A 144,179-nucleotide genomic window follows, 5' to 3' on the forward strand; every position below is an offset into this window, starting at 1 on the left:
GGGGCAGCACCGGGACAAGGGGCAGCACCGGGACAAGGGGCAGCACCGGGATAAGGGGCAGCACCGGGACAAGGGGCAGGTCCCGGCTGATATACTCAGGCAGATCCTGACTGAACGGCTCTTGACGCTCATGGCTGGCTGACGGCTCTCGACGCTCATGGCTGGCTGACGGCTCTCGACGCTCATGGCTGGCTGACGGCTCTCGACGCTCATGGCAGGCTGACGGCTCTCGACGCTCATGGCAGGCTGACGGCTCTCGACGCTCATGGCAGGCTGACGGCTCTCGATGCTCATGGCAGGCTGACGGCTCTCGACGCTCATGGCAGGCTGACGGCTCTCGACGCTCATGGCAGGCTGACGGCTCTCGACGCTCATGGCAGGCTGACGGCTCTCGACGCTCATGGCAGGCTGACGGCTCTCGACGCTCATGGCTCGCTGGCGGCTCTCGCTGCTCATGGCTCGCTGGCGGCTCTGGCAGATCCTGTCTGGTTGGCGGCTCTGGCAGATCCTGTCTGGTTGGCGGCTCTGGCAGATCCTGTCTGGTTGGCGGCTCTGGCAGATCCTGTCTGGTTGGCGGCTCTGGCAGATCCTGTCTGGTTGGCGGCTCTGGCAGATCCTGTCTGGCGGGCGGCTCTAGCGGCTCCTGTCTGGCGTGCGGCTCTAGCGGCTCCTGTCTGGCGGACGGCTCTGTAGGCTCATGGCAGACGGGCGGCTTAGCAGGCTCATGGCAGACGGGCGGCTTAGCAGGCTCATGGCAGACGGATGGCTCAGACGGCGCTGGGGAGACGGATGGCTCAGATGGCGCTGGGGAGACGGATGGCTCAGATGGCGCTGGGGAGACGGATGGCTCAGATGGCGCTGGTGAGACGGATGGCTCTGGCCGGATACGGCGCACTGTAGACCTGGTGCGTGGTGCCGGAACTGGAGGCACCGGGCTAAGGATAAGCACCTTCCTACTAGTGCGGGGAGCAGGGACAGGGCACACTGTACTCTCAAAGCCCACTCTATAACTGATACGAGGTACCGGCACTGGTGACACCGGGCTGAGGACAAGCACATCAGGATTAGTAGGGGGAGAAGATACAGTGTGTACAGGGCTCTGGAGACGCACAGGAGGCTTAGTGCGTGGTGCCGGAACTGGAGGCACCGGGCTAGATACACGCACTACAGGGAGAGTGCGTGGAGGAGGAACAGGGCTCAGGAGACGCACTGGTAGCCTAGTGCGTAGTGTAGACACTGTAGGCACTAGGCTGGGGCGGGGAGGTGGCGCCGGAAATACCGGACCGTGAAGTCGTACTGGCACTCTTGAGCATTGAGCCTGCCCAACCTTACCTGGTTGAATGCTCCCGGTCACCCGACCAGTGCGGGGAGGTGGAATAACCCGCACCGGCCTATGTAGGCGAACCGGGGAAACCATGTGTAAGGCAGGTGCCATGTATGCCGGCCCGAGGAGACGCACTGGAGACCAGACGCGTTGAGCCGGCCTCATGACACCTGGCTCAATACCCAATCTAGCCCTACCAGTGCGGGGAGGTGGAATAACCCGCACTGGCCTATGCACTCGTACAGGAGACACCGTGCGCTCTACTGCGTAACACGGCGCCTGCCCGTACTCCCGCTCTCCACGGTAAGCCTGGGAAGTGGGCGCAGGTCTCCTACCTGCCCTTGGCCCACTACCTCTTAGCCCCCCCCCAAGAAATTTTTGGGTGTTACTTACGGGCTTTTTGGGCTTCCGTGCCAGACGCGTTCCCTCATAACTCCGGTTCCTCTCTCCGGTAGCCTCTGCTCTCCTCAGTGCCTCCAGCTGTTCCCATGGGAGGCGATCCCTACCAGCCAGGATCTCCTCCCATGTGTAGCAACCCTTTCCGTCCAATATATCGTCCCATGTCCATTGCTCCTTCTTTTCCTGTCCCTTACTCCGTTGAGTTTTCCCTTGCCGCTTGGTCCTAGCGTGGTGGGTGATTCTGTAAGGGCTGTCGTTCTCCTCTTCCTCGGACGAGGAGAGGAGAGAAGGATCATCAGACCAAAATGCAGCATTCGGGAAATAAGCCATATCTTTATTATAAACGACGATGGCAACACGAAAAACAAAACACTTTCAAAATTACAAAACAAGAAAACGACGTAGACGAAAAAAACCTGAACATGAACTTACTTAACTAAAACGTAAAACTCACGGACAGGAAACAGACTACATCGAAACGAAACGAACAACCGAACAGTCCCATATGGTGCAAGACATAACACAGATACGGAAGACAATCACCCACAAACAAACAGTGAGAACACCCTACCTAAATATGACTCTTAATTAGAGGAAAACGCAAACCACCTGCCTCTAATTAAGAGCCATACCAGGCAACCCAAAACCAACATAGAAACAGAAAACATAGACTACCCACCCAAAACACACACCCTGACCATAAACACATACAAAAACAACATAAAACAGGTCAGGACCGTTACAACAGATGCATACAAAGCTCTCCCTCGCCCTCCATTTGGCAAATCTGACCATAATTCTATCCTCCTGATTCCTGCTTACAAGCAAATATTTAAGCAGGAAGCACCAGTGACTAGATCAATAAAAAAAGTGGTCAGATGAAACAGATGCTAAGCTACAGGACTGGTTTGCTATCACAGACTGGAATATGTTCCGGGACTCCTACAATGGCATTGAGGAGTAGAACACATCTGTCATTGGCTCCATCAATAAGTGCATCGATGACATCGTCCCCACAGTGACCGTATGTACATACCCCAACCAGAAGCCATGGATTACAGGCAGCATCCGCACTGAGCTAAAGGCTAGAACTGCCGCTTTCAAGGAGCGGGACTCTAACCCGGAAGCTTATAAGAAATCCCGCTATGTCCTCCAACGAACCATCAAACAGGCAAAGCGTCAATACAGGACTGAGATCGAGTTGTACTACACCGGGTCTGACGCTTGTCGGATGTGGCAGGGCCTGCAAACCATTACAGACTACAAAGGGAAGCACAGCCGAGAGCTACAAAGAGAAGCACAGCCGAGTGACATGAGCATACCGGACGAGCTAAACTACTTCTATGCTCGCTTCGAGGCAAATAACACTGAAACATGCATGAGAGCACCAGCTGTAACGGAAGACTGTGTGATCACGCTCTCCGCATCCGCTGCGAGTAATACCTTTAGACAGGTCAACATTCACAAGGCTGCAGGGCCAGACAGATTACCAGGACATGTACTGTGAGCTTGCGCTGACCAACTAGCAAGTGTCTTCACTGACATTTTCAACCTCTCCCTGTCCGAGTCTGTAATACCAACATGTGTTTAGTAGACCACCATAGTGTGCCCAAGAACACTAAGGTAACCTGCCTAAATGACTACCGACCCCTAGCACTCACGTCTGTAGCCATTAAGTGCCTTGAAAGGCTGGTCATGGCTCACATCAACACCATCATCCCAGAAACCCTAGACCCACTCCAATTTGAATACCACCCTAATAGATCCACAGATGATGCAGTCTCTATTGCACTCCACACTGCCCTTTCCCACCTGGACAAAAGGAACACCTAGGTGAGAATGCTATTCATTGACTACAGCTCAGCGTTCAACACCATAGTGCCCTCAAAACTCATCAATAAGCTAAGGACCCTGGGACTAAACACCTCCCTCTGCAACTGGATCCTGAACTTCCAGACGGGCCGCCCCCAGATGGTAAGGGTAGGTAACAACACATCCGCCATGCTGATCCTCAACACCGGGGCCCCTCAGGGGTGCATGCTCAGCCCCCTCCTGTACTCCACGTTCACTCATGACTGTACGGCCAGGCACGACTCCAACACCATTAAATTTGCCGATGACCCAACAGTGGTAGGCCTGATCACCGACAACAACGAGACAGCCTATAGGGAGGCGATCAGAGACATGGCCATGTGGTGCCAGGACAACAACCTCTCCCTCAACGGGATCAAGACAAAGGAGATGATTGTGGACTACAGGAAAAAGAGGAACGAGCATGCCCCCATTCTCATCGACGGGGCTGTAGTGGAGCAGGTTGAGAGCTTCAAGTTTCTTGGTGTGCCATGACAGTCGTGAAGGGGACACGACAAAACCTATTCCCCCTCAGGAGACTGAAAAGATTTGGCATGGGTCCTCAGATCCTCAAATGGTTCTAGCTGCACCATCAATACACTGCATTTCTGATTAATTTGATGTTATTTTAATGGACAAAAAATTTGCTTTTCTTTAAAAAAAAAGGACATTTCTAAGTGACCCCAAACTGTTGAACGTTGGTGTACATATAAACAGGTAACTGCCAAAGTAAAGGAAACACCAACATAAAGTGTTTTAATAGGGAATTGGGTCACCGCGAGCCGCCGGGAACAGCTTCAATGCACCTTGTCATATATTCTACAAGTGTCGGGAACTCTATCGGAGGGATGTGACACCATTCTTCCACGAGAATTCTATAATTTGGTGTTTTGTTGATGGTGGCGCCACACCAGAATCTCCCATAAGTGTTCAGTTGGATTGAGATCTGGTGACTGAGACGGCCGTGGCATATGCTTTACATCGTTTTCATGCTCATCAAACCATTCAGTGACCACTCGTGTCCTGTGGATGGGGAAATTGTAATCCTTTGGGGGCATTGCCATGGCAGCCAAAATAATGGCCGGCCCAGCACTTTTATATATCACCCTAAGCATGATGGGATGTTAATTGCTTAATTAACTCAGGAATCCTCAGGTGAGGATTTAAGGGACAGGGTAGGAGAATGTTATGTTTCAGTGAAATTCCATTAGCACAAGGGCACCCCCAAAATCTGTGATTTATTTGAAGCAATGAACAGCCCAGAACAATTTGATAACAGCCACGTTCGGTAACAGTGTTTGATAATTAGATTTAGTATTCTGATAACACTGATAACACATCTGATAACAGACATGCCATATTGCATGCAAGAAGGATCCTCTTGATGCCAAAGAGAGAATGGCAAGCATACAACAAGCCCTTACCATAGGTCAAAATTGAAGGCCAATATGCCACTGTTGTCTGGTTGAAAAGAAAACAAGCTGAAGGGTGGGAACCTGAGTTCAATAACAGTAAATAGTCACACTGTAGTGGCCACATTTGCCACTGACATCCAATGTCCACAAGGTGTCCACCATCAATTACACAATAACCTAGCTGGAACAAGTCAATGATGTATACACTGCATTGATTATCATTCTGTGTATGCTTTTAATGTATATAGGGTAACTAAATATGTCCTTGAGAGTTGTAGAGTAGTAATATGGTGGCTATCTATAAAGTCGACCTCTGGGTGAATCATTCATGTAGAATTCTAATAGTTAATCTAAGAGATCTGTGCAGTGTGCTGAATTAGTGGATGCTTTGGAAAGGTCATATACATATAATGTAGGTCCGATTTCTCATCCAATCCATGGTCACAAAACATACCGCAATGAAAAACTTTAACGTAATATTGCATTACATGTTTATTGCAGGTTTATTATAGGACCCATAATAAACTGCAGGTTGCTACCACTGAGTTATAATACGAACTTTTCCTCAGTTGCTAAACGGAAATGACGGAACTATTTTATTGCGTCAGATTTCTAAGGATACGGTGACGTTGTGCGGAGGGGCGGCGTGATCACGTATGGCCAATTTCATGCTTTCAGTGAACAGAACGGGAGGATGGGTTGAGAGAGGTGATGAATGGGATGATTGGAGAGATCAGACGCTACACAGACGGCTGGAGAAAAAGGGAGGCGTTCGATGGAGCAAAGACTGGCCGTGATTTGACATTTTAAATCCCTGTCTGATGAATAAAATCAACGAATTGGCTATTTTTCTTATTTGAACTTAATTCAGCATAGCGTTTCATATTCGGCCTTATTTGACCAGGCGTTGAAGATGCCGGTAGCTGGTTTGGTCTGACTAGAGGAGACTATGGAGCCATGAGAATGTACCAAGTCTTTCCGCGAAAACAGATGGGAGATGAAACCTATTCGACATAAAAATTGATATTTTTCCCTGTAGCTAAAATGAGTTTATTATTGCCGCAGATGTATGCATTTTGATAAACTGTAGTAGGATAGCTGCTAGAGGAATTTTGATGGCACTTACGACGCCAGGGATTGAGCAACGTTACATTTTGGAACGTTGAACAGTCGGGCCTTTCAAAGTGAGAAGCAAGAATGAATGTTAAGCAATTTTCTCGCCTGAGGATAACTGCGGTGCACGCAGCTGGTCACATTTTGAGAGCGGTATCATCTTTGGAGAGTAGCGAAATGCAAGTCAACGGAGAGGACCGCCGTGCAGAGCTGTAATAGTAATACCCAAATCCGTCTAGAACCAAGTGGATATTTCAAGCATTTTTTTTCGCAGACGAGAAGATGGTGTGCTGCCAATATCAATGCAAGCGGTCCCTATTTTTCCTGCCTTTTTAAGTGTAAAAGGAGCTCGCGCTACTTTGTAATTAAGAACCGTCAGTCATGTATGTGCGCCTCGGTAGCCAACGTTAGCTTAGCTGCTATATCCTCCGTGCTTTAGCTTCGCATTGAGGATGATTGAAGAGTGCGTTTAATTTCGCCAACGTCAACACCGATGGTTTCGGTCATCATGAATCCACCGACACGTTTGTTTGGGTGAACTTTGAACCAACACCCTATAGCGTAGAACAGACTAGCAAGACATGTCGGCGTGAAGGGAACCGCACTGACTATCTAGAATCTCCTGTCAAGCCACAGACGTCAACGGCGCTGTGAAGAGCTGCTTATTGGAGAGGAAAAACACATTACCTAGATTGTTCAATCCGCCTTTGGAGCCCTGCGCCCACGGTCTGAATCCCTTCCCTTCGATTTAACAACCAAGCAAAATGGGGTACGTATCGCGCATTTTAGTGCCATTTAGTCTGTACTAATCTTCCCTGACGAGAATTGTATTCATGGGTGTGTTATGATTTCTAGGAAGCCTGGTTTGTTTCAGGATAAGTGGGGGTAGAAGGTTGACAGCAACAATACGCCGTTTGGCGACATGATTTACCTGAAGTTGGCTTGCCTTGCGTTGACAGCCTCACCATCAGCCCATGGCCTGAGCTTTAGGTCATTTACATGTAAAAGGACCCAACATATGAAGTTCATAGGAGCATATCGATTTGGCAGGTATTTATTAGAGATTGTTAAACCATTTAATATAATTTAAAAAATGTGGCAGAGGTAATGGGTTTTATTTCAAGTCAAACAGAAATATGAATATGGAAGGTTGTTTTCGACATCCCAAAAACAATTCGGACTACGAGTTATGAGATAGTCAGTCATTACAAACAATGTACTAAAACAAACATATACTGTACTTTAGTTTCTGATGGGGTAAGACCATTACTCATGAGCCATTTTTTAAAGTTGCATTCTTCAAGAATCAATAGTTATATATTAAATTAAGTCCAAAAATGTATGTACCAATCCCAGATTGCCCCTTTAATGGATTTAATTGAATAATTAAATCTGATGTCAACCAGATGTCATCAAACAGGCACCAACTCGCATCAACAAAACAATGTCACCACAAACTCTCTCTCGCTCCCTCTCTCTCACATGCACACAAACAATGTGTGATTACGTACAGTAAATAACACAATAGAAAAATCTATATACATTGTGTGCAAATGTAGTAAGATTAGGGCGGTAAGGCAATAAATAGGCCATAGTGGCGAAATAATTACAATTTAGCAATTAAACACTGGAGTGATAGATTTAAAGAAGATGAATGTGCAAGGAGAGATACTGGGGTGCAAAGGAGCAAAAATAAATAACTATGGGGATGAGGTAGTTGGGTGGGCTATTTACAGATGGGCTGTGTACAGGTGCAATGATCAGTAAACTGCTCTGACAGCTGATGCTTAAAGTTAGTGAGGGAGATATAAGACTCCAGCTTCAGTGATTTTTTGCAATTCGTTCAAGTCATTGGCAGCAGAGAACTGGAAGGAAAGGCGGCCACAGGAGGAGTTTGCTTTGGGGATGACCAGTGAAATATACCTGCTGGAGCGCGTGCTATGGGTGGGTGCTGCTATGGTGACCAGTGAGCTGAGATAAGGTAGGGCTTTACCTAGCAAAGACTTATAGATGCCAGTGAATTTGGAGACGAATATGAAGTGAGGGCCAGCCAATGAGAGCATACAGGTCGCAGTGGTGTGTAGTATATGGGGCTTTGGTGACAAAACGGGTGGCACTGTGATAGACTACATCAATTTGCTGAGTAGAGTGTTGGAGGCTATTTTGATTAACTAAAGGATATAAGGTTACGCTAGAAAGTGCACATTGGACACTTGATACAGATTGCCTAAATGGATCTCATAATTATGACTTGGTGCCTTCAGAATGTATTCACTCATCTTGACTTATTCCTGAAAAAAATGCAGTTAAGGCCTGAATTAAGAATGTATTAACTTAGATTTCTCTCTCACCCATCTACACACAATACATCATAATATAGAATAATATACACTGAACAAAAGTATAAACATAATATGTAAAGTGTTGTAAAATGTTTTATGAGCTGAAATAAAATCTTGTGCACAAATTTGTTTACATCGCTATTAGTGAGCATTTCTCCTTTGCCAAGATAATCCATCTACCTGACAGGTGTGGAATATCAAGAAGCTGATTGAACAGCATGATCATTACACAGGTGCACCTTGTGCTGGGGACAATAAAAGGCCACTTTAAAATGTACCGTTTTGTCACACAACACAATACCACAGATGGCTCAACTTTTGTGGGAGCGTGCAATTGGCATGCTGACAGCAGGAATGTCCACCAGAGCTGTTTCCAGTTAATTTTATGTTAATTTCTCTACCATAAGCCACCTCTAACAGCGTTATAGAGAATTTGGCAGTATGTCTAACCGGTCTCACAACCACAGACCATGTGTAACCATGCCAGCCCAGGACCTCCACATCCGGCTTCTTTACCTGCGGGATCATCTGAGACCAGCCATCGGACAGCTGAGGAAACGGTGGGTTTTAACAACCGAAGAATTTCTGCACAAACTGTCCGATTCAGTCTTAGGGAAGCTCGTCTGCGTGCTCGTCGTTCTCGCTAGGGTCTTGACCTGACTGCAGTTCGGCTTGTAACTGACTTCAGTGGGAAAATGCTCACCTTCTATGACAACTGGCACGCTGGAGAAGTGTGCTCTTCATGGATGAATCCCGGTTTCAACTGTACCAGGCAGATGGTAGACTGCGTGTATGGTGTTGTGTTGGCGAGTGGTTTGCTGATGTCAATGTTGTGAACAGAGTGCACGATGGTGGAAGTGAGGTTATGGTATGGGCAGGTATAGGCTACGGACAACAAACCTAATGCCGTCGGTAAAACGCAAATTTGAATGCACAGAGATACCTTGACGAGCTCCTGAGGCCCATTGTCGTGCCATTCATCCACAGCCATCACCTCATGTTTCAGCATGATAATGCATGGCCCCATGATTTGTACACAATTCCTGGATGCTAAAAATGTTCCAGTTCTTAGATGTCCTGCATACTCACCAGACATATTATCTACTGAGCATGTTTGGGATGCTCTGAGTCAATGTGTAAGATGGCGTGTTCCAGTTCCCGGCAACAACCAGCAACTTTGCACAGCCATTGAAGAGGAGTGGGACAACATTCCACAGGCCACAATCAACAGCCTAATCAACTTTATGCGAAGGAGATGTCATGCTGCGTGAGGCAAATGGTGGTCACACCAGATACTGACTAGTTTTCTGATCCACTTTCCTACCATTTATTTTACAAGGTATCTGTGACCAACAGATGCACGTCTGTATTCCTAGTCATGTGAAATGCATAGATTAGTGCCTAACGAATTTATTTAAATTGACTGATATCCTTATATGAACTGTAACTCAGTAAAATCTTTGAAGTTGTTGCGTCTATTTTTGTTCAGCGTATGGAATTGGAATAATCATATTTCCATGATTCCAAGAGTTCACCAATTTACATGCAGCCCTACATGGCACTGTGTGGAAATTGATGAAAATGCTGAAAAAGATTTTTGTTTGATGTTGGATTGAACGGTATAAAACAATCATAATGGACAAAGCCCCATTGCCACCCTAGGGTCATGAACTACTCAGAAAGCTTTTCAGAACTTGTATTCAAACATGTTAAATATTGTCATACTTAAAAAAAAAAAAAAAAAAAAAAAGTGAAATATTTTGGCCATATCGCCCAGCCCTAATCTCTTCTGCCCATCTGTAGAAAAACGAGGAAGTGTTGATGAGTGACACTTATTGAAAGGGTGATATTACTTGTGATGTACTGTCTTATTAGTAATCATCAACTTGTGTCCCTTCTGAGGTGTTTGCCAACTCCTGATGGGCACGGCAGCATAGATCAGCTCCAGGCCCCTCGTCTCAGATACTGCATATGAAGGAGCCCCGACTTCAGCTCCTATATCACAGAGGGAGAGGGAGAGAAAGACTGTCACCATACAGTCATGGAAGCCAACAGTGAATACACTGTTGAACGTAGCCAATCAGAGATCCTGATTCACAGCTAATTCACAAGGGGCACGTGCCAGCATGGCACTGACTGGTTGGCATTACTCCCTGGGCCCAGCAGTAATCCATTGATGCAGTGGAAGGGGGCACCTCCTTACAACATACAAAATACACACAGTACTGATTACATTATAAATGGTGGTTTGGTGAATTCCAGGACAGATGGTATTTTGACCATTGACCAGGTCAAATGTGATCAACCTGATTCAAGTGTCCTCCATTACCCTGAAGCGGGACTGGTGACTTGCCACTGCCTCATCCTTCTGTAACAGCTATGATGTGGTAAGGGGATTCCCACAACCCTGCTGAACAAATCCACCAGTTTTTTTTTACATAGCCTGTGAATGATATAAAATATCATAAGTCAACAGCAAAAAAATTACTTTCTGTAGTTTGGAAGTAATGTATATGCTATTGAAGGGACTAACTACAGAATAGATTCAAGCCGGTCACGCTGACACTGTTACTATGCAACCAGCTGTGCACGTTGCTGAATGCTTGCTGATACGTTTTGCTATTTGCAGCTACAGTTGGCTGTTGTTAACAAGGTAGCTAGTTAACTTGAGCTATGCACATCTTCCTCTGACATGCTATATACACCACATTACATGTTAGCTTGATGTATTCAGATAGCTACAATGTCATTCCCCTTTCATCTGTGGTGTCATAGCTAGCCTTCATCTTCTTTAAGGTTTTTATGGCAGACTACACTTATTGGTGTATTGCCGCCACTCGCTGTACGCGATATTGTGGGAAGAGAACCCGACATCATATAAAAATAAAACATCCCACTCCTTCAGTCACAGTTCAAATTAGAAAAAAAGTTCTATCAACACATTGACTGTAGTACTCGCGCTGCTAAAACACTCGACCACTGCTACTCCAACTTCCGGGATGCCTACAACCCCCCCCCCCCCCCCCCCCCCCTCCTTTTGACAAAACTGACTACGACTCCATTTTGCTCCTCCCTTCCTATAGGCAGAAACTCAAACAGGAAGTACCTGTGCTAAGGACTATTCAAAGCCGGTCTGACCATTCGGAATCCATGATTCAAGATTGCTTTGATCACGTGGACTGGGAAATGTTCTGGGTAGTCTAACATTGATAAATATACTGATACGGTGACTGAGTTTATCAGGAGGTGTATAGGAGATATTGTACCCACTGTGACTATTAAAACCTACCCTAACCAGAAACCGTGGATAGATGTCAGCATTCACGTAAAACTGAAAGCGCAAACCGCATTTAACCGCACAATTCCTATTTTCTCTGATTTCCTCTGTGCGGTTGATAACCAATGCAATAAAAACGTTACAAAGTAGAGGTCGACCGATTTATGATTTTTCAACACTGATACCGATTATTGGAGGACCAAAAAAAGCCGATACAGATTAATTGGCCGAATTATTATTATTATTATTATTATTATTATTATTATTACTTTTTTTAAATGTTTTTATTTATTTATTTTTTGTAATGACAATTACAACAATACTGAATTAATAATGAACACTTATTTTAACTCAATATAAAACATAAATAAAATCTATTTAGTCTCAAATAAATAATGAAACATGCTCAATTTGGTTTAAATAATGCAAAAACAAAGTGTTGGAGAAGAAAGTAAAAGTGCAATATGTGCCATGTAAAAAAGCTAATGTTTAAGTTCCTTGCTCAGAACATGAGAACATATGAAAGCTGGGGGTTTCAATATTCCCAGTTCGTCAATATTCCAAGTTAAGAAGTTTTAGGTTGTAGTTATTATAGGAATTATGACGTGTCGACTATTTCTCTATACCATTTGTATTTCATATACCTTTGACTATTGGATGTTCTAATAGGCACTTTAGGCTGGCATTACTAATCTCGGGAGTTGATAGGCTTGAAGTCATAAACAGCGCTGTGAAGCAAGCCTGCTGCCGCCTACCACCGCTCAGTCAGACTGCTCTATCAAATCATAGACTTAATTATAATATAATAAACACAGAAATACGAGCCGTTGGTCATTAATAAGGTCAAATCCGAAAACTATCATTTCGAAAACAAAACGTTTATTCTTTCAGTGAAATACGGAACCGTTCCGTATTTTATCAAACTGGCGGCAACCCTAAGTCTAAATATTGCTGTTACATTGCACAACCTTCAATGTTATGAAATAATTATGTAAAATTCTGGCAAATTAGTTTGCAACGAGCCAGGCGGCACAAACTGTTCCATATACCCTGACTCTGCGTGCAATGAACGCAAGAGAAGCGACACAATTTCCCTAGTTAATATTGCCTGCTAACGTGAATTTCTTTTAACTAAATATGCAGGTTTAAAAATATATACTTCTGTGTATTGATTTTGAAGAAAGGCATTGATGTTTATGGTTAGGTACATTCCTGCAACGATTGTGCTTCTTTCGCGAATGTGCTTTTGTGAAATCATCTGTTTGGCGAAGTAGGCTGTGATTCGATGATAAATTAACAGGCACCGCATTTATATATGCAATGCAGGACAAGCTAGTTAACCTAGTAATATCATCAACCATGTGTAGTTAACTAGTTATGTGAAGATTGATCGTTTTTTATATGTTAAGTTTAATGCTAGCTAGCAACTTGCACTCGCGTAACAGGTGGTCAGCCTGCCACGCAGTTTCCACGTGGAATGCAATGTAATCGGCGTCATGCCGATTACCGATTGTTATGAAAACTTGAAATCAGCCCTAATTGAATCGGCCATCCCGATTATCGGTCGGCCTCTAATACAAAGTCCACTTTCTTCACATGCAACATGTCAGGATCCCTCTGTTGGCAAGGAATATTATCTGGTGTCTCTACTCCTCCTACCATTATTTATTCAACTTCACTCCTTTCTTCCACTCTTCTCACCGCCTCCGCATAAGAGACATGCTGGACAGCCCTTATTCTTACCACCTCCGTCTCCTTCAGCCTAACAGGACACTTCACAATTGCAGCATTTAGGCTCAGCTGGCAATCGATACCCCTCCCGTCTACATCAGTGGAGGCTGCTGAGGGGAGGACAGCTCATAATAATGTCCAGAACAAAGCAAATGAAATGGCATCAAACACATGGAAACCAGATGTAAAAATATATGTGTGTGTCTGTCCTCTGTTGCAACACTCAATACACTAAAGTTCCAAACTGCCTCTGGAAGCAACGTCAGCACAATAACGCTTTGTTGGGAGCTTCATGAAATGGGTTTCCTTGACCGCGCTGCCGCATACAAGGCTAAGATCATCATGTGCAATGCCAAGCATCGGCTGGAGTGGTGTAAAACTCGACGCCATTGGACTCTAGACCTGTTCTCTGGAGTGATGAATCACGCTTCACCATCGGGCAGTCTGACGGATGAATCTGGGTTTGGATGCCAGAAAAATGCTACCTGCCCGAATGCATAGTGCCAACTGTAAAGTTTGGTGGAGGAGGAAAAATGGTCGAGGAAAAATGGTCTGGGGCTGTTCTTCATGGTTTAGGCTCCTTAATTCCAGTGAAGGGCAATCTTAACACTACAGCATACAATGACGTTCTATACGATTCTGTACTTCCAACTTTGTGGCAACTGTTTGGGGAAGGCCCTTTCCGGTTTCAACACGACATTGCCCCCGTGCACAAAGCGAGGTCTATACAGAAATGGTTTGTCTTGATTGGGGTGGAAGAACTTGACTGGCCTGCTCAGAGCCCTAACCTCAACCCCATCGAACACCTTTGGTATAAATTGGAACGTCGACAGCGAGCCAGGCCTAATCGCCCAACATCAGTGCCCGACCTCACTAATGCTCTTGTGGCTGAATGGAAGCAAGTCCACGCAGCAATGTTCCAACATCTAGTGGGAAGCCTTCCCAGAAGAGTGGAGGCTGTTATAGCAGCAAAGGGGGGACCAACTCCATATTAATGCCCATGATTTTGGAATGAGATATTTGACGAGCAGGAATACTTGTCGAAATACTTTTGGTCAGGTAGTGTATATCCTTTGCTTTTACTTCTATGACCACCCCAGAGAGAACACGACACATTCCTATCCTATATCTTCTTGAAGCGCAGAGTACACTCCTTCTGTTCCATAGATACACAAAACCCTTACTCAGAACAAAAAATATAATCATAACTAGGCTTGGAATTCTTCTTATTTCCTTTTGCATTCGCCACGGTAATCCAATTCTTCACTCATCTCCACTCGACACACCATCTGATTCAAACATAACATCCACTTCTGCCATTTTTCTCCCTCCAGACAGTTTGTTCGAAGAAGACCCCACTGGACGCCGTTGTTATTGATCATCTTCTCATAGCTAGCCTGGCTCGCTAATATTATCAAATAACCAAAAGTAGCTACTAGCTAGCTATCTACTTAGCTAACGTACTCACCAACACCAGTGGTTTGACGGTTGACAATCCATTTCTGGCAATATTGTTGAAATGGATAGGAAGTTTGCACAAACTTTATGGAAGCCCTTTTTCACTCGTATTTGCTCAGTGAAATGTGCGTGCGTTGCACCCATATGCAGACTTGACGACAAATGTCCACATGGCAGCTGGGGGCGGACCACAACGTGTTGTCTCTGGGAAATTGGGCATCGTTGGAAAAAATGAGTATGTAAATAATCCACACCCATCCCTCCAGTAAATAGTGACAAACTCACGTACAAAACTCTGTTTGGGACGAGACTGACTATGACAAATTATCCTATTTACACGTTGTAGTCAATTTTGACACTATAACGTTTCTGACTCATTGATGCCACATACGTCGTTTAAAACCAGAGGAGTTGGTTTTAAGGGGCAATTGGCCTTTTAAACTTTGAAATCAATGTTTTTTTTTTGTTTAGCATACATTTTTAAAGTTGCCCTGCATAATTCCTTTGCAGTGGTGTTTCCCTATAGCTTCCAAATGCCCACTGAACAATTGATCAAACAGAGGTTACTCCTGGTGAATAGGCTCCTGCTTCCTTTTTTCGAATTTTTCTAAGATTATCAACAGCCATATGGCTTTGTGTTATGGGTTTTAATTCAATACATTTGAGCAGTGTTTTCCCATAAGTGCCGGCTATCGGCTAAACAGCGGTTAACAGGCTCATTGTCAGCCAGCTACTGTTCCACTTCATACATTTAACTAGGCTTCTTTCAATTTAAAAGTTTAAATTTGCTAGTCAAAGTCTGTATGGCCTTTCCCTGCGAGAATTAACGTTGTTATCGTCTAGTGATCTATTGATAGGACAGGTGCCAGTAAATCACAAAGCGATGACAGAGAAACACTGTCAGTCTGCTGTCTGTCCCGCCTCTCGGTACATGTGTTTTTTTTTGTGCCCTGTGTTTGACTGCAGTCAAATTTCTTTTCACGGATGAGGGAGAACATGATGCTTTTTCATCGTCTCCTGTGAGTGAACTTACATGTCCCATGTAAGTGGTAACGATGAGTTGAAATCCACTTAATTCTTGTTTTGTGGCACATTCATGTATTTTCTTTAGCGTTTTCCTAGGCCTATAGCCAGCCACGGAGTCGATTTGATGACGGAACAGCTTGTGTTGACTAGTTTATAAAAGGTGTCGAACTGATTGAATAAAGTCAATCTCCTATATCCCTTTGCTATTCATAAATGTTACACAGTAGTTATATGTCCATGGTATCACATCGGGACAAGTAAACCAAAGATCTTGTTTGTATTTTCCTAGGATTCGAAGCCCATGTCGATATTTGCCAGTGACCGCTAAAGTGACTCGTTGGTGTAGCCTAGTGATTCGTAGTTCGTGAACGAACAGCTCTTTTTGATCAAGAGAGCCGTTCATTTGGCTCCCTAATTTGCATACTGGAAGGCTACTACTGCACAGTATATTTGCTTAAGTTGTTGCCACAGTAAACTCAATTGATAGAGTAGACTATTTAGTTTAGTGATGCAGTCACAATCTACCACCTTTCCTCAGTCTCACCCATATTGATTGACAGGTCTGAAACCCTACCAACTGTGTGACTCAGAAACATCCTGCCACCTCCCCTGATAATTCCACCCACATTGATTGATTGACAGGCCAAACTGTTAAAGGGATAGTTCACCCAAAGGACACATTGGTTTCCTTACCCTAAGTGTCCACAGCAGCAGAGCCAATAAAATACATAATTTGAATAACAAACATTGTGGCAATTCCTATCTTGCATGTAAATATGTAGGCCTACATACTGATTTCTTACATTTTCAATACCACAACTAATTTAACCAATCTGGGAGGTAAAGTTGTTAAAGTATTCAGTAATTTAGCTGTGTATTTCAGGTGGAATCAAGGCCATATAATGTACCAGAGGCCACCAAAACAGAGCTTGTTCGAGGCAGATAATAATAGATCTATGTGGTATCATTGGGAAATGATCATCTTATCCACGACTGGAATGATGGCCTTGTGATGGGTTATCACTGTCTCCATTGAAGTTGGTACATTCATTCATACATTTGTCTAATATTTGTTCCAGTGGCTAAGAACTACTGTAGAATGAGGCTCATACTCGGACATAATATACTTTCTGAACATACACTACCGGTCAAAAGTTTTAGAGCACCTACTTATTCAAGGGTTTTTCTTTGTTTTTACTATGTTCTACATTGTAGAATAATAGTGAAGACATCAAAACAATGAAATAACACTAATGGAACCATGTAGTAACCAAAGAAGTGTTAAACAAATCCAAATATATTTGAGATTCTTCAAATAGCCACCCTTTACCTTGATGACAGCTTTGCACATGCTTGTCATTCTCTCAACCAGCTTCACCTGGAATTCTTTTCCAACAGTTTTGAAGGAGTACCCACATATGCTGAGCATTTGTTGGCTGCTTTTCCTTCACTCTGCGGTACGACTCCCAAACCATCTCAATTTGGTTGATGTCGGGGGATTGTGGAGGCCAGGTCATCTGATGCAGCACTCCACCACTCTCCTTCTTGGTCAAATCGCCCTTACACAGCCTGGAGGTGTGTTGGGTCATTGTCCTGTTGAAAAACAAATGATAGTATACAGTGCTTTCAGAAAGTATTCACACTCCTTGACTTTTTCCACAATTTGTTGTGTTACAGCCTGAATTGAAAATTGATTAAATTGAAATTGTCTTTCACTGGCCTCCACACAATACCCCATAATGCCCAATTGGAATTATGTTTTTAGAAATGTGTACAAATTTATTAAAGCTGAAACGTCTTGAGTCAATACAGTTGAAGTCAGAAGTTTACATACACCTTAGCCAAAGGTACAAAGATGACATCCATCCTGTTTGCAATAAGGCCCTAAAGTAAAACTACAATAATTGTGGCAAATATATGAGCTTTATGTCCTGAATGCAAAGCATTATGTTTGGGACAAATCCAACATATCAGTACCACTTATCAAGCAAGGTGGTGGCTGCATCATGTTATGGGTATGCTTGTCATCGGCAAGGACTAGGGAGTTTTGTAAAAAATAAGCAGAATAGAGCTAAGCATGGGCAAAATCCTAGAGGAAAACCTGGTTCAGTCTGCTTCCCAACAGACACTGTGAGACAATAATCTTAAACTCATGGCCAAATAAACACTTTAGTTGCTTACCAAGACGACATTAAATGTTCCTGAGTGGCCTAGTTACAGTTTTGACTTAAATCGGCTTAAAGATCTATGGCAAGACTTGAAAATGGCTGTTTAGCAATAATCAACAATCAACTTTAACAGAGCTTGAAGAATTTTGAAAAGAATGTGCAACTTTTGTACAATCCAGGTGGTGATTCTAACATGTATTGACTCAGCGGTGTGAATACTTATGTAAATGAGATATTTCTGTATTTTATTTTCAATACATTTACAAACATTTCCCCAAAACTTTTTTCCACTGTCAATTATGGGGTATTTATTGAGTGCAAATGGGTGAGATTATTTTTTGATTGAATCCATTTTGAATTCAGGCTGTAACACAAGAAATGAGGAATAAGTCAGTACTTTCTGAAGGCATTGTACTGATACCAGAAAATAACACGGATGTCATTAAGTTAAATTACAGCTCAGACTAATCATGGGAATATGGAATACCCATCGCAGTGGCTCCTGTTATCTTATGTAGCCTTAACCCTAGCCGATGGGTCTTGCCTGATGCATATGCCTATAGCTACACAACAGACTGGGTTAAATAGAGACTCAATTCGACTTTATATGACCAACTGGGATTTTAGGGTGAACTGTAACTAACCCATAAAGAGCCTAACAAACCTTGAGCTTCTAGTCTCTATAATCTAGCCAGGAATTGGTTTCTGACACAAAAAAAGGCAAATAATGTGTCTTTCTTAAAGGTGTGCCCTTTTCTTAAATTAGGCCTGTCAGAGAGTTGGCTGCTACAGCGTTTTAGTGCAAGGCTTCTGTTCTGCATAATGAATGAATGAATGAATGTAAACCAGCCTGAAACTTGGCACTTCAGCAGCCTAAAGTACTCTCAGGAGGTGTCATAAACAGTCAGATATATTGGATTAACAATAATTAGTATACAGTAGTTGTATTGAAATGGTGAGGTGACGAGTGTTCTACTTTTTATAAAAATAAATAAAATTGGCATAACTTTCTAACTATTCTGGAAGGTAAAAGTGTTCCACGAATGATTCCTCAAACTATGATTCCTCCATCATCAACGGAACTAATTCACATTGTCTGCCCTGCCCTTATCTGGTTCAACAACTTTAACCCAAACCTTATTATGTTGTTCATACGTGCAGAAGTATGTCAGTGCTGCCTGTCCTGCCTTTTAAAACCTTCTCCCCTGTCCTCAGACTCAGTAGAAATGATCTCCAAATCATCTCATTGTACAGGGTGCCAGTGTTGGACAAAGCAGTTACTGTCAGACACTAAGTGGATGGTCAGAGTCAGGAGCACTTTGTTTTGAAAACCCCACTGTGTCCTTACTGAAAACAGACATCACAACCAGACTTACCACAGCTACGCTAGGCCTAGCCAAGGCCCTTCCTGGCTCCTGCCCTGTGTCAATCATCTTACCCATGGCTAATGCCAGTCTGAAGCTGAGGATGCCGAATGGTGCACTTTTAAAAGCATGAAGTACAGTTTCATTGACGAAACAGGAAGAGATTGCACTGTGAAGCTATTTAGAAGGAAACCTTAGATCCCTCCTGACTACTACCCATGGCAGTGTCCCCAGAGGTCCAACACTCGCTACAGGTAGTGGAATTAAGAGTGAGAGCGACACATTTCAGTACAGGATTTGCCCCAGTGTTTTACCCAAAGACCTTTCTCTTTCCATCTATGCTGGCCGGCACCCATGTCTTGCTGGGCCATGGCTCCGGCGGACCGGATTTCACCTGGGGCCAAAGCCAGGCCACTGGTACTTTTCAGCTACTATTTACATAACAATGGCTAACTGAACTTTTAACTCCTTCTGATAGAGCAACTGTCTTGATGCTGCAGAGGTTGTTGATTCTGCTCTCCCCGAGGTCTTAGTGTCACACTCCTAATAGAAACACAATTACACTGGAGTTTACATTAACAGAAAAACACTGCCGACACGCTGGTGTGGGGGTAAGTCTCCATGGAAATGCGGCATTATTGGAGGAAAACCAGACATCTTCACTGGGATTCAGCTGTCAATACTCCACTGACGCTGAGCAAACGACATGAGAGATGAAGAGAGAGACTAGGAAAGCGAGAGAGACTCTGGGGGGGGGGGGAGAGAGGGATCAGAAGAGTCCACACAAACCACAAACTACCCGCCATATGTGTGTGTCACCAGAACCACACAGATCACAAAGCAGGCCTTAGCATATGGGTATTTTAAACCAGAGGTTGTGTCAATATCTTCAGCCTGTGTATCCACAGGCCAGGTCTTAGCCTATCATATGGGTATTTTAATCCGCAGGCTGCGCCAAGCAAAGCCCCATACTCTCCCTCTGTGAGTGGGTTTATCGTGTATGGGACATGCTGCCTTGTGATTGGCTTAGAGAGCATGTGGGAGGGAGAGAGGGGGTTGGAGAATGCTCGCAGCTCCTGACCAGCCCTGAGTCATGTGGGTGTTGCCTTGGCAACCAGGCAGCAGCTACATTTGTAATGCAGGCAAGCAGGGATTTTTTTTAACGAGTGATTGGTGGAATTGCAACCTGTCTTTAACACAGTCGCACTGCCTAGTGCAGATGATCAGATCTCGCAATTTCCTTCGAGAAATGTTTCAACATCTCAGGAAGCACATTTAATATGATCTAGTAATCCTGTTCATATGTGCCATATGACTTTTATAAATATGACCTGGATTTCTGAACGCAACCTCAGAAAATAGCCAGTGAATGAATGATGTTTCCTGGACATTCGGCTCTATAACGGTTGAGTGTGAAACTGATTCTAAACAGTGGTAAGTGGAGAACTGCTGATTTGATAACATCGTCTGTGGTCGGATTCCTCTGGTACAGCTCTCGTCATTGAGCTTTGCATGCCACAAAACTGTCCATTGTGGCAGGGACTAGAGGCCCTCACACAAAAACACACACACCTGGGCACTGATGGATAGATAACAGGGAGAGTTTGCTTCAGGAGGAAGTGAGTGTAATGGCAATTGATGCCAGTATGTTTAGTCTCTGTATGAAAACAAGTTGTGGACTTTGAGTGTTCAGTGAGTTGAAACATTAAGGACAACAGAGAGACATGGTGAAGGAAAAACTATAATGAAGGCCATGAGATCGTGCCCAGTATAACACGTCAATATTACATTTCCATTGGCTCTACATTACTGCTCACGAACCTTCCATACATAGCCTGACTCTACAGTAGCTATTCTCTGCAGTCTGATGTGTGAGTCATAAAGTACAGTTAACAGTCCACCCTCCCATCACATATCACCACTCTGATTACACCGGTCTGTGTTAAATGACAGCTGCCAAACCCCCACCACTCCACTCTGCTAACTTAATTAACTAGTTAAAACAGGGAGGCGAACATTCACGCTGTCCTACAGAAGAACCCTGGTATGCCGTGAGAATGAGACCAGCTCTGAGCCACCGCCGAGCAATTAATTGGGCTTTCCCCTGCAGACTTCTCTTCTCACCCAGCAGATAGTCATCTAAGGACCGAATCTGTATGAAATGAGACCCGTTTTTAAGGCACAACGCCTGGCTGCCATACTGGAGGCTTCATTTGTGGGGGTTTATTGCGGAGGACAGAAAAATCTGAGCTATAATAGTCTTTGTCTTTGAGTGACTGCTGGCTTGGACGGTGAGGCTGAGCTGTGTGAAAGTTCCAGAGGGGAGGAGAGACCCTGAGGCTTACAAGCCCAGGAAGAGCTCACTCTGGCCAGGCCAGGGCTGCTCCCCAGGGGCCCTCTCACTCATGGTTCAGTCAACTTAGTCCAACCAAGGTTTTTTTTCAATGCCAAGTATATATTTTTTTTTAATGTCAGTTTTCATTAGAGAGCACTATAGATCAAAACCCCAACCCGAACATGTCTCAAGCTTTTGCTCTTGACTGCTTCTCAACCTCTGGTCTGTGGATCTGCACCAGTCCCTCAGATTGTCTGACACTATCAAATTGTATTTGTCACATGCGCTGAATACAAGTGTAGTCTTTACCGGGAAATGCTTACTAACGAGCCCTTCCCCAACAATGCAGTTAAAAAGTATGAAAATAAAGAAACCCAATAAAATAACAATAACGAGGCTATATACAAGGACTACCGGTACCGGGTTAGTGTACTGGGTTATGAGGTAGTTGGGGAGATTGAGGTAATATGTACATGTAGGTAGGGGGTGAAAAGCAGAAAGTCTTGGTAGCCGTTACAAAGTCTGTTCTCTATAGTTTGTTTTAATGTAAGCGGCTCTACAAGAAGAATCATGGCGTTGCCGCTACAGTCAAGGCTAACGTGAGGGGAAAGGGGGATACCTACCAGTTGTACAACTGAATGCATTCAACTGAAATGTGTCTTCCACATTTAACTCAACCTCTGAATCAGAGAGGTGCCGGGGGCTGCCTTAATCGACATCCACGTCTTCGGCGCCCGGGGAACAGTGGGTTAACTGCCTCGCTCAGGGTCAGAAGGACAGATTTTTACCATGTCAGCTCGGGGATTAGATCGCTCTAACCACTAGGCTACCTGCCGAGTAGCCTACAGTTAAGACTGGCAGATTTGGTAAACGGTTTGAGTTGATCTGATTTGGTAGGGATGACTAATACTACACCAGGAAGAGGAAGTCATTATGCTTTGCACGTTGTGATCATCATCAGCGGGTAACCAAGACGGTAACCAAAGGATGCAGGGACATGACGCCATGTCCCAAAGGACAGACAGACACAAGCCTGGCGCTTTCCTGTTTTAGTATGCTGGCAAACTAGCCAGCAGAGTTCAGGCGTTGGCCCGTCAGACGCACATGACAACCGTGTAGTCCCCGTAGAGAAGCTCTCCTGTTTGATCGTCAACACAGTGATAATATCCACTGGGTTGTTGTTTTTCAACCGTGTTTGTTTCACCTCAAAAACAAAGTTATCATTAGAAACAACAACACCATGTTTTGGTGTTTTTCCCTTCATTCAACCAAAAAGGCTTCATTCGTGTTTGTGTGTGTAAGTTGGTACTATGTTTGTGCTTTTTTAAGGGGGGCTCCTGCTTCTCACTGCTCTCTCTTATCGAGGAGAATACATTCAAATGGCTCGTGATTGAGGTGCAATTTGCTGCCATGATGAAATGCGATCCATAAAAAAAACCAAGTAAGGCCTCTACATCTCCTAACAGAACCAATTATGAGAACAATGTGTTCTTTCATGTCCAGAGGATTTTAGTTTTTTTTTACTAGTTCAGTTTTACACGGGGGTCTCGAAGAGTGCAGTCGCATTATCTGAAATGAACACTTGCTCTCTTTTCTTCTAGCTCTCTCTGTTCCTCTCCATCTCACTCTTCATCATGCTCTTAATATACACTGAGTATACAAAGCATTAGGAACACCTGCTCTTTCCATGACATAGACTGACCAGGTGAATCCAGGTGAAAGCTATGACCCCTTATCGATGTCACGTGTTAAATCCACTTCAATCAGTGTAGACAATTTTCATTGTTGGCCGTTTTTTTAAACACCAGGAAATCAGTGATTTTTAATTTAGGAAATCTCTTCCCAAGTATTCCCACCCCAATAAAGAGACACGTGGTCATATACAAATGTGAGCAAGGTTTGAAATTATTATGTTTTAGTCAAATATTTGCAGTCAATTTGCAGTCTACAAATGATATGTAATTATATCCCCTTCCCCCTCCCCGGCTGAATCTAGCTGATGATCCCTGGTGTAGATGAATACGAAGAGACAGGTTAAAGAAGGATTTTTAATCCTTGAGACAATTGAGACATATAATGTGTGCCATTCAGAGGGTAAATGGGCAAAAAAAAAGATTGAAGTTCCTTTGAACGGGGTATGATAGTAGGTGCCTGGCTCACCGGTTTGATTGTGTCAAGAACTGCACCGCTGCTGGGTTTTTCATGCTCAACAGTTTCCCGTGTGTATCAAGAATGGTCCTCTTCCCAAAAGATATCCAGCCAACTTGCCACTAGATGTTGGAACATTGCTATGGGGACTTGCTTCCATTCAGCCACAAGAGCAATTAGTGAGGTCGGACACTGATGTTGGGCAATTAGGCCTGGCTCGCTGTCTGTGGTCCAGTTTATCCCAATGGTGTTCGATGGGGTTAAGGTCAGGGCTCTGTGCAGTCCAGTCAAGGTCGTTCCACAGAGATCTCGACAAACGATTTCTGTATGGACCTCGCTTTGTGTACTGGGGCATTGTCGTGCTGAAACAGGAAAGCGCCTTCCCCAAATAGATGCCACAAAGTTGAAAGCACAGAATTATCTAGAATGTCATTGTTATGCTGTAGCGTTAAGATTTCCCTTCACTGGAACTAAGGGGCCTAGCCCGAACCATGAAAAACAGCCCCAGACCATTATTCCTCCTCCACCAAGCTTTACAGTTGGCACTAGTTGGCATTGGGGCAGGTAGCGTTCTCCTGGCATCCGCCAAACCCAGATTAGTCCGTTGGACTGCCAGATGGTGAAGTGTGATTCACCACTCCAGAGAACGCGTTTCCACTGCTCCCGAGTTGGCGGCGAGCTTTACACCATTCCAGCCGACGCTTGGCATTGCGCATGGTGATCTTAGGGTTGTGTGCGGCTGCTCGGTCATGGAAACCCACAGTTCTTCTTGTGCTGACGTTGCTTCTAGAGGCAGTTTGGAACTCGGTAGTGAGTGTTGCAACTAAGGACATACAATTTTTTCACGCTTTAGAACTCGGCTGCCCCGTTCTGTGAGCTTGTGTGGCTTACCACTTCGCGGATGAGTCGTTGTTGCTCCTAGACGTTTCCACTTCACAATAACAGCACTTAGTTGACCGGGGCAGCTCTAGCAGGGCAGAAATTTGACCAAATGACTTGTTGGAAAGGTGGCGTCCTATGACGGTACCACGTTGAAAGTCACTGAGCTCTTCAGTAAGGCCATTCTACTGCCAATGTTTGTTTATGGAGATTGCATGGTTGTGTGCTCGATTTTATACACCTGTCAGCAACAGGTGTGGCTGAAATAGCCGAATCCACTTATTTGAAGGGGTGTCCACATACTTTTGTATATGTAGTGTATGTTATGTTTGGATGCGGGTCTGGCTAGTGTCTGATCTGTGTATGTGGGCCCAGGTACTCCCAGGTCACTTCTTCTGTTATATCACGTTACTGTTACTTCAGCTTTACTCATATGGACATCTGCCCCCTATTGGACTGTTGGCATAACCACATTCACTCATTCACTTGGGAGATATGTAACAGAGGTGGTTTTGTGAACCATGCTCGCATGATGAGTAATCTTACCTGAGTCCTGAAGACTTGCATTAGCTCCCAGGCCTAATGCCTAGGCTTTAGCTCAGCGGGCTAACACGGTCCTGTGGTGCATAGGAGACCCAGATTCAAACCAAGTCGATCACAAACAGAACGGTAATGGCCTTTATTCTTGTATTCTGTATTGTCCTTTTTCTGTGTAAAAGCTCCACCTTACTTTTAGCTATGGCAGAATCAGTGCTCAGCTGTCATACCTTACATTTGTCATATTTCCCCCTATCTCCTGTGTGTGGTGTAGTAGGAGGTGTGGTGATGGAGGAGTGATGTGTGTCTGTGTGTGGGCTCTCGCTGTTCATCTGTATTTTTAAAAGTGGAGAGAAATTAGCATATCTGCCTTCACTTTGGTTGCTTTTAAAACTGCAGAATTTCTGCCTTATCTTATCACCACCACCCCCACACACACAAGTTTGTTTTACTGTTCTTGTGGGGACCAAACAATTGATTCCCATTCAAAATCCTATTTTCCCTTAACCTAACCCCAAACCCCTAAATATTAACCTAACCCTAACTCCTAAACCTAACCTTAATTGTAACCCTAACCCTAAACCTAACCCTTAAGCCTAAAAAAGCCTTTTTCCTTTTGGGGACTGGAGAAATGTCTGAATTCTGCTTGTTTTACTGTCATTTTGAGGACTTCTGGTCCCCACAAGGATAGTAAAACCCAACACACACACAGGCAAGACGGTTCAAGATAGACCCACTTCTCTCCATCTTATTTCTCTCTCTCTCTTCCCCCCAATTCAAAGGACTTTATTGGCATGGGAAACATACAGTGCATTCGGAAAGTATTCAGACCCGTTCACTTATTCCACATTTTGTTACATTACAGCCTTATTCTAAAATGTATTAAATCGTTTTCTTCCCTCATCAATCTACACACAATACCCCATCATGATAAAGCAAAAACAGGTTAGAAATTGTAGCAAATTTCAAAAAATAAAATAAAAATGAAATATCACATTTACATAAGTATTCAGACCCTTTACTCAGTACTTTGTTGAAGCACCTTTGGCAGCGATGACAGCCTCAAGTCTTCTTGGGTATGGCGTTACAAGCTTAGCACCCCTGTATTTGGGGAGTTTCTCCCATTCTTCTCTGCAGATCCTTTCAAGCTCTGTCAGGTTGGATGGGGAGCATCACAGCACAGCTATTTTCAGGTCTCTCCAGAGATGTTAGATCGGGCTCAAGTCTGGGCTCTGGCTGGGCCACTCAAGGACATTCAGGGACTTGTTCCGAAACCACTCCTGCGTTGTCTTGGCTGTGTGCTTAGGGCCGTTGTCCTGTTGGAAGGTGAACCTTTGCCGCAGTATGAGGTCCTGAGCACTCTGGAGCAGGTTTTCATCCGGAATCTCTCTGTACTTTGCTCCGCTCATCTTTCCCTCGATCCTGACTAGTCTCCCAGTCCCTGCCGCTGGAAAACATCCCCACAGCATGATGCTGCAGCATAGGAATGGTATTGTCCAGGTGATGAGTGGTGCCGGGTTTCCTCCAGACATGATGCTTGGTATTCAGGCCAAAGAGTTCAATCTTGGTTTCATCAGACCCAGAGAATGTTGTTTCTCATGGTCTGAGAGTCCTCTAGGTGCCTTTTGGCAAACTCCAAGAGGGAGTTTGTGTGCATTTTACTGAGGGGTGGCTTCCGTCTGGTCACTCTACCATAAAGGCCTGATTGGTGGAGTGCTGCAGAGATGGTTATCCTTCTGGAAGGTTCTCACATCTCCACAGAGGAACTCTGGAGCCCTGTCAGAGTGACCATCGGGTTATTGGTCACCTCCCTGACCAAGGTCCTTCACCCTCGATTGCTCAGTTTGGCAGGGCGGCCAGCTCTAGCAAGAGTCTTGGTGGTTCCAAACTTCTTCCATTTTAATAATGCCGGCCTCTGTGTTCTTGGTGACCTTCAATGCTGCAGAAATATTTTGATACCCTTTCCCAGATCTTTGCCTCCACACATCCTGTCTTGGAGCTCTACGGACATTTCCTTCGACGTCATGGCTTGGTTTTTGTTTTGACATGCACCGTCAATTGTTGGACCTTATATAGACAGGTGTGTGCCTTTTTCAAATCATGTCCAATCAATTGAATTTACCAGAGGTGGACTCCAATCAAGTTGTAGAAACATCTCAAGGATGATCAATAGAAACAGGATGCACCTGAGCTCAATTTTAAGTGTCATAGCAAAGGATGTAAATAAGGTATTTCTGTTTTCTAAAAACCTGTTTTCACTTTGTCATTATGGGATATTGTCTGTAGATTGATGAGGAAACACATTTGTTTAATCAATTTTAGAATAAGGATGTAACATAACACAATGTGGAAAAAGTGAAGGGGTCTGAATACTTTCCAAATGCACTGTATGTTTACATTGCCAAAGCAAGTGAAATATATAATAAACAAAAGTGAAATAAATAATATAAAATGAGCAGTAAGCATTACACTCACAGAAGTTCCAAAAGAATAAAGACATGTCAAGTGTCATATTATGGCTATGTACAGTATTGTAGCAATGTGCAAATAGTTAAGGTACAAAAGGGAAAATAAATAAACAGAAATATTGGTTGTATTTACACTGGTGTTTGCTCTTCACTGGTTGCCCTTTTCATGTGGCAACAGGTCACAAATCTTGCTGCTGTGATGGCACACTGTGGAATTTCACCCAGTAGATATGGGAGTTGATCAAAATTGGGTTTGTTTTCAAATTCTTTGGATCTGTGTAATCTGAGGGAAATATGTGTCTCTAATATGGTCATACATTTGGCAGGAGGTTAGGAAGTACAGCTCAGTTTCCACCTCATTTTGTGGGCAGTGTGCACATAGCCCGTGTTCTCTTGAGAGCCATGTCTGCCTACGATGGCCTTTCTCAATAGCAAGGTTATGCTTACTGCGTCTGTACATAGTCAAAGCTTTCCTTAAGATTGGGTCAGTCACAGTGGTCAGGTATTCTGCCACTGTGCACTCTCTGTTTAGGGCCAAATAGCATTCTAATTTGCTCAGTTTTTTTTGTGAATTCTTTCCAATGTGTCAAGTAATTATCTTTTTGTTTTCTCATGATTTGGTTGGGTCTAATTGTGTTGCTGTCCTGTTTGTGTTTGAACAAAGCCCCAGGACCAGCTTGCTCAGGGGACTCGTCTCCAGATAGATGCCACCTATCTCTCTGTAGGTGATGGCTTTGTTATGGAAGGTTTGGGAATCACTTCCTTTTAGGTGGTTGTAGAATATAACGTCTCTTTTCTGGATTTTGATCATTATCGAGCATCGGCCTAATTCTGCTCTGCATACATTATTTGGTGTTTTATGTTGTACACAGAGGATATTTTTTCAGAATTCTGCATGCAGTCTCTCAATTTGGTGTTTGTCCCATTTTATGAATTCTTGGTTGGTGAGCGGACCCCAGACCTCACAACCATAAAGGGCAATGGGTTCTATAACTGATTCAAGTATTTTTTTGCCAGATCCTAATTGGTATGTTGAATTTTATGTTCCTTTTGATGACATAGAAGCCCCTTCTTGCCTTGTCTCTCAGATCGTTCACAGCTTTGTGGAAGTTACCTGTGGTGCTGATGTTTAGGCCAAGTTATGTATTGTTAATAAATATAGTAAATATTCCCTGTCTTAGGTCAGTTAGGATCACCACTTTATTTTAAGAATGTGAAATGTCAGAATAATAATAGGGAATGATTTATTTCAACTTTTATTTCTTTCATCATATTCCTAGTGGGTCAGAAGTTTACATACACTCAATTAGTATTTGGTAGCATTGCCTTTAAATTGTTTAACTTGGGTCAAATGTTTTGGGTAGTCTTCCACAAGCTTCCCACAATAAGTTGGGTGAATTTTGGCCCATTCCTCCTGACAGAGCTGGTGGAACCGAGTCGTCAGGTTTGTAGGCCTCCTTGCTCGCACACACTTTTTCTGTTCTGCCCACACATTTTCTATATGACTGAGGTCAGGGCTTTGTGATGGCCACTCAAATACCTTGACTTTGTTGTCCTTAAGCCATTTTGCCACAACTTTGGAAGCATGCTTGGGGTCATTGTCCATTTGGAAGACCCATGCACCAAGCTTTAACTTCCTGACTGATGTAATGAGATGTTGCTTCTATATATCCACATCATTTTCCTCCCTCATGATGCCATCTATTTTGTGAAGTGCATCAGTCCCTCCTGCAGCAAAGCACCCCCACAACATGATCTTGCCACCCCCGCGCTTCACTGTTGGGATGGTGTTCTTCGGCTTGCAAGCTTCCCCCTTTTTCCACAAACATAATGATGGTCATTATAGCCAAACTGTACTATTTTTGTTTCATCAGACTAGAGGACATTTCTCCAAAAAGTACGATCTTTGTCCCCATTTGCAGTTGCAAACCGTAGTCTGGCTTTTTTATGGTGGTTTTGGAGCGGATCTCCTTCCTGAGCGGTATGACGGCTGCGTGGTCCAATGGTGTTTATACTTGCGTACTATTGTTTGTACAGATGAATGTGGTACATTCAGGCGTTTGGAAATTGCCACCCAAGGATGAACCAGACTTGTGGAGGTCTACAATTTTTTTCCTTAGGTTTTGGCTGATTTCTTTAGATTTTCCCATGATGTCAAGCAAAGAGGCACTGAGTTTGACGGTAGGCCTTGAAATACATACACAGGTACACCTCCAATTGACTCAAATGATGTCAATTGGCCTATCAGAAGCTTCTAAAGCCATGACATAATTTTCGGGAATTTTCCAAGCAGTTTAAAGGCACAGTCAACTTAGTGTATGTAAGCTTCTGACCCACTGGAATTGTGATACAGTGAAATAATCTGTCTGTAAACAATTGTTGGAAAAATTACTTGTGTCATGCACAAAGTAGATGTCCTAACTGACTTGCCAAAACTATAGTTTGTTAACAAGAAATTTGTGGAGTGGTTTAAAACAAGTTTTAATGACTCCGACTTTAACTGTACATACACAGCGTGCGACAGAGCTGCAGGAGTTGTGACCAGTTTTTGTTGGTTATGTTGTCATAGTTGTGCCTAGAGGGGCATATGGGGGAGAGAATGCTGTCACCTTCAGGCAGGTGTTTGTCCCCCTGTGTGCTGAGAGTGTCAGGTTCGTGTGCGGTTCTGGCATTTAGGTCGCCACAGACTAGTACATGTCCCTGGAAATGATTCATTTCCCCCTTCAGGATGGAGAAGCTGTCTTAAGGTATGGGGATGCTAGTTGGGGGATATAGGTAGCACACAGGAGGACATTTTTCTCTGTTAGATAATTCCCGTTTGAATTTCTAGCCAAATGTAAAATGTTCCTGTTTTGATTAATTTAATTGAGTGAGTTAGGTCTGCTCTATACCAAATTAGCATACCCCTTGAGTCCCTTCCCTGTTTCACACCTGGCAGTTTGATGGATGGGACTACCAGCTCTCTGTAACCGAGAGGGCAACCAGTGTGTCCATCTCCTCTATACCGTGTTTCTTGTAGGATGACAATGTCTGTATTTTTCTTTGGTGAAGTCTAGGTTCCTGCTCTTTAGGCTAAAGGCAGATGACCTCAGGCCTTGGATATTCCAGGATGAGATAGTGAAGGCTGTGTGTTCCATAAAGTGTCCAATGTTGTTGGTCATGTGGTTTGGCCTAAGGCCAGTAAGTGTGAGCAGAGCCTGCTGAGCATCTGGAGCATCTGGTACATGCCATTGGCTTGGGCTAGTGTAAGAGTGGGGGTTGGGCCTGCTCACGACCAGGGCATTTATGTGCATTTACTTCCATGTTGAGGCCCTCTGCTGGAATGGGGGGGTGGGCAGGAGAGGCATAGGTCTTATCTGAGGGGGCCTAAATAGAAGTGGTGGGCCAGGTAAACCTTTGGTTTTGAGGCACAGTCATGGGAAATACTTGCATTTTACCGGCTGTATGGTAGCAGGGTGGAAGTATTTTCGTGGTAGCAGGGTGGATATAACCACTTGTGCGTTGGGGAAAGTGGCAGAAGCTTTTTCTATCACTCCCTTGAGTGCTGTGGCCACCCTTTCCTGCTGTGCTCTCAGGTCGTTTGTGCCTGTGTGAATTATTATGTGGCTGGGTGACCCTAGTTATGTTCCCATTTTTATAATAGTTAGCAAAAAGTGTCTCTTGATTTTCTATATGGAGCTTCATTTTGTTCTCTTTTCTTGTCTTATTATTCTTTACATACAGAGGGTAATGTATTTTAATTACCTCTGAACAGTGGGAGGGTGCATCTAGAGCCTCTCCATTTGGTTGGGGCTCTCCTGCCATGGTTGGGCTCAAGGGCTTTTATACCTCGCGTTTCACACGTCAGTGCTAATTGAAGTTGTAGTTCTTTGTCCTAGCAAGCTTGGTAGCCTTAGCATTCAGTCCTTCTAAAGTAAAATATATCATTGTAATGTATTTTTCTTCTTGGCTGTTGAAAGTGAAAAATAGTTTCGGACTAAGCATTACTCACTCAGTTCCAGGTTGGATGGTGTTTTTCAGGTTTCTGTTTGTTTGACAGAGCATTTGATGTATAGTTTGGGAATAATAATCCTTGGCTGTAGGAAACATTCTAGGTAATTCCGTTTTGATTTTGTTTTGATTTGGAGTGAAGGTTATGTTGTTTACGGTAGAATCCTGTATATGTCCCTGCCAAAAAATCCAAGTTTGTCTGTCTGTCTGTCTTTTTTTTTTTTTTTTACATGCAAAAAAAATGTGGGAGCTCATCTGCTCTTGACGTCTCTGTCTCCCTCTCTCTCTCTGTTTGTCTGTCTTCCTGTCTCTCTCCCTCTCTCATAGAGGGGGACAATAGAGATAATAGAATTCACCCAGTACTCACTCTTTCTCCCTCTCACTCAGCAGTTCCCCTCTCTCCGTCTGTCTATTCAATTGGCTTTATTGGCATGACGTAACAATGTACAGATTGCCAAAGCTTACTTTGGATATTTACAGTATTAAAATAATAAGAATCAAAATTGTCAATGGGACAACAGTAACAACAATAACCAAGGGTCAACATAACCAGACATATAACAATAACCATAGAGGACATGTGCAGGTTGATTGGTCTGTCAGACACTGTCCCTCATCTTATGGCAGGCAGCAATGTAGTGCGCCTCCAACCCACAGCTCTCTGTATCCTCCCTCGACAGGACGGGGAGCCTACTCTCATCAGAGAGGTCTTTGAAACCTTGAATAAGGGTTTCACATTTGGGGAGATGAAACTAATTGTTTTATATTTTGTGACATTTTGTCAGGAAATGCCGCTCTGTCTCAGGTTCTGCTGTTGTGCTGTGGTTGCACAGCCTTTCCTCTGCGTCTCTCTCATCCTCTAAGTACCACACGGAGACCAACAATCCAGTCCGCTTCTATGGGTTGAATATTAATGCTACTTGCCTGTACATTATATCAAAGTAAAAAGAGGCACTTTAACATTGAATCATTTCCATCAGGCAGCTTTAATGACCCTCTCCTCTATAATCTTAGCAGAGGCACATTAGCTGCAATGAATAGACTAGTGGAACATCATTTATCCCTGTTGCTCCTGTTTTAGTACCTTAATGTACCCAGCAAGTCAATTTGATTAACTTTTAAACGTAACGTCCATTCGTTTCTAGTAAATGATTTCTGTCTGTGGCTAGGTAATGTTTGTCTTTCTCCTGCTGGTATTAAAACTCCTTGCTAATGTTAATTGCGGTCCATCTGGATTGAAGAGATTGCATATCCATACTGGAACTGAAGTGTGTGTGTGTTTTCCCCTCCCAGTCAGGGCCAGTGCAGTGCGCTGCAGGAGAGTGTGAATAATGGATGTTTGTCGAGATCTCTGGAGGCTGTGTGTGTGTCTCTCACCTATCACACACACTCCACACTCCTACCTCAGCCCTCACACACTCCCAGCACTTTTGTTTCGCATGGCTCAGGGTGGTGAGTTTAATTCCCGTGTATATGCAGACTCACTCTCTCTCTCTCTCTCCTCTGCAGAGAGCAGCCTATCTTCAGTACGAGGGCCCATGTCTTCCAGATCGACCCCACCACCAAGAAGAACTGGGTTCCCACCAGTAAACACGCCGTCACAGTCTCCTACTTCTACGACAGCACGCGCAACGTCTACCGCATCATCAGCCTCGACGGCTCCAAGGTGTGTGTGTGTTAAAGAGTTGTAAAAGGAAGGGGAAGATATTAGAGGTTGCACGTGGTTCCCCTCTCAGCAAAGGTGATTTTATGGGGAGCGGATTAGAGGTGGCACCAGGCTGGCTGGGCTGGTACTACCTCCGGCTCTGGGCTGGTAGAACTATGGATCAGTTAGAATCAATCATGGATTGATTTACGTGAAACGTGCTTGTGTACTGTACTCCCTCTTCCCCCTCACAAACATGTCATCGTCCCCTCGCCCACAGACACGGACAGAACCAGAAATTGAGCTGCAGTCTCACTCAACACACACACCCTACATTTCCCACCAGTGTGTGTGTGTGTGTGTTTCCATGGCCAACGGTAGCAGCAGCAGTAGCAGCAGAGCCCGTGGTTGGTAATGGCGTGGGGGCGTTGTGGCCTGTTATGTTCTGTACGTCATAACAACGATTATTTTTGTCTTCAGAGGGGTGCAGGGGAGGAGGAACTATTTCAGCACCGCAACGGTTATGTAATGCTCTCCACACACACACACACACACACACACACAGTCCTCTGCTTCTCTCTCCACTGCTGTGTATGTGACCCTTAGTGCTGTGGAGCTAATGTAGCTAGCTAGCGAGTGGGTGAACTCAACTGTGGGGTTACCGTTACTGCGCTGTGCTGTGTTAAGCTTGAAACAGCAGGGAGAGGGTGGGCTGCACTGTGGCGCTGGCTACCTGCCTGCCGCTCTAGGATACACTCATGATTAACATCAACACAGCCCACTGTAAGACACACATAGACAAACACAGAACTTCACACACACACAACTTTCCGTACAACGTACATACAGTAGTCTCTTTATCCTGGCTCCAGGCCTGGTTCTAAAGGGTCAGTTGAAATTGTCTTTCCTGCATTGGAATTATATCGAATTCTGCTTATATCACAATAAACATAATGTTCACATGCAGAGACTCTGAGACCATTTAGTGCTTTTTGATGTGATGGGTTGGCGCCAAATCTGTAGCCTATCTCTGCTGCGCTGGATCAGCACGATGGACAGCGCCCTACACATTAAAGCGAGGCCGTTAGTAATGAACATAGGATACAAGATGGACAGGCTGTTTGTAATAGGTGAATTACCCTATTTGAATGCAGCCGTACACACAGCTGCCTTACCAAAATAATGCAAACTAAATGCTGAAAGTAGTAGCCTATATTAGAGGTAGACCGATTATTGGAGGACCAAAAAAAGCCGATACCGATTAATCGGACGATTAAAAAAAAATATATATATATATATATATAGAATAATAATAATAATGTATTTGTAATAATGCCAATTACAACAATACTGAATGAACACTTATTTTAACTTAATATAATACATCAATAAAATCAATTTAGCCTCAAATAAATAATGAAACATGTTCAATTTGGTTTAAATAATGCAAAAACAAAGTGTTGGAGAAGAAAGTAAAAGTGCAATATGTGCTATGTAAGAAAGCTAACGTTTAAGTTCCTTGCTCAGAACATGAGAACATATGAAAGCTGGTGGTTCCTTTTAACATGAGTCTTCAATATTCCCAGGTAAGAAGTTTTAGGTTGTAGTTATTATAGGAATTATAGGACTATTTCTCTCTATACGATTTGTATTTCATATACCTTTGACTATTGGATGTTCTTATAGGCACTTTAGTATTGCCAGTGTAACAGTATAGCTTCCATCCCTCTCCTCGCCACTACCTGGGCTCGAACCAGGAACACATCGACAACAGCCACCCTCGAAGCAGCGTTACCCATGCAGAGCAAGGGGAACAACTACTCCAAGTCTCAGAGCGAGTGACGTTTGAAACGCTATTAGCGCGCACCCTGCTAACTAGCTAGCCATTTCACATCGGTTACACCAGCATAATCTGGGGAGTTGATAGGCTTGAATTCATAAACAGCAGAGCTGCTGGCAAAATGCACGAAAGTGCTGTTTGAATGAATGCTTACGAGCCTGCTGGTGCCCACCATCGCTCAGTCAGACTGCTCTATCAAATCATAGACTTAATTATAACATAATAACACACAGAAATACGAGCCTTAGGTCATTAATATGGTCGAATCCGGAAACTATCATCTCGAAAACAAAACATTTATTCTTTCAGTGAAATACGGAACCGTTCCGTATTTTATATAACGGGTGGCATCCATCAGTCTAAATATTCCTGTTACATTGCACAACCTTCAATGTTACGTCATAATTACGTAAAATTCTGGCAAATTAGTTTGCAATGAGCCAAGCGGCCCAAACTGTTGCATATACCCTGACTCTGCGTGCAATGAACGCAAGAGAAGTGACACAATTTCACCTAGTTAATATTGCCTGCTAACCTGGATTTCTTTTAGCTAAATATGCAGGTTTAAAAATATGTACTTCTGTGTATTGATTTTAAGAAAGGCATTGATGTTTATGGTTAGGTACACGTTGGAGCAACGACAGTCCTTTTTCGCGAATGTGCACCGCATCGATTATATGCAACGCAGGACACGCTAGATAAACTAGTAATATCATCAACCATGTGTAGTTATTATGATTGATTGTATTTTATAAGATAAGTTTAATGCTAGCTAGCAACTTACCTTGGCTTCTTACTGCATTCGCGTAACAGGCGGGCTCCTCGTGAGGCAGGTGGTTAGAGCGTTGGACTAGTTAACCGTAAGGTTGCAAGATTGAATCCCTGAGCTGACAAGGTAAAAATCTGTCGTTATGCCCCTGAACAAGGCAGTTAACCCACCGTTCCTAGGCCGTCATTGAAAATAAGAATGTGTTCTTAACTGACTTCCCTAGTTAAATAAACGTGTTCAAAAATATATATAATAAAAAATTAAAAAATCGTCGTCCAAAATTTTCGATTTCCGATTGTTATGAAAACTTGAAATCGGCCCTAATTAATCGGCCATTCCAATTAATCGGTCGACCTCTAGCCTACATATTCATGCACGCCAACAAAAACACTAGTAACACAAATGTGTTTACGTCCCTGTTAGTGAGCATTTCTCCTTTGCCAAGATAATCCATCCACATCCGGCTCCTTTACCTGCGGGATCATCTGAGACCAGCCACCCGAACAGCTGATGAAACTGTGGGGTTGCACTACCGATTAATTTCTGCACAAACTGTCAGAAACCGTCTCGGGGAAGCTCATCTGCATGCTCGTCATGACCTGACTGCACTTCGTCACCGACTTCAGTGGGCAAGCGCTCACCTTCGATGGCCACTGACACGCTGGAGATGTGTGCTCTTCACAGATGAATTCCGGTCTCAACTGTACTGGGCAGATGGAGTGTGTGGCGTTGTGTGGGCGAGCGGTTTGCTGATATCAACGTTGTGAACAGAGTGCCCCATGGTGGCAGTAGAGTTGTGCTATGGGCAGGCATAAGCTACAGACGAACACAATTGCATTTAATTGATGGCAGTTTGAATGCATAGAGGTACCGTGACGAGATCCTGAGGCCCATTGTCGTGCCATTCATCCGCTGCCATCACCTCGTGTTTCAACATGATAATGCACAGCCGCATGTTGCAAGGATCTGTACACAATTCCTGGAAGCTGAAAATGTCCCAGTTCTTCCATGTCCTGCATACTCACCAGACATGTCACCCATTTAGCATGTTTGGGATGCTCTGGATCGACGTGTACGACAGCTTGTTCCAGTTCCGCCAATATACAGCAAATTCGCACAGCCATTGAAGAGGAGTGGGACAACATTCTTCAAGCTACAATCAACATCCAGGTCAACTCTATGTGAAGGAGATGTGACGTGCTGCATGGGAGAAACGGTGGTCACACCAGATACTGACTGGTTTTCTGATCCACGCCCCTACCTTATTTAAAGATATCTGTTACCAACAGATGCATATCTGTATTCCCAGTCATGTGAAATCCATAGATTAGGGCCTAATGAATTTATTTCAATTGACTGATGTCCTCCGTATGAACTGTAACTCAGTAAAATCTTTGAATTTTTTGCGTTTTTATGTTTTTGTTCAGTCTAGATTGTTTCTTTTCAGAAGAGCTGCAGCCTCCTTGAAGCTCTGGAACTTCCTGAGTAATCGATCATTCCATTCTCCCTGAAATCTTCTTGTAAGATCCCCCTCAAATGCCAGTTGTCAAAGTGGAAAAGTGAGTTCTCGCATGTAGCTGTGGCCCAGAGAATCATTGCAGAATATCAAGTGGGGTCCATTTCTCCTCATTGGAGCAGGAGTGAGCGATTTCAGTCTGCAAAAACTGGCAAGCGATACTAAACTCAGCTTCCACCAAATCAGTTTTGCTTATATCCAGCAGTGGTTTCACTTTTTTCACATCTAGAAAGTCATGGCTCTCTGGGTCAAGGGCACACAAGGCCTCCACCAGTTTGCTGTTGCTTTCGCTGAATCATCCGGACATTTCACCAATGACGGTATCCAACGTGCTGAAGAACAGTCTTTTACACTCAGTCTCTTCTCCTCTGTCCTGCTGGCCTACTGTACTGTCCAACACACATTGCTGGAGATTTGTACTTGCATAGCGTCGTCATTTGCTTGGAGCTGGTGGTGCGTCAGTGCCACTTGGCACTGCACTGTGCCCAAATGGCTTGGAACTCGCTGCCACACCTCAGCTTCTCAATGCTCTCCAATGCACTGCGGACCACTTTGACTCCAGTGTAAAGATCTGTTGGTTTTGCCTGGAGTCATTTGTTTGGAGGATCAAGAATACTGAGGATTCTGTGAACCATGATGGCTGTAAACTTAAAGCCAGGGTTCCGTCACCGCCTTCAGAAGTCCTTTAGCCTCGAGTCTTACTGCTGTGTTGTAAGAACATGTGCATTCCATGTCAACTTCACAATGTTGTCACAAGTTTTAAAAACCACTGACATTGTAGCCAGGTGTCCCCTCCTCCTTTGTGTTTGTTTGGATACTTTGGCGAAGGCAATTTCTGATCGCCATCGTGGCAGTGGCAGATTAGCTGATTTGAGCTAGCTAAATAGGCTAAGGCTAATAACACTAAAGCTTTTTACAGCTAGCTAAGAAGCTATCTAAAATCTGTAGGCGTAAGGCAGAGTGGAGTGAAGCATATTCAACGGTAAATTTGAACCTACACTTCCCACCCTCGCCCTCTCCCTCTCCCTCACCCACCTCCCTCACCCCTCTCCCCTCTTCAATGGGGATGTAACACACACACACACACACACACACACACACACACACACACACACACACACACACACACACACACAGACAGGCAGACTTTCCATCTGACACAGATAAGCTAATTCATATTCAGTCGTTACTGTTGCTGTAGGCAACCATCCAGAATACAAGCCCACTCATCTTAGACAAATGGGCTTCTACATAAAATGATCAGCATTGCTTTTGTGACTCATAGAACTCTTCTTCCTTTCCCAGGCAATCATCAACAGCACCATCACCCCCAACATGACCTTCACCAAGACCTCCCAGAAGTTTGGCCAGTGGGCCGACAGCCGAGCCAACACCGTCTACGGTCTGGGCTTCTCCTCAGAGAACAACCTGCTCAAGGTACACACACACACACACACACACACACACACACACACACACACACACACACACACACACACACACACACACATACACACAGCTAGCACACATTTTATTTGTCATGTGCACAGTTTTACAGCAGGTATAAAAGGTGCAGCAAAATGCTTGTGTGCTAGCTCCCTCAGAATTGCATTACAATAAGCAATAATTAATATCAATAATAGTCAATTCAAATAAAAAAAATAAGTAATAGAAGAGGTATTATGCAAAGTAATAGCCTGATATGTACACAATATGATATACAGAATAGGTAGCACATTCACCATGTCAAGTACTGTAATTACAATATAGGGGATAGTGGGGTAAGTTGAGCCACCCTTGTTTCTAGGAAACTATACACAAAATGAATAATTTGACCAAATATTTAGGAAGAGGTCATTTCATGGAGTCTGTGAAGGAAGAAACCTCTTGGGAAAAGTGGTAAGCAAGTTAGGTCCAAAACCTTTCTATATCTATGCTTGTATCTAAACCAAAGTACATCATCATTTTAAGAATATTTTATACATCAGTTGGCATTCCATATGCTTCATTATGAGGTCCTTAAAGTGTGTCCTTCTAGCTGTGTGGGCTAATATAGTCAAAATGTTTCACTTGGGGTAAGTTCAGCCAATGGCCATGGGTTAAGTTGAGCCAATGGTTGAGCCAATGGTTGAGCTAATGGCACATACCACTACTTTCCCCAATGCTACACATTCCTTTGTCTTATGCGCTTCTGCACACTTCTCACACCTAGGAACCTCCCTCATACACACTGCTGCTACATGCCCATAAAAGCTTGACACCTGTAACAATGTAATATATTCGGCACAAAAGCTCGTACAGGATAACTTATATATCCTAACATCACTTTGTCGGGCAAAGAATCAAAACTCAAAATAGCAGACAACAACTCTTCTGTTCCACCACTCATGCCACCCTGTCTGTGTCTCACCAAACGACGAGCATCACAAACACCGGGAATCTTCCCTTTCATTTGGTCAACTTTTACATTTACTGCTATCCCAGTCATCACTCCTTTCAATGGCACCCTCTTCTTGAGAGCAAAACAATTCACATTTCTTGTCCCCATTTGTTTAACCTAGAGCGCCTTCTACCTCAGACCAGCAGAAACACAAACAATTATCACCCTCTTCCTCCCTCTCTCTCTTAAACCTCTTCTGCCTGTCTTTTCCCCTCCATTCCTCCTCCGTATTCCAAGTATACGTCTCCTTCTGATAATACTGCACTTCTCCTGATATACATCTTGTTCTTGCCTTCTCAAGGGACGCCATTTAATCGGCTGTCACAATCTTCGTACAATCAGCACGAACCCCTTAGGATGTAGCGCTCAACAATGCCTCCCACTTATAAAGCAGCTGCTTCGTCTTGATGTTGTTCTTTATCAAAAGCTACCACAATGCTTTTCCATTTCAAACAAGCGCTCTCTTCCATCCACCGTCTCACTTCATGTGCTTGATACCCCCCACCGTAAATGATGTATGTCTATGCTTTATACAATTTAGGCACCTGATCTGAGCCAAAGGGGAGACTAGGCATCTACCATGCCACCACTACCACTATCAGATTAGGGGAGGGACAGGCATTGTAGCCTATGTTTTTTGTCCCCCCAGTTTGGTGCTGAAATCACCCACTAATTAACTTGTCATTTTTTGCAGATTAAGTGTTTGAGCTAGTAATGTATCAATATTTATTGTTTACAAATTAGCTTTGACAATTTTGGGATTTCACCCCCATCTCAAAATTGAATGGTTTTGACTGTTTGGGAGTTTTTAGTGAGCTTATTTTTTTCGTCTCTTTTTACTGACTCAAATCTTTGACTCATTTCACTATGTTGTGTCAGTAATGCCCAGAGCATGCAGGACCCTCTACCGGCGAACGATTAACTGAAAACTTGAAAGTGTCATGATTCTACAAGCCTCTTGTTCATGTTGTTCACCATATGGGGCTTATTGGAGTGGTCATTTGAGACTAAGACTTGTAAAAGTGTGCTTTAAACAATGTACATTTCTTGATTGCTAGGCATACAAATACAATTATTTCTTGATACATTTTAAACGAGGTCTAGTTGTGGCCACAACCGGACTAGATTGTGAGCGACTCATGGCGGAATGCATTAAATACAATATTATTTTGCGAACTGCAGCACCCCAAAGGATTCGTTTTAGAGTTTGTTTAGCCGAGGCTGTGTATGTTTTGGTTCTACAAAGCTGTGTCTATATGTCATATATGACAGCCTGTTGGTTGTTGGAGCACGTCTCTGGAGCCGCTGAGCCAGAGGAGCATGTATCAATCCTGCTACAGCAGAGGTTCCCAAACTTTTTATAGTCCCCCTTCAAACATACCCCTCCGTACCCCTTCAAACATTCAACCTCCAGCTGCGTACCCCCTCTAGCACCAGGATCGGCGCACTCTCAAATGTTGTTTTTTGCCATCATTGTAAGCCTGCCACACACTTTAACCATATCTACATGTACATACTACCTCAATCAGCCTGACTAACCGGTGTATGTAGCCTCGCTACTTTTAGCCTGTCTTTTTACTGTTGTTTTATTTCTTTACTTACCTATTGTTCACCTAATACCTTTTTTGCACTATTGGTTAGAGCCTGTAAGTAAGCATTTCACTGTATTCGGCGCACATGACAAATAAACTTGGATTTGACACACACACACACACACTGTACGATACACTCATTCTTCTGTTTTAATAAGTGTGCGTTTTTGTCACAACCCGGCTGGTGGGAAGTGACAAAGAGCTCTTATAGGACCACGGCACAAATAATAATACAAATAATCAATAATGTTGCTCTTTTATTTAACCATCTTACATATAAAACCTTATTTGTTCATCGGAAATTGTGAAAAGCTCACCACAGGTTAATGAGAAGGTTGTGCTTGAAAGGATGCACATAACTCTGCAATGTTGGGTTGTATTGGAGAGAGTCTCAGTCTTAAATCATTTTCCACACACAGTCTGGGCCTGTATTTAGTTTTCATGTTAGTGCCAAGAATCCACTCTCACATAGGTACGTGGTTGCAAAGGGCATCTGTGTCTTAACAGCGAGATTTGCCAAGGCAGGATTCTCTGAGCGAAGCCCAATTCAGAAATCTGGCAGTGGCTATTTTCACAGAGCTGCTTGTTCAGATATCGGTAAGTGGACTAGAGGCAGGGCATGAAAAGGATAACAAATCCAGTTTGTGTCATCCGTTTTGGGAAAGTACCTGCGTAATTGTGCACTCAACTCACTCAGGTGCTTCGCTATACAATGATGGAAAGACCTGTGTATTGTATTTGTTATTGTAGACCGAGAAGAGCTCCAACTTCTTAATCATAGCCTCAATTTTGTCCCACACATTGAATGTAGTTGCGGAGAGTACCTGTAATCCTAGATTCAGATCATTTAGGCGAGAGAAAACATCACCCAGACGTGTGAGAAACTCTTCATCGTGCAAGCGGTCAGACAAGTAAAAATGATGGTCAGTAAAGAAAAGTTTAAGCTTGTCTCTCAATTTAATTTTAAAAAACGTGTCAATACTTTGCCCCTTGGTAACCAGTGCACTTCTGTATTTTATTTTTTCAGAGGGTGGATCAGATTTAATATTGCGGATAGATTGTTGCTTCCATCAATGTAATTGTCTGCATCATTTCCAATCCCCCATATATTATTGGGGTAAATATATATATATATATATATATATATATATATATATATATATATATATATATATATAGATATATATAGATATATATAGATATATATAGATATATATAGATATATATAGATATATAGATATATAGATATATATAGATATATAGATATATAGATATATATAGATATATAGATATATATAGATATATAGATATATAGATATATATATATATATATATAGATATCTCACAACGCTGTGTGTATATGCATAGCGTTGTATGAGATATTCAATTTCTTGGAAATTTGCAAAATGACCTCCAGCAGGCCACAAATGTGCATGTGTCAGCATATGGTCTCACAAGGGCTCTGAGGATCTCGGAGCGAGCACATGGAGGCCTGTGCAGCCCCACAAAGAAATGCCACCCCACACCATGACTGACCCACCGCCAAACCGGTCATGCTGGAGGATGGTGCAGGCAGCAGAACGTTCTCCACGGCGTCTCCAGACTCTGTCACATGTGCTCATGTGCTCAGTGTGAACCTGCTCTCGTCTGTGAAGAGCACAGGGCGCCAAAGGCGAATTTGCCAATATTGGTGTTCTCTGGCAAATGCCAAACGTCCTGCACGGTGTTGGGCTGTAAGCACAACCCCCACCTGTGGACGTCGGGCCCTCATACCACCCTCATGGAGTCTGTTTCTGACCGTTTGAGCAGACACATGCACATTTGTGGCCTGCTGGAGGTCATTTTGCAGGGCTCTGGTAGTGCTCCTCCTTGCACAAAGGTGGAGGTAGCGGTCCTGCTGCTGGGTTGTTGCCCTCCTACGGCCTCCTCCACGTCTCCTGATGTACTGGCCTGTCTCCTGGTAGCGCCTCCATGCTCTGGACACTACGCTGACAGACACAGCAAACCTTCTTGCCACAGCTCGCATTGATGTGCCATCCTGGATGAGCTGCACTACCTGAGCCACTTGTGTGGGTTGTAGACTCCGTCTCATGCTACCACTAGAGTGAGAGCACCGCCAGCATTCAAAAGTGACCCAAACATCAGCCAGGAAGCATAGGAACTGAGAAGTGGTCTGTGGTCACCACCTGCAGAATCACTCCTTTTTGGGGGGTGTCTTGCTAATTGCCTATAATTTCCACCTGTTGTCTATTCCATTTGCACAACCGCATGTGAAATTTATTGTCAATCAGTGTTGCTTCCTAAGTGGACAGTTTGATTTCACAGAAGTGTGATTGACTTGGAGTTACATTGTGTTGTTTAAGTGTTCCCTTTATTTTTTTGAGCAGTGTATATAACATTTTATTGGTTGCAAGAATTTTTAATAATAATTTAAATAGAAAAATTCTAAGTTTTGAATCCAGCGTCGTTTTGCATGTCAATTCATAAACCATGTGCCATGGAATGGGTACATAAAAAATCTCTTCTCAACTAATTTGCTACTTATATGGCACAGCGGTCAAATCTTTGGTCCTTAAACGAAATTGGTATATTTTTATTTATCACAATTTTCTTTAACCATTTTTGGTCTTTAATGCAGGGCCGAAGTTCCTTACTTTTTCCCCTTTCTACTTGTCTCTTCCATTTTCGTGGTAATGCTGCAATTAGTTGGTTGTAATTTTTGGTAGAGCAGACATTTCCATATGTCTGTGTTAGCTCTATGTGTGACATACCTCCACCAGTCCTATTTATGATATTATTTACAAAGAATATACCTTTTTTTATTGAAAAGTTTTTTTTTTTTATCAATTAGTATATTTGAGTTTAACCACAATATTTGTTGTATTATTTGTTCTGTCTTTTCAGGTGGATTAAACTGAAATTGCAACCAACTTTCTAAGGCTTGTTTAAAAAAATAACGATATTTTTGAGATTTCATTTTCAGATAACTGAAAGTGAGCGGTTGTAATCTGGAAAAAGGCCATTATTGAACATGGGGTGAGACATTCTTACTAATTTACTAGAGGACCATTTCAGATTTTTTGTATGACTGATGCCTTTTAGTGAGAGGTCTAATGCTTTAATATTTAATTATTTCTGCCCTCCGAATTCATATTCGTTATATAAATAGGCCCTTTTAATTTTGTCTGGCTTGCCATCCAAAATAAAATTGAATATTTTTTGTTCATATAATTTAAAAAGCAGGTCACTGAGTGTAGGCAAAACCATAAGCAAATAGCTAAACTGTGATATGACTAAAGAGTTAATCAGGGTGATTTTTCCACAAATAGACAGGTATTTTCCTTTCCATGGTAGCAAGATCTTATCTATTTTTGCTAACTTTCTATTACAATTTATTGGAGTGAGATTATTTATTTATTTCGGGATATGTATATCGAGTATGTCCACATCCCTGTCAGACCATTTTATTGGTAAACTACACGTTAATGTAAAAGTTGCATTTTTTAGTGACCCAATACGTGATATAGTACACTTATCATGATTTGGTTTTAATCCAGAGAGGTTAGAAAAAGTATCTAGATCCTCTGATGCTGTGGAGGGATTCTAATTGTGGTTTTAAAAAAAATAAAAAAAATAACATGAATCATCAGCGTACAATGAAACCTGTTGTTTTTAAGCCCTGGATTTCTAATCCATTAATATTATTGTTGGATCTAATTTTAACAGCTAACATTTCGATGGCAATAATAAATAGATATGCCGATAGTGGACAACCTTGTTTTACTCCTCTTGACAGTTTAAAACTTTCTGAGATGTAGCCATTATTTACTATTTTACAACTAGGGATACTATACATAACATATACATAACATTTTATAAGAGATTCTACAAAATTTAAATATTCCAGGCATTTATATTTAAACTCCAGTCGTGCTTTATCAAAAGCATTTTCAAAATCAGCTATGAAAACCATACCTGGTTTCCCCAATATTTCATAGTATTTTATGGTTTCCAGTACTTGTCTTTTATTATCTCCAATGTATCGTCCATGTAAAAATACTGTCTGATTAGGATGAATAATATCGGACAATACCTTTTAAATTCTATGCGCCAAGCATTTAGCTTGAAGAATTTTTGCATCACAACACTGAAGTGTAAGAGGCCTCCAATTTTTTTAATAGACTGGATCTTTATATATACCACTTGGATCCTGTTTCAGTAATAATGAAATCAGACCTTCTTGTTGCGTGTCCGTCAATCTACCATTCATATAGGAGTGGTTAATAATGGTCCTCTGCGTATATCAAAAAAAGTTTGGTATACTTCCACTTGTATGCCATCCAACCCTGGAGTTTTCCCAGCCTTAAATGCTTTAATTGCATCAAAAGTTCCTCCTCTGTAATTTGGCCTTCACATGAGTCTTTCTGTACAGATGTTAATTTTACATTATTAAAAGGAAAAAAATCCATACACTTAGCTTTGGTTAGTGGAGATGGAGGCAACTGAAATGAAAACATATTCTTCAAGTACTTTTCTTCCTCTTTCAAAATATCGCTTGGTGAATCATGCGTGACTCCATCATTTGTAACAAGTTTCAATACGTTTTTTTTGGTAGCATTTCTATGTTGAAGATTGAAAAGGAATTTGGTGCATTTTTCCCCATATTCCATCCAGTTCGCTTTAATTTGATAATATATTACACTGGATCTTTCTTGAATACATTCCTCCATTTCCTTTTGTTTTTCCTCTAACTTATTCTGTGCCTCTATGGTACAGTTTTATTTGCTATCTAACTGTACTGTTATTCCTTCAAATTCCTTTGTTAATATGGTCTCTTTTGACCTAAATTGTTTTTGTTTTATAGATGAGTACTGAATTGCATGGCCTCTAAAAGCACATTTAAAAGTGTTCCATACAATAAGGGGATCTGCTGTACCTTTGTTATGTTGGAAAAAGTCAGTTATAAATTATTCTATCCTAGTTAAAAAAACAAGTTATCATCCAGTAGGCTTTGATTACGTTTACAATATTCTCGCCCACGTGGAAATTCTGTAAGAGTAATATATATGCCAATTATGTGAGGATCTGACCTCATTCTGTCCCTTATCAACACCTTTTAAACTTTTGGTACCAGAGAGAATGACATAAGAAAGTAATCAAGACGACTAGCTTGATTAAGCCTCCGCCATGTACAGTGGGGCAAACAAGTATTTAGTCAGCCACCAATTGTGCAAGTTCTCCCACTTAAAAGATGAGAGAGGCCTGTAATTTTCATCATATGTACACTTCAACTATGACAGACAAAATGAGGAAAAAAAATACAGAAAATCACATTGTAGGATTTTTAATGAATTTATTTGCAAATTATGGTCTGTTTGGACAATTTACACATTTGGATCAAAATTACTGTTAATTAATATCATCACCCCTTTTGAATTTCTTTGCCCATGGGAGAAATATATTTCTCCCGCCCAGTCCCTTTTCCACAAAACTTAATCTACATTTTTCCTGTAAACAATAGATATTATATTCCTTCTCTTTAATATTTTTGTATTATCTGCTAAGCCATTACTATTATAACTGGCTATACTTATTTCACCAATTACCATAATGAGACACAAGTTTCAATTCTATTTATCATAATATATGTTTGTAAACGTACCATTAAAAAGTAACATGATGATTGAGTATCTATGTACCTATGTTACCATGATATTTGCATTGCTACTAAGTAAACCTCCAATTGGGCCTCACTATTCCACCTGTTAAAACCACTCCTCACCCCGAGTTCGGTTGTTATCCCAATGCCCAGTGGACCACCCCCGGATCGCTTGGCCCCGGAGAGACCGGGACCCACTCTTAGAAAAGAGCACACACTGCCACCCACAGAACAGAAGCAGATCAAATGCATTTCCATCGCCCTCACCTCAATTTGTATTATGTATAGCCTTTAAAAAATATATATAGATTTAAAAAAAAAAAAAAGTTTCTTATTTTCCATAATTAGCAATTAATATTTGTAGTAATGTAGGCAGATTATGCAAAGGATTTTTACCTCTCACCAGTCTCACCATTACCAAATTACATTATGGCAAGCAATTATTATTTTAGCAAACCATTATTGTGATTCATCCTATATTGTCCGTAACATCTTTTACTCCCTCGCAACAGTTGTGGGATACGCACACACACCCACACACTCAACCCCTTTCCCCCACAACAACCATAGACTCAGATTCTCAACAGTTGCACCATCCAAGAGCCCAACTCAAGAAAGGTCTTGATTTACGAATGCATATATAGTTGCAGCTGTATGAGAAGGCCTGCAAAACTTAGCAGAAAAATGGGCAGAAATGGGGAGATTTGCTTAACCATTGTCACGTCCTAGATGATGGAGGTCAAATCTACCCCCTTCCCCTGAAACACCCACAACATGGTCCCCCGTAGTGACCATATTCTCAAGCATCTCCGTGCAGTCAGACCTTTGATTTTGTGCCACCATGGCCACAATAATATGCCCCCTCTCTGAATGTCTGAGTGTGACCCCCCCTCCCCATGGGTTACTGCAGCTAGTGTTGCCAGCACTGCCACTACCTGGGTTGGGTGCACCCCACCGGAATCCCCACCGGCTAGGTACAAGGTCATCAAGTTTCTCATTAGAAGCGTTGAGAATTTCCTTGTATATTATGCTCTCCCATCAGGGGGCTCTGGCTTTGCAGGACCAACCCTGCCAGGCAGGCTCATAATCTTGAGGGGGTGGTGCTGCTCTAGAAGGTCTCTGACCACATTTTGGCTGCATACAGGCCGCATACAGCAGGCCCATAAAATAGATAGGGACTTCTTAGTGTCTGGGTCGTTCAGGTGGGTGTCTAGGGTATAGTGTTGTGGACCGTTCCATCAATATAGGACGTTAGATGTATAATTTATTTTAAAATGCTGTTCCACCATGATAGGACAATACATAAATAAGTATAAATCATTATAAAATGTATATCCCTCATCTGCACAAAATTGAAAGCTCTCTCACAACCCCTGCTCACAGAAATATTTGTTCTCGGATATGCAACCATTTCCTTTCTCACTCACTCAATGCCACACTTACCTAAACACCAAAAAACACACACCACACCACACCATCCATCTCAATACATCCACACATACCCACATACTGTGCCTTCTGTCTGATGTTATTATCTCCACCATGTTGAATTAGTGCTTTTGTGTTCCAATTAGTTATATTTGAAGATAGATTGAAAAGCTATATGTATTTTTTGTATTATTGCAATTCATAACAGGGCTAGAATTGTGTGTCATTATTTGCCTCCTCTGTGAGAACTTTGTAATTTTTAGAATAGCCATTGGGTAGTCTTTGTGTCTCTGAACAACTGGTTATCAATATACAGTTCATCGACTATGAGAGATACGCGTTTCCCTTTCAATCGATTCTCCTTGAAGATTGGATGCAGAACTTTGCGCCGTTCTGCAATTTCCTTCCTTCGGGAACTGGTCATACATGCCTATTTTCGTGCCAGCAAGTCTTTTATCCAGGCTTTTAACCATTATTTTATCTTTAAAGAAAGCAAATTTGGCAACGATTGGGCGTTCATACCTCTGCCCACTCTGTCCGAAGCGGTGTACACGTTCGAGTTGGATTTTGTTGATAGCTTCGCTTGGGATCTGTAGCGCTGTAAGGAGGAACTCTCTAACTACAGATTCAGGAACGTCTCTTTCTTTCTCTTGGATACCAGTAAGTACCAGATTCTCTCTCATGGATCTAGTCTGTATGTCCAGTAAGGCTTCTCTCAGAACGATGTTCTCCTTTTTAAGGTCATTAACTTCAGTTTCAATCTTATTGACTGTCCCTTTTAGCTTGTTTGTGTCTTTCTCCAATGTCACAGCTTTTTTGTCACTCATCTCGAGGCTTACCTTCAACTCTTTAATATCCTTACTGACTAGTTCAAGTATGCCCAGTTTGTCATTTATTGATTTTTAACAGATCGGTTTCGACCTTTACCATTCCGGGTAGTGAAAAGATTAAAACGTCTGTGTCTGTAGAAGTCACATTTTTGTTTTGAAATAGGTTCCCCTGTCTTACTCTCCGTCATGTTTGGGTGTTGCTTGTTTTTGGAATCTTTTTCGATGCATTTCTCTAGTCTTATGATTTGTTTTGTGTTGTTTTTAGATTGAAGGTTATTACCCACCAGATTGTGTAGTGCTCATATTTAGTCTAACTTACCGATATTGAAAATTACGTTTTTATCTTGAGGTGGTCTACATACCTGCGTTCTGTCCGCAATCTTCCTTCTAGGCAGGTAGATTCTGGGAGCACTTCTGTATGTTGTAAAAGCGTTACATGGTCGCTGCCCATATCATTGCATAGTGCAGAAAATACACGTGAGTTCAGGGGCCTTTCTTGAAAAAAGTAGTGCCTAAAACGTCTTTCAAGCTGTCAGGCATCCCCTTGGCAGTAAGAGACTCGGTGGATGCTGCAGTGTACCCAAGTGGCGTCGGGAGCAACTGCTTGCACGCGCATTACCACTCCACTATGTCTCCCTGTCATGGCTTTTGCACCATCAGTACAGATACCAACACATCTTGACCACCGAAGTCCATTTGATGTCACAAAGCTGTCCAGTACTTTAAAAATATCCTCTGTTGTCCTGGTTTCCAGTGGTTTGCAGAAAAGGATGTCTTCCTTAATTGAACACTCATAAACGCAACGGACATATACCAGGAGCTGTGCCAGGCCCGTCTGTTGACTCATCCAGCTGTAACACATAGAATTCACTGGCTTGTATACGATGCAGTAATTGTTTCAAAACATCTCCTGCCATGTCACTGATGCATCGTGAAACAGTGTTTGATGAAGGCATTGTCTGTATAGTTTTTTGGGCCTTTCCCCCCAGCATTGTCCCAGCCATATCCACAGCAGCAGGAAGAATTAAGTCCTCCACAATAGTATGGGGCTTGCCTGTCCTAGCCACTTGGTTGCTCACCATATAGGAAGTTCTAGCCCCTTCTTATTAATGATATCTGTTGCTTTTATACATGTCTTACTACTCGAATGTCATCTTATTTCTCACTCAAAACTCCTGTGGCTTATTTTCCAAACGGGCATGTTGTTTTTTCTAAATGTCTGCACAAGAGGTAAGGTTTCATCGAGTTGTGCGATGGTACTTTTGCACATGTAACACACTGGCTGAGGAAAGGCACTACTCCCGATATAAATGAACCCCAAATCAATGTAGTTCTCATCATATTTGCACCGCTTCGATGGTCCACATACGGACCGTTAGTGAAATTCCCGCGAGAGAGTAATGTGATTGGATGTTAATTATTTGACTAGGCTATCTGTATTTGACATTGTGTTGTTATTTCGCTGAACACTAGATGGTTTAATTTAATTTTTGGCAGTGAAACTAGGCTACTCAGGCGGGGGGGGAAACTCACCCAAATGTATAGCCCTGTTGGAAAATATAAAGTGACTGTTTGATATTTTTATTTATAAAAAATTTAAATCTCATTTTTATTTGGCGTACCCCGACGGCATTGAGCATACCCCAGTTTGAGAATACCTGTGCTATAGGACTCATTGCAGCCAGCGGGTCAAATGAACGACTAAAATGAACAAGTCACTGGGAAAAACGAATCATGACTCTCGAGTCAGTAAAAAGAGTCGTTCAAAAAGAACGTATCGTTTGCGCACTGCACATCACTACATGCAGTGCGCCTCACAAAGTGATTCCTATGAAATCATCAACATTAACGTGTATATCTAAAAATGACCATATGCACTGATAGTTTAAAGCAAAACTATTACTGATGGTAAACCGGAACAATCCAAATAAAATCTATTGTAAGCCCCGTTCAGCATGTATAGCCAGATGAGAGTTGTCTCCGTTAGCTCACTTTTTATACCGGTAAAGCACCATTTTCAACAGTGCATAGATAACAATAACCTAGAAAATGACATGGGTTGTCACTCATCTAATGAAGCCTAATATTGCGCAAGACATTTTAGCATTTGAATGCTGAAGGTGCCGGGCAGTTGTGCAAGATCAGGAGCAGGTCGACTACATCAGTTTGACGAGGTTACTGATATTCCCTAGGGTTGTTCGGCAGGCAAAATTAATTGTTGATCATTGACTGTCAACACAGTTACATGCTTAGTTTGACACTGAAGATGTCACAAAATGTGAGGTATTTTTTTGGAAGGTAGAGAGAAAGTAATATGGGCAAAACCATGTTAGTGAATCTGCGATTTGTAACGTTTGAATACATTTTCTGATCGGCGCATGCTACATTTGGATCGGTTTGGGACCGACGCAGTCATATCCTAAACATTTGAAACCGTTATATCCTTACTATATTTCCCTTGACGGAGGGATGCTGAATGTAAAAAATGGCTCAACTTACCACTCATATACTAGAGCAACTGTTTGTGGTCTTGTGGGTGGTTATGTGTGTGTGTGCTTGTGTGTAAGGGTTGGATGTGTGGAGAGTCAGTGCAGATAGGCTCTAGGGTGCAAATAGTCACTAAGGTGCAGACTGAGAGACCGATAGGGTTAGCTGTTTTGCATTCTGATGTCCGGGTGATAGAAGCTGTCTTGGAGCCTGTTGTTCCGAGGCACTGTTGTGTCGTCAGCAAACTTAATGATGGTGTTTGAGTCATGCGTGGCCACGCAGTCATGGGTGTACAGGAGGGGGCTGAGCACACACCCCTGGGGGCACCCATGTTGAAAGTCACCATGGGGGAGGTTGTTGTTGCATATGCTCACTGCCTGGGGTCTGTGTGTCAGGAAGTCCAGGATCCAGTTGCAGAGAGTGGAGTTCAGCGATGAGCTTGGAGGGGACTATGGTGTTGAAAGCTGAACTGTAGTTGATGAACTGTATTCTCACATAGGTATTCCTCTTGTCCAGGTGGGATCAAATCACTTCATGATGACATAAGTGAGTGCTACTGGGCGATTAGTCATTTAGGCAGGTTACCTTTGTTTGCTTGGATACAGGGACAATAGAGCTCGCCAGCATCTAGTCCTAAAACCAGGAAATGAGTTACCTCTGGTTCGTTCAGCCTTCCCTATGGGGAAAATGAATGAGGAAAGAATAGGGTTTTAGGATAAACGCCAACAAAAAGTTCTGAGATTAACACAGGCTTAGGAGATCTTCTACGTTTTGTTCTGTGCGATATCAGTCAGTTAACATGACCTTTATGAATTATGAAGCCTTTATGTGCTTATTTTTTCATTACATAAATGCTTCAAAATTCACAAAAAGTTGCACTGATGTAGATGATCTCATAGAACAAAACGTAGAAGATCTCCTATGCCTGTGTTTACCACAGACCTTATTTTCTGAGTTTATCCCAAAATCCTACGGAAACGCCATTCATTTCCCCATAGGCTTTGTCCAACGAACCTTGGCGGAGTTAGTGCCTACAAAATGACGCCATTACTGTTTCTCTCTATGGTGGACATCTTGAAGCATGTGGGGGATCACAGACTGGGACAGGGAGACACATACGCAAGCTTGAGCTCACAAACACGCCTGTGAGTACAGACACACACATCACAAACACACAGACTGGTCTAGTCAGTTTTGTCTGTGTCTTTGTGGTTCTTTTACAGTTCGCAGAGAAGTTTGCTGAGTTTAAAGAGGCAGCTCGGTTAGCCAAGGAGAAATCCCAGGAGAAGATGGAACTCACCAGCACCCCTTCTCAGGTAATCCCAACAACACACACCCCTAATCCTAACCCCATCCTCATGGAGTCTTTGGACCAGGATAACCCTTCCCGTACATATTTTTTTTACCGGAAAACAATGGGAGTGAATGGACCTCAAATGATTTAAGTATCATAGGAAGTGATTGGAAACACCACCCTGCAAAAGCGTAAAGTCCCTTGGATGAGACGTTAAACTGATTCCTAATGGGAGTGTTCGTGGTCACCACTCCCATGGCAAGAGTAGTGTGTTCACTCCAGTTTCCTGACTAAACTCCCAACCTGGTCACCTAACCACCCCCAGCTTTCAATTGGCTCATTCAACCCGTCTCTTCTCCCCCGCAACTCTTTCCCAGGTCGCTGCAGTAAAAAAGAAAGTGCTCCCAGTACTTCCCAAAGTACCTCCCAAAGTACCTGTAAGAAAGAAGGTAAAATGAAATCAAAATCATTGTCATCTGACCCCAGTCTCAGATAACCCTCCTGCGTCGCCTCTTACCCCAGTCCAGCGTTGACACCTCCAACTACCACCCAACCCCAGGCTAACACACTCCAGCCCACCCCTTCAGGGGGTCTCCCCAGAATGTTGTCACAGCAGTAGCTTCGAAAAATGGATGTACAGTATATATTTAAACCGGAATTGAACAAGGTGTTGAATGTCACTGTTCCACTCTTTGGGGAGAACCCTCCGCCGTGGATTAACAACCACTCTCGCTCTCTCCCATCCTAATATCAGATTAACACCCAGATTAATTAACCCCTTCTCAGTCTCAGATGAACTCTCCTATCCCTCAATGTCAGATATTTATGCTCCCATAAAGTGATGTTTCAGGCTCACTTAAAAACACATAGGCCTACTCACTTGAGAAAAGAAAAAAAACTCACTTGAAAAAAAACTAAAAGTAACATCACTTTCTGTGGAGTATAAATAATTTTTGCAGGTATTCTCTCCACATTACATCAGTCTTTTCTTTACCCAGCACATGAGAACATACAACAACAGTTTATGGTTATTTTTGTTCCTTTAACCTTCTGGTTTACGTCATTCCAGGAGTCAGCCACCGGCGACCTGCAGTCACCTTTGACCCCGGAGAGCATCAACGGCACTGATGACGAGAGGGGCACCACCCCCGAAACGCCGCAGTACCTCCCCGAGCCCCGTGCCGAGCCGTCTCAGAACCAACTGCCCTTCTCTCACAGGTAAGAACCAGGCTCTAAAACCGGGGCCAGGAGTAGGGTGCCAAGCCCAAAGAGAGTGCACCTTAGTGGGCAACGCATGTTCGGACAGTGGAGGAAGGCTGAAGAAATGAACACATTCAGTTCTGTGGAAATGTTAAGCTAACACCAATTTAAATACAAAAACTGTCCTCTAATTCCCTCATTTAAAACTCCCTCATCTTCCTCTGTTACACGCTGAACAGACGCAGTACTCCACAGTGCTCCCATGTTCAGCCTGGTAATGGGGGGGTTTAACTGTCCACTGGGATCTCTCTTTAGAGTGATGGTTTAAAATTAAATTGGCACAGCAGCAGCACTGCGTGCGTGCGTGCGTGCGTGCGGTTCGCCCGGCCAAGCCTTGGATGTGTCTATTTATCCATCTCTTATCTTATTCATGTGGTCCCAGAGCCCCTGGACAGCAGTAAAGCATTACGTTAAAACACTGTGTGGCTCTGATTTTAATTATGAATTACTAAATGAATAGAAATGCATTTGGTCCCCCCAGCTCTCCATATTCACTATACGTGGTTCCCCTTATGTCACCTCTGCCCTCTGAGCTTGGTAATGCTGATGAACATGAAGTTGAACGTGTATAATTTGTACATTGCTGCTGGAATGGTTTAGTATTCTACCCAAGAGTCAAGTGATAGCATTTTTATTCTTCAGGAAGACAATTATGACTTTTTATCAGAGATGGAGTGTTAATCTTGTGGTCTTAAGACCACTTAAGACTACAAAAAAAGCAGTCTTGGTCTTGTCTTGGTCTAAATAGCCTGGATCTTGGTCTCCGCTCATGGTCACCTAAACACTTCTGAAGTTTATTGTTGGCTGTCTGTCTGTCTCCAGTTCGTCCAGTATAAACAAGCACTGGGAGGCGGAGCTGGCAGCCCTGAAGGGCAACAATGCCAAGCTGACAGCAGCTCTGCTGGAGTCCACAGCCAACGTCAAACAGTGGAAACAACAACTGGCTGCTTACCAGGAGGAGGCAGAGAGACTACATACACGCGTAAGACTGACTAACTTTATAAAGGCGTAATAGAGAGAGAATACACAAATGGCTAAGATAAATAAACTATACAAACTAGTAAGAGATGCTACACAAACGGGTAAGACTGAGTTTATAAACGGGTAAGAGAGCAGACCTGGTTTTCAATACATGTGTATTTGATTATCTGTTATTTAAATACTTATTTTCTGTGTTTTTTAGTTTTTTTTTCAAAAAATGTGGCCCGAATCAGCTACTTGTATTGGAACTTTTTGAAAGTATTTTTAAATACTTTTTCCAAAGTTATTTTCAAACACCTCAGTTAAAAGCATGCGAGTGTTTTTGAGTCAGTGTATTTGAGTCTTTTTAAATGCATGCCAATACTTTCCAAGTGTATTTTCAAATACAGTCCAATATTCAACTACTTGTCTTTACAAATAAAACATATCGGAATACTTACTTCGAAGTGTAATGTGAAAGTGATTGAGATATTAGAAATAGAATTAGAACCCAGGTGTGTAATCGAGAGAGGCTACACAAACGGATCAGAATGGTACACAAAGAACATCAAAAAACTGTATGATTACCCAGACTGTGTATGTCCTCAGGTGACAGAGCTGGAGTGTGTGAGTGGTCAGATGACCGTCATCAAATCCCAAAAGACTGAGCTCAACCAGACCATAGAAGAACTGGAGTCAGCATTAAAGTCCAAGGAGGAGGTAAGGCGTGTGTGTGCGCGCATGTGCTTGTGGCATGTAAACTGCATTTGTGAGGGAGAACGCATGCATGTAAGCCCTGTGTCTTTGAGCCATTCCAGTATCCCTGCACATTGTACATTTGGTACTGGCACTGACCCTATACAGTGTATAGCTTACATTGGTCCTTTTTTCTTTTCTTATCTCTTATTTCTCCTGTTTTTTTTTGTTAAACTATTTTGATATTGAATACTACACTATTGGGAAGGGCTTGCAAGTTAAGCATTCCACTATACTTGTGCATGTGACAAATAAAACTTGAAACATGTAAATGTATCTTTTTCCTCCCTGCAGGAACTGGAGAGGCTGAAAGAGGAAGTGGAGAGTGCCAATGAGTTCCAGACTCAAAAGGAATCACTAACACAGAAACTACAGGCGAGACTAATGAACACACCGCACTGGGCCTTACACACCTGTTCTCTTTCAGTCAGTCAACTTCGGTACAACATAATATGGGCACTCTCGCGACTTCGGTTGAAGGATCTAAAATCACACCTGACAAGGCCAATGAAATCTGCGCCTCGCTGGAAGCCCCGCCTTCCACAGGAGATAAGCTTGAGGCTCAGATTCATTGATTCAATTATTCTGCTCTTCACCTCGGTGTGAACAGGAACGATTCACGCTACTAAAACAAACATTTGGAACACGAGACTGTCTTATGTTGCACTAACTAAACTGTCCCTTAGCGGTAGAGTGCGCTCACCCCCTGGATAATGGTGGGAGAAAAAATTGATAGAGTTACATATCGGGATATTCTTTTTGACGATATATCGTATAGTTTTGACAATATTGCAATATCATTTTTGTGCTTGTTGGCTGTACCTGCACAACAACTTCAGCATAGCTTGTTCTCCATCTTTTTAAATGGGAAACCAATTTGTTTTAGCACTTTTATTTCCATGACTGATCAAAAACAAAATCTCATGGCTCTCTCTTCTCCCTCTGCAGCAGACATACAGTGCCTTCAGAAAGTAATCATAGGCTTTGACTGTATTTTCAAGTAGATTTAACTCAAAACTGCAACTCGGCCACTCAGGAACATTCACCGTCTTCTTGGTAAGCAACTTCAATGTGTTTTGTCCTGCTGAAAGGTGAATTCATCTCCCACTGTCTGGTGGAAAGCAGACTGAACTAGATTTTCCTCTATGATTTTGCCTGTGCTTAGCTCCATTCCATTTCTTTATTATCCTGATAGTCTCCCCTGTCCTTAACGATTACAAGCATACCCATAACATGATTCAGCTACCGCTATGCTTGAAAATATGGAGAGTGGTACTCAGTAATGTGTTGTGTTGGATTTACCCCAAACATAACACTTTTTATTCAGGACAAAAAGTAAATTGCTTTGCAATTTTTTTGGGAGTATTACTTTAGTGCCTTGTTGCAGACAGGATGCAGGGTTTGGAGAAAAATAAATATTCTGTACAGGCTTCCTTCTTTTCACTCTGTCAATTAGGTTAGTATTGTGGAGTAAATACAATGTTGTTGATCCTCAGTTTTCTCTTATTACAGCCATTAAACTCGATAACTGTTTTAAAGCCCCCATTGGTCTCATGGTGAAATCCCTGAGCGGTTTCCTTCCTCTCCGGCAGCTGAGTTAGGAAGGACGCCTGTATCTTTGTATTGACTGGGTGTATTGATACACCATCCAAAGTGTAATTAATAACTTCACCATGCTCAAATGGATATTCAATGTCTGTTTTTGAAAGTTTTTTTTACTTACCCACCCTTCTTTGAGAGGTATTGGAAAACCTCCCTTAGCAAACTTATACTAAATAAGAGAGCTACTGAAGCAATTCCACTGTTAGATGGGTAAACATTTTAAAAAGCAGACATTGAATATCCCTTTGAGCATTGTGAAGTTATTAATTACACTTTGAATGGTGTATCAATACACCGTCACTACAAAGACACAGAGGTCCTTCCTAACTCAGTTGCCGAAGAGGAAGGAACCCAGTCAGGGATTTCACCATGAGGCCACTGGGGACTTTAAAACAGTTACAGAGCTTATTGGCTGTGATAGGAGAAAACTGAGGATTGCCAACAACATTGTAGTTACTCCACAATACTAACCTAAATAACAGAGGGAAAAGAAGGAAGCCTGTACAGAATACAAATATTTTAAAACATGCATCCTGTTTGCAACAAGGTACTAAAGTAATAACGTTTTGTCTTGAACACTAAGTGTTATGTTCGTGGCAAATCCAATTACGGAATACTACTCTCAATATTTTCAAGCATAGTGGTGGCTGCATCATGTTATGGGTATGCTTGTAACCATTAAGGACTGGGGAGTTTTTCAGGATAACAAAAGAAATGGCGCTAAGCACAGGCAAAATCCTAGAGGAAAACCTGGTTGTCTGCTTTCCACCAGACACTGTGAGATTAATATCCAAAAAGAAAACTGGACTTGCTTACCAAGAAGGCAGTAAATGTGGCAGAGTTACAGTTTTGACTTAAATCTACTTAAATCTATTGCAATACCTGAAATGGTTGTCTAGCAATGATCAACAACCAATTTGACAGAGCTAGAAAAATGTTGAAAAGAGTAATGGGCAAAGGTTGCACAATCCAGGTGTGGAAAGCTCTTAGAAAGCTCTTAGAAACGTACCCAGAAAGATTCACAGCTGTAATCGCTGCCAGGTATCGACTTAGGGGTGTGAATACTTACAGTGCCAGTCATAAGTTTGGACACACTTACTCATTCAAGGGTTTTTCTTTACTATTACTATTTTCTACATTGTAGAATAATAGTGAAGACATCAAAACTATGAAATAACGCATATGGAATCATGTAGTAACCAAATAAGTGTTATATCAAAATATATTTTACATTTTAGATTCTTCAAAGGTCACCCTTTTCCTTGAACCAGCATCAACCAGCTTCACCTGGAATGCTTTTCCAACAGTCTTGAAGGAGTTCCCACATATGCTGAGCACTTGTTGGCTGCTTTTCCTTCACTCTGTGGTACAACTCATCCCAAACCATCTCAATTGGGTTGAGGTCGGATGATTGTGGAGGCCAGGTCATCTGATGCAGCACTCCTTCACTCTCCTTCTTGGTCAAATAGCCCTTACACAGCTTGGAGCTGTGGGACATTGATGGAATAATCTCCTAACCCATGGAAAACTGAACACATGAATGTTCTCCTGAAACGTGCCTAGAACATTCATATCTTATGTTCTGAGAACATTGCAACCAGATGGGATGGCTTATCGCTGCAGAATGCTGTGGTAGCCATGCTGGTTAAGTGTGCCTTGAATTATAAATACAGTTGAAGTCGGAAGTTTACATAAACTTAGGTGGGAGTCATTAAAACTTGTTTTTCAAACACTCCACAAATGTTTTGTTAACAAACTATAGTTTTGGCAAGTCAGTTAGGACATCTACTTTGTGCATGACACAAGTAATTTTTCCAACAATTGTTTACAGACAGATTATTTCACTTATAATTCACTGTATCACAATTCCAGTGGGTCAGAAGTTTACGTACACTAAGTTGACTGTGCCTTTAAACAGCTTGAAAAATTCCAGAAAATTATGTCATGGCTCTAGGATCTTCTGATAGGCTAATTGACATCATTTGAGTCAATTGGAGGTGTACCTGTGGATGTATTTCAAGGCCTACCTTCAAACTCAGTGCCTCTTTGCTTGACATCATGGTTAAATCAAAAGAAATCAGCCAAGACCTAAGAAAAAAATTGTAGACCTCCACAAGTCTGGTTCATCCTTGGGAGCAATTTCCAAACGCCTGAAGGTACCACGTTCATCTGTACAAACAATAGTACGCAAGTATAAACACCATTGGACCACGCAGCCGTCATATCGCTCAGGAACGAGAAGCATTCTGTCTCCAAGAGATGAACGTACTTTGGTGCGAGAAGTGCAAATCACTCCCAGAACAACAGCAAAGGACCTTGTGAAGATGCTGGAGGAAGCAGGTACAAAAGTATCTATACAGTAAAACGAGTCCTATATCGACATAGCCTGAAAGGCCGCTCAGCAAGAATGAAGCCACTGCTCCAAAACCACCATAAAAAAGCCAGACTACGGTTTGCAACTGCACTTGGGGACAAGATCGTACTTTTTGGAGAAATGTCCTCTGGTTTGATGGGAAAAAAATAGAACTGTTTGGCCATAATGACTACGGTTTGCTGTTTGGACATAATGACCATCGTTATGTTTGGAGGAAAAAGGGGGAGGTTGCAAGCCGAAGAATACCATCCCAACCGTGAAGCATGGGGGTGGCAGCCTCATGTTATGGGGGTGCTTTGCTGCAGGAGGGACTGGTGCACTTCACAAAATAGATGGCATCATGAGGGAGGAGGGACTGGTGCACTTCACAAAATAGATGGCATCATGCGGGAGGAAAATTATGTGGATATATTGAAGCAACATCTCAAGACATCAGTCAGGAAGTTAAAGCTTGGTCACAAATGGGTCTTCCAAATGGACAATGACGGTGTGCGAGCAAGGAGGCCTACAAACCTGACTCATTTACACCAGCTCTGTCAGGAGGAATGGGCCAATATTCACCCAACTTATTGTGGGAAGCTTGTGGAAGGCTCCCCGAAATGTTTGACCCAAGTTAAACAATTTAAAGGCAATGCTACCAAATACTAATTGAGTGTATGTAAACTTCTGACCCACTAGGAATGTGATTAAAGAAATTAAAGCTGAAATAAATCATTCTCACTACTATTATTCTGACATTTCACATTCTTAAAATAAAGTGGTGGTCCTAACTGACCTAAGATGGGGCATTTGTACTAGGATTAAATGTCAGGAATTGTGAAACTGAGTTTAAATGTATATGGCTAAGGTGTATGTAAACTTTTGACTTCAAATGTAAATCCGTGACAGTGTCACCAGCTAAGCACCATCACACCTCCTCCTCCATGCTTCAGGGTGGGAACCACATATGCGGAGATCATTCATTCACCTACTCTGCGTCTCACAAAGACATGGAGGTTGGAACCAAAAATCTCAAATTGGGACTCATCAAAGGACAGATTTCCACCGGTCTAATGTCCATTGCTCGTGTTTCTTGGCCCAAGCAAGTCTCTTATTATTATTGGTGTCCTTTAGTAGTGGTTTCTTTGCATCAATTCGATCATGAAGGCCTGATTCACGCAGTCCCCTCTGAACAGTTGATGTTGAGTTGTGTTTTTCCTTTATTTGGGCTGCAATTTCTGAGGCTGGTAACTCAAATGAACTTATCCTCTGCAGCAGAGGTAACTCTGGGTCTTCCTTTCTTGTGGCGGTCCTCATGAGAGCCAGTTTCATCATAGCGCTTGATGGTTTTTGCGACTGCAAATTTTCCGCATTGACTGACCTTCATGTCTTAGTAATGCTGGACTGTCACTTCTCTTTGCTTATTTGAGCTGATCTTGCCATAATTTGGACTTAAGCTCATATTTTGATTTGTTTAACACTTTTTTGGTTCTTACAAGATTCCATATGTGTTATTTCATCCCTTTGATGTCTTCACTATTATTCTACAATGTAGAAAATAGTACAAATAAAAACCCTGGAATGAGTAGGTGTGTCCAAACCTTTGACTGGTACTGTATGTAAATTAGATATTTCTGTATTTAATTTTCAAAACATGTGCAATCATTTCTAAAACTTGTTTTTACTTTGTCATTATGGGGTATTTGTGTGTGTGTGTGTGTGTGTGTGTGTGTGTGTGTGTGTGTGTGTGTGTGTGTGTGTGTGTGTGTGTGTGTGTGAAGAACATATATTTAATCCATTTAGAATTCAGGTGGTAACACAACAAAATGTGGAACAAACCATGCGTTATGAATACTTTCTGAGGGCACTGTATGTCAATCTCCCCAGGGTGACGGTAATAAGTTAGTGGATTTACTCTCTGTCCACAAGGGGGCACTCCTCCTCCGTTTTTCAAAACTGTCTGTCCCTTTTCCAGCTGGGTTACAAGGTGCTGAGGCGCCGGTGTGTATGATAACCTTCATGATAGCGGTTTTCCTGGGTCTATTTTTAATGCGTACGGTCCAGAGCTGGGTGCCAGCCGGTCACCGGCTAAAACCGCGGCAGGCTCGTTGTGACAGAAGTACCATCAAGGGGCACTGCCAATCGGGGTACGTCACTGATTGCCAGAGTCCGTGAACACATCCTGGCCCGGGCTTCAGGCAAACCTTGACGCATTAACACAGTTGTGTCAACCCAAAGTTCCACAGTGTTCACGGGTACCAAATGTGTTGCGTCTCCCACGTGGGTTCAATAAAGTGTCCCTTCTCCACGTTCAGACACATGGTGGTCGAAACAAAAAAAGAACCAATCTTTTCCAGTCCACAAGATGGCGTCGCGCTACTTCAGATGGCACTTGACAGGAGGCTTGCTGTCTGCTCCGACCAATAGCGCGCATGCACAGTGTTGCTCTGGATCATGCGAACCGTGATGTCGGGTTACAGGCTACAATTTGTTGCGCGCCCCTCACGCTCCTGGAGCGTCATCACGTCGACTGTCCCAAGGCCTCAGTGCCCGTTTTAAGGGAGGCAATATCCTCCAGTCTCCAGACGCGGGCAATCCGAGTTGTTTCTATGTCGGATCCAGGACGGCTGGTACAGACGGTATTTCCTTTCTTCAAAAAGGTGTCGGGACTTCCCAGTTAACAACAAACATTCCCACAACTTTAGAGAACATTCCCGTAGGTCCCATTAGGTCATTAACTAAAATGTTCATAGGAATGTTCCTGGGATGTGCAATAAATATTTCCAAGAGACCATTCCCGTAATGTCCAATATAACTTACCCAGAACGTAGTTACTATGTTCTGGGTAAGTTTTAATGCGGTCCAGAGCTCCCGTGTGGCTCAGTTGGTAGAGCATGGCGCTTGCAACGCCAGGGTTGTGGGTTCATTCCCCATGGGGGGACCAGGATGAATATGTATGAACTTTCCAATTTGTAAGTCGCTCTGGATAAGAGCGTCTGCTAAATGACTTAAATGTAAATGTTCTCAGAACTTATGACATGAATGTTCTAGACACGTTTCATGGGAACGTTGCAAGAACATTCATGTGTCCAGATTTCTGTGGGTCAGGAAAATATTCCATCAATGTCCCACCAAACATACACAGAACATGGTTGCCATGTTCTCAGAACATAAGATATGACCTGTTTCAGGGTACGTTGATGGAATATTCTCCTCACCCTCAGAAAACTGGACACATGAATGTTCTTGCAACGTTCCCATGAATCGTGTCTCGAACATTAGTATGTTATGTTCTGAGAAAATGGCAATCGTGTTCTGTGTATACTGTTCACTGAAGGAGGGAAACGAGGTACAACACCTTCATGGCCGCTAGAGTGCGACTCCCCATATGTATGTTGTACCTCGTTCCCCTCCTTCCGGGAACAGTAGTTATAATCGTAATGTTAAGTTTTCACTGGTAAGGAGTGGGTGTCCCTTTCGTGTGTGTTTTATGAATGTGTGTGTGTGTGTGTGTGCACATGTTAACACCCCCCCCCCCCCACTCCCACTCCCAGGAGACGGAGGAGAGGAACCAGACGTTGGAAACTCAGCTGGCGGAGATAGAGCAGCGTCTGGAGGGCAGTCAGCTGGAGAGAGATGCCTTCAGGAAGAGTCTGCGCACCCTGCTGGAGCTGCTGGACGGGAAGATCTTTGAGCTGACAGAGCTCAGAGACAGCCTGGCCAGACTCATTGAGGGCAGCAGCAGCTAGAGGAGAGAAGTGCTACTACAGAGCCCCCTGGTGGAGCGTCAGTACTCCTACACCATCACCACCATTATAACCACACAGTGACGGGAGAATATTGGTAGTCAGTGCACAAAGGCACTGCACGAAAATATTCACACTGTTGTTATTACACATATAGTCATTATGCTACACTCTACTGAAAACATGCACATTGATAGTAAATAGATAGACTTGCTCGCTTGGATTTAGTTTTGGCTAATGTTCACAACGTGCATACATCTGTATACTGTATGCACATACACTCACTTCACATAGGTCCTGTTGAGGCTATGCTTACACCCTGCTACCATCTCTTCTCCCTCCCTGTGGAATGTTATTTACGCTCTGACTACAAACTGCTCAAATATCTACACTGCATTTGGAAAGTATTCAGACCCCTTGACTTTTTCCACATTTTGTTGCATTACAGCCTTATTCTAAAATGCATTGTTTTTTTCCCCGTCATCAATCAACACTCAATACCCCATAATGACAAAGCAAAAACAGGGTTTTAGAATTTTTTGCAAAAAACTGAAATATCACATTTACATAAGTATTCAGCCCCTTTACTCAGTACTTTGTTGAAGCACCTTTTGGCAGCGATTACAGCCTTTAGTCTTCTTGGGTATGACACTACAAGCTTGGCACACCTGTATTTGGGGAGTTTCTCCCATTCTTCTCTGCAGATCCTTTCAAGCTCTGTCAGGTTGGATGAGGAGTGTCACTACACAGCTACTTTCAGGTCTCTCCAGAGATTTTCGAGCCCGGGTTCAAGTCCAGGCTCTTGCTGGGCCACTCAAGGACATTCAGAGATTTGTCCCGAAACCACTCCTGCCTTGTCTTGGTTGTGTGCTTAATGCCTTTGTCCTGTTGGAAGGTGAACCTTCGCCCCAGTCTGAGGTTGAAAGATTAGTGGAATCTATGTGGGTAGCTGGACAGGTAGGATGACTGACAGTGAAGGTGAACAGGTGGTCACGTGTCAGGTGACAGAAGAATGGATGAGACTGAGGCAGGAATTCCTTTAACCATAAAGTGGTATATTTACTGAGTAGTCTGTGCTGCATAACAAAGGAAACAAAATAACACGTATCCAATCAAATTCATAATCACAAAGATCAAATCATAACAATCATTCATTATTAACATAATTAGGGAATTCATGAATCCAGTTAATTAAGAAGTCAATAGTAATCACTTGTGAGTCATTTAGGCTCTTAACTATTTTGCATAAATCATGAAATAAATACAAACAGTGAATGGTCATTCAATCTATAATCTCCTTTAGTTTGATATCAAAGTCGATCAGTTAGCAAACAATGACATTTCTCATTTCATCCTTTCAATTGGTCTTCATGTGTACATGGAATTCATTTAATTACATATTAAACATAGATTGCATAATTGGCCTATGAGGATCCGTATGATCATTTACAATTCACATTACACAATATGTTTGAAGCGTGCGCTCCAAGCCGCGCTCCGCGATAACAACTATAAACAATAACTGATAGCCCACTCTCCCGCTCGCAACAGATAGTTCAGATGAAAGGTAACAGAGTCGGTGGACTTACGTTGATTCATGGACGCACAGAACTTCTGGAGCAGACGGAGTTAAGGAAGAGAAAGCAGCGAGATCAGGCGATGCCGTTTTCCTCCTTTTATGTGGATGAGATCTGTCGGTCATTGCCACCTGACCTAATTAAAGCGCTCTGGCCCAGCTGAGTAAGTGGCCATGAATTAAAGGATTATTCCACCAACTCCATGGGCCTTTTCTACAGAGGTCCTGAGTGCTCTGGAGCAGGTTTTCATCAAGGATCTCTCTACTTTGCTCCATTCATCTTTCTTTCGATCCTGACCAGTCTCCCAGGTCCTGCCGCTGAAAAACATCCCCACAGCATGATGCTGCCACCACCACGCTTCACCGTAGGGCTGGTGCCAGGTTTCCTCCAGACGTGACGCTTGGCATTCAGGCCAAAGAGTTCAACCTTAGTTTCATCAGACCAGAGATTCTTGTTTCTCATGGTCAGAGAGTCCTTTAGGTGCCTTTTGGCAAACTCCAAGCGGGCTGTCATGTGCCTTTTACTGAGGAGAGTCTTCTGTCTGGCAACTCTACCATAAAGGCCTGATTGGTGGAGTGCTGGAGAGACGGTTGTCCTTCTAGAAGGTTCTCCCATCTCCACAGAGGTACTGTAGAGCTCTGTCAGAGTGACCATCGGGTTCTCCCTGACCAAGGCCCTCCTCCCCTGATTGCTTAGTTTGGCAGGGCGACCAGCTCTAGGAAGTCTTGGGGACCTTCAATGCAGGCACTGTATTCTTGGGGACATTCAATGCAGCAGACATTTTTTGGTACCCTTTCCCAGATCTGTGCCTCGACACAATCCTGTCTCGGAGCTCTACGGACAATTCCTTTGACTTCATGTCTTGGTTTTTGCTCTGACATGCACTGTCAACTGTGGGACCTTATATAGACAGGTGTGCGCCTTTCCAAATCATGTCCAATCAATTGAATTTGCCACAGGTGGACTCCAATCAAGTTGTAGAAACATCTCAAAGGTGATAAATGGAAACAGGATGCACCTGAGCTCAGTTTTGAGTCTCATAGCAAAGGGTCTGAACACTTATGTAAATTCTGTTTTTTATATTTAATACATTTGAAAAAATGTAAATCTTTTTTTCGCTTTATTAGGAGTTATTGTGTGTAGATTGATGAGGATTTATTTATTTTTAATCCATTTTAGAATAAGGATGTAACGTAACAAATTGTGGAAAAAGCCAAGGGGTCTGAATACTTTCCAAATGCACTGTATTTTCAACAACAACAAAAATGTGCGAAGTCTGGCTAGCATTCCATCGGAGAGGATGTTGAATATGGTGGGTTATTTTGCTTCAGGGTTTTCTTCCGTCAGACTTTGAACAGGACAAAGGAAACGCTAATTTTCTACAAAGTTCAGTTCAGTCATCCAGAGTCGCTCGCTGGTGGATGTTTTGCTTGCTATTATTGTTTACTCTTCGCTGTCGTACGCCACACATTCAGGTCTGTTTTTTAACTATTCTACATCTACTGGTTTCTTATTCAGTTATTACTACAGTACTACTATTGCTCTGTTTACTATGGAGATATCAATGTCAGCCAAAAGGACAGTCAGATCAGATGTGGTCATGGAAATGGAGATAGTCAGACTCACTTACAGCGTTTCACTGGACTCTATGGCCGTTCGCTCTGAGGCCCCATCTGACACTGGACTAGGACTAAGGGTCAGAGGTCAGACAGATGACCTCCCAGTCACTTTATTAAACGCTCCCAACGTCCTCCCTCCTATCACAATGTTACCATGGAGATTGAAGAAGAATCTGGCATATTGTCCGAGATTGAGAACAGATCTTGGACAACGTTCTATACTAAATGAGCAATACAAAGAGGGAGCATAGAGAAGAAAAATAAACATGTTGAAGTCTCACTTTCAGGTATTTTCCTCTTCTTCTGGGAAATGTAAGGAGAGACAGAAACAACGCTACTCCAAGCCCAGAAGCTGGGGTTTGGGTCAGCAGTGACTACAAAAGTCTTTCCTTTCTATAAACTTTTTTATTACAAATACTAATATAACAAATTTATAGTGCTCTTGTGAAAATGGAATTGTATGTTTGGGTGAATCCAAAACTATATTTCTTTTCTTTATTTTCCCTCTACTTATTTCTGTTGCGACTTGAAAGTGCAATGATTGATTGGTTCATGATGTTTTCTCTTTATTTATTCCAGATATATTATAACCACAGATTTTAATGAGAATTGTATCAAACAAAGATGTTTGTCACTTACTCTTGTTTTTTTTGTTTTTTATATGTGGGTATCAAGGTTGTTTTGTTTTTTTAAGTATGAGAAAAAAAGACTGGCAATATGTATGAACTATTTAAAAAGCTAATGGATTTATAGTAATTTGTGCATAGCAGGTGAGGTTTGCAGAGAGACTTTCTTTCCTTTTGCCAAAATATTTTCCTGTACAGAATGTGAATTTTGTTGACGTTGCCTTTGGTACAAATATGGATCAATGGTAACTAACTACGGTACTTTTGTGGGGTTTACTATTGCCAAAAATCTGTGATAATGTATTATAACTATATGTATACGTGAAGAACACTATTTAAAGGTCAACTTTGGGCACGAAAAGTGGTCAGACTCCGCCCCTTTCTCAAACAGAAATGGGGTGTGCCTTTGATGTGTCATGTGCCCCACGACCGATTTGTTTTTGGATGGAAGCTGTAGAGATTGGTTAGAAATGGCACTTCTTTAGCCAAATATCTTATTCATCCAAGTTTTTAAGCATTGACCTGGTATGATGGTGCATTGATCAGTTTAAAGCCATTACTTTTCTGTTTTTGCCCAACGTCGACCTTTAAGGGCTTGTTGTTGGTTCTAGTATCTTTGGGAGACTTAAATGGGGTGTCTGGGCTGTATGGCGTTTCATTTATGATCTGTACTTCTACAGTTTGAAAGGGGAGAAACGTTTGAGTAATAATTTTAAATGTTGATTATGCCACATGCTTAAACACAATTGTAATTTTCAGTTTATAGTAAAATAAAAACAATTTAAACAAATGAGTTGTGTAATATTTTCCCCATTTCACTCATCTGAATGTTGCTCTTGTTTCTTTGGTTGTCTAATCTGTACATTCTTCTCTGTAGAAACCAGTTAAGTTCACATCCAGTCCGGTTGCTTGTATAAAATCACATCCACTTACTGCCTAATGGGGGTCGTCTGGCTGTGTTTTCATGAATCACTATTTGTGGTTGATGTGGATGTGCTAGGCCCAAAAAAGGCCTGCTGGTTTGGCGAAACGCTGAGTTCTAATGGCTATGTGATGCCAAGTCAAAGAACAGGACAGGAAGACATTTTGGTACTTGTTTTATTTTTGAAGGGAAAAATAACTGGGATATATATAAAGCAGTTAGGAATGCGATGACAGGAAAAGACGGGTCAAATGCAAAATAAAACATCTTAAAAAGCACATTACATTTTTTGTGGTATTGCTTTATAAATCCTAACTCCATTTCTTAAAACAAAGTTTACTCAATAAATACTTATGTCTTTAAGCATGCACTTGATTACATTATAATACATTTTTCAGTTTAATATTGCACTTATCTAGTCCTCTTCAAATCAGACCAGGCCAGCCACATGCATAAGGTCATACAAGGCAAAGGTTATAGATCAAACTGTAGAGTTAGCTGAAGACAGAAATAAGATTAGATGGCTACAAATCATGTATAAAAGAAAACATACATAAATACAATGATGAAAACAAGTGATTTCCCAACAGATATACATACTGTAAAAACCTGTCTGTCTACCGTGAACATGACAGGACTAGAAGGGGGCATCTCATAATTAAAATGACTGCCCCTAGACTCCTAAACTTCTCTCCATCTGCACTAAAAATCTGGAAAGCTAATTCCTCCGAGTCATTCCACTATGTTGCTGTCACCTACCCACGGTTTATAGATCAGTGCAGATGGAGACGAGGAACCTACTTCAGACTACTGAGACGCAGCCAGAGATCTGGATGATGCAGAAAGTCACATGATTGGATTTTGACCACTTGCCATAAAGACACAGCATGAGCTCCATATGCTCAGTCCACTAACTCACTGAGGTTAGTTACCACACCACTGGTGGATTCAGTGAGGTAAACACACAGATAGAAATATGATGAATGGAGCTGACAGGATCCCTATTCTATATGACAGACAATCATATCAGCTCTGCACCATACGTGACTGTTTTTCCAAGACCACTGAAGACGGTGCTGGAAAAATGCAGTACTACGACCTTTGACCTGGCCAAACAATTTGGACAGCAGTTGTGCACTCTCAGTCCTTCAGTTCCTAACAGTACAGCATTCTTTCTTCATCGTGTCCTTCATTCTCAGTGCATGAATCATTACAGTAAACAGAGATTGTTCCTATAGTAATAGTTTCAGTTTTGACACAACTCGTAGATAAAAACATGAAGCGACTCCTGGTAAAAACCGGTACTAGTGGACTCGCTTGGAAAATAATAGCAGTCAAAACAAGGCAGTAAAAAAAGAAACTACTTTCTAAATAAAAATGACCGTAAAAGAACGTAAAAGCACACTTTAAAAAACGTCACCGGAAACAACACACTTCATGAATATGGTATATGGAATATGGAATGAATGACACCTGGGTAGAGCTGGATACTTCAGCTGGCTGTAAGGGCACCGATCTTACAGAGAACATCATCATCTCAACCTCAATACCAGGGGTGGCCAAGCTCACCCGTGTGGGTGCAAGCTTTTGTTCTAGCCAAGCAATAACACACCTTATTCTACAGGGGGTTGAATAAACATTGAGGAAAACACTCAATCCTGTCAAATGTAAAACAAACACATCACAGCAACCTACAGTTCAACTCTCCAACCTCATAGTTCATTCTACATACGGGATCCTAGAACCCTAGCATTCCAGTCGGTGCACTGACAAGGGGCCTTATTCCCCCAATTGGTACAGGACAATGAAGGAATCGAATGAAGGAATTTCATTTCCATAGTGACTTCCATCACAAGGTTCTCAATGTGCTTGACTTCGGATAGAGCAGGAGGAGAACAACATAGAAAACCAGGAGGAAAGGCTAGTGGTCCATTTCAAAGACGAGAAGAAACAGTAAGAAAAAGTTACTTCTGACTTATTTTCTGAAGAAAAAAACATCAGGAAACATCTCTACTCCGCTTTCTGGGTCTGTCAGTGTGGAGCCAGAAATAGTAGATAGTAGCAGGTTGAGATCAAAGGTCAGAGTCCCAGTCGGTGCAGGGCAGGCCCTCGTCCTCAGACTCGGACTCAGGCGAAGCCTCCTTGATGCGTCTCAGGGCTTCGTGGATGGAGCGGGTCAGAGCGTCGGCCGAGTGGGGGAACGAGCCCTTGGGGTGCCGCTGCTGGTCCGGCCGCGTCCGCACCTTCCTCAGCCTAACGCCCTGCCGGATCTGGGCCAGGATGTTGTTGCTCTCGTCATCGTCTGGATCGGGGGCTAGGACCCGGAGCTCTGCCTTCCGCAGGTGGAAGCTACCTCGCTTGAGGGAGTTCAGGACCTCGTCCATGGGGGAACTCGCTGTAGAGATGGGAGAATGGAACAATGTCAGAGAAAAATCTAGTCAATTTCTCATTTAGAAATATTCCTTTAAAATACATTGTTAGTAATAGTATGTTGTCATGACTCACCTCTCCTCCACTGTGAGGAGTCCAGCGAGGCGGTCTTCTTCAGTTTCTTCCTGGCTGTCTGCAGCTGACTGCTGTCAAAGAACCGTGGGGAGAACGGAGCCAGGGGGAGAGGCTCTGAATCCGACCCAGCCTTGGACTGCCGAACTGGGCTAGTGGGGTGAGCACGCTCTCCTCCTTCACTGGAGAGGTCCTCTAAGGAGGGAGGGGGTGGGGGAGGAGGTGGTGGTGGAGGTGCAGAGGACAGGAGCGCTGAGAGAGGAGTTAGAGAGGAGGGGGCAGAGAGAGGCCCAGTGGCACCCCCTAGCAGGGTTAGAGAGAAACTCTGGTGACCACAGGCATCAGAGGGAGGGGCAGAGAGCTCTGAGAGGTCAGCGGTGTCTGTCTGGACGCTGGCAGCTAGGGTCTCAGGCCTCCCCGCAGGGGAGAGGGGGGAGGAGGAGATGGTTTTCTTCCAGGAGTGGCCGTGGGACATAAGCAGTCTGCTGGACTTCAGAGTCACCTGACCAGGGAAACGCTGCAACAGACAGAACCAACAGTTACAACATGACCAGAGTCTAAACACAGCATGAGAGTTTTAGAGTGTTCTTCAGAGGTAGCGGCGACCTCACCTGTTTGAAGCTGCGTAGTCTGTCCAGAGTCCTTGATCTATCCAGACTCATTCTGGTGTTACTCCTCTCCTCCTCCTCCTCTTCCTCCTGCTCCTCCCCTCGCTACGGAGAAACACAGATAGGATGAAGAACAATACTCACCATCATCCCTGTTATACTGAATCAACACAAACAGGACTCCTTAAAAACACGCCACTTCGATACAGCTATGACCAGAAGTGACTTTTCGTAGAAGATTAGGAAAGCATTTTCGCTAACCCTACGCCTTTTCCTAACCTTAACCTAATTATTCTAACCTGCCACATTAATTATCCTAACCTGCTACGTAAGTTCTCCTAACCTGCCACATAAGTCACATACAGTTGAAGTCAAAAGTTTACATACACCTTAGCCAAATACATTTAAACTCAGTATTTCACAATTGCTGACATTTAATCCTAGTAAAAATTCCCTGCCTTAGGTCAGTTAGGATCACCACTTTATTTTAAGAATGTGAAATGTCAGAATAATAGTAGAGAGAATGATTTATTTCAGATTTTATTTATTTCATCACATTTCCATTGGGTCAGAAGTTTACATACAGTCGTGGCCAAAAGTTGAGAGAATGACACAAATATTAATTTCCACAAAGTTTGCTGCTTCAGTGTCTTTAGATATTTTTGTCAGATGTTACTATGGAATACTGAAGTATAATTACAAGCATTTCATAAGTGTCAAAGGCTTTTATTGACAATTACATGAAGTTGATGCAGAGAGTCCTTATTTGCAGTGTTGACCCTTCTTTTTCAAGACCTCTGTAATCCACCCTGGCATGCTGTCAATTAACTTCTGGGCCACATCCTGACTGATGGCAGCCCAGTCTTGCATAATCAATGCTTGGAGTCTGTCAGAATTTGTGGGTTTTTGTTTGTTCACCTGCCACTTGAGGATTGACCACTAGTTTTCAATGGGATTAAGGTCTGGGGAGTTTCCTGGCTATGGACCCAAAATATTGATGTTTTGTTCCCCGAGCCACTTAGTTATCACGTTTGCCTCACGGCAAGGTGCTCCATCATGCTGGAAAAGGCATTGTTCGTCACCAAACTGTTCCTGGATGGTTGGGAGAAGTTGCTCTCTGAGGATGCGTTGGTACCATTCTTTATTCATGGCTGTGTTCTTAGGCAAAATTGTGAGTGAGCCCACTCCCTTCGCTGAGAAGCAACCACACACTGTTGGCATGACACAGGACTGATGTTAGCGCTCACCTTTTCTTCTCCGGACAAGCTTTTTCTAGATGTCCCAAACAATCAGAAAGGGGATTCATCAGAGAAAATTACTTTACCCCAGTCCTCAGCAGTCCAATCCCGGTACCTTTTGCAGAATATCAGTCTGTCCCTAATGTTTTTCCTGGAGAGAAGTGGCTTCTTTGCTGCCCTTCTTGATACCAGGCCATTCTCCAAAAGTCTTCTCCTCACTGTGCGTGCAGATGCAGTCACACCTGCCTGCTGCCATTCCTGAGCAAGCTCTGTACTGGTGGTGCCCCATTCCCACAGCTGAATCTACTTTAGGAGACGGTCCTGGCGCTTGCTGGACTTTCTTTGGAGCCCTGAAGCCTTCTTCACAACAATTGAACTGCTATCCTTGAAGTTCTTAATGATCCGATAAATGGTTGATTTAGGTGCAATCTTACTGGCAGCAATATCCTTGCCTGTGAAGCCCTTTTTGTGCAAAGCAATAATGACGGCACGTGTTTCCTTGCAGGTAACCGTGATTGACAGAGGAAGAACAATGATTCCAAGCACCACCCTCCTTTTGAAGCTTCCAGTCTGTTATTCGAACTCAGTCAGCATGACAGAGTGATCTCCAGCCTTGTCCTCGTCAACACTCACACCTGTGTTAACAAGAGAATCAGCTGGTCCTTTTGTGGCAGGGCTGAAATACAGTGGAAATGTTTTTTGGGGATTCAGTTCATTTGCATGGCAAAGAGGGACTTTGCAATTCATCTGATCACCCTTCATAACATTCTGGAGTATATGCAAATTGCCATCATACAAACTGAGGCAGCAGACTTGGTGAAAATTTATATTTGTGTCATTCTCAAAACGTTTGGCCACGACTGTACACTCAATTAGTATTTGGTAGCATTGCCTTTAAATTGTTTACCTTGGGTCAAACGTTTTGGGTAGCCTTCCACAAGCTTCCCGCAATAAGTTGGGTGAATTTTGGACCATTCCTCCTGACAGAGCTGGTGTAACTGAGTCAGGTTTGTAGGCCTCCTTGCTCGCACATGCTTTTTCAGTTCTGCCCACACATTTTCTATAGGATTGAGGTCAGGGCTTTGTGATGGCCACTCCGATACCTTGACTCTGTTGTCCTTAAGCCATTTTGCCACAACTTTGGAAGTATGCTTGGGATCATTGTCCATTTGGAAGACCCATTTGTGACCAAGCTTTAACTTCCTGACTGATGTCTTGAGATGTTGCTTCAATATATCCACATCATTTCCCCTCGTGATGCCATCTATTTTGTGAAGTGCACCAGTCCCTCCTGCAGCAAAGCACCCCCACAACATGATGCTGCCACCCCCATGCTTCACGGTTGGGATAGTGTTCTTCGGCTTGCAAGCATCACCCTTTTTCCTCCAAACATAACGATGGTCATCATGGCCAAACAGTTCTATTTTTGTTTCATCGGACCAGAGGACATTTCTCCAAAAAGTATGATCTTTGTCCCCATGTGCAGTTGCAAAACGTAGTCTGGCTTTTTTATGGCGGTTTTGGAGCAGTGGCTTCTTCCTTGCTGAGCTGCCTGTCAGGTTATGTCGATATAGGACTTGTTTTACTGTGGATATAGATACTTTTGTACCTGCATCCTCACAAGGTTCTTTGCTGTTGTTCTGGGATTGATTTGCACTTTTCGCACCACAGTACGTTCATCTCTAGGAGACACAAAGCATCTCCTTCCTGAGCGGTATGACGGCTGTGTGGTCCCATGGTGTTTATACTTGTGTGCTATTGTTTGTACAGATGAACGTGGTACCTTCAGGCGTTTGGAAATTGCTCCCAAGGATGAACCAGACTTGTGGAGGTCTACAATTTTTTTCTGAGGTCTTGTCTGATTTATTTTGATTTAACCATGATGTCAAGTAAAGAGGCACTGAGTTTGAAGGTAGGCCTTGAAATACATCCACAGGTACACCTCCAATTAGCTCAAATTATGTCAATTAAAAGCTTCTAAAGTCATGACATCATTTTTCTGGACCACTGGAACTGTGATACAGTGAATGATAAGTGAAATGTCTGTAAACAATTGTTGGAAAAATGACTTGTGTCATGCACAAAGTAGATGTCCTAACCGACTTGCCAAAATTATAGTTTGTTAAACCAGAAATTTATGGAGTGGTTGAAAAACGAGTTTTAATGACTCCAACCTAAGCGTATGTAAACTTCCGACTTCAACTGTAGCTGTATGGAAGTGGTGCGTTTATAGGGAATCTCGAACACAAACAATAATGAAAGACAACGTACCTGTTGCAGCGCTTGATGCGATGTCTGGTCGTCCTGACTACCCTGGCGTTGCTGTATCTTCTGGTTGTGGTTGACGATACAGATCTCCTGGTTTTAGGTAAACAAGACATATTAGAGCCAACACAATACAGGAGGCGACGTAAACAAAGTATTGGTCTTCTGCTTCCTTTTTGTTCTCGGGGCAGGCTTTCATGGCTTTGATTGGTTAGCAAGTCCAGAGGTAAGCGTGTGATTGGTCAGTTAGGCTTGCTTAGCTCTGACTGGTTAGTAAGTCCAGAGGAAGCGTGTGATTGGTCAGGTAGACTTGCTTAGCTCTGACTGGTTAGTAAGTCCAGGGGTAAGCGTGTGATTGGTTGCTAAATACCTTTTTGTTCTTAAGGTAGACCTTCTTGGCGGTGATGCGTCCCCTGCGTGCCTCTAGCTGTCTGGTCCTCTGCTGCAGCTGGCTAAGCTCGTCTCGGAGGAGTGGAGGGGGAGCTGAGGGTTCCTCCACCCCCTGCATGGCATCAGGACTCTCATACGCATCATAGTACACCACCTCGTCCTGGCGCTCTGTGGGAGAGAGGACACATAGAGGATCACTGTTTAGTACCGTAGGCCAGTCTTTCTACAGAGGCTCTGGAGCTGAGTGGTTATAACAGGCAGAAGTGTTGATTAACAGCAACAGGTATAGGTGTATAGTAGTGTTGTCACGATATCTGTATTGCGATACTAGGAAGTAAGGAAACAAAGGAAACAAAACATGAAGTGGACTAAATTTCATGAAGAAAACAGTCTTGATGATGGAAAAAACAGCCTTGTGTTGTCGCCCAGAGTCACATTTGTTTATTTGACAAGCTCAATATTTTACAGAAGTAGGTTATAAAGGACCATAGAGTTAAGTCTGCTTCGTGTTTTCGTTTTTGACAAGGAAAATCTGGTACCGTAGTATCGCTAGTGTATAATATTATTGTCTACCAGTGATCTGTCTGCGGAGGCTGGTGAGCTGGGCGTTGAGCAGCAGTTCCTCACAGCGCAGCACCTCAGCCTGGATGTCATAGAGCTGCAGCTGGAGCTCATAGTACAGCGCCTCCATCTGGTCCAACCGCAGCATGGCATCCTCTCCCTCCTGCAGGTTTTGCATCTGAGACACCCAGAGAGAGAGAAAGAGATGGTCAGAAAGACAGACAGAGTATTGTGTACCTAGCGTAGCTGGTGTGCGGTGAGATATCTGGTGTAAAATGGCTGCCGTGGCATTGGTGGTGGATGAGGAGTGATTCCCCAATACAAAGTGCTTTGAGAGTCTGGTAAAGTGCTATAGCATTAGTAGTACCTCCTGTTTCAGGCTGTTTCCTCTGCTCCAGTCAGATCTCCTTTATTACTTTTATAACAGTAGTAGTATAGTAGTAGTACTATAGTAGTAGTAGTACCTCCTGTTTCAGGCCATGTTTCCTCTGCTCCAGGCAGATCTCCTTGGCCCTCATCAGCTGCAGTGTTTCCTTGGAGACGGCGTACTGCAGACGCTCCATGCGGTCCAAGGCTGCAGCCCACGCCGCCTTGCCAAACTTCCTCTGGTCCACACGCATCCGCTCGTAAACCGCTGGAACACACACAGATTTTTAAAAAATACAAAGGACCAAAGGTAAACAAAATATGTTTGAGGTTTTAACCAGAGTGTGAGCCAGTTGATAGTTGGGTTAAGGTGATTTTGGGGATTGGGAGAAGAGTTTAGACGAAGCAGTTTAAAGCATGGAGATTAGGGTCTGACTCGGAGGGAGGTTTGCGTGTGAACTTACCTTTCTGAGCCCTGGCGGTGGTCTCGAAGAACTTGACGGTGAGGTCCTGTATGGAGAGGACGGCAGCGTGAGCCTTCCTCGTCCACTCCTCATCCTCCCTCCTCAGCCCCTCCACACGACGAGGCCCCAGACGCTCCGTCTCCAGGGAGATCTGACCCAGGTCAACAGGGGTCAAGCAAAGGTCAAATCAACTCCATTCTTTTTGTTTGTATAAGATCTTATTTTACATAAACAATAAAAAAACGTACACATACAAACAAATACATCATACAAACATCACACTGCCTAGACCCACTAGCCACCATATCCAGTAGCGTTATCCCTTTTTGCCACATGCCTCAAACTGCACAATTTTGCTTCTCTCCGTCGCCACGCTCTTTCAATTTTTAGATAATAAAGCATTTGACCTTTCCATTGCGTGAACGACAGAGGATTGGCTGATTTCTTGAGTACAAGTGTTTTTAAAAAGTAATCGATGAGAAGAGTACTGTCCAACCCATCGGGTAGCCCACTGCACCATCATATGTCATGTCTTGAAATATACAGACAGATGAATTAAAAGCACATTTACATTGCAATACCTCTGACACCCATCTTTCCAACTCCGCCCATAACTTTGGAATTTTTTAACATTCCCAGAAGGCATGAATTATTTACTCATTAGTAGTTTTACACTTCAGACATGACTGCAATGGTGCTGTAGAATTTTGGAATTTTGTCTCTTGTATAATACATTCCATACATTAATTTATACTGGATTAAGTGTACATTTTCATGAACTGTAATTGTGTTAGTTATGCTCCAACATTCCCTCCATCTTGTGCCAACATCAGTTATTTTTAAGTCTTGGTTCCAGTAGTTTATATTTTTTTCTAAAGAGATTGTCAGTTGGATATTCTCTCTGCAAGGTTTTGTATATCTTTCCTGTCATATGAACAAAATGTTCTGACTCAAACAAGGTTCCCTCAAGGTTGCTCTGATGTCCAAAAGATTTGAAATCAACATTTGGTGATATAACACTTCCAAGTTGGATGTATTTGAACATTTCTACTCAAATTGCTTTTTAAAGCTGTAATGGAAATACAGTACATGTATTTCCTGACACCAAGTCATTTATGGTTTCTATGCCTTTAGTTTTCCATGTGGGCCAACGTATCGGTGAATTCTGAAAAGCTATCCAAGGATAGTTCCATAAGGTTGTGTTTTTAGGGAATGATATTGGTTCTTGTAAAATACGATTCATTTTCTTCCATATTGTTATACTATAAAGTTGTTCATGTTCTTAGCGTTATCCTTTGAAAATAGACACGTGAAAAGATTCTGCAGATTTTCAAGATGTACGCATTGTTCCTCATTAGTGTATTTAACTATATGTCACAAGGAAAAGCCCTGGGTGGGGAGTTGATACAATTCCAAGTCTGGAAGGTTTAAAGCACCTCAGACTTAGGAAGATGTAAAACTTTCCTTTTAAATCTATTAATTTTATTTGCCCATATAAAGTCTGTTATAACTGAGTATACTTTTTCAAAAGAATGACTTCGGTGGGGTAATTGGTATTACTGAAAATAAATACAAAAACTTTGGCAGCCATGCCATTCTAAAAAGAGGTTTATTCTACCTGTAAGATTTACAGAAAGATTATTCCATTTAATTAGATCTGCTTTCATAGTGTTGAGTAATGGAATAAAGTAATTTTTTGTAGTCCACTTAAAGGAATGCTGCAGATAGGGAGATATTATTTTTCCCGATTGCCATTATTTTGAATTTGTCCATGTTCATTTTATAACCTTCCAGGTGAATCAACAGCCTGATCAACTCTATGTGAAGGAGATGTGTCACGCTGCATGAGGCAAATGGTGTTCACACCAGATACTGACTGGTTTTCTGATCCAAGGCCCTCCTTTAGTCTTTTTTTGGTATTTGTGACCAACAGATGTATATGTGTATTCCCAGTCATGTGCAATCCATAGATTAGGGCCTAATTCGTTTATTTAAATTGATTGATTTCCTTTTATGAACTGTAACTCAACAAAATCTTTTAAAATGTTGCCTGTTGCATTTATATTTTTGTTCAGTGTATTATTCATGTATATTTTTGCTTTAGGACATCTATACAATATTTGTATTGAATGTTGTAACGTTTGCTTCCAAAACGCTCAAACACGTAGATCCCCTGAACGCAGCTCACTTTCCAGCTCCCACTCTCAAACACATAAATCCCAATCACCTGAATTCTAATCACCTGTTCACACACCTGTATGTCATTATCACACACTCTTTCCACCCCATCACTGTGAGGTATTGTTTGTTTTGTGACACACTTCTTTCGTAGCTCTGTTTTTGCCGTGATTTACTTCTCCCGTGTATGATAGTTTTTGCCTGCCTCACTAACGACACCTTTTACCTATTCCCTGCCTGTACTTTAGCCTATCAGATGTCCTGTTATCAACCTATTGCCTGACCTCACGACTACATTACTAGCCTTTTCTCTGCCTGTACTGTTGCCCTTTTGGACCCCCTGTGTATGACCTTCTGCCTGCCCCTGGACCCAGCTACCTGCCTCCTCCTGTGGTCCTGTACAATAAACAGCTGCTGCGCCCTGCGCTTGAAACCAGCTCTCTGTCTCCAGTCGTGTTCATTACAAATGTATTATTTCAGCTGGAAAGTTGAACAACATGATCCCACTGGAATTGTGATACAATGAATTATAAGTTAAATAATCTGTCTGTAAACAATTGTTGGAAAAATGACTTGTGTCATGCACGAAGTAGATGTCCTAACCGACTTGCCAAAACTATAGTTTGTTAAACCAGATATTTGTGGAGTGGTTGAAAAACGAGTTTTAATGACTCCAACCTAAACGTATGCATGTAAACTTCCGACTTCAATTGTATATCTACAGAAATAAAATAGATCTTGGTTCTGTTGCCTGTTTGAGTGTTTGTATAATAACCTACTGATTCCGTGAGCACCAAGCCTCACCCAACCACAACATGTCAGATAAATCTTTGCTATGTGCCGCTTGCTGCTTACCTTCATTTTCTTGATCTCCAGTATTTTCCACAACTAGTCAAACGTATTCCACACATTCGACTTCCTCCTGAGCAACCAAACATTCCCCCATTTTGAGTTTATTTGTCACGTCATCTGCATCCATTTGCTGTCACGTATTACAGTGTTCGGAGTTTGTTATAACAATTTATTGATTTGATTATAATTTGCTTTGCTATAGGTCAGGCCCTATTAGTCACGTGCGTGCGATGCATATATGTGTCACGTAAAGAGAGCAAGGGTTGTGGGAATAGGGACGTTTTCCTATCTGGATACACGTCAACAACCAGCCTGAACTGTTTTCTTGTTTAGGTGCTGCTGTGCGTTTTGTTGCTAAACTTACTTTGACAACTTGACGTTTTTTACTTTTTAATTAACGTTTATATATATTTTTTTCATTCAACTTTTTCACTCCAGACGCTTTATCTGGACATTGTTCGTCAAGACCTCCACCAGCCGAAGCTAAGTAGTAACATTAACATGATGCCTTCTAATTGCAGTCGCTGTACTCATAATATACAGGAGAACGATGGCCTTACGGCGAGGATAACTTGGCTGCAAGCCCAGCTTCAGACGCAATCGTTAGGCAAGGGTAATTTCAGTGTAGGAAAGGATGAAACAGCGTCTGTGCAACCAGTAAGTACAGATAGTAGTATAGTAAATCCCCTCGCACAGTCCCCGCAGCCGGACAACTTTCTCATGGCTTCTGGAGGGAAATGCTGTAGTAATGCTCAACCGGTGTCGCTCACTCAGGCGACAGAAACTTTCAACCGGTTCTCCCCATTAAGCAGCGAGTCGGCGTTAGAGGCCGAACCTTCTCTGGTCTCTACTCCTCCCGTTACGGGGTCTGAGACGCCGAAGCCTCCCACCATTAGTTCTGACAAATTGAAAACCCTAGACATTGGCGACTCCATTACCCGTAGTATTAGACTTAAAACGAATCATCCAGCGATCATACACTGTTTACTAGGGGGCAGGGCTACCGACGTTAAGGCTAATCTGAAGATGGTGCTGGCTAAAGCTAAAACTGGCGAGTGTAGAGAGTATAGGGATATTGTTATCCACGTTGGCACCAACGATGTTAGGATGAAACAGTCAGAGGTCACCAAGCGCAACATAGCTTCAGCATGTAAATCAGCTAGAAAGATGTGTCGGCATCGAGTAATTGTCTCTGGCCCCCTCCCAGTTAAGGGGAGTGATGAGCTCTACAGAAGTCTCACAACTCAATCACTGGTTGAAAACTGTTTTCTGCCTCTCCCAAAAGATAGAATTTGTATATAATTGGCCCTCTTTCTGGGACTCATCCACAAACAGGACCAAGCCTGGCCTGTTGAGGAGTGACGGACTCCATCCTAGCTGGAGGGGTGCTCTCATCTTATCTACGAACATAGACAGGGCTTTAACCTCTTGACGCTAGAGGTCAGATTTGTAAAAACATTTTTTTTTTAATAATGTTCCCAAGATAAACAGACTACTTCTCAGGCCCAGATCGTAGAATATGCATATAATTTACAGATTAGTATAGAAAACACTCCAAAGTTTCCAAAACTGTCAAAATATTGTCTGTGAGTATAACAAAACTGATTCTGCAGGCGAAAACCTGAGAAAATCTAAGCCGGAAGTGATTTTTAAATTTTTTATCTGTCTTTCCTGGCCCGTCTTTCTTCCATTTAAAGGGGTATCAACCAGATTCCTTTTCCAATGGCTTCCTCAATCTGTGACCAGGCTTTAGACAGTTTCAGGCTTTTATTTTGAAAAATGAGCGAGATTTTTCAAAACTAGTCAGGTGTCATCTGATTAGTTCCAGCGTGCGAGAGGGGTAGCTCTCCATTTTCTTTCTCTCTTTTATTGAATAGGTTACGGTCCGGTTGAAATATTATCGATTATGTTTGTTAAAAACAACCTGAGGATTGATTATAAAAAACATTTGACATGTTTCTACGAACATTGCGGATACTTTTTGGAATTTTCGTCGAACGGAATGAGGCTTTGGTTTTCTGAACATAAAGCGCAACCCAAATGGTGTTTTTTGTTATAAAAGTAATATTTATCGAACAAAAATAACATTTGTTGTGTAACTGGGAGTCTCGTGAGTGCAAACATCCGAAGATTATCAAAGGTAAGCGATTAATTTTATTGCTTTTCTGACCATGCTAATTTGGGGCTAGCTGTTGTAGCATTGATTGATACACTCACAAAAGCTTGGATTGTTTTCGCGGGAAAGCATATTTTCAAAGTCTGACACAATAGGTGGATTAACAACAAGCTAAGCAGTGTTTTGGTATATTTCACTTGTGATTGCATGATTATAAATATTTTTAGTAATATTTTGCGCCCTGCAATTCAGCGGTTGTTTAGGAAAATGATTCCGCTAAAGGGATCCGTAGCGCAGAGAAGTTAACTCCCCTAGCTCCAAAATGAAATAGGGTGCAGGCCAGGCAGCAGGCTGTTAGCCAGCCTGCCAGCTCATTGGAGTCTGCCATTAGCGCAGTCAGTGTAGTCAGCTCAGCTATCCCCATTGAGACCGTGTCTGTGCCTCGACTTAGGTTGGGCAAAACTAAACATGGCGGTGTTCGCCTTAGCAATCTCACTGGAATAAAGACCTCCTCCATTCCTGCCATTATTGAAAGAGATTGTGATACATCTCAAAATAGGGCTACTTAATGTTAGATCCCTCACTTCCAAGGCAGTTATGGTCAATTAACTAATCACTGATCATAATCTTGATGTGATTAGCCTGACTGAAACATGGTTTAAGCCTGATGAATTTACTGTGTTAAATGAGGCCTCACCTCCTGGTTACACTAGTGACCATCTCCCCCGCGCATCCCGCAAAGGCGGAGGTGTTGCTAAAATTTCTGATAGCAAATTTCAATTTACCAACAAGAAATGGTCAACTAGTCATGAAATCTATGCAGCCTAGTCAATCACTTTTTATAGCTACTGTTTACATGCCTCCTGGGCCATATACAGCGTTCCTCACGGAGTTCCCTGAACTCCTATCGGACCTTGTAGTCATGGCAGATAATATTCACATTTTTGGTGACTTTAATATTCACATGGAAAAGTCCACAGACCCACTCCAAAAGGCTTTCGGAGCCATAATCGACTCAGTGGGTTTTGTCCAACATGTCTCTGGACCTACTCACTGCCACAGTCGTACTCTGGACCTAGTTTTGTCCCGTGGAATAAATGTTGTGGATCTTAAAGTTTTTCCTTATAACCCTGGACTATCGGACCACCATTTTATTATGTTTGCAATCGCAACAAATAATCTGCTCAGACCCAAACCAAGGATCATCAAAAGTCGTGCTATAAATTCTCGGACAACCCAAAGATTCCTAGATGCCCTTCCAGACTCCCTCCGCCTACCCAAGGACGTACAAAAATCAGTTAACCACCTAACTGAGGAACTCAATTTAACCTTGTGTAATACCCTAGATGCAGTCGCACGCCTAAAAAACATTTGTCATAAGAAGCTCCTTGGTATCCTAGCTCCTTGCTCCTTGATATATAGAAAATACCTGAGCGCTGAAGCAAGCTTCCAGAAAATCGAAACGGAAATGGTGCCACACCAAATTAGAAGTCTTCCGACTAGCTTGTAAAGACAGTACCATGCAGTATCGAAGAGCCCTCACTGCTGCTCGATCATCCTATTTTTCCAACTTAATTGAGGAAAATAAGAACAATCCAAAATTTATTTTTGATACTGTCGCAAAGCTAACTAAAAAGCAGCATTCCCCAAGAGAGGATGGCTTTCAGATCAGCAGTGATAAATTCATGAACTTCTTTGAGATAAAGATGATCATGATCATTAGAAATCTGCATATTCCTCCAAAGCCGGTACAAGTTTAAAACATTTATGGAAGTATATATGGAGACTGTTTAGGGCCAAAAATGTTTTTTTTTATATATACTTCAATTGGTCTTAAAATTCTAAATCAAATAGCAAAATAATCTTGGTATTACCTTCTTAAAACAACTCCATATAGCTTAATAGAACGCCATCGGAGTTCACATTTCCACAAACTTCAAAGTGTTTCCTTTCAAATGGTACCAAGAATATGCATATCCTTGCGTCAGTTCCTGAGCTACAGGCAGTTAGATTTGGGTATGTCATTTTAGGCAAAATTATTTAAAAAAGGGTCCGATCCTTAAGAGGCAAATTAATAGAACCCCCCTCCCCCGACAGGGCTTAGACTCTTCTGGGCACCTCAAATTACCTGTACAAGTGTCTAACAGCAGGTGGTGCTGTGGTGCAAGTCAGGGACATAGAGCTACATGCCTGGATGTGTTTACTGTACTACTAACCCAGTGTCCTCCTTTGTTTTCTTTTCATAGCTGTGGGACATCTCTATGGATAAGAGGACCTGATTTAAACCAACCTACTGAGGCAATGGCAATCAAGTGTTCCAGTGTCTCTCACTTCTCAGACTTAGTCCTATACATGGAAGTGACTTGGGTCTTTTACACTGTCTTTGTAGCTAGCTAACCAGCCCTGGATAAGCCCTGGGTGAGTTAGTAAGACAGCTGATCATTGTTCTAGGTGTGTTGAGACTAGACAGCAGCAGTTGGAACAGATTGTACTTCCTAAGGACCCCCCCCCCCCCCACACACACCACATACATACACTACTACACTTACATGTTAGCCTAATATCTCAATGCAAAACAGATGTGTCTGTATGATCGCTCACACACAGAGTAATCTCTGTGAGTGAGTTAGATAAAGGTAGAGGAAGGAGAGAGAGAGAGAGAGAGAGAGTGTGTGTGTGTTAGTGTGTGTGTGTCAGAGGCAGAGAGAGAGAGTGTGTGTGTGTTAGTGTGTGTGTGTCAGAGGCAGAGAAGGATAGATAAGGGGAAAGACATAACTCAGTCAGCACTAAGGTCATGTCTAACTTTGTGTGACTGAGGTTTGCATTCTCCAATAGAGAGGGCATATCGGCCTGCCACACAAACTATAACATTTAGAATGACTAACATCTGGACCCAGCACAGCTCCTACCCAGCAGACAAGTCACACATCCTGCTCTATGGAACTATGAAACACCCTAACAATGAGGATGTCCATCATATCTAAATGGAATAAAGACATATTGTAAACACTACTAGTCTCTCCCGAGTGGCGCAGCGGGCTGCGCCCAGGAGACCCATGAGGCGGCACACAATTGGCCCAGCGTCGCCCGGGTTATGGGAGGGTTTGGCCGGCTGGGATGTCCTTGTCCCATCGCGCTCTGGCCCGGGCGCATGCACGCTGACTTCGGTCGCCAGCGGTACGGTGCGCCTGGCTTCCGGGTTAAGCGAGCAGTGTGTCAAGAAGCAGTGCGGCTTGGCGGGGTCGTGTTTCGGAGGGCGTATGGTCTCGACCTTCACCTCTCCCGAGTCCGTACGGGAGTTGCATCGATGGGACAAGACTAACTATCAATTTGATATCATGAAATTGGGTAAAAGTACAACAAACAATATATATATATATATATATATATATATATATATATATATATATATATATATATATATATATATATAATTATTTATTTTTTTACTACTAGTATCACTTCACAGTGGGAATGTCTTTGACAGGGGCTGTTGACAAAATGTAAAATACGCCATTTCTAGTATGCCATTGTTCTCCATTTCCCTGATACTGTGGTTGACTCAGTGTTTCCCCTATATGCGCCACTAAATTGTTGCCGCCACTGCAAAACAATTATATACAGTATATACAGTATACACATTTCTGTCGAGACATGATTTTAAGATCAGTGACACCAATGACTGTATATATGAATGGACAAAGCCATCGATCACGTGACACCATTCATTCCGATGTAATGGCTCAATAGCGCATTGAAGCCAAATGAAGTTGGTTAATATAGCGTCTCAAGGAGATAACATGCGCAGTTTGAACTACTCCAGGAAGTGACGTTGCAGGCTTGCTCAGTGCTGCCCCCTCTCATTAAGGAATTTGGTTCTTGTTAGGTGTTCTTGTAGTGAAAAGGCTATATGTGAGAAATAAGTATGAATAGAATACAGTATTGGAATAGAATTTTGCTGAGAATTGAACAATGACATAAGAATAGTGAATGTGATGATGCCAGAGAGCTTTAGTGTTGTCCTCTGGCCAGTCTGCCACCTGGTCCAGTTAGCCCCCCCCCCCTTTCTTCTGTCACTTCCTGGTTGCTGTGCTGTGTCATGGTCTCATCTCAGACGCGACACCCTATACAGCCATGACCTAACCCTACACCACTAAATTATACACACACTGACGCTGCCTCTCTCCGCATACAGTACTACACTACACCTCCATCCTTCTGTCCATCTTTCCACACCTCCTCTACAGCCCACTCTGTAATCTGCAGCTCCAGACAGCTGGTGTCAGAGTGAGTGAGGCAGGAATAACAGCCAGGTCTGTTACCAGGGCCAGGGGGTCACAGGCTGAAATAACTACAGAGATAGACCAGTGTCACAGTCCTTATCACAGACGCCTAAAACAGCCGTCTATCATCTACGGGAGTGAGGAACGTCTCCACACGCGGAAACACGCGCGCACACACACTTTTTATCATACACGCCTTTTAGGTTCTACCTACTAACTATGGTACTTAGCCACCATTTCATAGGTTACAGAAACAACATGACTTATTAATGTATGCCCTTTGAACCTGGCTGAAACAGAATACCCATGCTGCATCACTCCGACACAAGATAGGGCTGACCCACAATGCATCATTCATCCTATACCTGCTCTCCTTTGTCCCGGACACCCATCCACTTCATCCCTTCATTAATCTATTCATCTGTTCCCTCTTTCGCCTGTTCCTTTTGGCATGTTGACAGGGTTCAGCCCAGGGGTGGGCAACTCCAGTGCTCGTGGGACGCAGTGTGTGCATGCTTTTGTTCCAGCCCAGCTCTAACATATCTGATGAAAGTAAATGTTGTCGAAATTGAAGACCATGTTAGGTTGATGACTTGAATTAGGTGAGTTAGTGCTGGGCTTGAACAAAAGCCTGCATGGACTGCAGGGTTCTCGGTTTGGGTTCTATCCAGATCGTCAGACCGTCCTTCGCTCATCCCGGGATTTACGGTATTACCGGTTAGTACACAAGAGGGAGCCAAATAAACACACAAAAAAAGCCCATTGGGCATCTACAAGAAAGCTAACAAAATGAGCACAAATAATAGCGAATTTCCATGGAGGCTGCTAGCTAAAGGCAATTAGGCAATCCATTGCTAGGCAATCCAGCTCATAAAGCTATACATATATAGGTAGGAGCTACCGAATGTAATATTTTGTGAGTTTGGACATTTACAAGCGAATGTGAACGAGAGACATGGTGCAAATGAACAAAGTTTTGACGCATGCTAGTCTGAAGGAAGAACAGTACTGGCTCTGGAAAAGCATGTGTACACGCTGTGTCTGTGTGGAGCCTGGAGTTGCTAGGGCAACAGGCCTGCCTGCTCTGCTCGGAGAAGAGAGGGGGAGGAGCAGATGGGCCGAGAAAAGCGAGGTGAAAAAGGACACCAAGATGGCAGTGTCAGCTGTACAGATTTCTCAAACATCGCAGAAAGCTAACACTATATGATTCCCTGTCTTTCAGTCACTTAGCAAGTTAAACTTGGGGGTTAATGCAGAATTCTGCGTTTTTCACGCAGATTTTTTTTTTTTTTTTTTTTTTATCTTGCTGGGTTTTGTAAATACAGATCTAAAAGCATCTTATTGTAATATTTGCTGGGTTCAGTTGCACTTCACTCGGATGAGAATTCATGAACGGGCAGAATAATTTTTTGCAAAACATTAGGAGTAAAAAATGCCTTGATTTTCATTGTAAGCTCATTTACTTGTGGCTGCCAGCCAAATCGTTTTGCACTTCTGTTGTCATCCGATTAAAATGTAGCTATTTTCTGCCGAATGTGTTGCACTAATGTATTTTCTGTGAAGGAAAACTAGAGTTGTACTTCCCTGATCACTCTATTGATGAAGAAAAAAAAACATAAAACGCAAACCCTGTCAACACACAGTTGAACTCACCTGCTCCCGCTTTCCCCCGTTGTGCTATTTACAAACAAACACGTGACTGGCTCAACTGTTCTGGGGAACTACGGTAAGCTTCATAATGTAAACTAATGTGACACGTGAAATGAAGAACGCAATCTGCTTTATCTCCTAACAAATTGGACAAGTTGACTGCAGGTATTTACTTAGAAAGCAGTTACAAGTCAAGAAACGTACTGAAAAACTTCAAAAGAAATAGTTTCAACGGTATAGAAAAACCATCCGTGGCTATTTCCAAATACCCCGGGATATGGCATTCTGCCCAAGCCTACAGTCTTCACATCTCTAGTTCAGAAGGTTCCAGAAAGAAAAGAACCATGTGAAATGGATACTGTTCTCAACTTCTCATCATAAGAGTATATCTCCCGTCTACTCGTACAACCAGCTAAATAACGGGGCATTCGGAAAGTATTCTATTTTATTTCATCCTTTCTAGAATAAGGCTGAAACGTAACAAAATGTGGAAAAAGTTAAGGTCTGAATACCTTCCGAATGCACTGTATAGCTTAACCCATTGTCAGCTCCTCCCTTCAAAGAGGTGACAGGATTCATTTACACCTTCCACTAGGTCCTAAGACAATTGGCATCAGTGCAGTATGTGTGTGTGTGTCTTCACACTCCCAGGAGGTAAGAGGAGGCTATCAGGTAGGTGGCTCTCGTCTCCTTTGGGGCACTGATAGTAGTCTATTGAAAGACTACCTAGCCTACCCTCATCTGTCCACGTGACAATTCTCGCCTCACCTTACTCGCAACATTTACACACTTGAACATCAAGGACAATGCAGAGCACATGCAAATACCATATATTTCCCCTTTCTCCTCTCCCTCACCCTTTTCTTGCTCTTCCTTCCTCTCAGTGACACACTCCCCCTCCCAGCTGTATAATGTAGGGCTGTTCTACTGACTCATCAGTTTATGAGAAACCAAGCAACAACCAACATCCAAACGACCAACCAACTGACTGGCCCGTCTGATATTTGGGTTAATTTGCATACAGCTTTGTTTCCAGCCGTTGGTTTCCCCTCAGGGCAACAGGTGGTTGGGCTGAATCACCATTATAGCATCAAATAGACCTACTGACCAACTATCCTAGACGGATCGATCTACTTAGCTCACCATATAGCAAAGCTTAGGGAACATTTTGCTGTTGTCGTCACAAATAAGAACTAGCGTGTGGAAACCACAGACATGAAGTAATAGGACTGGGAATTGCCAGGGGCTTCATGATACGATTTCACGACACTTAGGTGCTGATACGACATGTGATTTTTACGATTCTATGTATTGCGATTCGATATTGCGATTTCATGTTTCAAACATATTGTTCTCTCCATGTCTGCTGCAGAGAGAGCATGAGAAAATGAGTTTTTATCAGCAATGGCAATAGAAGTGCTGAAAACCTGGCTCACTATTTAAAAAGATGGAGAACAAGCTAGAGGATGAAGTTTTGCCGCAGGTACAGTCGACTAGCATTAGCTAACGCTACCTAGCAAAAACATTTCATAATAATATTGCGATATGTAACTAACAACTTTCCCCCCCATCACTATTAAATAATTAAACAATTCAGGATTTATATGGTGGATAGAATGTACAGTACTCTAGCTCCTCCTACAAACAACGTGAGCAAACAAAGATATTTGAATTCATATTGTAGGGGGTTTAATTAACAAAAGACTACCAGCAAGCCCACTAAGCGCTGTCTCCGGTGTTCAGAGTCTGCTGCAACCCAGTAGGCAGGCAGGATTACTGAGCTCCAGGTTCTGGACATCTGGCAGGCATACTAGATGAGAGCAGATCAGTGGAGCAGCTTTGACCATACTGGCAGGATTATCAAACGAGCCCAGAGACTAGATCTCTCCTTCATGTTTCACAGTGTTGGAAGGCTTAATAAGTGAGCCCAGACACAGCGAGCAATGATGAGAGTAGGATTAAGATGCCCTAGATGCCGATTCAAGATCAGTTCATTGTTTCCCCCCTTATGGTTTGTGTTAAGATTTCGAAAGGTAAACTGACCCTAGATCTGTATCTACCGGGAACCAGGTCCTATCCGAAACTCATAATGCTGCATTGTGTTCTGAAGAAACTCCCCTCACACACAGTCATCTCTGTGTGTGTGTGTGTGTGTGTGTGTGTGTGTGTGTGTGTGTGTGTGTGTGTGTGTGTGTGTGTGTGTGTGTGTGTGTGTGTGTGTGTGTGTGTGTGTGTGTGTGTGTGTGTGTGTGTGTGTGTGTGTGTGTGTGTGTGTGTGTGTGTGTGTGTGTGACCAACGCAGCACCACAGACAGCCATGCTGGGTGAGGAATGTGGTGTGGGGAAAAGGCAAATAGTGGGAAATCACCCCCAACGCCATGACTACGAGCTACAGACTAGACCCTCACAAGAAATGGCTGAAATAACACACAACACCCTCACTAACACAACAGCCTCAGAGAGAGTGAACGAGAAGGGAAGGAGAGAGGGGAGAGTGAGAGGAGAGGCGTCTGCTGAGACTGCAGTATTCCAGGCTGGTCTGGTTTAGAGGCTGAGTACAAACTGCTGTACTAATACTGTAGGTTAAGCTGCTCTGGGCAGGGAGGCAGGCGGACTGAAGGGGGGGGGGGGGGGAGCCTCTCTAGCTGATCTGATCCTCTACCCCCCCCCCAACCCCCATAGACACACGACTGCCCATCATAGTGGGAAGAGGTTAGCCTTCACCATAGCTCTAGAATCAGCTTAGCCATTAGAGAGGGAACAACTTAAAACTCACCTGTCATTTATTGCACTTCCACATTCATTGCACTCCCACTATCTCTGCCGTCTAGTCCAGTTACCCACCAGGAGCTAACCCTAATGTCATTAGATAGGACTTAAGAAATACTGGGTATTAGTGTATGCTGCTGTCTGTCAAAAGCTTTAGGCCCACTGCTACGCTAACCTTGACCTTAGCCCAGACTGCCAGTCAGAGACAGCTAATGTGTGTGTGTGTGTGTGTGTGTGTGTGTGTGTGTGTGTGTGTGTGTGTGTGTGTGTGTGTGTGTGTGTGTGTGTACAGTGTGTGTGTGTACAGTGTGTGTGTGTACAGTGTGTGTGTGTATACAGTGCTTCTACCTCCAAGCCATAAAACTACTGAACAACTAATCAAATGGCCACCCAGACTATTTACATAGAGGCCCCCCCCCCATTGTTTTTATACTGCTGCTACTTGCTGTTTACTATCTATGCATAGTCACTTTACAAATGACCTGAACTAACCTGTACCCCCCCACATTGACCTGTATACAGCCTCCTTATTGTTATGTACATTTATTCTGTTCCTTTTTCATTGATTAGATTTTTTTTTACTTTAGTTTATTGAGTCAATATTTTATCAACTTTATTTCTTGAACTGCATTGTTAGTTAAGGGCTTGTAAGTAAGCATTTCACGGTAAGGTCTACCTACACCTGTCGTATTCGGCGCATGTGACAAATCCAATTGGATTGGATTTGTTACCTTGATCTGCTGTTTGCGCAGCATGGCCAGCTCTCTCATGTCTCTGAAGGGCTGCAGTAGGTAGTGGTAGAGTTGTGTTGTAGCCTCCAGTAACTCTCCGTAGGCCTCGTCCTCCTCTGGATAGACCTGCAGCAGCTCCACCATACTCTCCATGGCCCGGTGCCTCTCCAGCAGCTACAGAAAACAAGATCATTTAGCAATTCAGAAAAACATCAAAGCAACACAAATATTTTAAAAAGTTACAGCATCAAGACAGGGTTAGGAGGATTCGGGTAGGCCTAGACGGCTAGGCCTGTACCAAAGAAAGAAAATAGGAAAATGGGGAACATGGTTTGAAGAACTTGTGTTTCTTCTGTGCTTCTGAATAAGGTGCTATAGGAGAGGTGCTAATAACGTTCAGGAATAGCTAATATTGTTGAGACTAGTAGCAGCGTTGATTCACAGGAGTGACTGGATCAGTGTGTGTGGTGGCCCAAGTCTCAGTCCAGACTCCAGACCATTTCATAATGGCTGCCTCAACAAAGAGCTCTTTCAACAGCTGGAGAAAAAAATTACAATACGTATTTACCAAATGTTACAGTACTAGTAAAATGAAAAGGATCGAGTATTTGTGCAGTGTGTGTGTGTGTGTGTGTGTGTGTGTGTGTGTGTGTGTGTGTGTGTGTACAGTGTGTGTGTGTACAGTGTGTGTGTGTACAGTGTGTGTGTGTACAGTGTGTGTGTGTATACAGTGCTTCTACCTCCAAGCCATAAAACTACTGAACAACTAATCAAATGGCCACCCAGACTATTTACATAGAAATGCCAAATTTACTACATGTATTTACAATCCTGAAAAAAAATACAAAAACTTATACGCACTGTAAAACATGTGAATTACAGATGACCAACAATAAAGTTCATAACATTGTAATGGTGAAGTGTGCATAAGCATGATTATGTGTGTGAGCATGTGTAAGTGTGTGTGTGTGTGTGTGTGTGTGTGTGTGTGTGTGTGTGTGTGTGTGTGTGTGTGTGTGTGTGTGTGTGTGTGTGTGTGTGTGTGTGTGTGTGTGTGTGTGTGTGTGTGTGTGTGTGTGTGTGTGTGTGTGTGTGGAAAATGAAATGCCAACAGTTACTGTAGTTCATTTTGGCTTCTTTAAGAAAATCCTAAGTGTTGGTATTCCTGACTCCATATATGATCATTAGTCATATAATGCCTGGTGAGAGCACCATCAGGATTAAATTAACACTTTGGATTTTCTTCAATGAAAACACACGATTACTCATTAACAACAACACTAAAATCAAGTGGAAAATGCCTGTGAAATCCATATATAAACAGGGCTCAGACATTTATAGGCCTATGCTATAATGTTTTCTTACAAAGAGAAAAATGTGCACTTCTGTGTCTCTAATAAAGGGGCGTGTCTGTAGCGCTTCAAAATATACTGAATAAAAATATAAACGCAACATGTAAAGTGTTGGTCTCATGTTTCATGAGCTGAAATAAAAGATCCCAGAAATGTTGCATATGCACAAAAGCATATTTCTCTCAAATTTTGTACACATTTGTTTACATCCCTGTTAGTGAGCATTTCTCCTTTGCCAAGATAATCCATCCACCTGACAGATGTGGCATATCAAGAAACTGATTAAACAGCATCATCATTAATTACACAGGTGCACCTTGTGCGGGGGGGAATAAAAGGCCACTCTGAAATGTGCAGTTTTGTCACACAACACAATGCCACAGATGTCTCAAGTTGAGGGAGTGTGCAATTGCCATGCTGACTGCAGGAATATCCACCAGAGCTGTTGTCAGAGAATTTAAAGTTAATTTCTCTACCATAAGCCACCTCCAACGTTGTTTTACAGAATTTGGCAGTGTGATCAACCAGCCTCACAAACGCAAACCACGTGTAACCACGCCAGCCCAGGCCCTCCACATCTGGCTTCTTCACCTGCGGGATCGTCTGAGACCAGCCACCCAGATAGCTGATGAAACTGTGGGTTTGCACAACTGAAGAATTTCTACAGAAACTGTCTCAGGGAAACTCATCTGCGTGCTCGTCGTCTAGGATCTTGACCTGACTGCAGTTCTGCGTCGTAACTGACCTCAGTGAGCAAATGCTCACCTTCGATTCCCACTGGCACGCTGAAGAAGTGTGCTCTTCACAGATTAATCCCAGTTTCAACTGTACCGGGCAGATGGCAGACAGCGTGTATTGCGCCGTGTAGACGAGAGGTTTTCTGATGTCAATGTTGTAAACAAAGTGCCCCATGGTGGCGGTGAGGTTATGGTATGTACAGGCATAAGCTACGGACAATGAACACAACTGCATTTTATCTATGGTGATTTGAATGCACAGAGATACCGTGACGAGATCCTCAGGTCCATTGTCGTGCCATTCATCCGACGCCATCACCTCATGTTTCAGCATGATAATGCATGGCCCCATGTCGCAAGGATCTATACACATTTCCTAGAAGCTGAAAATGTCCCAGTTATTCCATGGACTACATACTCACCCATTGAGCATGTCACCCATTGAGCATGTTTGGGATGCCCTGGATCGACGTGTACCACAGTGTGTTCCAGTTCCCGCCAATATCTAGCAACTTCACACAGCCATTGAAGAGGAGTGGGACAACATTCCACAGGCCACAATCAACAGCCTGATCAACTCTATGCGAAGGAGATGTGTCGCACTGCATGAGGCAAATGGTGTTCACACCAGATACTGACTGGTTTCTGATCAACGCCCCTACCTTTTGTTTTAAGGCATCTGTGACAAACCGATGCATATCTGTATTCCCAGTCATGTGAAATCCATAGATTACGGCTAATGAATTTACTTCAATTGACTGATATCTTTGAAATTGTTGCGTTTATATTTTCTGTTCACCGTATATAGAGCAGGTACTAACTGTTTACTGAAATGGGTGCGAGAGGGCATAACGTGGTGCTACAACCCCCTATTCTGCTCAACCATCAAGAATGGGCGCATTTCCACGGCTATAAACATACGTATGTATCGCTCCTGTAATTTGTTTGGCCCGGTCAGAATCAGCTGCTAGGGGCTGCTTGAATGCAGATGGGAGACGGTGTTGTGTTGTTGTTTTTTTGCGTTTCCATCTTGCTCCGGTAGTAAGAATACTGGTGTGATGTCGGCGTAAATATGTCAACGTGTTTGAGGTGTTGGCAGCTGCGTAGACTATTCTCGTTGAGCAGCGGAGACGTACTCTCTCTGTCCATTGTCGTTGTAATCTACAGGGAAGCCTAAATGGTCCCAAACTGTTTTAATCTCCAATGGTGGAGAATCCTCCTGGTTGACAATCCCACCACTCGCCATCGTACAGAACTAGTTCCCGGCTGCGCCTCACAAAAAGACAGTTTGAAATGAGCCCATTAAGATTAGAATTTTTGTTGACAACGTGAGCATAGCCTGAAGGGAAAAAAAGTCTGCTCAGCTTTACTCGAGGCATACAATGTAGCGTAGGCATAGCCTATAGCCCTAGCGTTTTTAATTGTCAGATATTTTATTCAGGTTCAGTGCAGACCGAACCGAGTTCCCCGTACTGAACTGTTCAGTGAGAATACGCGGACCGTTACACCCCTAGTGTGTAGCCATATCATAAAAAATCCAGTCAATATCAATTAGAGAGGGAAAACCAGCAACTGCTGCTGATACAGAACATACTGTATGTCCAGGAGTCCACAACTATAGCATTGTTTCCCTGATAACACTATCAAAGTAACCATTGTCCACACCTCACAACCACCAAATGAATCATGTACTAGCCTAGGAACCACTCGCTTCAATTCATACAGTACAACTCTCCCTAAGTTCTCCCAGGGATAACATTGAATGTGTAAATGTATAACTAGCCTATCTAAGCAGTGAATAGCCTTAGCAGTACTCTTCTGCTCTGTCTGGTGTGGATTGAAAACAGTGGAGGAGCTGTAGATCCGATGAATAGGGGCTCTTATTTGTTAACCCTAGCCAGGCTTTCCATAGCCACACGCACACACAGAGAGACACAAGTCCACTCTAGGGACCAGAGGCTAGAGACAGACACTGTTCGATTCAGCTCCAACACTGCTCTTACTGTTTACCTTGGCCAGGCATCTCCATGGTAACCACAGACAGGCCAGCCCTGCACTAGCTGACTGTCTACCCCTGCAGCTGCTGAGAGCTCCAGAGAAACACCTTAGCTACTGTAAGAGTGGGCTGGCTGAGAGGGAGGGAGCTACAGTAGCAGCAGAGCTGATTTAGTAGGAAGGTACAAGTTGCCCATAGGCACAAATGACCAAATCCTGTCACAGTGGGAACAATGCAACCTTCGGGGCAAGAATGGAAAATGTTGTCTGGTGAGTGACATAATTTCCTGTGACCTCTGACCCAGGTGTGATTAAGGCAGGAGGCGGCTGAGTGTAATTACAGCCCTGGGAGCACTCCCGACCATGTTTGTGTGTGTGCGTGTTACTTGATCTCAGGTCAGCGCTAACATAATCATCACAGGGATTGGCTATCTCTTCTCGACATACAGCATTGATTGGCTGGGGGCTCGGATATCCGTTCTAGGCCTATTATCAAACCGAACTCTTTCAGTCTGTCTGTGTGAAATCTGCCTCGTCTTGTTATAGTGTAATGCCAGTAGGCCTGGCAGGCAGGAAACACCTTTCCTATGATGGGAAACACCAGTCCTTTCTTTCAAAGAACACCTCCCTATCGAGTTAGGATGTCAGCTATTTATGAGTTACATAAAATGAGTCCGCCATTACAAAATCAGTCGTAAGGGAACAAGGCTGCAACACCTTCCACAGAGCTGTGTGTGTGTGTGTGTGTGTGTGTGTGTGTGTGTGTGTGTGTGTGTGTGTGTGTGTGTGTGTAACTAACAACATACACTGTATTGTAATCATTATTTCACTAGCTGTATATGGGTGTACACCCCTCTACGTATGTATTTGGACAGTGATGCTAAAATGTTACATTTGGCTCTATACTCCAGCATTTTGGATTTCAGATCAAATGTTTCATCTGAGGTGACAGTATAGAATGTAACATTATATTTTGGGGTATTTTCCATCTGATTTGCCATTTAGAAATGAAAGCACTTTATACAGTTGAAGTCGGAAGTTTACATAAACCTTAGCCAAGTACATTTCATCTCAGTTTTTCACAATTCCTGACATTTAATCCTCATAAAAATTCCCTGTTGTAGGTCAGTTAGGATCACCACTTTATTTTAAGAATGTGAAATGTCAGAATAATAGTAGAGAATAATTTATTTCAGCTTTTATTTCTTTCATCACATTCCCAGTGGGTCAGAAGTTTACATACACTCAATTAGTATTTGGTAGCATTGCCTTTAAATTGTTTAACTTGGGTCAAACATTTCGGGTGGCCTTCCACAAGCTTCCTACTATAAGTTGGGTGAATTTTGGACCATTCCTCCTGACAGCGCTGGTGTAACTGAGTCAGGTTTGTAGGCCTCCTTGCTTGCACATGCTTTTTCAGTTCTGCCCACAAATGTTCTATAGGATTGAGGTCAGGGCTTTGTGACGGCCACTCCAATACCTTCACTTTGTTGCCCTTAAAAGTTGTTAGGGCTAGGGTCCTTTTTTCAGAATTTCTGCCTGCCTGACGTGCCCAAAGTAAACTGCCTGTTAAATCGGGCCCAGAAGCCAGGATATGCATATAATTGGTACCATTGGATAGAAAACACTTTGAAGTTTGTAAAAATGTAAAAATAATGTATGAGACCATAACACAATTGATATGGTAGGACAAAATAACCAGATTTTTTTTTTTGCGATCCCATGCTCTTACAATGGAAAGCTATGGGTCCTACGTAATTCCGGCTCACAGATTGAAATTCCTATGGCTTCCACTAGATGTCAACAGTCTTTGATCAAGGTTTCAGGCTTGTTTCTTCCAAAACTAGGAAGAATTTAGAGTTTTGATACAGGGAGTCAGAGTTGGAAATCAGTCTGTGGGCGCGCGCGACAAAAGACGCACACTTGCTAATTTTACTTTTCTATTGAACATGCTTCTTTCCAAATGAAATATTATAGTTTAATTACATGTTAGGGTACCTGAGGATTGAATAGAAACGTAGTTTGACTTGTTTTAACAAAGTTTAGCGTTAGCTTTTTGGATTCCATTGTCTGCATGTTGAACTCAAATTGATTGCACCAACTAAAGAGACTTTTTTGGGATAAAAATAAGGATTTTATCTAACAAAACAACCATGCATGTTGTAGCTGGGACCCTTTGGATTGCAAATCAGAGGAAGATTTTCAAAAAGTAAGTGATTATTTAAATCGCTATTTGTGATTTTATGAAGCCTGTGCTGGTTGAAAAATATGTTGATGTGGGGCACTGTCCTCAGACAATGGCATGGCATGCTTTCGCTGTAAAGCCTATTGTAAAATCGGACAATGCAGTTAGATTAACAAGAATTTAAGATTTTAACCGATATAAGACACTAGATGTTTAATATCCATAATTTTTACGATTATTTATTTGAATTGCATGCCCTCCAATTTCACCGGAAGTTGTCGACAGGTGAAGGGAAACCTAGCCCTAATTAAGCCATTTTACCACAACTTTGGAAGTATGCTTGGGGTCATTGTCCATTTGGAAGACCCATTTGCGACCAAGCTTTAACTTCCTGACTGATGTCTTGAGATGTTGTCGTGCTTGCAGTGATGAAATATGCTTCTCTCTTTGTTTACTTTTGTGCTAGCATCAGATAATAGCATCTTATGCTTTCGCCGAAAAGCTTTTTTGAAATCTGACATGTTGGCTGGATTCACAACGAGTGTAGCTTTAATTTGGTATCTTACATGTGTGATTTAATGAAAGTTAGATTTTTATATCATGTTATTTGAATATGGCGCGCTGTATTTTCCCTGGCTATTGGCCGGTGGGACGTTTGCGTCCCATCTGCCCCAGAGAAGTTAAAGGCACAGTCAACTTAGTGTATGTAAATTTGTGACCCACTGGAATTGTGATACAGTGAATTATAAGTGAAATAATCTGTCTGTAAACAATTGTTGGAAAAATTACTTGTGTCATGCACAAAGTAGATGTCCTAACCGACTTGCCAAAACTATAGTTTGTTAACAAGACATTTGTGGAGTGGTTGAAAAAAAGAGTTTAAATGACTCCAACCTATGTGTATGTAAACTTCCGACTTCAACTGTATATCTAGTCTACCCCCATTTGAAGATATCATAAGTATTTAGATAAATTTCACTTATATACATAAATTTCACTTATATCCTCAAAAGTTGTTACGGGAAACCTGCGCTGCTATGTCAACAGAGCTCGGTGCTTATTATCGGCTGTATTAGGTTACGAAATCTAACTTTTTGTATATAATGTTCATGATATGTTAGAGAAAGAACCCACTGAACAATTAAGAACATGAATAATCATATTTGTCTTGGTAAAATGTATTTTATAACATAAGTTCAATTTAAATCGCCAAAATGCGTTTTCACCCACTCTGGGCAAAGATTGTGGACACCGTAAAATATAGATATGGGTCTAGCAGCAAATAGCAAAACACATCAGCAAGCAGAGATTCGGGCCAATGTGGTTTCTGCATTATGATAAATTTACATGACACTTCAACATTCTATGGCAGCCATGTTAACTCCCCATTAACAATACACAGTGGACACAGACCTGCCAACCTTGAAGAACTTTTAGGAGTAACACTTCAGCACGGCGGCAGCACCCCAGGCCCTGCGGACCGCACAACGGCGCGTGCGACACCTACACTGCTCAAATCATAGGCAAATACACCTTTTTTTTGCCTGATAATGACGTTGGCAGAAGGTCTCAGTAGGAATAGTAGGTTATAGACTGTTGTACTGTCCTCAAGGTGTATGCAACCACCACCATTCATTCAACATGCCTTGTTGTCATTGGTGAACTGACTATCCTCACATCATTAGAAGCCTACTGTTGGCAGAGCTAGATCAAGCAATCAAAATCAATGTCATATGCGCCGAATACAAAAGGTGTAGACCTTACCTTGAAATGCTTACATACAAGCCATTTCCCAACAATGCAGAGTAAAAATAGTAGCACAATAGATAATAATAACAAAACTATATGCAAGAAGTACCGGTACCGAATCAATGTGCAGGGGTACGATGCAGCTGAGGTAATATGTACATGTAAGTAGGGGTAAAAGTGACTAGGCAATCAGGACGGAAAATAAACAGAGTAGCAGAAGCGCATGTGAAGTGTAAAAGTGTGTGTGTGTGTTAGAGGTCGACCGATTAATTGGAATGGCCGATTAATTAGGGCCGATTTCAAGTTTTCATAACAATTGGAAATTGGTAATTTTGGACGCCGATTTTTATTATTATTATTTTTAGACCTTTATTTAACTAGGCAAGTCAGTTAAGAACACATTCTTATTTTCAATGACGGCCTAGGAACGGTGGGTTAACTGCCTTGTTCAGGGGCAGAACGACAGATTTTTACCTTGTCAGCTCAGGGATTCAATCTTGCAACCTTACAGTTAACTAGTCCAACGCTCTAACCACCTGCCTCACGAGGAGCCCGCCTGTTACGCGAATGCAGTAAGAAGCCAAGGTAAGTTGCTAGCTAGCATTAAACTTATCTTATAAAATACAATCAATCATAATAACTACACATGGCTGATGATATTACTAGTTTATCTAGCGTGTCCTGCGTTGCATATAATCGATGCGGTGCACATTCGCGAAAAAGGACTGTCGTTGCTCCAACGGGTACCTAACCATAAACATCAATGCCTTTCTTAAAATCAATACACAGAAGTACATATTTTTAAACCTGCATATTTAGCTAAAAGAAATCCAGGTTAGCAGGCAATATTAACCAGGTGAAATTGTGTCACTTCTCTTGCGTTCATTGCACGCAGAGTCAGGGTATATGCAACAGGGCCGCTTGGCTCATTGCAAACTAATTTGCCAGAATTTTACGTAATTATGACATAACATTGAAGGTTGTGCAATGTAACAGGAATATTTAGACTGATGGATGCCACCCGTTATATAAAATACGGAACGGTTCCGTATTTCACTGAAATAATAAATGTTTTGTTTTCGAGATGATAGTTTCCGGATTCGACCATATTAATGACCTAAGGCTCGTATTTCTGTGTGTTATTATGTTATAATTAAGTCTATGATTTGATAGAGCAGTCTGACTGAGCGATGGTGGGCACCAGCAGGCTCGTAAGAATTCATTCAAACAGCACTTTCGTGCTTTTTGCCAGCAGCTCTGCTGTTTATGTATTCAAGCCTATCAACTCCCAAAATTAGGCTGGTGTAACCGATGTGAAATGGCTAGCTAGTTAGCGGGGTGCGCGCTAATAGCGTTTCAAACGTCACTCGCTCTGAGACTTGGAGTAGTTGTTCCCCTTGCTCTGTATGGGTAACGCTGCTTCGAGGGTGGCTGTTGTCGACGTGTTCCTGGTTCGAGCCCAGGTAGCGGCGAGGAGAGGGATGGAAGCTATACTGTTACACTGGCAATACTAAAGTGCCTATAAGAACATCCAATGGTCAAAGGTATATGAAATACAAATCGTGGAGAGAGAAATAGACCTATAATTCCTATAATAACTACAACCTAAAACTTGTTACATGGGAATATTGAAGACTCATGTTAAAAGGAACCACCAGCTTTCATATGTTCTCATGTTCTGAGCAAGGAACTTAAACGTTAGCTTTCTTACATGGCACATATTGCACTTTTACTTTCTTCTCCAACACTTTGTTTTTGCATTATTTAAACCAAATTGAACACGTTTCATTATTTATTTGAGGCTAAATTGATTTTATTGATGTATTATAAGTTAAAATAAGTGTTCATTCAGTATTGTTGTAATTGTCATTATTACAAATACATTTTTTTTTATTTAAAATCGGCTGATTAATCGGTATCGTTTTTTTGGGTCCTCCAATAATCGGTATCGGCGTTGACAAATCATACATCGGTCGACCTCTGAACATAACAAGATTCAACAACTGAGACATAAACTTAACAAGTTCCACAGACATGTGACTAACAGAAATGGAATAATGTGTCCCTGAACAAAGGGGGGGTCAATATCAAAAGCAACAGTCAGTATCTGGTGTGGCCACCAGCTGCATTAAGTAGTGCAGTGCATCTCCTCCTCATGGACTGCACCAGATTTGCCAGGTCTTGCTGTGAGATGTTACTCCACTCTTCCCCCAAGGAACCTGCAAGTTCCCGGATATTTCTGGGGGAATGGCCCTGGCCCTAGCCCTCCGATCCAACAGGTCCCAGACGTGCTCAATGGGATTGATATCCGGGCTCTTTGCTGGCCATGGCAGAACACTGACATTCCTGTCTTGCAGGAAATCACGTACAGAATGAGCAGTATGGCTGGTGGCATTGTCATGCTGGAGGGTCATGTCAGGATGAGCCTGCAGGAAGGGTACCACATGAGGGAGAAGTATGTCTTTTCTGTAACGCACAGTGTTGAGATTGCCTGCAATGACAACAAGATCAGTCCGATGATGCTGTGACACACCGCCCTAGACCATGACAGGCCCTCCACCTCCAAATTGATCCCGCTCCAGAGTACAAGCCTTGGTGTAACGCTCATTCCTTCGACCATTAACGCGAATCTGACCATCACCCCTGGTGAGACAAAACCAGGACTCGTCAGTGAAGAGCACTTTTTGACAGTTCTGTCTAGTCCAGCGACGGTGAGTTTGTACCCATAGGCGACGTTGTTGCTGGTGATGTCTGGTGAGGACCTGCCTTACAACAGGCCTAAAAGCCCTCAGTCCAGCCTCTCTCAGCCTATTGCGGAAGGTCGGAGCACTGATGGAGGGATTGTGCGTTCCTGGTGTAACTTGGGCAGTTGTTGTTGCCATCCCGTACCTGTCCCGAAGGTGTGATGTTCGGATGTACCGATCCTGTGTAGGTGTTGTTACACATGGTCTGCCACTGCGAGGACGATCAGTTGTCCGTCCTGTCTCCCTGTAGCGCCGTCTTAGGCGTTTCACAGAACGGACATTGCAATTTATTGCCCTGGCCACATCTGCAGTCCTCATGCCTCCTTGCAGCATGCCTAAGGCACGTTCACGCATATAAGCAGGAATCCTGTGCATCTTTCTTTTGGGGTTTTTCATAGTCAGTAGAAAGGCCTCTTCAGTGTCCTAAGTTGTCATAACTGTGACCTTAATTGCCTGTAAGCTGTTAGTGTCTTAACAACCGTTGCACAGATGCATGTTCATTAATTGTTTATGGTTCATTGACCAAGCATGGGAAACAGTGTTTAAACCCTTTACAATAAAGATCTGTGAAATTATTTAGATTTTTACGAATTATCTTTGAAAGACAGGATCCTGACAAAGGGACATTTCCTTTTTTGCTGAGTTTATGTGTGAGTGTGTGGGTAGAGTCCAGTGAGTGTGCATCAAGTCAGTGCAAGAGTGTTCATGCAAAAAAGGGTCAATGCAAATACTCTGGGTAGCCATTTGATGAACTATTCAGCAGTCTATGGCTTGGGGGTAGAAGCTATTCAGGAGCCTTTCGGTCCCAGACTTAGCGCTCCGGTGACATTTCCGTGAGGTAGCAGAGTGAATGGCTTGGCTGGCTGGGATCTTTAACAATTTTCCAGGCTTCCTCTGACACCGCCTGGTAAAGAGGTTCTGGATGGCAGGGAGCTCTGCCCCATTGATGTAGTCTGTAGTGTCTTGCGGTCGGATGCCAAGCGGTGATGCAGTCAGTCAAGATACTCTCAATTGTGCAGCTCTAGAACTTTTTGAGGATCTGAGGGCCCATGCCAAATGTTGTCAGCCTCCTGAGGGGGAAGAGACGTTGTCAGGCGTTTTTTACGACTGTGTTGGTGTGTGTGGACCAAGTTAATTCCTCAGTGATGCGGACACAGAGGAACTTGAAGCTCTTTAACCGCTCCACTACAGTGCCGTCAATGTGGATGGGGGCGTGCTTGGTCGTCCGTTCCCTGTAGTCCACGATCAGCTCCTTTGTCTTGCTGACATTGAGGGAGAGGTTGTTGTCACTAATGTCCTCCCTATAGGCTGTTTCATCGTCATCGATGATCAGGCCTACCACCATTGTGTCATCAGCAAACTTAGTGAAGGTGTTGGGAGTCATGCGTGGCCATGCAGTTGTGGGTGAACAGGGAGTACCGGAGGGGACTGATCATGCACCCCTGAGGGGCCCCCGTGTTGAGGGTCAGCGTGGCGGATGTGTTTTTGCTTATCCTCATCACATGCGGACGGCCCGTCAGGATCCAGTTGCAGAGTGGGGGTGTTCATTCCCAGGGTCCTGAGCAAGGAGGGCACTATGGTGTTGAACATGGAGATATAGTCAATGAACAGCATTCTCACATTGGTGTTCCTCTTACCTAGGTTAGATTGGCAGTGGAGTGCAATAGAGATAGCATCATTTGTTGGTCTGTTGGGGCGGTATGCGAATTGTAGTGGGTCCAGTGTGTCTGGGATGATGGTGTTGATGTGAGCCATGACAAGCCTTTCATGGCTACAGATGTTAGTACTACAAGGCGATAGTCATATAGACTTGTTACCTTGGCATTCTTGGGCACAAGAATGGTGGTCTGCTTAAAACATGTAGATATTACAGACTGGGTTAGGGAGAGGTTGAAAATGTCAGTGAAGACACTTGCCAGCTGGTCAACGCATGCTCTGAGTACGAGTCCTAGTAATCCGTCTGGCCCCGCAGCCTTGTGAATGTTAACCTGCTTAAGGTCTTACATTAGCTGCTGAGAGCGAGATCACACAGCCGTCGAGAACAGCTGGTGCTTTCGTGCATGGTTCAGTGTTGCTAGCCTCAAACCAAGCATAGAAGTTATTTAGCTCATCTGTTAGGCTTGCGTCACTGGGCAATCTTTGTCCTGTATTGATGCTTTGCCTGTTTTCATGGCTTGTAGGAGGTTGTAGCGTGATTTTTTATAAGTGTCCGGATTAGTGTCCCGCTCCTTGAAAGGGGCAGCTCTAGCCTTTAGCTCAGTGTGAATGTTGCCTGTAATCCATGACTTATGGTGGGGATATGTACATACGGTCACTGGGGGAACAACGTCGTTAATGCACTTGTTACTGAAGCAGGTGACTGATTTGGTAAACTCCTCATGTTATCGGAGGAATCCCGGAATATATTCCACCTTCATCGGACCACTTCCCTATTGAAAGAGTCACTGGTACCTCCTATTTGAGTTTTTGCTTGTAAGCAGGAATCAGGAGGATACAGTTATGGTCAGATTTGCCCGAAGGGCGGGCGGGGGAGAGCTTTGTATGGAGTAAAGGTGGTCTAGAGTTGTCGCCTCTGGTTGCACAGGTGACATGCTGGATTTCAGCTTCCCTGTATTAAAATCACTGGCCACTAGGAGCGCTGCCTCTGGATGTGCATTTTCTTTTTTGCTTATGGCCCTGTAGAGTTCGTTGAGTGCGGTCTAAGTGGCATCACCAGTTTGTGGTGATAACTAGACAGCTATGAAAAATATAGATGAAAACTCTCTCGGTAAATAGTGTTGTCTGCAGCTTATCTTTAGGTCTTCTGACTCAGGCGAGCAAAATATAGAGACTTCCTTAACATTAGAGATTGCGCACCAGCTGTTGTTAACAAAGAGACACATCCCTCCCCCCTAACCTTACCTGACGGTGCTGTACGTTCTTGACGACGCATAGAAAACCCAGCTAGATGTATATTATCCATATCCTTGTTCAAGAGGACAGATCAAGACATTATTCATTTATCCACAATTTTTGATAGTACTACGACTATGGAGGGCGGGCAAGAGAGGAGCGCTAGAGATTTTTTCTTCTCGCCCAAGTCCTCTGATTGGCTCAGCTCCAACTTCACACAGTTGAGTGCAAAAACCACAAAGTGCCAACTAGATGCCTATTTTTACATATTTTATGGTAGTTTTCATTCTATGGCAGCCATGTTCAGGGTTCATACACATTTTGACAAGTCTCTGAATGTCTTTGAATGGCCCAGGCAGAGCCCGGACTTAAACCCGATAAAACTCTGGAGACTTGAAAATATCTGTGCAGCAACGCTCCCCATCCAACCTGATAGAGCTTGAGAAGATCTGCAGAGAAGAATGGGATAAACTCCCCAAATATAGGTGTTCCAAGCTTGTAGCGTCATACCTATGAAGACTCGATGCTGTAATTAATAGCTGCCAAAGGTGTGTATTTTATTGTACTGATCAACAACATATGCATAGAAGTAGCTTATTTCTTCAAGTGCACACTTTCTCTTTAAACAGCAATGATGTCATTCACGAGGAAAGAGGGGGGCAGTTTGCTAAGGCAATAGACCATCTTTGGAAGAGATGTGAGAGAGAACGATTATGTGAATTAATAAGTTTTGGTGGCAATTAGCTTTGAAATCAGCATATTTTGCATTATCACAAACAAAGTACTAGGGATAGTGAATTGATGCTGGCTTCAGCTGCACGCTAGCAAGGATAGTTAGCCTACCAAGCTGGAAGCTACCGGTATCTTCTTGCATTGTAATGTGTTCTAGCCTGTATGGACATTGTTTTGAGAACAATAATGAACATTTTCAACATTTCTACATGCCGTGTAGCATTATTCAAGTGAGTTATTCAGAGGTTTCGGTATACTGTGCAACACTAGTGCATAGTCTTTAGTTGTTTTAACGGAATAGCCCAAAATGTGTTTTTTCCCCCCAGCTCAGATATACTCAAGGCATACAACACAGCGTACGCATAACCTATAAGCCTAGTGTTTTTATTTTGTAAATATATATATTTTTTAATGTATGCATTTTGGCCCAAACAAGGTCCCTGTACCGAACGGTTCGGTACGAATTCGTGTACTATTACACCCCTATTAAATACCTTTCGAAATATAGGACAGATTCACTCTGACTCGACAGGGCTAAAACCCATAGCAACCAACCAGAGCTGTCCCTCTACAGGCACGCCACTCACGTCAAGAACACTCCACAGACAAGGTCTGAAAAGGCTTAGGATAGCTATCGAAGCTGTATCTTGGGCTGTGCAGATGTAAAAACTTCTCAGACTCAGTGGGATGTGTAGGACTGGGAGCGAGGGAGGTTTGCCGTAATTACAGGAGTCTCGATGACTTTTACAGACTGGGAGTGTCCATCTTACTGTAAACCCTTTCTTTGACAAACTAATGTTACTCTGACTCAAAACTCAGATCAAACTTCAAATCCCAGAGAAAGTAGACTTTTTTTCTTTCTTTTTTTCGGTACAGATAACCTCTGGTAATAACGTTCATGGTAACAAACTAATAGACTATAAATCATTCTTTGAATTTTCCATGGTGAAGCCTACTTTTGAAGTACCATGTTATTTTTGACAAGTGCTCTTGATGTTTTGATGGTTATGCTTAGGCAAATATCTGGATCAAAGTGTATGAAGCCAAAGGCAAGTTTCCACATTGTGTGTGGACATTGAACAAGACTATTGCTCTATTCATTCTATTCCAATCTATTCCATAAATGCCTAGCACAGTGCTGCTCTCTCTTCTCAAGCAGTGCATCCCACAACTGAATCATTTTACATAGTGCAGGCAGGCAGACAGGCAGAGGTTGAGATAAGGACACAGTGAGTTAACCCAGTGATTCTCTGACTCGTATCCCAGCTGGTCCTATGGCCTTCTAACTATCAGCATGGAGGCCTGCACAGTCAGTGACTGTCTCCCCTCAATGACATCATCACCCAATGACTGACAGAGGTCGGAGCTCAATCAGCTGTGACGTTCTCATCATAGCCCACAGCCTCAGTCAGAGGAAGCTATTGTGTGTCCATTGAGTTGCTGCTCTCTTACTCCTCTCTGTCCTTGGCCTTCACCACCAACCCACACTACTAATATACAATGGCCTCCTCTCCCTCTCTGTTTCCTCCTCTTTTACTGCACTGTATTCAGAGAGGAGTTCTCTTTGTCCTACTCTGTGAGATGTCTGTCTGGCCTGTCGTGAATTATTATTAGGTGTGGTGTAGTGCATTCTCTTGGGCCACGAACCACTCCCTACAGCTCAAGCAAAATCAAATCACGGAATCCCCCGCAAAAAAAACTAAACATGCGCGAGCACACAGGCACACACGATTACGCTCAGTTTTATTATGTTTGTGGCGGAGGATGTGAGGTCACTTTCAGCAACCTCCACACACACCTGCCAGTACCTACAATATGAAAACACAGTGTGTCTCCCTCTCCCCATCTCTCTGAGGAAGTAACACCTTACGGAGTCAAACCAGGTCACCACAGCAACAGGGAATCACACAATGTCTCCAGTAATAGACTCGATTGCTATAAGGATGCACATTTCCGTTAATTTTGCTACCAACTAACTGAACCTCATTAACCGGTAAAATGACTTGGCCAACAGAAAACACGATCAGAGATTTGTATATATAATGACGAGATGCTTATGTTGTTTCCAGCCTAACAATTGGAGTCGTACCAAGGCGGGAAGGCGGGTGAAAAGGTTAGGCCCAAAATAACTTTATTTGCAGGAAAACACAGCTCTAAACTACACACCTAATGTGAGCAGTTCCACAGAGTTGAACATCTGTTAGAAACTTAGAAAGAGGAGGTCTCTAATAGCAACGACTATGATGGGTTTCTAATATGACTAGGATTGTGCCTTTGGCATCTGGACAATGAAAGAAAGTTGATATGAAAACCAATAGAACAGGAAAGAAATGGCATGGGGAAGTCTTTATAAAATAACTGCCTCCACATTTCTATGGTTGGATTTTGGCCAGGCTACTTTGAAGCAAGGTAAGACATGCCTCATTATTTGAAGTGAAGTAAACCGTTCAGGTTTCAAACAATTATACTGCCTCAAGCTCACGTTGCAAAGTGGTGGGTGACGCGCTGATAGTCAATGGTAGGCCGGCTATAGCCTATGCAACCGAATGGCAAATGGGTGGAGCGCTTTACGAGTTGAGATTGAGAAATAAAAATAGCTACTTTTTAAATCGTGGCCACCAAAGTTTTTAACACGCGATTTCATTTAGAATTGTTATTTTTTGCGCAATGACTGGGCTTCACTCCAGTAGCCTACAGGCTTTTTGAGGAGCTACTTTCGCACTGTCTGACAGGTGGTAGGCTATTCCGCTCTTCAAACTAGGTATGCTGTGTGAGTGTGATAAATAAAATGCATGACGACTAACAAAAATACACACGCGCCAATTTAATTCCACAAAATGATGCAAATTAACCTATAGACTGATAAGCATTAAAAATGTATTTGATGGCTAACCGATTTACATGCCTAATTGCTATCCTCATCCTGCCATCATTCTTATCCAAGTTTCTCCATCAAATAAAAGGCTGGGAATTGCCAGGGACCTCACGATACAATATTCTCACGATACTTAGTAGGGATGCACGACATATCGGTGAACATATCGGATGTCTAGCTAACGCCCGATGTGCAAAACCGATGTCAAAGCTGACGTGCATACCTATATAACGAAGGTACATGACGTAATAACGCCACGTAGCATTCCTAAACTAGCCAACCACATCTGCTGTGTGGATCGAGCAGTCAACAAGTCAAGCAGTCATTTAAAAGAGTAACAAAATTTCAGCGAGACAACTCAAAGGCGAAATCCATTAAAGCCAAGATAATGGAATTCATTGCCCTTGACAATCAGCCGTTCTTTGTCGTGGGCGATGTTGGCCTTCGCCGACTGGTCGAGCATCAGTTAACACTACCAAGTGCTATTTTTCCGATGCTGCCCTACCGGAGTTACACAGTAATAGCATTACTGCTATTAGCTTCACGACATGCATACTATAGAATGCCGTTTGGGTCTTTGCGTGTCAAAAAAGATACAGTAGCACTGTCAAAGCTGTACAAAAAAGTCAGCAAACAAGCAAACACCAGCCACGAACTATGTGTTTATAATATCGCCTTGGTAATAAAGCATCATTTGTTAGACCGCAACTTCTGGGGTAGCTAGCTTTAGCTTGGTACCTAGCTAGCACCAATACAACCCAGCCTGAAAACAATGACCAGTAGAAACTGCAGTCATTTCCCTTATTCTTATACTAGGTAAAAAATATTAATGAACGCGTTAAATTATGTGACGTGCAGTCATATTCAGGTCCTGATTGGTCAACAAACTTATTTGACACGTCAAATAGTGTTAAATAGTATATTTTTGGACACGTAAAGACCCAAGCGGCGTTCCATAGAAATCCTGGTTGAGAATGAAACAACTGAACAACGAAACAGCAAGTAAGTGAAAGAAATAGGTTTTGATTATGTTTTACTGGTAATGGGGACATACATAAATGCCAACAAAATAACTTTTTGGTCAGTGTGGTGTGTGTGTAACCTTTACTTAACTAGGCAAGTCAATTAAGAACAAATTCTTATTTACATAGACGGTCTACCCAGCCAGACCCGGACGACGCTGGGCCAATTGTGCACCGCCCTATGGGACTCCCAATCACGGCCGGATGTGATACAGCCTGGATTCGAACCAGGGACTGTAGTGACGCCTCTTGCACTGAGATGCAGTGCCTTAGACCGCTGCGTCCATGTGTGTGTGTTAACTATTTAACTGTACTAGAATGCTTAAAAGGCTGCTAAAAAAAAATATATTGGATATCGATATTGGCCAAAAATGTCCTATTGGTGCATCACTAATACTTAGGTGCCAATTCCATACGTATTGCGATTCTCATGATATATGGAATGAGATTTGATACTGTGATTGTTTTGGTCTGCTGCAAAGGGACAAGAGAGAGCATGGGAAAACAAGTTTATCAGTCATGGAAATAAAAGTGCTAATAAAAAACGAATTGGCTCCCTATTAAAAAAGAAGATGGAGAACAAGCTATGAAGAAAAAAGTATGGAATTTGGTGCAGGTACATTCAACTAGCGCAAAAAATTATCTTGCAATATTGTCAAAATGATACGTTATGATAGGCATATATGGTTAAAAAAATCATATCCCGATATGTAACTGTATAGATCCCCCCCCCCATCACTACTCTTCATATAACACAATTCAGTCCAGGTTTAGACAAAGAGCTATTACAAGAGAATCATTTGTTTATTACCCTGTAACGGGACAGGATGGCTGTGATGTAGCCTACTGTAAACAACCTAGTCCTCATAAACCAGAGCCGAGTGTGAGAGTAAGCCAAGGCAATAGCCTGCTTGTTTTTATGAATAACGGTGATTCTTACATACTCTTATCCCTGTTAGTTAGTTATGACCTGACTTAGCCCTGTCCTAGCCTGCCCAGCTGTTCTGTGGTCTCTGACTCAAACAATCACACAATGACAGAGAGATGAGAAGACAAAGAAAAAGGGATGGAGAGATAAAGGGAGAGAGATATATATATATAGATAGAGGGAGGCACAGTTAGTTTTTACAGTTTCCACCCTTCCCCCCTGGCACTTACACAGACAGGGTGATAGTAGGACCTGCCCTAAAGGAGGTTCACCCATCCAGCCCTATTAGAGCTGGCTTTTGTTACTATAATGTTGATTGTCCTTTCTTTGGTCCCTCGTTTGGAACTTTTGGTGTTATCATTCAAATTCTCACTCTCAAACCACATTTGCTGAAACTCCATGACTCTAGTATGGAGGATTCCCTACCCCATTATCCAACAGTAACAATGAACACCCCTCCCCTAAACAGCCAACTGGAGTGTCAGGGCAGGGGCCAGATCATATTACAGGCCTGGGACTGTGGCATGTAGAGCAACAGATGGTTGCTCTGAGGCTTACAGAAAAACAAAGGGAAAGGTGGAGAAAGAGAGGGAGGAGAGGGAGAGACGACCATGTGGTCGAGTGCCCCTGACATGCACTTTGGACCTCATCAGCCAATGGAAACAATGTGTGTGTTTGTGTGTGTGTTCAAAGTACAGGCCTGCATGTGCATTTAAGCTTGACTGGGAAACAAAGTGATCAACATGTTCCTTGTACAGTAATGCCAGATTAACAAAATAATAACAGTAAAGTGTGTCAGGAATTTCTCCAGGCCTTTTCCTACATGTGGAACAATAACTATTCTTCATTGTGAGACTCAGAATGTCTGCTGGTGGTATGATGGCATCAAATAAATGATCTTGCTTTTAAATTGAATGTCAACAATTTTCTAGTGTTTATCTGAACCATAATCTGGGTTTACAGGAGACGCTGAACATGGCGATTCTCCTTTAAGCCCAGAAAGCAGCCGTTCAACTTGCCATTCAGCAGCGTGTCAAGCTGTATCTGCTTCCAAAAAAGGTTTAAATAAAAAAAGTTACATGCAACCGAAAAAATGCTTTGTTAGAAAATAATATAAGTATTGTTTTTGACCAAGTGCGCATGCACCAAATCCACCTCTTCTGCACCTCCTGCCATACAGGCATTAGAATTAAAATACACAAAATAAAGCCTATCTAGACATATACAATCCCTGTAAAAACATACGCTATATGGTATACTTACATGAAATATTATTGCATTCCGTGTAGTGCGGGAGAAACAAGAAATTGATATGACGTTCATACACTTATATGAAAGTCTATTTTTTAATAAGTACCAAACTGATTTTGACAGTATTAAGCTTGAAAAGCTGGTGAATGGCAAGTTGAATGGCTTCTTCCTGGGCTTAAAGGAGAATCGCCATATTCTACGTCTCCTGTGAAACCAGTTTCTGGTTCAGTGTTTATCATGCTGAGCAGTAGAAGATTAATGTAGCTACTCTTGCCATGTTATTTTTGTCTGGAGACTAGCCATTCCCCATAAACACATGGGTGCTGAGAGATTGGTGTGTAGTTAAATTTACCTCTTGGAGACGTTTCTTGGCCCGCTGGAGAGCCTCCTCATATCCTTTCTGTCTCAGCTCACTCAAACTCTCATAGTACTCTTCTGTGTCATCACTCTCTGTAAATAGCACCTGGGCAAGAATCTTCCAGCCGCATGTGTCCAGAGCATGGCCCAGGTACACTTGTAGTTGGTAACACAGAGCGTCCGTCTCCCGTTGAGACACCTCAGGGGCCCCGAATAGCACCGTCCACATGCCTGACTGCTCCTCGGGGAAAGGAGGCAGACAGGGCTCCAGGTCCGAGTTGACAGCGCAGAGCTGGACGTGGGCTGCCCGCACGTCCTGGAAGGCGAACAGACCTGCCCAGCTGTAGCCCTCTCGGCTGCTATCCGACTCCTCTCCGTCACCATCGTCCGAGGAGCGAGGCAACCCAGAGACATCCGCTGGTTCCAGGACCTCGATGTCGGTCATCTTAGAGGGCACGATGTCCCATGACCCTAACGTAAGTGTTTTGATAACACTCTCGGCTGGCATTGACGAGGCACCCACCGCGGCTGTATTCTCTCGAATGGGGCTCTTTGTCGGACTTTTCCCTTTCGGTTTGACATTAGATCGAACTTTAATCAATGCGGAGATGTCATCTTTTCTTTTGGTGGGACTTTTTAGTGGAGTTTTGCGTTTGTCTGCCTCCGGCGCTAGCGTGGCGGGGGATGCGAGGACGCATTCGACGTCTTCCAAGAGCGAATCCCGAAACGCAGACCGTTTCTGTACTGTTCTATTGTGGCAGGTTATGGCGAACTTTCCCTCGATCTCGTTCCAAGCGACGATAAAAACGAATTTGTGTCTTTCCTTTTCGTCGAAAACATTTGGTCGAACGGCCACCCAGTCCGACTCTACAGAATCCTCCATCATGAATGACATCTCATCCAGCCAGTAAAAACGGAGCTAAAGAGCTCACAAACGAATACCGGTACCCCTTATCACAGTTCGTCGTTGAGGCTAAAAAGACTAGCTAACCGAGAAGATTACAAAAAAACAACCGTGGCTCGCTTTGTTTAGAAGCTTGGAGAGTTGATTAGCTACCCTCTGAACCTTAAGCAGAATTTCATCAAATAAAACGTCAAGTTGAAGAAGATATGCCCGTTAAATTGCTCGACTAACGTCCATATGAACAAAACAGCCACGAAAGCCGTAAAAGTCGAATTATTATTGTTAGTTGCCAGGCTTGTCATCGCTCCACCTGCCTCGCTCACCTGTCTGCTACATGCGTTGGCTGGATCCCTTTGTGCGACTAACGTTACAGACAAACAATGCAGAGCCACGGTTCCCATCGACGTCAAGAGAGGAGGATCTGTTTACAAGCAGTAAACGCCAGAGAGATGCGTGCAGTAAAATTCGGGGGAGGGTTTTTCTGAACAAAACCCCCCTTCGGAAATACTGTTTTTACTGTGTCTGAGATGTTGTTAGTCTAAAGACAACCGGGAGATATTGTCCAGGAACTGTCCCTTTGTTCGGTTCGACAATTTGTTGTTGTTTTGATGTCGCATCTTTCCCTCTTTCCAACGTTTTTCTTCCAACTGCGAGTTACTATGACGTAGTTCTGCACGAGGAGCGTAAACATCTGCACGTGGGACACGCAGTGGACGTGGTGACGCAGAATTAAGAAAAAAGGTCAACGTACAAATCCCTATTTCATTTAATCAAACCTCTGTTAATAGAACCCTTTGTTAATGTGTTATAAATAATAACACAATTAGTAACAGTTGCATCCCCTGTCAAGCAATCATTTGTTGTCATAAAGTATATATATATATACTTTTTTTTCGGTGCAGGTGACGAATAACATTTGATTTGATAACACTTGCTCTCTATAATAAGTCAATGTAGCCTATGGGCCTACATTGAACAAATACATACAATAACAAAGGCACTATGACATAAAAGAGTCATATCAAGTATGGTGGTGACTATTTGGATGTCTGAGCTGTGTGTTAGATAGGTACATACCGTCTATCGATAGGTTTTGCATTGACTTCAGACCATTTGTTGCCAGTGACAGAATCAGCCAAATGGTTAGGTTACTTCCACTTGATGTATTGAGGAGTCTCTATTCAACAGCAGTTGTATTTCTTTATTTGGGGGGTATTTAAATGAGAGAGGTCCACCTTTCTTTTGCCCCCCTTCTTCTTTGGCCACAAGGCTACCAGTGTATCTATGTACACTGATGGCTCAACATTATACACGTCAGCTACCACAAAGTGAAATCACTGCAACACTTAACAAAGAGTTGCAGTCCATTTTAGAATGGGTGAAAAGTAATAAGCTACTCCTAAATATATTTAAAAAACTAAAAGCATTGTATTTGGGACAAATCAGTTGCTAAGCCCTAAACTTCATCTAAATCTTGTAATGAATAATGTGGCAATTGAGCAAGTTGAGGAGACTAAACTGCTTGGTGTAACATTCGATTGTAAACTGAAATGGTCAAAACATATTGATGCAATGGTGACTAAGATGGGGAGAGGTCTGTCCGTGATAAAGCGCTGCTCTGCTGTTTTGACATCACAATCAACTAAACAAGTCTTACAGGCCCTAGTTTTATCACACCTGAACTACTGCCCAGTTACAGTCATGGCCAAAAATATTGGCACCCTTGCACTTTTTTCAAATAACTCACAATTTCCCCTAAAAATGTTGAGATTAACCAAAGTATTTGGTCTCCACAATTCTTTATTTCACTGTTAATATTACAGAACCTTTGTTTTTGATTCAGAACTGAATATATCCATTTAAATCAGAAAATAAACAGAAATGGCATTGACAAAATTACTGGCACCCTAGACTTAATATTTGGTAGCACAGCCTAAGGTCAAAATAACTGCAATCAAGTGCCTCTGTACTGGCAGTTTGGCCTAGTCTTCTTGTGCAAACTGCTACAGTTTTCCCAGATTTGAAGGGTGCCTTCTCCCAACTGCTGTTTTCAGATCCCTCCACAAGTTTTCAATGGGATTTAGATCTGGACTCATTGCTGGCCACTTCAGAACAGTCCAGCGTTTTGTCTTGAACCATTCCTGGGTGTTTTTTGAAGTGTGTTTGAGGTCATTGTCCTGCTGGAAGACCTTCGACGGAGAACCAGCTTTCTGACACTTGGTCTGACATAGCACTCCAAAATGACTTGGTATTCTCCTGATTTCATAATGCCATGTACACGTTCAAGAAACCCAGTGCCAGTGGCAGCAAAGCAACTCCAAAACATCACTGGTGCCTCGTCCATGTTTGACTGTACGGAAGGTGTTCTTTTCTTTGAAGGCTTCATTTTGTTTTTTTGTAGACATAGAGAGTGTGTGCTTTACTAAAAAGCTCTGATTTGGTCTCATCTGTCCACAGGACATTCTCTCAGAAGGATTTTGGCATGTTCAGGTGTGTTTTGACAAACTGTAGTCATGTCACGCTGTATAATGATAGGAGACAGGCACAGGAATACGTAATAGGGTTTTTTATTTCTCCACCCAAAATAAAGTATGTCATGAAAACGACAGGGACTAAGCCCAAAACAAACATTATATATATATAAATAAATAACACAGGGATGTAACCCAAACAAAAGAGCGAAGTCTAAACCTCTTGTCACGCCCTGGCCTTAGTATTCTTTGTTTTCTTTATTATTTTAGTTACGTCAGGGTGTGACATGGGGAATGTTTGTGTTTTGTCGTTTTGGGTGGTTATATGGTAAAGGGGGTGTTGGGTGTAGTGAATGAGTTTGTGTTGAGTGAATGTTTCTAGGTATGTCTATGGTTGAGTGAATGTGTCTAGGTATGTCTATGGTTGCCTGAGTGGTTCTCAATCAGAGACAGATGTCTTTCACTTGTCTCTGATTGGGAGCCATATTTAAGGCAGCCATGGGCATCATGCATTTGTGGGTAATTGTCTATGTCTAAGTGTTTAGTGTCAGCACTTATGTTTGAATAGCTTCACGGTCGTCTGTTTTGTTGTTTTGTTTAGTTTGTATAGTGTTCGTTTCGTTTTCGTCTTCTTTCTTAAATAAAGAGGATGTACTTTCCACACGCTGCATTTTGGTCCTCACTCTCTCCCATTGACGATCGTGACACCTCTAACTAATACACGGGACGAGACCCGTAATAACAAGTGCACAATAACACGTAGCACAAAACCTGATACAACAGAGCACAGGTACTCAAAGACGAATGTAAGCAGCGTTCCAGGTCTCCTTAGCGCCCCGAAATCACTCGTCCATGGCAGGGGCCTCGGTCTGGCTCGAATGCCAAGGTGCCAGGGCCGGCTGATACCCACTACACGCACTGGAAAGGAATGAGGTTGGTGGAGGAGTGGCAGAGGGAATTCTGCCCGTACTCAGCCCAAGGTAGAAGATTCTCCTACTCCCCCGGCAGGACCTGACAGTAAAACCTCGATGATGAAGGGGAGCGAGGGGTCGGAATGTGCCAGCATGGGAGCAGTGGTGAAGCGTGCCTTTAGTGTCTCCAACGACCTTTCTGCCTCCGCCATCCAACGAAGCAGCTGGGGACCTCCTCTCAGCAGGGAGGTAAGAGGCGCGACCACTGTACTGAAGCCCCGGATGAACCTCTGGAAATAGTTGGCGAACCCCAGGAATCGCTGGACTGCTTTCACGGAGTTGGGGATGGGCCATGACCTGACTGCGCTGACGCGTTGCTCCTCCATCTCCACTCCGTCCATGGATATGAGGTAGCCCAAGAAGGACAATGGGGAACAGAGGGCCCATATATACATATACTAATCAGGGGGAATGGAAACCAGGTGTGTGTAATGAGACAAGACAGTCCAGGGTTGGTGGTAATGGGTGACGTAGAACACCGGAGCTGGTGAACAGAATGAGCAGTAGTACCAGGGGGATCCTTGACAAGTCAGGCTTTATTATGTCTCTCTCTAAGCAGTGAGGTTCTCCTGGGACTCCTACCATATAACCCTCTTTCATGGAGTTGGCGACGGTGGGTGTGAGTTGAAGCTGCCGTACCTTGTGTCTGAAGGTCAGCTTCTATCTGTGTGGCAGATGATCAAGGTGCTTTCTCCACTATTGAAACAATCCTTTGCTGAAATCTTCCATCAAGTTCTCTTGTGGCCACATCCAGGGAGGTTGGCTACAGTGGCATGGGCCTTAAACTTCTTGATAACATTACGTACGGTGGAAACAGGAACATCAAGGTCTCTGGAGATGGACTTGTAGCCTTGAGATTGTCCATGCTTGGCTACAATCTTATGTCTGACCTCCTCAGATAATTCTCTGGTTTTCTTTCATTTCTCCATGCTCATTGTGGTACACACAGTGACACAAAACAGGAGAATTAGTCCTTTTCTCTATTTAAACTGGTTGAATGAGTGGTTTTTATATTGCAGGCACCTACAACTCACCACAGGTGAATTCAATTCCAAAGTAAAGGTGAACCCCTGCTTGAAATCTAATTATTTCTAACTACTTCTAGAAGGTGCCAATAATATTGTCTGGGCCAATTTAGGATTTCTTTTTGGAATAAGCTAACATTTAGTAAATTATTCAGAGGTTTTTGTTTTGTTCAACTGCAAAGCAAAGACATACAGTTGAAGTTGGAAGTTTACATACACTTAGGTTGGAGTCGTTAAAACTTGTTTTTCAACCACTCCACAAATTTCTTGTTAACAAACTATAGTTTTGGCAAGTCGGTTAGGACATCTACTTTGTGCATGACACAAGTGATTTTTTCAACAATTGTTTACAGATGGATTATTTCACTTATAATTCACTGTATCACAATTCCAGTGGGTCAGAAGTTTACATACACTAAGTTGACTGTGCCTTTAAACAGCTTGGAATACTCCAGAAAATGATGTCATGGCTTTAGAAGCTTCTGATAGGCCAATTGACATCATTTGAGTCAATTGGAGGTGTACCCGTGGGTGTATTTCAAGGCTTACCTTCAAACTCAGTGCCTCTTTGCTTGACATCATGGGAAAATCAAAAGAAATCAGCCAAGACCTCAGAAACAAAATTGTAGACCTCCACAAGTATGGTTCATCCTTGGGAACAATTTCCATACGCCTGAAGGTACCACGTTCATCTGTACAAACAATAGTATGCAAGTATAAACACCATGGGACCACGCAGCTGTCATACCGCTCAGGAAGGAGACTCGTTCTGTCTCCTAGAGATGAATGCACTTTGGTGCTAAAAGTGCAAATGAATCCCAGAACAACAGCAAAGGACCTTGTGAAGATGCTGGAGGAAACAGGTACAAAAGTATCTATATCTACAGTATAACAAGTCCTATATCGACATAACCTGAAAGGCCAATCAGCAAGGAAGAAGCCACTGCTCCAAAACTGCCATAAAAAAGCCAGACTACGGTTTGCAACTGCACATGGGGACAAAGATCGTACTTTTTGGAGAAATGGCCTCTGGTCTGATGAAACAAAAATAGAACTGTTTGGCCATAATGACCATCATTATGTTTGGAGGAAAAAGGGTGATGCTTGCAAACCAAAGAACACCATATCAACCGTGAACCACGGAGTTGACAGCCTCATGTTGTGGGGATGCTTTGCTGCAGGAGGGTCTGGTGCACTTCACAAAATAGATGGCATCATGAGGAAGAAAATTGTGTGGATATATTGAAGCAACATCTCAAGACATCAGTCAGGAAGTTAACCTCTCTTGGGCACGTGAGACGGTAGCGTCCCACCTCTTCAACAGCCAGTGAAACTGCTGGGCGCCAAATTCAAATACAGAAATATTCATTATAAAAATTTAGAAAACAAAACATATTTTACATAGGTTTAAAGATTAACTTCTTGTGAATCCAACCACGGTGTCAGATTTAAAAAATGCTTTACGGCGAAAGCATACCTTACAATTATTTGAGAACATAGCCCACAAGACAAATCATTACAAACAGTAGGCAGCCAAGTAGAACAGTTACACATGTCAGAAATATAGATAAAATTAATTCCTTACCTTTGATGATCTTCATATGCTTACACTCAGTAGACATTCATTTACTCAATAAATGTTCCTTTTGTTCGATAAAGTCTCTTTATATCCAAAAACCTCCGTTTTGTTTGCACGTTTTCTTCACTAATCCACAGGCTCAAACGCAGTCAAAACAGGAAGACAAAAAAATCCAAATTGTATCCGTAAAGTTCATAGAAACATGTCAAACGATGTTTATATTCAATCCTCAGGTTGTTTTTAGCCTAAATAATCGATAATATTTCAACCTGACAATAACGTCATCAATTTAAAAGGTAAACAAGAAAGGCACTCTCTCTGTCTCGCGCATGAAAAAACTCTGTGACACTTTAGGGTCCACTCATTCAGACTGCTCTTACTTCCTAATTTTTCAGAATACAAGCCTGAAACAATTTCTAAAGACTGTTGACATCTAGTGGAAGGCATAGAAACTGCAATTTGAGTCCTAAGTCAATGGATACTGTAATGGCATTGAATAGAAAACTACAAACCCCCAAAAAACTACTTCCTGAATGGATTTTTCTCAGGTTTTTGCCTGACAAATCAGTTCTGTTATATTCACAGACACTATTTTAACAGTTTTGGAAACTTTAGAGTGTTTTCTATCCAAATCTACCAGTTATATGCATATCATATCTTCTGGGCCCGAGAAGCAGGCAGTTTAATTTGGGCATGCATTTCATCCAAAATTCCGAATGCTGCCCCATACCCTAGAGAAGTTAAAGCTTGGTCGCAAATGGGTCTTCCAAATGGACAATGACCCCAAGCATACTTCCAAAGTTGTGGCAAAATGGCTTAAGGACAACAAAGTCAAGGTATTGGAGTGGCCATCACAAAGCCCTGACCTCAATCCCATAGAACATTTGTGGGCAGAACTGAAAAAGTGTGTGCTTGCTAGGAGGCCTACAAACCTGACTCAGTTACACCAGCTCTGTGAGGAGGAATGGGCTAAAATTCACTCAATTTATTGTGGGAATCTTGTGGAACGCTACCCGAAATGTTTGACCCAAGTTAAACAATTTAAAGGCAATGCGACCAAATACTAATTGAGTTTATGTAAACTTCTGACCAACTAGGAATGTGATGAAAGAAATAAAAGCTGAAATAAATCATTCTCTTTACTATTATTCTGACAATTCACATTCTTAAAATAAAGTGGTGATCCTAACTGACCTAAGAGAGGGAATTTTTACTAGGATTAAATGTCAGGAATTGTGAAAAACTGAATTTAAATGTATTTGGCTAAGGTGTATATAAACTTCCGACTTCAACTGTACATGTGGATACCAAAATATGTTTTAATTTCAACAGTTTTCTGGAAGAAATTGTGCATTATTTTAAAAAAGTGCAAGGGTGCCAATACTTTTGGCCACGACTGTATACGGTCAAGTGCCAGAACAGAACAGCACGGCTGGCCATTAAATTTACACTGAGGGCTAATAATAACATGCATGTCAATCTCTCCTGGCTGAAAGTAGAGGAGAGATTGACTGCATCACTACTTGTCTTGGTGAGAGGTATTGACTTGTTGAAAGCATCGAACTGTCTGTTCAAACAGCTAATACACGGCTCAGACACCCATACATACCCCACGAGACATGCCACCATGGGTCTCTTCACATTCCCCAAGTACAGAACCAACTCTGGGAATTGCACAGTACTATATAGATCCATGACTACATGGAACTCTCTTCCACATCAAGTAAGTATATCAAGCTATCAGTAAAATCAGGTTGAAACAGATAAAACAACATCTCACGGCACAACGCAAACTGTGAAGAGACCACAGGAGGCTGCTGAGGGGAGAACGGCTCATAATAATGGCCGGAACGGAGCAAATGGAATATGATACGATTCCACTAATTCCTCTCCAGCCATTACCACGAGCCCGTTCTCCCCAATTAAGGTGCCGCCAACCTACTGTGGAAGAGACACACATACGCACACACACTCTAAAACAGACACTTCTACACACACACACATCGTAATATTGTACTATTATAAATGTTATATTGTACATTTTTTAGAATAATAATGTATTGAATGATGTATTGTTTAATTTATGTAGGCTGTTGTTTTGATGTAATTGTTGTATTCCTGTCTGGACACCAGGAGGCCTAGGGATTCTAATAAATGGTGAAAATACTACAATACATTTAGTAAGTCATGAATTAATTATTTTGTACTTGCTGTTTTTGCCTTTGTTTGATACTGTCAGTATTAGTTATGATGATACAACAGTAGCCTACTGGGGATGAAAGTGGGCCAGATCAGATGGCACAACACTGACACCTACAGATTGTAGTGTATTACAAAGTAGTGTATTACAAGGTGATTTACATTTTGTCCACTTGATGGCATACTTTGCTTGTAAAATGTATGCAGCCAAACTGTTTAAGTTTAAACCAAGCAGTCACACTATGTGTTTACACTCCTTTACCTTTTGACCAATCACATCAGATCTTTTGACATCAGATCTTTTTCATAGCTGATCTGATTGGTCAAAATACAAATTAGTAAAAAAAAGATCAGATTTGAGTTGCCTGTGTAAACCAAGGGGTGTCAAACTCATTCCACAGAGGGACGGTTTTTGTTTTTCCCTTTCAATTAAGACCTAGACAACCAGGTGAGGGGCATTCCTTACTAATTATTGACCTTAATTCATAAATTAAGTATAAGGGAGGAGCGAAAATCCACAGACACTTTGCACTCCATGGATTGTGTTTGACATGTGCTGTATGTGAATGGACAAAGCCATTGATCACTTGACACCATTCATTGCTATGTGAAGACTCATTAGCGCCACAGATGATCCATTATAGTTGTCGCACCCTGATCTGTTTTTCCTGTCCTTGTGCTTGTCTCCACCCCCCTCCAGGTGTCACCCGTCTTCCCCATTATCCCCTGTGTATTTATACCTATGTTCACTCTCTGTTGCCAGTTTGTTTTGTTCATGGAACCTACCAGCGTTTGTTGTCCTGCTCCTGCCTGTTTCTTGCTCCTGTTTTCTAGTTCTACCCGATTTTGACCGTTCTGCTTGCCCTGAACCTGCCTGCCGTTCTGGACATTGCCCCATCTAACTGGATTATTGACCCCTGCCTGCCCTGACCCTGAGACTGCCTGCCATTCTGGACCCTTTGCACCCTCTCTGGATTATTGACCACTGCATTATTGACCCCTGCCTGTCGCTTGCCTGCCCATGTATTAGAAATAAACTTTTGTTTCTTCGACACTGGCCCTGACTGACCCAGCAGACTCGGACCAGCTCCGCAACGCCCTCTCCTCCCAAGGAGCCACCATTGAAAGGCATGAGGAGTTGCTTCGTGATCTTATGGAAGGGTTCCAGACCTTGGCCGAATGCCACGACCAAGCATTGAACACATTGCTGGAGCAATTCCGTGGGTTGTCTACTATGCAGCCTACCACGACGGTAACCTCCCAGCCCCACAGTAATCCGGCTGTTAGCAGCGCTGTCACCCCGGTTTCCCGGGAACCCTGCTTACCTCCCTCGGAGCGCTTCGATGGAGAATTGGGCACCTGTCGGGCGTTTCTAGCTCAGTGTTCCCTCAGTGTTCCCTCATCATCAAGCTGCAGTCCTCCTCCGTCCGGGAGGGCTCTCGCCTGGGCTACGGCAGTATGGGAACAACCGTTGGTATGCTCCAGTCTGGAGGAGTTTGTGGCAGAGGTAAAGAAGGTTTTCGATGCTCCATTGTCCGGGAGAGAGGTTGCCCAGAAGTTACTCCAGCTTTTGCAAGGCTCCCTCTCCCGCACGCCATGCATCGACTACTGAGGTCTCAACAACATCACGGTGAAGAACTGCTACCCGCTACCTCTCATCTCCTTGGCCTTATAGCCGTTCCAGGGGGCCACCGTGTTCTCCAAGTTGGACCTACGGAACGCCTACCATCTGGTGCGGATACGGGACGGGGAAGATTGGAAGACTGACTTCAACATGGCCAGCGGCCACTACAAGTACCTAGTCATGCCCTTTGGCCTTACCAACGCCCCTGCTGTGTTCCAGGATCTGGTTAATGATGTTCTCCGCGACATGTTGAACCGGTTCGTCTAACTCGATGACATCCTTGTCTTCTCCCGCTCCACCCAAGAAAACATGCTCCACATCCGACAGGTTCTCCAATGCCTCCTGGATAACCAGCTTTTTGTAAGAGCAGAGAAGTGTGAAATCCATCTCTTCACCATCCCCTTTCTGGGTTACATCATCGCTGCAGGGAGCATACAGATGGATCCTGGGAAGGTGAGAGCGGTGGTGGATTGGCCCCAGCCTACGTCCAGAGTACAGCTGCAGCGGTTCCTTAGTTTCGCCAACTTTCATTGTCGCTTTCTTCTGGGCTACAGCACCCTGGCTACCCCCTGTCTGAACTCACCTCTCCCAAGATTCCGTTCACGTGGTCCCCAGCTGCTGACCGGGCGTTCCAGGATCTCAAACACTGCTTCAGCACAGCTCCCATCTTGGTTCATCCTGACCCGTCCCGCCAGTTTGTAGTGGAGGCCGATGCTTCAGATGTCGGAGTGGGATGTCGGGGTGTCCTGCCCGAGCGGTCTGCACTGGGCCTCAAGTTACATCCATTCTTCTCCCAACCCCTCAATGCCACGGAGAGGAACTACGATGTTGGGAATCATGAGCTTCTCACGGTGGAGGAGTGGAGGCACTGGCTGGAGGGGATGGAACATCCATTAATTTTGTGGACCGACCATCATAACCTGGAATAAATCTCTGCGCCTCAATTGCAGGCTAGGTGGGCCCTACTGTTCACCCGGTTTAACTTCTCCCTCTCCTACTGGCCGGGATCCAAGAATGTCAAGCCGGATGCGCTCTCACGCTGCTATAGTCCCACGATTACCACCCCGGAACCTGAGACCATCCTTCCCACCTCATGCCTGGCGACGGCACTCAGATGGGGGATAGGGAAGCAGGACACCCTAGTGTACTTGTCTTCTTGCTCCATTGTGCACCGGGGCCTCCCACTCTATTCTGGTTAGAGCCAGTTTACGCTGTTCTGTGAAGGGAGTAGTACAGTGTTGTACCAGATCTTCAGTTTGTTAGTTTTTTGCATGGAATAGCCTTCATTTCTCAGAACAAGAATAGACTGACAAGTTTCAGAAGAAAGTACTTTGTTTCTGGACATTTTGAGCCTGTAATTGAACACACAAATGCTGATGCTCCAGATACTCAACTAGTCTAAAGAAGGCCAGTTTTATTGCTTCTTTAATCAGGACAACAGTTTTCAGCTGTGCTAACATAATTGCAAAAGGGTTTTCTCATGATCAATTAGCTTTTTCAAATGATAAACTTGAATTAGCAAACACAATGTGCCATTGGAACACAGGAGTGATGGTTGTTGATAATGGGCCTCTGTACGCCTATGCAAATGTTCCATAAAAAATCAGCGGTTTCCAGATACAATTGTCATTTACAATGTCTACACTGTATTTCTGATCAATTTGATGTTATTTTAATGGACAGAAAATGTGCTTTTCTTTCAAGGACATTTCTAAGTGTCCCCAAACTTTTGAACGGTGGTGTATATCAATACACTCGTAACAACCTAAACATTACGAAACCTTAGATCAAATAAGCCACACGAGCAAATAAACCATTACATTTTTTGTTAACCAAATTAGACACTCATTGACCTCCATACAAAAACTCCTTCTTTTGGTGGACAGATTTTGGGCGGAGTAAAACCTTTCGCTTGGCCTCTTCCTCGCTGGACATAAATGCTCCCTTTTAGCTACTCCAGGAAGTGACGTTGCAGGCTAGATCACTGCTGCCCCCTCTCATTGACGGCCAACCCGGGGTACTGCAGGATGCCATTAGCAACTAAATTATCCTTACTGCTTTTCTTTATATATATTTTTATTTCACCTTTATTTAACCAGGTAGGCCAGTTGAGAACAAGTTGTCCTTTACAACTGAGACCTGGCCAAGATAAAGCAAAGCAACACAAACAACAACACAGAGTTACACATGGCATTTAAAAAAACGTACAGTCAATAACACAATAGAAAGTCTATATACAGTGTGTGCAAATGAGTAACATTAGGGAGGTTGGGCAATAAATAGGCCGTAGTTGTGAAGTAATTACAATTTAGCAATTTAACACTGGGGTGATAGATTCATGTGCAAGTAGAGATACTGGGGTGCAAAGGAACAAAAACAAAATATATATATGGGGATGAGGTAGTTGGATGGGCTATTTACAGGTGGGCTATGTACAGGTGCAATGATCTGTAAGATGCTCTGACAGCTGATGCGTTAAAGTTAGGGAGGGAGATATGAGTCTCCAGCTTCAGTGATTTTTGCAATTCGTTTAACATTGGCAGCAGAGAACTGGAAGGAAAGGAGGCCAAAGGATGAATTGGCTTTAGGGGTAACCAGTGAGTCAGAACCGTCCAGAGTAGTGATGCTGGACGGGCGGGCAGGTGCTGGTAGCGATCGGTTGAAGAGCATACATTTAGTTTTACTTGCATTTAAGAGCAGTTGGAGGCCACGGAAGGAGAGTTATATGGCATTGAAGCTCGTCTGAAGGTTAGTTAACACAGTGTCCCAAAAAGGGCCAGAAGTATACAGAATGGTGTCGTCTGCGTAGAGGTGGATCAGAGAGTCACCAGCAGAAAGAGCAACATCATTGATGTATACAGAGAAGAGTCGGCCCGAGAATTGAACCCTGTGGCACCCCCATAGAGACTGCCAGAGGTCCAGACAACAGGCCCTCCGATTTGACACACTGAACTCTGTCTGAGAAGTAGTTGGTGAACTAGGTGAGGCAGTCATTTGAGAAACCAAGGCAGTTGAGTCTGCCAATAAGAATGTAGTGATTGACAGAGTCAAAAGCCTTGGCCAGGTTGATGAATGTGGCTGCACAGTATTGTCTTTTTTGATGGCAGTTATATCATTTAGGACCTTGAGTGTGGCTAAGGTGCACCCATGACCAGCTCGGAAACCAGATAGCGGAGAAGGTATGGTGGGATTCGATATGGTCGGTGATCTGTTTATTAACTTGGCTTTCGAAGACCTTAGAAAGGCAGGGTAGGATAGATATAGGTCTGTAACAGTTTGGGTCTAGAGTGTCACCTCCTTTGGAGAGGGGGATGACTGCGACAGCTTTCCAATCTTTGTGGATCTCAGACAATACGAAAGAGAAGTTGAACAGGCTAGTAATAGGGGTTGCAACAATGGCAGCGAATCATTTTAGAAAAAGAGGGTCCAGATTGTCTAGCCCAGTTGATTTGTAGGGGTCCAGATTTTGCAGCTCTTTCAGAACATCAGCTATCTGGATTTGGGTGAAGGAGAATGGGGGAGGCTTGGGCAAGTTGCTGTGGGGGGTGCAAAGCTGTTGACCAGTGTAGGGGTAGCCAGGTGGAAAGCTTGGCCAGCCGTAGAAAAAAAACGCTTGAAATTCTCAATTATCGTGGATTTATCGGTGGTGACAGTGTTTCCTAGCCTCAGTGCAGTGGGCAGCTGGGAGGAGGTGCTCTTATTCTCCCTGGACTTTACAGTGTCTCAGAACTTTTGAGTTTGTGCTACAGGATGCAAATTTATGTTTGAAAAAGCTAGCCTTCCTAACTTCCCTTTAAAGTTGCATATCGCAGGGGATATTCGATGCTAATTCAGTACACCACAGGATGTTTTTGTGCTGGTCAAGGGCAGTCAGGTCTGGAGTGAACCAAGGGCTATATCTGTTCCTGGTTCTACATTTCTTGAATGGGGCATGCTTATTTAAGATGGTGAGGAAAGCACTTCTAAAGTGAAAAAAATATAGTGAATGAAATCTTCTGTGTGTGATTTTTAAATAATCGGTTCAAGGACATATATCTGGTGTATTAGAAGCATTTATTGGTACCATGATTGTCTTACAGGCCAGGTAGCAGGGAACCAGGAACTGAGGCTGCGGCAAGTAAGGGCAGGGTAAGTAAGGGCAGGGTAAGCAGGTCTGGAGCGAAATTCAAGGAAGTAGTAGAGCGTGGGTCCAGGGCAGGGAAGCAGGGCTGACGAGACGAGGGACTGGAGACAGGGAACAGAGTCAGATCAGCCGGAACTGTAGTGGAGAGAAAAGCAGCGCCAGGCTAGGGAAAAACAGGCACAACAGGATAACAAGATCTATGCAGGAACAAGCAGCTAGCACCGCAGACTGACTTAGCAGAGACTACAAACTGACAGTGTGGAAGTGGCAGGGCTGAGTATTTGTAGAGGCCTTGATTATGGAACAGGTTGCAGCTGCTTTTCACTCATTGGTCTTTTGACTAATCAGATCAGCTCTAAAAAGATCTGAAGTGAAAAGATCTGACTGTGATTGGTCCAAATACCAATTAGTGGACAAAAGATCAGAATTGGGCTGCCTGTGTAAATGCAGCTAAAGTATTTCCTGCAGGGTCAGGTAAATTCTTGCAGGAATCCACCAGAACCTGCAGGACGTTTTGTAAGGGTAGAATGACAGTGAAATGGCTTTTTCGTACTCATTTGGATTGTACTTTGAAGCTATTTGGTTATTTGTCATTTCAGAAACATTTACAATAATGTTTTGGAAATAAATCAATTCAGATTTTGCTGCGATTGTCTTTTCTCAATAGTTTTATCTTGGTATTCTGTGTATGTAAGAGTATTTTGGTAGCTTGAGGTTTCAAAACACCAACATGTTGATAGGATACCCCACACAATGAAGTAATGTCATCACATACAAGGTCAAGTGGAAGTTTATTGAATCAAACTTCAGTTATGAAGTCAAAACTTTCATTTGGTATAGACATTATTTGGCACTAGATGTATTCAGAACTAGGCTATGCTACATTCTTTACCAGCTATTTAACATTGTGGTCACAGTAGGTTCAGTAACACGCTTTCACTTGTATTTCTAATCTTATGCGTTTCAATAGTCACAAGATCAGCAGCACACTCTGGAGGACGCACCACCGAGGGCAACGTTTTGGTTTGTTTGTTTAACTCACAGTACGTATCAATGGCTTGATGATTGCTGTAACATTCTGTCTGTGTAAGGCACATATCAAGTTTGAAATTCAGTTATTTAGAAATTAGATGCATCTATACCATAATCACTTTAGAATTATTACAGAAGAGAATACAATGGAGCCATACCATCTAGAGATGCTGCAAATCTGAATGAAATCATAAGAATAACTTTTGGTTCACAAGATGGTCCTAGAAATCAAAACAATAAGACTTACATCTAATTATTTTTGTTATGTAAACTTCTTTAAAAAGGGAATGTGTGGGAGTTCTCCCCTCTGCCTTTATCAAACCACAACACACCACTCCTTCAGAGTGCACGCCACTCCTTCGGTTTTCCTCCAGGGGGCTCCACCTCCCTCTCCTAACCAAGAAAGAGTGCTCAGTGGCTGGCCTTGGCCTTCTCAAACAGGGGTTTGAGCTCTTCCTGGCTGGTGGCCTCTTTGTGCTGCATCAGGTCGGCATGGCCCTTGGTGACACCCCAGCTGTCAGGGGTGGACATGGAGGGACACTTGGGACGGCCGGATGCTGGCATCAACTTCTCCCAGTAGTCACGGCGAGCCCTGGGGGAAGAGAGGAACAGAGGGGGGAGGGAGAGGTGGGGGATTGAAAATGTAAAAGGTCAAATGTATACTCCTGACATGGGAGTAATAAGCTGTTAATAAAAAGGTACGGTACTATGTCTAACCTCATGTGTCTTACAGTAACCATTTAAGTTAAATAACTGAACTTTTGCTATTTTGGACTGGAGTCATAAGGACACTCCTTTGTGGTTCCTGGTATCTAACTAATTTGTACCCGTGTGGTGTATACGGTCTCCTTACCTGGCACGGACCCATGGCTTGGTGTGCATCTCCAGACCAGCACCCCAGTTACCGTGCTTCTCTGAGGCAGCGGGCAGGGAGCCTCTCTCTGTGGCCAGCTCCTCAGCCACAGCCCTGATGTGGTAGGGCTCGAAGCCGCAGCAGCCGCCGATGAAACGGATGCCAACGTTGAATGCTTCCCTAGCGTACTTGTGCATGTCCCACCTGGTCAGAATCCTGGGCTCCAGACCTGGGGGAGAGACAGACATGCAGTCAGAGAGAGGGAGTTGGAAAAGAGAAGAGAAATTAGGAGAAAGGAAGGAGGAAAGAGAAACAGAAAAAGACAACCTAGTGTGCAGGAGAGAGATGGCGATGGTGATCTGTGTACGTACCGAAGGGGAACTCTGGCAGGTCGATGAATCCCTGGCAGTTGCAGTCAGGGGTGTGGAAAGCCAGAGGCTGGACCATGTAGTGGGCCTTCAGCCCCGCCCTCTCCACACCCTCCTTCATCATTTTCACCGTCTTCACACAGGTCATGGGGTCAAAGTGACAGTTGATGCCCACAATATTGGCTCCTGTTGGCAGAGAGAGAGAGAGAGAGTGCATATAAACTCAGCAAAAAAAAGAAACATCCTCTCACTGTCAACTGTGTTTATGTTCAGCAAACTTAACATGTGTAAATATTTGAATGAACATAGCTTTCAATAACTGAGACAAACTTAACAAGTTCCACAGACATGTGACTAATAGAAATGGAATAAGGTGTCCCCGAACAAAGGGGGGGGGGGTCACAAGTCAGTATCTGGTGTGGCCACCAGCTGCATTAAGTACTGCAGTGCATCTCCTCCTCATGGACTGCACCAGCTTTGCCAGTTCTTGCTGTGAGATGTTACCCCACTCTTCCACCAAAGCATCTGCAAGTTGCCAGACATTTCTGGGAGAAATGGCCCTCACCCTCCGATCCAACAGGTCCCAGACGTGCTCAATGGGATTGAGATCCGGGTTCGTCGCTGACCATGGCAGAACACTGACATTCCTGTCTTGCAGGAAATCACGCACAGAACGAGCAGTATGGCTGGTGGCATTGTCATGCTGGAGGGTCATGTCAGGATGAGCCTGCAGGAAGGGTACCAAATGAGGGAGGAGGATGTCTTCCCTGTAACGCACAGCGTTGAGATTGCCTGCAATGACAACAAGCTCAGTCCGATGATGCTGTGACACGCCGCCCAAGACCATGACGGACCCTCCACCTCCAAATCGATCCCACTCCAGAGTACAGGCCTCGGTGTAACGCTCATTCCTTCGACGATAAACGTGAATCCGTCCATCACCCCTGGTGAGACAAAACCCCAACTCGTCAGTGAAAATCACTTCATGCCAGTCCTGTCTGGTCCAGCGACGGTGGGTTTGTGCCCATAGGCGACGTTGTTGCCAGTGATGTATGGTGAGAACCTGCCTTACAACAGGCCTACAAGCCCTCAGTCCAGCATCTCTCAGCCTATTGCGAACAGTCTGAGCACTGATGGAGGGATTGTGCGTTCCTGGTGTAACTCGGGCAGTTGTTGCCATCCTGTACCTGTCCCACAGGTGTGATGGTCGGATGTACCGATCCTGTGCAGGTGTTGTTACACGTGGTCTGCCACTGCAAGGACGATCAACTGTCCGCCCTATTGCGCTGTCTTAGTCGTCTCACAGAACTAAAATTGCAATTTATTGCCCTGGCCACATCTCCAGTCCTCATGCCTCCTTGCAGCATGCCTAAGGCACGTTCACGCAGATGAGCAGGGACCCTGGGCATCTTTCTTTTGGTGTTTTTCTGATTCAGTAGAAAGGCCTCTTTAGTGTCCTAAGTTGCCATAACTGTGACCTTAATTGCCTGCCGTCTGTAAGCCGTTAGTGTCTTAACGACCGTTCCACAGGTGCATGTTCATTAATTGTTTATGGTCTTTGAACAAGCATGGGAAACAGTGTTTAAACCCTTTAAAATGAAGATCTGTGAAGTTATTTGGATTTTTATGAATGATCTTTGAAAGACAGTGTCCTGAAAAAGGGACATTTATTTTTTTTGCTGAGAGAGAGATATATCTCTATCTAAATGAAGTCCCATACCAGCTTTGACCAGCCGGACGGCACAGTCTCCAGGGCTGACTCCGTTGAGGTCTCCGTCAGGGCCGATACACAGAGAGGCACACACTGGCTTGCCCGAGGTCTTCAGTACCTGCACGGCCCACTCTGCCTCCTCCACGTGCTCAAAGTACTGCACAAACACACAGTGTAAAAAAGTGACAACCCAAGCAATACAGAATCAGGATTGTCCAAGTGAAGATCCTTTGCACATAGAATCGGTCAGGTCAAAATCAGATTTACGGTATCAGTATGCCATGTGGGCAAGAAGTGGATCTACTATATGAGCGTACAACATGCTGTTCCTACCTCTGCAATCATGAAATCGACGTTCTTCTTGACGAAGACATCAAGCTGCCTCTTGAAGATGCCCTTGACCTCGTCCTCGCACTTGCAGCTCAAGTAAGAGGGGGTCTGGGAGACCCCGCCCGCCACCATCGCGTCGCCCTCATTGGCCACCTCCCTGGCCAGGTCACAGGCGGCCTCGTTGATTTGTGTGCCCTGGTGTAAATCAAATATTGATTAGTGTACAACCCTATTGATGTAGTTTGAGGTAGCCTACAATGGTTGCGTTCCCCTGCTCAGACGTTGCATGCGTCAACCAATGTTTCAGTGTCACGTGATTGACTGACAGATTGCTATAACATGTGATTAGCTGATACAAAAAATACCTAACCAGGCGTTGTAAGATCTGGCAGGCATCAGCAACACCTGGGCAGAGGAACACACCCAATGTCTTCTATATCACCATTGTGAAACCTGCCAAGTAGGTTCTACCCCAGGTTGGGAAAAAAAAAAATCAGTGCTGAACAGAATAACAGGCTTCATTCAGGCTTCGAGAGATGTATAGGAAACCTGATTTACAGATAGATGGAATAATTATTTATATAAACTTTTATCCCATTCAGTCATTGAACAATCTTGCTTAGAAATGCATGGCCAAACTAACAGCAGAATGGGTCTGGCATTCTCATTCATTCCTCTTGGTGAGTTTTCCCAACAGCTGCAGACGGATACTCACAGTGAAGCGCTGAGCGTTACCCCTGTTCTCCAGTTTATCGTCGCTGGCGTAGAAGGTGAAAGTCTGCATGACATTTGACCCCGCCCGCAGGAATTCGCGGTGCAGCTGTCTCACTGGAAACGAGAAGAGTAAGTGTCACTCACATGGCTTTTTGCTAAGTATTTATTTACAACTTCGCGCTCTCTCAACTTAATCTGGTTGAAAGATGTGCGTCTGATGGACAAGTTGGAGAGGCTTCGCTAAATGCTATGTAGGCTAGCCTTATGACTGGTGTGCAGGGTCCGGCGAGCCAAAGATTAGATATCGTTTACCAGCCTCGGGGTGCTCGGCGGCAGCCTCAGGAGTCCAGGGACCCGCCTTCACATAGCCCCTCTTCTCCAGGGCGAAGACGAAACCTCCGTCCCCAATAACAATCTCGCCTGCATCCAGGCGCTCCAGAATGTTCTGCACAAACATTGCATAATTAGCTCTCCATTCTACAAGTATGAAATATGCACCCGCAATAAATGCGTAAAAAGCTCCCTGAATGAAATACGCAACTGGGAAACGATTGAATTGTTTCCCAAACTGGGTCCTGGGGACACCAATGGGTGAACATCGCACCCCATGGGGTCCCGAGGACCGAGTTTAGGAAACGCTGATCTAAGGTTATATAATAGAGTTGTAGTACAAGTCAGCGTATGTTAACCAAAGTCAATGAAGCATGCACTATGTTTTTCTTTAAATATATTGCGCCGAACAAGACCAAGGGGTTCAGATGAAGTTAGAACTCAAATAAGCATTTTGATCCCTATAATAACACACTCTTAACTCTTAACACCAAAGCAATACATACATTAGCACGTCTGCAATAGTTCTGCAAAAGGCTAAGTGCATTACGCAATAGCCATGCATGTCTTTACAGCCATAATAATGGTCATATTAAGTCTCGACTTACCCTCTTAGCTCCAGCTGGTGCCATGATCATTGGTGATTGCACTTGTACTTAAGACACTCCTTCTCTTCTTCTAGATTTGGAGAGGGTTTGATACCGTGATCCGTTTGCCTTTATAAGCTGAAGGAGGGGTGTGGTGTGCACTGATGTCACTCCCAGTCACACAGATCCGCCTTCTCCTGCTTGTTAAATAATCAATTTTTCTCTGCATCTACAGTGCATTCGAAAAGCATGCAGACCCCATCACTTTTTTACAGCCTTATTCTAAAATGGAAAAAACTATAAAAAGACAGAAATACCTTATTTCTGACATAAAGCCCTTTCACTACATGAACAACAAACAAGAACCAAATTCCTCATTGAGAGGGGGGAGCACTGAGCAAGCCTGCAAATTCACTTACTGGAGTAGCTCCAACTGAGCATGTTATGTCTCCATGAGAGGCCATCTTAACCGACTTCATTTGGCTTCAATGCGCTATTGAGCCATTACATAGGAATGAATTGTGTGACGTGATCGATGGCTTTGTCCATTCATATATACAGTCATTGGTGTCACTCTGATCTTAAAATCGTGTCTCGGCAGAAATGTGTATACAGTGCATTCGGAAAGTATTCAGACCCCTTTCCTTTTTCCACATTTTGTTACAATACAAATGTTGTTACCATACTAATTGTAATCCTTCTCAAATGGATTATCCATCTAATCCATCTAAACTCAGTGTCTCTGTACATTTGCCAATGGTTTTGTAAATCAATACTACGTGCAAAATTTCTTGGATGCTACTATGATTACGAATAATCATGAATGAATCGTGGATAATGATGAGTGAGAAAGTCAGAGGCATGCATATCATTACCCCCTAATATGCTAACCTCCCTTTTTTTCGTAATGGTCAGAGTTAAGAGGTTAGCATGTTTTTCGGGCATGATCTTTGTGCATCTGTAACTTTCTCACTCATTATTATTCTCGATTCATTCATGATTATCCGTAAACATGAGAGCATCCACATGAATGTAGAAGTGTTCAGAAACATATTGGAATCTTATTTACAATAAAAGTGGCTCCAAAATTACACAACATCAGGATCAGTGGAGATCTGCCTTACGTTAGTGTTGTATTCTTTGTTTTGTTGTTTTATTAAATCGTTTCACCTGCACCTGCTTCTGACTCACTGCCCCGTCATTACAGAATGCCAACTCAAAATATGGAAGCAGCAGGACAACCGGACATCTCCCAGATGATCGATGAACAAGGTTACCTTCTTCGTCAACACCATGATCAGCTGGCTCAACTGGGGACGGCCATGGAAGATGTTCTCCGGAGTCTACAACGTCTCAACAGCGGAGGATATTCTAGAGCCAGTCTACCCAACGAGTCAGCACACCAGCCCGTTCAGCAACCCGCTCAGGTCAGCGATGCCCGTCTATCCCTCCTGGAGAAATATGACGGGACACCATCCAAATGCCGTGGCTTCCTCCATCAGTGCTCCCTCTATTTCGCAAATCAGATGGGAGCCCCCACCACCGAGAGGTCTAAGGTTACCACGGTTATTTCTCTGCTGACTGGGCAGGCATTGGAATGGGCTACGGCCATCTGGGAGAGAGGAGAGGAGGAGCTTGAGTCTTATGAGGGGTTCATGGCTCTGTTTAAATGTATTTTCGATCATCCCGCTGAGGGCAGAGAGGGAGGTGAGCATCTGCTTCAGCTCCAGCAGGGGAATCAGACGCCTACTGAGTATGCGCTTACCTTCCGGACAGTAGCAGCTTCCAGTGGATGGAATGAGCCGGCGCTGAGTACGTTATTTAGAAGAGGTCTGCGCAAGGAGGCCCAGAAGGAACTGGCCTGGCGAGATGACAATGTCACCCTGGACGCACTCATTGTGATGGCCATCTGTCTGGATAACCTCCCCTGGGAACGTCGACATCTTCATCGCTTCTCTCCCTCCTTCGGCGAGTGTTCGGGATCAGAGCTGGAACCTATGGAGGTAGGGGTCACACACCTTCCTGTAGCGGAACGACTCAGACGGATACAGCTGGGGCTCTGTCTATACTGTGGCCAGGGAAGGCACAAGTGCCAGCGGTGTCCATTACTTCAGTATCCGGGAACCACTAGAGCAGAGGGACGGTCACGTGATGTTACATACCCTGGACCATGAGTGAGTATTCCATCTACTGCTCTTCCTGTTAGACTCTTTTTAGTACCCATCACTCTGGCTGACCGTCCCTCATGCCCTGTGTCTACAGCTTTAGTGGATTCCGGCGGCGCGGGGAACTTTATGGATCAGACCCTTGCCTCCTCTCTCACTATTACTACCTACCCGCTCTCCTCTCCTTTTCCGGTTCAAGGTTTCGACTGTCGGCCTCTAGGATCAGGAACCATCACACACACATCACCCAACCACTCACCCTCACCGTGGAGCCCAATCACCAGGAAAACATCCCCTTCTTCATCACCAGTTCATAAGATCATCCTCTCCCTACCTTGGCTTCAGCGCCATAACCCTACCATCTCATAGTCGAGGATGAGAATCACCGACTGGTCACCTGAATGCCGGAAGACCTGCTTCCCTGTCCCCTGTGGTTCCACATAGGTTGAGAGTCCTGTGGTTGCCCTCCAGCCCAACATCCCAAAGGAATATCAGTATCTAAGGGAGGTATTCTCCAAGACCCGCGCTACCTGTCTCCCTCCTCATCGCCCCTGGGACTGTGTCATTCCCCTTTTTTTCAGTGCTACACCTCTGCGCAGATGCATCTGCCATCTGTTGGTGGCTGAGACCCAGACCATGGAGGACTACATTCAAGAGGCACTCCTACAGGGTTTCATCCACAGGTCCACGTCCCCTGCATCGGCTGGTTTCTTCTTCGTAGCCAAGACGGAGTGAGGATTACGTCCTTGTATCTATTAACGTGGACTCAATGACATCACCACGAAGTATCGGTATCCTCTCCTGCTGGTGCCATCAGCCATCAAGCAGCTCCATGGGGCCCGGTTCTTCACCAAACTGGACCTGGGAGTGCCTACAATCTCATTCGCATCCGGGAGGGGGATGAGTGGAAGATGGCGCTCAGCACGATGTCTGTTCACTGCGAGCGCCGTCGCTGCCCCTCTCATCTCCCTCCTCAAGGGTGGGCCTCATAGGTTGAGTTGGCCTGCAGCAGCTGACGAGGCCTTTCTTCTCCTCAAGGGGTGTTTCACCACCGCCCCCTTGCTGAAACACCCAGATCCCACGCTACATTTGTGGTTGAGGTAGACGCATCGGAGGTAGGTGTGGGGGCAGTTTTGTCACAAAGTGTATCCTTGTGCTTTCTCCAAGAAACTGTCCCCCACAGGGAGGAATTAAGACACCGGCGATCAGGAGCTCTTGGCGGTGAAGTTGGCATTAGAAGAGTGGAGACACTGGCTGGAAGGTGCCAAGGAACCATTCGTCATCCTCACCGACCATCGGAACCTTGTACATATGGACAGCGAGGAGACTGAATCTGCACCAAGCAAGGTGGGCCCTCTTCTTCACCAGGTTCGACTTCACGCTGACCTATCACCCAGTTTCTAAGAACATCAAGGCCGATGCCCTGTCCCATATCTACAATTTGGGAGAGGGTCCTGTCCAGAGGGCATCCATAATCCCATCCTCCCGTGGGTCGTGGGTCCAGTGGTCTGGGACGTAGATGTGGACATTCGCCAGGCTCTAGAGAGGGAGCCCGCACCCCGGAATTGTCCTCCCGCGTGCATCTACGTTCACACAGGGATTGGCTGCTGACCTGGGCACACACAGCTGTCGTCGCTGGACATCCAGGTATTTCTCGCACCATCCATTCCCTCACTGAGAAATACTGGTGGCCCACCTTGGTGTAGGATGTTAAGCGGTATGTCAACTCCTGTTCTGTGTGTGCTCAAACCAAGTCCCCTCGGAATGCTCCAGCAGGGAAGCTCAAGCCGCATCCCGTGCCTCAGCGACCTCGGTCCCATCTACCCATTGACTTTGTTACTGATCTTCCGCCTTCTGATGGTTTCACCACCATTCTGGTGGTAGTGGATAAATTTTTCAAGTCATGTCGTTTAATCCGTCTTCCTGGTCTCCCCACTGCGCTCCAGGTCACTGAGGCACTCTTCCAGCAGGTCTTCTGGCATTAAGGCCTTCCAGAGGACCTCGTCTCGGACCGTGGCCCCCAATTCACATCCCGATTATGGAGGGCCTTCTTAAAGAAGCTCAGGGTCACGGTTAACCTCACATCCGGGTATTGGCCTCAGTCTAACGGGCAGGCTGCTGGCCCAGACGGCATCCCTAGCCATGTCCTCAGAGCATGCGCAGACCAGATGGCTGGTGTGTTTACGGACATATTCAATCTCTCCCTACACCAGTCTGCTGTCCCCACATGCTTCAAGATGGCCACCATTGTTCTTGTACCCAAGAAAGCTTTGAGAGACTAGTAAAGGATAATATCACCTCCACCTTACCGGTCATCCTAGACCCACTTCAATTTGCTTACCACCCCTATAGATCTACAGACAATGCAATTACCACCACACTGCCCTATCCCATCTAGAAAAGAGCAATACATATGTAAGAATGCTGTTAAAACCTTTTGTCAATAGGGGGGCGCTATTTTCACTTTGTAAAAAATCGTTCCCAAATTAAACTGCCTCGTACTCAATTCTTGCTTGTACAATATGCATATTATTATTACTATTGGATAGAAAACACTCTCTAGTTTCTAAAACCGTTTGAATTATATCTATGAATAAAACAGAACTTTTTTTGCATCAAACTTCCTGTCAGGAAGTGAAAAATCTGAAATCGAGGCTCTGTTCCAGGGCCATCCTATTAATTTGCCTGAAATCTATGGATCTACATGCACTTCATACGCCTTCCACTAGATGTCACGAGGCAGTGAGAGGTGGAATGGCTTGATCTGAGGTCAAATGAGAGCTCTTGGAATGACATGACCCCAAGTTTCCTTTGTTCAGCAAGGCTGAAGGACCCCTGGATTGCGTTCTGAAAAGCTTTCGGTAAAGACGTTAGATATCTCCGGCTCTGATTTTATTTGATATATGTGTTAAAAACATCATAAAGTAGTTATTTTAAACCGAGTTATATCAGTTTATATCAGTTTATTGCGATTTTCAGCATTTTCTTTTCTTTGCGTTATGGTGAAGTTGGACACTCCTGCGCCACATGGCTAGCTTTGGTTGCTAATTCGACAGGTGAAGAGGACATTCTACAACCAAACAACGATTATTCTGGACAAAGGACAGCATGTACAACATTCTGATGGAAGCTCATCAAAAGTAGGAACCATTTATGATGTTATTTCGTATTTCTGTCGAAAATGTGTAGTCGTATTTTCCGCCCTGATTTTGGGCGCTGTCTCGCTATAACGTAAGCTGTATGTCGTACTAAAGTTATTTTTTAAAATCTAACACAGCGGTTGCATTAAGAACTAGTGTATCTTTCATTTGCTGTCCAACATGTATTTTTTAGTAAAGTTTATGATTAGTTATTTGATTAGATTAGGTGCCTCTCCAAGATTTCTCCGGACAATTTTTTTGCATTTTGACTACGTATTCACATTGTAAAACCACGATTTGTACCGCTAAATATGCACATTTTCGAACAAACCATATATGTATTGTGTAATATGATGTTATAGGACTGTCATCTGATGAAGATTGTGAAGGTTAGTGAATAAATTTATATCTTTTGCTGTTTTTTTTTGCTATCGCTACCTTTGCGTTGAATGAATGCGGTTGTGTAGTTGGCTATTGTAGTAAGCTAATATAATGCTATATTGTGTTTTCGCTGTAAAACACTTAAAAAATCTGAAACATTGGCTGGATTCACAAGATGTTTGTCTTTCATTTGCTGTACACCATGTATTTTTCATAAATGTTTTATGATGAGTATTTAGGTATTTCACGTTGGTCTCTGTAGTTATTCTAGCTGCTTTGGTGAGATTTGTGATGGTGGCTGCAATGTAAAACTATGATTTATACCTGAAATATGCACATTTTTCGAACAAAACATATGCTATACAATAAATCTGTTATAAGACTGTCATCTGATGAAGTTGTTTCTTGGTTAGTGACTATTTATATCTTTATTTGGTCGAATTTGTGATAGCTACCTATGCGGTAAAAAAATTGTGAAAATATGCGGTTGAGTCTTTTGCTATCGTGGTTAGCTAATAGAAATACATATTGTGTTTTCGCTGTAAAACATTTTAAAAATCGGAAAGGATGGCTGGATTCACAAGATGTTTATCTTTTATTTGGTGTCTTGGACTTGTGATTTCATGAAAATTATATTATATGATATCCCTGTCGCGTTAGGCTAGTCAGCTTTTTTGATGGGGTGATCCCGGATCCGGGTTTGTGACTCATGACTATAGTGACTCGTGACTATAGCTCAGCGTTCAACACCATAGTACCCTCCAAGCTCATCATTAACCTCGAGGCCCTGGGACTGAACCCCGCCCTGTGCAACTGGGTCCTGGACTTCCTGACAGGCCGCCCCCAGGTGGGGAAGGTAGGAAACATCACCTCCACTCCACTGATCCTCAACACTGGGGCCCCACAAGGGTGAATGCTCAATCCCCTCCTGTACTTCCTGTTCACCCATGACTGCATGGCCAAGCACACCTCCAACTCAATCATCAAGTTTGCAGATGACACAACAGTAGTAAGCTTGATTACCAACAATTACGAGACAGCCTACAGGGAGGAGGTGAGGGCTCTGGGAGTGTGATGCCAGGAAAATAACCTCTCACTCAATGTCATCAAAACAAAGATGATCATGGACTTCAGGAAACAGCAGAGGGACCACTCCCCTATCCACAGACGGACCACAGTGGAGAAGGTGGAAAGCTTGAAGTTCCTCGGCATACACATCACTGACAAACTGAAATGGTCCACTCACACAGACAGTCTGGTGAAGGAGGTTGAAGAAATTTGGCTTGTCACCTAAAACCCTCAAACATTTACAGATGCACAATCGAGAGCATCCTGTCGGGCTGTATCACCCCTTGGTACGGCAACTGCACCGCCCGCCATCGCAGGGCTCTCCCAGAGGGTGGCGCGGTCTGCCCAACGCATCACCGGGGGCAAACTACCTGTCCTTCAGGACACCTACTGCACCCGATGTCACAGGAAGACCAAAAAGATCATCAAGGACAACAACCACCCGAGACACTGCCTGTTCACCCTGCTACCATCCAGAAGGCGAGGTCAGTACAGGTGCATCAAAGCTGGGACGAGAGACTGAAAACAGCTTCTATCTCAAGGCCATCAGACTGTTAAATAGCCATCACTAGCACATAGGCTGCTGCCTACAGTCGTTGCCATACGTTTTGAAAACGACACAAATATTAATATTCACAAAATCTGCTGCCTCAGTGTCTTTAGATATTTTTGTCAGATGTTACTATGGAATACTGAATTATAATTACAAGCATTGTCAAATGCTTTTATCGACAATTACAGGAAGTTGATGCAAAGAGTCAATATTTGCAGTGTTGACCCTTCTTTTTCAAGACCTCTGCAATCCACCCTGGCATGCTGTCAATTAACTTCTGGGCCACATCCTGACTGATGGCAGCCCATTCTTGCATAATCAATGCTTGGAGTTTTTGTTTGTCCACCCACCTCTTGAGGATTGACCACAAGTTCTCAATGGGATTAAGGTCTGGGGAGTTTCCTGGCCATGGACCCAAAATATTGATGTTTTGTTCCCCGAGCCACTTAGTTATCACTTTTTCCTTATGGCAAGGTGCTCCATCATGCTGGAAAAGGCATTGTTCGTCCCAAACTGTTCCTGGATGGTTGGGAGAAGTTGCTCTCTGAGGATGTGTTGGTACCATTCTTTATTCATGGCTATGTTCTTAGGCACAATTCTGTGAGCCCACTCCCTTGGCCGAGAAGCAACCCCGCACATGAATGGTCTCAGGATGCTTTACTGTTGGCATGACACAGGACTGATGGTAGCACTCACCTTGTCTTCTACGGACAAGCTTTTTTCCAGATGCCCCAAACAATCGGAAAGTGGATTCATCAGAGAAAATGACTTTACTCCAGTCCTCAGCAGTCCAATCCCTGTACCTTTTGCAGAATATCAGTCTGTCCCTGATGTTTTTCCTGGAGAGAAGTGGCTTCTTTGCTGCCCTTCTTGATACCAGGCCATCATCCAAAAGTCTTCGCCTCACTGTGCGTGCAGATGCACTCGCACATGCCTGCTGCCATTCCTGAGCAAGCTCTGTAATGGTGGTGCCCCGATCCCGCAGCTGAATCAACTTTAGGAGACGGTCCTGGCGCTTGCTGGACTTTCTTCACAACAATTGAACCGCTCTCCTTGAAGTTCTTGATGATCCGATAAATGGTTGATTTAGGTGCAATCTTACTGGCAGCAATATCCTTGCCTGTGAAGCCCTTTTGTGCAAAGCAATGATGACGGCACGTGTTTCCTTGCAGGTAACCATGATTGACAGAGGAAGAACAATGATTCCAAGCACCACCCTCCCTTTGAAGCTTCCAGTCTGTTATTCGAACTCAGTCAACATGACAGAGTGATCTCCAGCCTTGTCCTCGTCAACACTCACACCTGTGTTAACGAGAGAATCACTGACATGATGTCATTTTGATCCTTTTGTGGCAGAGCTAAAATGCAGTGGAAATGTTTTTTTTGTGATTCAGTTCATTTGCATGGCAAAGAGGGAATTTGCAATTAATTGCAATTCATCTGATCACTCTTCATAACATTCTGGGGTATATGCAAACTGCCATCATACAAACTGAGGCAGCAGACTTTGTGAAAATGTATATTTGTGTCATTCTCAAAACTTTTGGCCACGACTGTATATACATAGACTTGAAATCCAAGGCCACAATAAATGGAACACTAGTCACTTTAATAATGTTTACATATTTTGCAATACCCATCTCATATGTGTATGTACTGTATCCTATACTATTCTACTGTATCTTATTCTATGCCACTCTGACATTGCTCCTCCATATATTTTTATTTTCTTAATTCCATTCCTTTACTAGATTTATCTGTATTGGGTATATGTTGTGTAACTGTTAGATATTACTGCACTGTAGGAGCTAGAAGCACAAGCATTTCACTATAACCGCAAAAAACATCTGTTAAAACACGTGTATGTGACCACTAAATAATGATTTGATTTGACTTGACATCCTTTAAGTTATGTACTCAATAGTTCCCTCAGGTCCTATGGCCTTTTAACTATCCCAAAGCCTAGAACTGAGAGGCAGCTTTTAGTTACTATGCCCCCAGCCTCTGGAATAGCCTACCTGTCACGTCTACTCCCCCTCTCCGGTGCTCAACGTCGCTGGTTTACTAATCACTGACTCTGACAACTATCATTACGTGCACCACCGCCTCATCATGAGACACACCTGGACTCCAACACTTCACTGATTACCTCCCCTATATCTGTCACTCCCTTGCTTTCATTCCCCGGGCAATATTGGTTATGTGTTTCATGTCCAGACGCTACTCTTGTTTTTGTACCGTTCCATGTTCATTGCATTATTAAAATCACCAGCTGCACCTGCTCCTCGACTCCCAGCGTCTATGTTACACTGACAGAGAATCTGAGGGGGGCCAAAACTGTGGACATGTTTATAAGATCTTAAAACACAACTTTTTAGCTTTGCTTTTTCCTTAGGCTGCTTTTTAGTCTCAGTTTTTGTCAATCTTTAGTTTTTATCCTCTTATGTTTTGTGTTGTAAATATTAGTTAAATATAGTTATTTATTTTTTTTGTACTTTCCTGTGAAACACATTGTGTTGCTTTCCATGTGTGAAATGTGCTGTATAAATAAAGCTTGATATAACAAAGCTTCACTTTTCCACGTCACAATACGTAGAAAAATGTTGTTGAAACAACGTTGATTCAACCAGTTTGTTCCAAATGGAGTGTTGCATTTCCCTCCTGGGTCATGTCATGTCAGAATTGCGCACAACAGGGTTAATTCTCTTCACAATATTTTTGACTTCTTAGAAGTCACATAACTACTCCACACATCTTTAGCTGGATTGAAATGGATTAAAATCTCCCTCCTCCCAGGGACAGTCACACGGTCCTGGGGAAGATGTGGAAGGACACGGCTGAGACGGTGATCATCGGAGGGGGCTGTGTGGGAGTCAGTATAACCTATCACCTGGCCAAGGCTGGACAGAAGGACGTGGTTCTGCTGGAGAAGTCTGAACTTACCGCTGGATCCACCTGGCACGCTGTAGGTCAACAACAACAGATCTAGGATCAACTTGCCTGTCTCAAAACCTAATCTTCTCATATGATGGGGAAAAGACAGAACGGACCTTGGAACAACAAATGGCTTCAGAGGGTTTTATGGATCGAGTCTGGTGTTAAACATATTGATTGATGGTCTGACACCTAGCAGATGGCACAACAGCCACAGCAAAACCGCAACAACACCTTTACCTTTTGCGTAACATTTGGAAAAGATTCAAAACACATGGCGCATTTCCACTGCAGCCCCGTTTCGACCTGAGACGTTCTTCCACTACTACAGCAGTTAGCATGGCAACGGAGTTTTCACATTAGAATTAAGTTCATGAGTGTTATTACACACACTATTAGAGGGAAAGGTAATGTATGTCGGAGATATTCAACATGGCGAGACCGCAGTGAGAAACCACACTCAAGATATTTACATTTTAATTTGAGCCACTGAGCAGACGCTCTTATCCAGAGCAACTTACAGCTACCGGGAAGAACCTAAGATACTACAGACATATCAGATAGTCCACTCGGCAGAAGG

At 43.3% G+C, this 144,179-nt stretch overlaps 3 protein-coding genes across 5 annotated transcripts; 1 reads left to right on the top strand and 2 right to left on the bottom strand.

Moving 5' to 3' along the window:
* Positions 1-5,650: 5,650 nt before the first annotated feature.
* Positions 5,651-68,614, top strand: LOC129863803 (homer protein homolog 1-like). Of its 3 annotated transcripts, XM_055936066.1 has the most exons (10): positions 5,651-6,871; positions 33,335-33,491; positions 38,901-39,032; positions 53,255-53,347; positions 53,703-53,774; positions 54,395-54,543; positions 55,408-55,567; positions 56,155-56,265; positions 56,596-56,676; positions 63,811-68,614. In XM_055936066.1, the coding sequence occupies exons 1-10, from the start codon at positions 6,867-6,869 to the stop codon at positions 64,003-64,005; spliced, it is 1,155 nt and encodes a 384-aa protein (XP_055792041.1). In that variant the 5' UTR covers positions 5,651-6,866; the 3' UTR covers positions 64,006-68,614. The 3 variants fall into 3 exon arrangements, with proteins under 3 accessions (XP_055792041.1, XP_055792043.1, XP_055792042.1); XM_055936067.1 differs by lacking the exon at positions 53,703-53,774 and having other exon boundaries at positions 5,652-6,871; XM_055936068.1 differs by lacking the exons at positions 53,703-53,774; positions 55,408-55,567; positions 56,155-56,265; positions 56,596-56,676; positions 63,811-68,614 and having other exon boundaries at positions 54,395-54,547.
* A 290-nt stretch (positions 68,615-68,904) lies between these two features.
* LOC129863799 (junction-mediating and -regulatory protein-like) lies at positions 68,905-114,130 on the bottom strand. The gene is made up of 10 exons (XM_055936057.1): positions 112,533-114,130; positions 91,719-91,892; positions 77,141-77,291; positions 76,775-76,944; positions 76,323-76,488; positions 75,730-75,917; positions 75,366-75,452; positions 71,860-71,961; positions 71,252-71,765; positions 68,905-71,141 (listed from the first exon to the last, which is right to left on the bottom strand). The coding sequence occupies exons 1-10, from the start codon at positions 113,430-113,432 to the stop codon at positions 70,819-70,821; spliced, it is 2,775 nt and encodes a 924-aa protein (XP_055792032.1). The 5' UTR covers positions 113,433-114,130; the 3' UTR covers positions 68,905-70,818.
* A 14,077-nt stretch (positions 114,131-128,207) lies between these two features.
* Positions 128,208-133,488, bottom strand: LOC129863801 (betaine--homocysteine S-methyltransferase 1). Its single transcript, XM_055936059.1, has 8 exons — positions 133,380-133,488; positions 132,754-132,886; positions 132,443-132,555; positions 131,731-131,922; positions 131,407-131,554; positions 129,690-129,872; positions 129,319-129,547; positions 128,208-129,057 (listed from the first exon to the last, which is right to left on the bottom strand). The coding sequence occupies exons 1-8, from the start codon at positions 133,407-133,409 to the stop codon at positions 128,877-128,879; spliced, it is 1,209 nt and encodes a 402-aa protein (XP_055792034.1). The 5' UTR covers positions 133,410-133,488; the 3' UTR covers positions 128,208-128,876.
* Positions 133,489-144,179: the final 10,691 nt, after the last annotated feature.

Source organism: Salvelinus fontinalis, chromosome 10 (assembly GCF_029448725.1).
Source record: "Salvelinus fontinalis isolate EN_2023a chromosome 10, ASM2944872v1, whole genome shotgun sequence".
NCBI classification, from domain to species: Eukaryota; Metazoa; Chordata; class Actinopteri; order Salmoniformes; family Salmonidae; genus Salvelinus; species Salvelinus fontinalis.

Coding starts and splice junctions, on each gene's coding strand:
- LOC129863803 (XM_055936066.1), top strand. Junction 39,033..53,254: donor CAGAGAACAACCTGCTCAAG/GTACACACACAC, acceptor GTTCTTTTACAG/TTCGCAGAGAAGTTTGCTGA. Junction 56,266..56,595: donor CATTAAAGTCCAAGGAGGAG/GTAAGGCGTGTG, acceptor TCCTCCCTGCAG/GAACTGGAGAGGCTGAAAGA.
- LOC129863799 (XM_055936057.1), bottom strand. CDS start 113,432: ATGTCATTCATGATGGAGGATTCTGTAGAGTCGGACTGGGTGGCCGTT. Junction 91,893..112,532: donor CCAAGAAACGTCTCCAAGAG/GTAAATTTAACT, acceptor TGTTTTCTGTAG/CTGCTGGAGAGGCACCGGGC. Junction 76,945..77,140: donor CACCGCCAGGGCTCAGAAAG/GTAAGTTCACAC, acceptor TGTGTGTTCCAG/CGGTTTACGAGCGGATGCGT.
- LOC129863801 (XM_055936059.1), bottom strand. CDS start 133,409: ATGATCATGGCACCAGCTGGAGCTAAGAGG. Junction 132,887..133,379: donor CACCAGCTGGAGCTAAGAGG/GTAAGTCGAGAC, acceptor ATGTTTGTGCAG/AACATTCTGGAGCGCCTGGA. Junction 131,923..132,442: donor GTAACGCTCAGCGCTTCACT/GTGAGTATCCGT, acceptor GATTTACACCAG/GGCACACAAATCAACGAGGC.